Raw genomic sequence first — 144179 nt, forward strand, 5'->3', positions numbered from 1 at the left:
AGAACACGGTCAGGAATATCAGAGGCTGAGGGCACGGAAAGGAATATCAGAGACTGAGAACACGGTCAGGAATATCAGAGACTGAGAACACGGTCAGGAATATCTGAGACTGAGAGCACGATCCGGAATATCAGTGACTGAGAGCATTGAAAGTAATACCGGAGACTGAGAGCACGGAAAGGAATATCAGAGACTGTGAAAATGGTCAGGAATATCAGAGACTGAGAACACGAGCAGGAATATCAGTGACAGACAACACGGTCAGGAATATCAGAGACTGAGAGCACGGTTAGGAATATCAGAGACTGAGAACACGGTCAGGAATATCAGAGACTGAGAGCATGGAAAGGAATATCTGAGACTGAGAACACGGAAAGGAATATCAGAGACTGAGAACACGGTCAGGGATATCAGAGACTGAGAGCACGGTCAGGAATATCAGTGACGAAGAGCACGGAAAGGAAAATCAGAGGCTAAAAGCACGGTCAGGAATCTCAGAGACTGAGCACATGGTCAGGAATATCAGAGACTGAGAGCACGGAAAGGAATATCAGAGACTAAGAGCACGGAAAGGAATATCAGAGACTGAGTGCATGGAAAGGAATATCAGAGACTGAGAGCACGGAAAGGAATATCAATGACTGAGAACACGGTCAGGAATATCAGAGACTGAGAGCACGGTGAGGAATATCAGAGACTGAGAACACAGTCAGGAATATCAATTACAGAGACCATGGTCAGGAACGTCAGAGACTGAGGACATGGTCAGGAATATCAGAGACTGAGAGCACGGTCAGGAATATCAGAGAATGAGAACACGGTCAGTAATATCAGAGACTGAGAACACGGTCAGGAATATCAGAGACTGAGAACACGGAAAGGAATATCAGAGACTGAGAACACGGTCATGAATATCAGAGAATGAGAACACGGAAGGGAATATCAGAGACTGGAAGCACGGAAAGGAATATCAGAGACTGAGAGCATGGAAAGGAATATGTGAGACTGAGAGCACGGTCAGGAATATCAGGGACTGAGAGCACGGAAAGTAATATCAGGGACTGAGAGCACGGAAAGTAATATCAGAGACTGAGAACATGGAAAGGAATATCAGAGACTGAGAGCACGGAAAGGAATATCAGACACTGAGAACATGGTCAGGAATATCAGAGACTGAGAGCACGGTCAGGAATATCAGAGACGGAGAGCACGGAAAGGAATATCAGAGACTGAGAACACAGTCAGGAATATCAGAGAATGATAACACGGAAAGGAATTTCAGAGACTAGGAGCAGGGAAAGGAATATCAGAGACTGAGAGCACGGTCAGGAATATCAGAGACAGAGAACACGGAAAGGAATATCAGAGACTGAGTGTACGGAAAGTAATATCAGAGACTGACAACAGGGTCAGGAATATCAGAGACTGAGGACATTGTCGGGAATATCAGAGACTGAGAGCACGGTCAGGAGTATCTGAGACTGAGAACACGGAAAGTAATATCAGAGACTGAGAACACGGTCAGGAATATCAGAGACTGAGAGCACGGTCAGGAATATCAGAGACTGAGAACACGGTCAGGAATATCAGAGACTGAGAGCACGGTCAGGAATATCAGAGACTGAGAACACAAGCAGGAATATCAGAGACTGAGAGCACGGTCAGGAATATCAGAGACTGAGAGCACGGTCAGGTATATCAGAGACTGAGAACACAGTCAGGAATATCAATGACAGAGAGCATGGTCAGGAACATCAGAGACTGAGGACACGGTCAGGAATATCAGAGACTGAGAACATGGAAAGGAATATCAGAGACTGAGAACACGGACAGGAATATCAGAGACTGAGTGCATGGAAAGGAATATCAGAGACTGAGAGCACGGAAAGGAATATCAATGACTGAGTGCACGGAAAGGAATATCTGTGACTGAGAACACGGTCAGGAATATCAGAGACTGAGAGCACGGTGAGGAATATCAGAGACTGAGAACACAGTCAGGAATATCAATTACAGAGACCATGGTCAGGAACGTCAGAGACTGAGGACATGGTCAGGAATATCAGAGACTGAGAGCACGGTCAGGAATATCAGAGAATGAGAACACGGTCAGGAATATCAGAGACTGAGAACACGGTCATGAATATCAGAGAATGAGAACACGGAAGGGAATATCAGAGACTGGAAGCACGGAAAGGAATATCAGAGACTGAGAGCATGGAAAGGAATATGTGAGACTGAGAACACGAAAAGGAATATCAGAGACTGAGAGCATGGTCAGGAATATCAGAGACGGAGAGCATGTTAATGAATATCAGTGACTGAGAGCACGGTCAGGGACTGGGAGCATGGTCAGGAATATCAGAGACAGAGAACACGGTCAGGAATATCAGAGACTGAGAGAACGGAAAGGAATATCAGAGACTGAGAACACGGTCAGGAATATCAGAGAATGAGAACACGGAAAGGAATATCAGAGACTGGGAGCACGGTGAGGAATATCAGAGAATGAGAACACGGTCAGGAATATCAGAGACTAAGAGCACGGTGAGGAATATCAGAGACTGAGAACACAGTCAGGAATATCAATTACAGAGACCATGGTCAGGAACGTCAGAGACTGAGGACATGGTCAGGAATATCAGAGACTGAGAGCACGGTCAGGAATATCAGAGAATGAGAACACGGTCAGGAATATCAGAGACTGAGAACACGGAAAGGAATATCAGAGACTGAGTGTACGGAAAGGGATATCTGTGACTGAGAACACGGTCAGGTATATCAGAGACTGAGAACACAGTCAGGAATATCAATGACAGAGAGCATGGTCAGGAACCTCAGAGACTGAGGACACGGTCAGGAATATCAGAGACTGAGAACATGGTCAGGAATATCACAGACTGAGAGCATGGAAAGGAATATCAGAGGCTGAGAACACGGACAGGAATATCAGAGACTGAGAGCACGGTCAGGAATATCAGAGACTGATAGCACGGTCAGGAATATCTGAGACTGAGAACACGGAATGTAATATCAGAGACTGAGAACACGGTCAGGAATATCAGAGGCTGAGGGCACGGAAAGGAATATCAGAGACTGAGAACACGGTCAGGAATATCAGAGACTGAGAACACGGTCAGGAATATCTGAGACTGAGAGCACGATCCGGAATATCAGTGACTGAGAGCATTGAAAGTAATACCGGAGACTGAGAGCACGGAAAGGAATATCAGAGACTGTGAAAATGGTCAGGAATATCAGAGACTGAGAACACGAGCAGGAATATCAGTGACAGAGAACACGGTCAGGAATATCAGAGACTGAGAGCACGGTTAGGAATATCAGAGACTGAGAACACGGTCAGGAATATCAGAGACTGAGAGCATGGAAAGGAATATCTGAGACTGAGAACACGGAAAGGAATATCAGAGACTGAGAACACGGTCAGGGATATCAGAGACTGAGAGCACGGTCAGGAATATCAGTGACGAAGAGCACGGAAAGGAAAAGCAGAGGCTAAAAGCACGGTCAGGAATCTCAGAGACTGAGCACATGGTCAGGAATATCAGAGACTGAGAGCACGGAAAGGAATATCAGAGACTAAGAGCACGGAAAGGAATATCAGAGACTGAGTGCATGGAAAGGAATATCAGAGACTGAGAGCACGGAAAGGAATATCAATGACTGAGAACACGGTCAGGAATATCAGAGACTGAGAGCACGGTGAGGAATATCAGAGACTGAGAACACAGTCAGGAATATCAATTACAGAGACCATGGTCAGGAACGTCAGAGACTGAGGACATGGTCAGGAATATCAGAGACTGAGAGCACGGTCAGGAATATCAGAGAATGAGAACACGGTCAGTAATATCAGAGACTGAGAACACGGTCAGGAATATCAGAGACTGAGAACACGGAAAGGAATATCAGAGACTGAGAACACGGTCATGAATATCAGAGAATGAGAACACGGAAGGGAATATCAGAGACTGGAAGCACGGAAAGGAATATCAGAGACTGAGAGCATGGAAAGGAATATGTGAGACTGAGAACACGGTCAGGAATATCAGAGAATGAGAACACGGAAAGGAATATCAGAGACTGGGAGCACGGTGAGGAATATCAGAGAATGAGAACACGGTCAGGAATATCAGAGACTAAGAGCACGGTGAGGAATATCAGAGACTGAGAACACAGTCAGGAATATCAATTACAGAGACCATGGTCAGGAACGTCAGAGACTGAGGACATGGTCAGGAATATCAGAGACTGAGAGCACGGTCAGGAATATCAGAGAATGAGAACACGGTCAGGAATATCAGAGACTGAGAACACGGAAAGGAATATCAGAGACTGAGTGTACGGAAAGGGATATCTGTGACTGAGAACACGGTCAGGTATATCAGAGACTGAGAACACAGTCAGGAATATCAATGACAGAGAGCATGGTCAGGAACCTCAGAGACTGAGGACACGGTCAGGAATATCAGAGACTGAGAACATGGTCAGGAATATCACAGACTGAGAGCATGGAAAGGAATATCAGAGGCTGAGAACACGGACAGGAATATCAGAGACTGAGAGCACGGTCAGGAATATCAGAGACTGATAGCACGGTCAGGAATATCTGAGACTGAGAACACGGAATGTAATATCAGAGACTGAGAACACGGTCAGGAATATCAGAGGCTGAGGGCACGGAAAGGAATATCAGAGACTGAGAACACGGTCAGGAATATCAGAGACTGAGAACACGGTCAGGAATATCTGAGACTGAGAGCACGATCCGGAATATCAGTGACTGAGAGCATTGAAAGTAATACCGGAGACTGAGAGCACGGAAAGGAATATCAGAGACTGTGAAAATGGTCAGGAATATCAGAGACTGAGAACACGAGCAGGAATATCAGTGACAGAGAACACGGTCAGGAATATCAGAGACTGAGAGCACGGTTAGGAATATCAGAGACTGAGAACACGGTCAGGAATATCAGAGACTGAGAGCATGGAAAGGAATATCTGAGACTGAGAACACGGAAAGGAATATCAGAGACTGAGAACACGGTCAGGGATATCAGAGACTGAGAGCACGGTCAGGAATATCAGTGACGAAGAGCACGGAAAGGAAAAGCAGAGGCTAAAAGCACGGTCAGGAATCTCAGAGACTGAGCACATGGTCAGGAATATCAGAGACTGAGAGCACGGAAAGGAATATCAGAGACTAAGAGCACGGAAAGGAATATCAGAGACTGAGTGCATGGAAAGGAATATCAGAGACTGAGAGCACGGAAAGGAATATCAATGACTGAGAACACGGTCAGGAATATCAGAGACTGAGAGCACGGTGAGGAATATCAGAGACTGAGAACACAGTCAGGAATATCAATTACAGAGACCATGGTCAGGAACGTCAGAGACTGAGGACATGGTCAGGAATATCAGAGACTGAGAGCACGGTCAGGAATATCAGAGAATGAGAACACGGTCAGTAATATCAGAGACTGAGAACACGGTCAGGAATATCAGAGACTGAGAACACGGAAAGGAATATCAGAGACTGAGAACACGGTCATGAATATCAGAGAATGAGAACACGGAAGGGAATATCAGAGACTGGAAGCACGGAAAGGAATATCAGAGACTGAGAGCATGGAAAGGAATATGTGAGACTGAGAGCACGGTCAGGAATATCAGGGACTGAGAGCACGGAAAGTAATATCAGGGACTGAGAGCACGGAAAGTAATATCAGAGACTGAGAACATGGAAAGGAATATCAGAGACTGAGAGCACGGAAAGGAATATCAGACACTGAGAACATGGTCAGGAATATCAGAGACTGAGAGCACGGTCAGGAATATCAGAGACGGAGAGCACGGAAAGGAATATCAGAGACTGAGAACACAGTCAGGAATATCAGAGAATGATAACACGGAAAGGAATTTCAGAGACTAGGAGCAGGGAAAGGAATATCAGAGACTGAGAGCACGGTCAGGAATATCAGAGACAGAGAACACGGAAAGGAATATCAGAGACTGAGTGTACGGAAAGTAATATCAGAGACTGACAACAGGGTCAGGAATATCAGAGACTGAGGACATTGTCGGGAATATCAGAGACTGAGAGCACGGTCAGGAGTATCTGAGACTGAGAACACGGAAAGTAATATCAGAGACTGAGAACACAAGCAGGAATATCAGAGACTGAGAGCACGGTCAGGAATATCAGAGACTGAGAGCACGGTCAGGTATATCAGAGACTGAGAACACAGTCAGGAATATCAATGACAGAGAGCATGGTCAGGAACATCAGAGACTGAGGACACGGTCAGGAATATCAGAGACTGAGAACATGGAAAGGAATATCAGAGACTGAGAACACGGACAGGAATATCAGAGACTGAGTGCATGGAAAGGAATATCAGAGACTGAGAGCACGGAAAGGAATATCAATGACTGAGTGCACGGAAAGGAATATCTGTGACTGAGAACACGGTCAGGAATATCAGAGACTGAGAGCACGGTGAGGAATATCAGAGACTGAGAACACAGTCAGGAATATCAATTACAGAGACCATGGTCAGGAACGTCAGAGACTGAGGACATGGTCAGGAATATCAGAGACTGAGAGCACGGTCAGGAATATCAGAGAATGAGAACACGGTCAGGAATATCAGAGACTGAGAACACGGTCATGAATATCAGAGAATGAGAACACGGAAGGGAATATCAGAGACTGGAAGCACGGAAAGGAATATCAGAGACTGAGAGCATGGAAAGGAATATGTGAGACTGAGAACACGAAAAGGAATATCAGAGACTGAGAGCATGGTCAGGAATATCAGAGACGGAGAGCATGTTAATGAATATCAGTGACTGAGAGCACGGTCAGGGACTGGGAGCATGGTCAGGAATATCAGAGACAGAGAACACGGTCAGGAATATCAGAGACTGAGAGAACGGAAAGGAATATCAGAGACTGAGAACACGGTCAGGAATATCAGAGAATGAGAACACGGAAAGGAATATCAGAGACTGGGAGCACGGTGAGGAATATCAGAGAATAAGAACACGGTCAGGAATATCAGAGACTAAGAGCACGGTGAGGAATATCAGAGACTGAGAACACAGTCAGGAATATCAATTACAGAGACCATGGTCAGGAACGTCAGAGACTGAGGACATGGTCAGGAATATCAGAGACTGAGAGCACGGTCAGGAATATCAGAGAATGAGAACACGGTCAGGAATATCAGAGACTGAGAACACGGAAAGGAATATCAGAGACTGAGTGTACGGAAAGGGATATCTGTGACTGAGAACACGGTCAGGTATATCAGAGACTGAGAACACAGTCAGGAATATCAATGACAGAGAGCATGGTCAGGAACCTCAGAGACTGAGGACACGGTCAGGAATATCAGAGACTGAGAACATGGTCAGGAATATCACAGACTGAGAGCATGGAAAGGAATATCAGAGGCTGAGAACACGGACAGGAATATCAGAGACTGAGAGCACGGTCAGGAATATCAGAGACTGATAGCACGGTCAGGAATATCTGAGACTGAGAACACGGAATGTAATATCAGAGACTGAGAACACGGTCAGGAATATCAGAGGCTGAGGGCACGGAAAGGAATATCAGAGACTGAGAACACAAGCAGGAATATCAGAGACTGAGAACACGGTCAGGAATATCTGAGACTGAGAGCACGATCCGGAATATCAGTGACTGAGAGCATTGAAAGTAATACCGGAGACTGAGAGCACGGAAAGGAATATCAGAGACTGTGAAAATGGTCAGGAATATCAGAGACTGAGAACACGAGCAGGAATATCAGCGACAGAGAACACGGTCAGGAATATCAGAGACTGAGAGCACGGTTAGGAATATCAGAGACTGAGAACACGGTCAGGAATATCAGAGACTGAGAGCATGGAAAGGAATATCTGAGACTGAGAACACGGAAAGGAATATCAGAGACTGAGAACACGGTCAGGGATATCAGAGACTGAGAGCACGGTCAGGATTATCAGTGACGAAGAGCACGGAAAGGAAAATCAGAGTCTAAAAGCACGGTCAGGAATCTCAGAGACTGAGCACATGGTCAGGAATATCAGAGACTGAGAGCACGGAAAGGAATATCAGAGACTAAGAGCACGGAAAGGAATATCAGAGACTGAGTGCATGGAAAGGAATATCAGAGACTGAGAGCACGGAAAGGAATATCAATGACTGAGAACACGGTCAGGAATATCAGAGACTGAGAGCACGATCCGGAATATCAGTGACTGAGAGCATTGAAAGTAATACCGGAGACTGAGAGCACGGAAAGGAATATCAGAGACTGTGAAAATGGTCAGGAATATCAGAGACTGAGAACACGAGCAGGAATATCAGTGACAGAGAACACGGTCAGGAATATCAGAGACTGAGAGCACGGTTAGGAATATCAGAGACTGAGAACACGGTCAGGAATATCAGAGACTGAGAGCATGGAAAGGAATATCTGAGACTGAGAACACGGAAAGGAATATCAGAGACTGAGAACACGGTCAGGGATATCAGAGACTGAGAGCACGGTCAGGAATATCAGTGACGAAGAGCACGGAAAGGAAAATCAGAGGCTAAAAGCACGGTCAGGAATCTCAGAGACTGAGCACATGGTCAGGAATATCAGAGACTGAGAGCACGGAAAGGAATATCAGAGACTAAGAGCACGGAAAGGAATATCAGAGACTGAGTGCATGGAAAGGAATATCAGAGACTGAGAGCACGGAAAGGAATATCAATGACTGAGAACACGGTCAGGAATATCAGAGACTGAGAGCACGGTGAGGAATATCAGAGACTGAGAACACAGTCAGGAATATCAATTACAGAGACCATGGTCAGGAACGTCAGAGACTGAGGACATGGTCAGGAATATCAGAGACTGAGAGCACGGTCAGGAATATCAGAGAATGAGAACACGGTCAGTAATATCAGAGACTGAGAACACGGTCAGGAATATCAGAGACTGAGAACACGGAAAGGAATATCAGAGACTGAGAACACGGTCATGAATATCAGAGAATGAGAACACGGAAGGGAATATCAGAGACTGGAAGCACGGAAAGGAATATCAGAGACTGAGAGCATGGAAAGGAATATGTGAGACTGAGAGCACGGTCAGGAATATCAGGGACTGAGAGCACGGAAAGTAATATCAGGGACTGAGAGCACGGAAAGTAATATCAGAGACTGAGAACATGGAAAGGAATATCAGAGACTGAGAGCACGGAAAGGAATATCAGACACTGAGAACATGGTCAGGAATATCAGAGACTGAGAGCACGGTCAGGAATATCAGAGACGGAGAGCACGGAAAGGAATATCAGAGACTGAGAACATGGGAAGGAATATCAGAGACTGAGAACATGGTCAGGAATATCAGAGACTAAGAGCACGGTTAGGAATATCAGAGACTGAGAACACGGAAAGGAATATCTGAGATTGAGAACACGGAAAGGAATATCAGAGACTGAGAGCAGGTTCAGTAATATCAGAGACTGCGAACACGGTCCGGAATATCAGAGACTGAGAGCACGGAAAGGAAGATCAGAGACGGAGAGCGCGGTCAGGAATATCAGGGACTGAGAGCACGGAAAGTATTATCAGAGACTGAGAGCACGGAAAGGAATATCAGAGACTGAGAACACGGTCAGGAATATCAGAGACTGAGGACACGGTCAGGAATATCAGAGACTGAGAACACGGTCAGGAATATCAGAGAATGAGAACACGGAAGGGAATATCAGAGACTGAGAGCATGGAAAGGAATATGTGAGACTGAGAACACGGAAAGGAATATCAGAGACTGAGAGCATGGTCAGGAATATCAGAGACAGAGAACACGGTCAGGAATATCAGAGACTGAGAGCACGGAAAGGAATATCAGAGACTCAGTGTCCGGAAAGTAATATCAGAGACTGAGAACACGGTCAGGAATATCAGAGACTGAGGACACGGTCAGGAATATCAGAGACTGAGAACACGGTCAGGAATATCAGAGACTGAGAACACGGAAAGGAATTTCAGAGACTGGCAGCACGGAAAGTAATATCAGAGACTGAGAACAGGGTCAGGAATATCAGAGACTGAGGACATTATCAGGAATATCAGAGTCTGCGAGCACGGTCAGGAATATCAGAGACTGAGAGCAAGGAAAGGAATACCTGAGACTGAGAACACGGAAAGTAATATCAGAGACTGTGAAAATGGTCAGGAATATCAGAGACTGAGAACACGGAAAGGAATATCAGAGACTGAGAACACGGAAAGGGATATCTGTGACTGAGAACACGGTCAGGAATATCAGAGACTGAGAGCACGGTCAGGAATATCAGAGACTGAGAACACAGTCAGGAATATCAATGACAGAGAGCATGGTCAGGAACATCAGAGACTGAGGACACGGTCAGGAATATCAGAGAATGAGAACATGGTCAGGAATATCACAGACTGAGAGCATGGAAAGGAATATCAGTGACTGAGAACACGGACAGGAATATCAGAGACTGAGAGCACGGTCAGGAATATCAGAGACTGATAGCACGGTCAGGAATATCTGAGACTGAGAACACGGAAAGTAATATCAGAGACTGAGAACACGGTCAGGAATATCAGAGGCTGAGGGCACGGAAAGGAAGATCAGAGACGGAGAGCATGGTCAGGAATATCAGAGACAGAGAACACAGTCAGGAATATCAGAGACGGAGAGCATGGTCAGGAATATCAGAGACTGAGAGCACGGTCAGGAATATCAGGGACTGAGAACACGGTCAGGAATATCAGAGACTGAGAGCATGGAAAGGAATATCTGAGACTGAGAACACGGAAAGGAATATCAGAGACTGAGAACACGGTCAGGGATATCAGAGACTGAGAGCACGGTCAGGATTATCAGTGACGAAGAGCACGGAAAGGAAAATCAGAGGCTAAAAGCACGGTCAGGAATCTCAGAGACTGAGCACATGGTCAGGAATATCAGAGACTGAGAGCACGGAAAGGAATATCAGAGACTAAGAGCACGGAAAGGAATATCAGAGACTGAGTGCATGGAAAGGAATATCAGAGACTGAGAGCACGGAAAGGAATATCAATGACTGAGAACACGGTCAGGAATATCAGAGACTGAGAGCACGATCCGGAATATCAGTGACTGAGAGCATTGAAAGTAATACCGGAGACTGAGAGCACGGAAAGGAATATCAGAGACTGTGAAAATGGTCAGGAATATCAGAGACTGAGAACACGAGCAGGAATATCAGTGACAGAGAACACGGTCAGGAATATCAGAGACTGAGAGCACGGTTAGGAATATCAGAGACTGAGAACACGGTCAGGAATATCAGAGACTGAGAGCATGGAAAGGAATATCTGAGACTGAGAACACGGAAAGGAATATCAGAGACTGAGAACACGGTCAGGGATATCAGAGACTGAGAACACGGTCAGGAATATCAGAGAATGAGAACACGGAAGGGAATATCAGAGACTGAGAGCATGGAAAGGAATATGTGAGACTGAGAACACGGAAAGGAATATCAGAGACTGAGAGCATGGTCAGGAATATCAGAGACAGAGAACACGGTCAGGAATATCAGAGACTGAGAGCACGGAAAGGAATATCAGAGACTCAGTGTCCGGAAAGTAATATCAGAGACTGAGAACACGGTCAGGAATATCAGAGACTGAGGACACGGTCAGGAATATCAGAGACTGAGAACACGGTCAGGAATATCAGAGACTGAGAACACGGAAAGGAATTTCAGAGACTGGCAGCACGGAAAGTAATATCAGAGACTGAGAACAGGGTCAGGAATATCAGAGACTGAGGACATTATCAGGAATATCAGAGTCTGCGAGCACGGTCAGGAATATCAGAGACTGAGAGCAAGGAAAGGAATACCTGAGACTGAGAACACGGAAAGTAATATCAGAGACTGTGAAAATGGTCAGGAATATCAGAGACTGAGAACACGGAAAGGAATATCAGAGACTGAGAACACGGAAAGGGATATCTGTGACTGAGAACACGGTCAGGAATATCAGAGACTGAGAGCACGGTCAGGAATATCAGAGACTGAGAACACAGTCAGGAATATCAATGACAGAGAGCATGGTCAGGAACATCAGAGACTGAGGACACGGTCAGGAATATCAGAGAATGAGAACATGGTCAGGAATATCACAGACTGAGAGCATGGAAAGGAATATCAGTGACTGAGAACACGGACAGGAATATCAGAGACTGAGAGCACGGTCAGGAATATCAGAGACTGATAGCACGGTCAGGAATATCTGAGACTGAGAACACGGAAAGTAATATCAGAGACTGAGAACACGGTCAGGAATATCAGAGGCTGAGGGCACGGAAAGGAAGATCAGAGACGGAGAGCATGGTCAGGAATATCAGAGACAGAGAACACAGTCAGGAATATCAGAGACGGAGAGCATGGTCAGGAATATCAGAGACTGAGAGCACGGTCAGGAATATCAGGGACTGAGAACACGGTCAGGAATATCAGAGACTGAGAGCATGGAAAGGAATATCTGAGACTGAGAACACGGAAAGGAATATCAGAGACTGAGAACACGGTCAGGGATATCAGAGACTGAGAGCACGGTCAGGATTATCAGTGACGAAGAGCACGGAAAGGAAAATCAGAGGCTAAAAGCACGGTCAGGAATCTCAGAGACTGAGCACATGGTCAGGAATATCAGAGACTGAGAGCACGGAAAGGAATATCAGAGACTAAGAGCACGGAAAGGAATATCAGAGACTGAGTGCATGGAAAGGAATATCAGAGACTGAGAGCACGGAAAGGAATATCAATGACTGAGAACACGGTCAGGAATATCAGAGACTGAGAGCACGATCCGGAATATCAGTGACTGAGAGCATTGAAAGTAATACCGGAGACTGAGAGCACGGAAAGGAATATCAGAGACTGTGAAAATGGTCAGGAATATCAGAGACTGAGAACACGAGCAGGAATATCAGTGACAGAGAACACGGTCAGGAATATCAGAGACTGAGAGCACGGTTAGGAATATCAGAGACTGAGAACACGGTCAGGAATATCAGAGACTGAGAGCATGGAAAGGAATATCTGAGACTGAGAACACGGAAAGGAATATCAGAGACTGAGAACACGGTCAGGGATATCAGAGACTGAGAGCACGGTCAGGAATATCAGTGACGAAGAGCACGGAAAGGAAAATCAGAGGCTAAAAGCACGGTCAGGAATCTCAGAGACTGAGCACATGGTCAGGAATATCAGAGACTGAGAGCACGGAAAGGAATATCAGAGACTAAGAGCACGGAAAGGAATATCAGAGACTGAGTGCATGGAAAGGAATATCAGAGACTGAGAGCACGGAAAGGAATATCAATGACTGAGAACACGGTCAGGAATATCAGAGACTGAGAGCACGGTGAGGAATATCAGAGACTGAGAACACAGTCAGGAATATCAATTACAGAGACCATGGTCAGGAACGTCAGAGACTGAGGACATGGTCAGGAATATCAGAGACTGAGAGCACGGTCAGGAATATCAGAGAATGAGAACACGGTCAGTAATATCAGAGACTGAGAACACGGTCAGGAATATCAGAGACTGAGAACACGGAAAGGAATATCAGAGACTGAGAACACGGTCATGAATATCAGAGAATGAGAACACGGAAGGGAATATCAGAGACTGGAAGCACGGAAAGGAATATCAGAGACTGAGAGCATGGAAAGGAATATGTGAGACTGAGAGCACGGTCAGGAATATCAGGGACTGAGAGCACGGAAAGTAATATCAGGGACTGAGAGCACGGAAAGTAATATCAGAGACTGAGAACATGGAAAGGAATATCAGAGACTGAGAGCACGGAAAGGAATATCAGACACTGAGAACATGGTCAGGAATATCAGAGACTGAGAGCACGGTCAGGAATATCAGAGACGGAGAGCACGGAAAGGAATATCAGAGACTGAGAACATGGGAAGGAATATCAGAGACTGAGAACATGGTCAGGAATATCAGAGACTGAGAGCACGGTTAGGAATATCAGAGACTGAGAACACGGAAAGGAATATCTGAGATTGAGAACACGGAAAGGAATATCAGAGACTGAGAGCAGGTTCAGTAATATCAGAGACTGCGAACACGGTCCGGAATATCAGAGACTGAGAGCACGGAAAGGAAGATCAGAGACGGAGAGCGCGGTCAGGAATATCAGGGACTGAGAGCACGGAAAGTATTATCAGAGACTGAGAGCACGGAAAGGAATATCAGAGACTGAGAACACGGTCAGGAATATCAGAGACTGAGGACACGGTCAGGAATATCAGAGACTGAGAACACGGTCAGGAATATCAGAGAATGAGAACACGGAAGGGAATATCAGAGACTGAGAGCATGGAAAGGAATATGTGAGACTGAGAACACGGAAAGGAATATCAGAGACTGAGAGCATGGTCAGGAATATCAGAGACAGAGAACACGGTCAGGAATATCAGAGACTGAGAGCACGGAAAGGAATATCAGAGACTCAGTGTCCGGAAAGTAATATCAGAGACTGAGAACACGGTCAGGAATATCAGAGACTGAGGACACGGTCAGGAATATCAGAGACTGAGAACACGGTCAGGAATATCAGAGACTGAGAACACGGAAAGGAATTTCAGAGACTGGCAGCACGGAAAGTAATATCAGAGACTGAGAACAGGGTCAGGAATATCAGAGACTGAGGACATTATCAGGAATATCAGAGTCTGCGAGCACGGTCAGGAATATCAGAGACTGAGAGCAAGGAAAGGAATACCTGAGACTGAGAACACGGAAAGTAATATCAGAGACTGTGAAAATGGTCAGGAATATCAGAGACTGAGAACACGGAAAGGAATATCAGAGACTGAGAACACGGAAAGGGATATCTGTGACTGAGAACACGGTCAGGAATATCAGAGACTGAGAGCACGGTCAGGAATATCAGAGACTGAGAACACAGTCAGGAATATCAATGACAGAGAGCATGGTCAGGAACATCAGAGACTGAGGACACGGTCAGGAATATCAGAGAATGAGAACATGGTCAGGAATATCACAGACTGAGAGCATGGAAAGGAATATCAGTGACTGAGAACACGGACAGGAATATCAGAGACTGAGAGCACGGTCAGGAATATCAGAGACTGATAGCACGGTCAGGAATATCTGAGACTGAGAACACGGAAAGTAATATCAGAGACTGAGAACACGGTCAGGAATATCAGAGGCTGAGGGCACGGAAAGGAAGATCAGAGACGGAGAGCATGGTCAGGAATATCAGAGACAGAGAACACAGTCAGGAATATCAGAGACGGAGAGCATGGTCAGGAATATCAGAGACTGAGAGCACGGTCAGGAATATCAGGGACTGAGAACACGGTCAGGAATATCAGAGACTGAGAGCATGGAAAGGAATATCTGAGACTGAGAACACGGAAAGGAATATCAGAGACTGAGAACACGGTCAGGGATATCAGAGACTGAGAGCACGGTCAGGATTATCAGTGACGAAGAGCACGGAAAGGAAAATCAGAGGCTAAAAGCACGGTCAGGAATCTCAGAGACTGAGCACATGGTCAGGAATATCAGAGACTGAGAGCACGGAAAGGAATATCAGAGACTAAGAGCACGGAAAGGAATATCAGAGACTGAGTGCATGGAAAGGAATATCAGAGACTGAGAGCACGGAAAGGAATATCAATGACTGAGAACACGGTCAGGAATATCAGAGACTGAGAGCACGATCCGGAATATCAGTGACTGAGAGCATTGAAAGTAATACCGGAGACTGAGAGCACGGAAAGGAATATCAGAGACTGTGAAAATGGTCAGGAATATCAGAGACTGAGAACACGAGCAGGAATATCAGTGACAGAGAACACGGTCAGGAATATCAGAGACTGAGAGCACGGTTAGGAATATCAGAGACTGAGAACACGGTCAGGAATATCAGAGACTGAGAGCATGGAAAGGAATATCTGAGACTGAGAACACGGAAAGGAATATCAGAGACTGAGAACACGGTCAGGGATATCAGAGACTGAGAGCACGGTCAGGAATATCAGTGACGAAGAGCACGGAAAGGAAAATCAGAGGCTAAAAGCACGGTCAGGAATCTCAGAGACTGAGCACATGGTCAGGAATATCAGAGACTGAGAGCACGGAAAGGAATATCAGAGACTAAGAGCACGGAAAGGAATATCAGAGACTGAGTGCATGGAAAGGAATATCAGAGACTGAGAGCACGGAAAGGAATATCAATGACTGAGAACACGGTCAGGAATATCAGAGACTGAGAGCACGGTGAGGAATATCAGAGACTGAGAACACAGTCAGGAATATCAATTACAGAGACCATGGTCAGGAACGTCAGAGACTGAGGACATGGTCAGGAATATCAGAGACTGAGAGCACGGTCAGGAATATCAGAGAATGAGAACACGGTCAGTAATATCAGAGACTGAGAACACGGTCAGGAATATCAGAGACTGAGAACACGGAAAGGAATATCAGAGACTGAGAACACGGTCATGAATATCAGAGAATGAGAACACGGAAGGGAATATCAGAGACTGGAAGCACGGAAAGGAATATCAGAGACTGAGAGCATGGAAAGGAATATGTGAGACTGAGAGCACGGTCAGGAATATCAGGGACTGAGAGCACGGAAAGTAATATCAGGGACTGAGAGCACGGAAAGTAATATCAGAGACTGAGAACATGGAAAGGAATATCAGAGACTGAGAGCACGGAAAGGAATATCAGACACTGAGAACATGGTCAGGAATATCAGAGACTGAGAGCACGGTCAGGAATATCAGAGACGGAGAGCACGGAAAGGAATATCAGAGACTGAGAACATGGGAAGGAATATCAGAGACTGAGAACATGGTCAGGAATATCAGAGACTGAGAGCACGGTTAGGAATATCAGAGACTGAGAACACGGAAAGGAATATCTGAGATTGAGAACACGGAAAGGAATATCAGAGACTGAGAGCAGGTTCAGTAATATCAGAGACTGCGAACACGGTCCGGAATATCAGAGACTGAGAGCACGGAAAGGAAGATCAGAGACGGAGAGCGCGGTCAGGAATATCAGGGACTGAGAGCACGGAAAGTATTATCAGAGACTGAGAGCACGGAAAGGAATATCAGAGACTCAGTGTCCGGAAAGTAATATCAGAGACTGAGAACACGGTCAGGAATATCAGAGACTGAGGACACGGTCAGGAATATCAGAGACTGAGAACACGGTCAGGAATATCAGAGAATGAGAACACGGAAGGGAATATCAGAGACTGAGAGCATGGAAAGGAATATGTGAGACTGAGAACACGGAAAGGAATATCAGAGACTGAGAGCATGGTCAGGAATATCAGAGACAGAGAACACGGTCAGGAATATCAGAGACTGAGAGCACGGAAAGGAATATCAGAGACTCAGTGTCCGGAAAGTAATATCAGAGACTGAGAACACGGTCAGGAATATCAGAGACTGAGGACACGGTCAGGAATATCAGAGACTGAGAACACGGTCAGGAATATCAGAGACTGAGAACACGGAAAGGAATTTCAGAGACTGGCAGCACGGAAAGTAATATCAGAGACTGAGAACAGGGTCAGGAATATCAGAGACTGAGGACATTATCAGGAATATCAGAGTCTGCGAGCACGGTCAGGAATATCAGAGACTGAGAGCAAGGAAAGGAATACCTGAGACTGAGAACACGGAAAGTAATATCAGAGACTGTGAAAATGGTCAGGAATATCAGAGACTGAGAACACGGAAAGGAATATCAGAGACTGAGAACACGGAAAGGGATATCTGTGACTGAGAACACGGTCAGGAATATCAGAGACTGAGAGCACGGTCAGGAATATCAGAGACTGAGAACACAGTCAGGAATATCAATGACAGAGAGCATGGTCAGGAACATCAGAGACTGAGGACACGGTCAGGAATATCAGAGAATGAGAACATGGTCAGGAATATCACAGACTGAGAGCATGGAAAGGAATATCAGTGACTGAGAACACGGACAGGAATATCAGAGACTGAGAGCACGGTCAGGAATATCAGAGACTGATAGCACGGTCAGGAATATCTGAGACTGAGAACACGGAAAGTAATATCAGAGACTGAGAACACGGTCAGGAATATCAGAGGCTGAGGGCACGGAAAGGAAGATCAGAGACGGAGAGCATGGTCAGGAATATCAGAGACAGAGAACACAGTCAGGAATATCAGAGACGGAGAGCATGGTCAGGAATATCAGAGACTGAGAGCACGGTCAGGAATATCAGGGACTGAGAACACGGTCAGGAATATCAGAGACTGAGAGCACGGAAAGTAATATCAGAGACTGAGAACATGGAAAGGAGTATCAGAGACTGAGAACACGGAAGGGAATATCAGAGACTGAGAGCATGGAAAGGAATATGTGAGACTGAGAACACGGAAAGGAATATCAGAGACTGAGAGCATGGTCAGTAATATCGGAGACAGAGAACATGGTCAGGAATTTCAGAGACTGAGAGCACGGAAAGGAATATCAGAGACTCAGTGTCCGGAAAGTAATATCAGAGACTGAGAACACGGAATGGAATATCAGAGACTGAGAACACAGTCAGGAATATCACAGAATGAGAACACGGAAAGCAATTTCAGAGACTGGGAGCACGGAAAGGAATATCAGAGACTGAGAACACGGTCAGGAATATCAGAGAAAGAGAACACGGTCAGGAATATCAGAGACTGAGAGCACGGAAAGGAATATCTGAGAATGAGAACACGGAAAGGAATATCAGAGACTGAGAACACGGTCAGGAATATCAGAGATTGAGAACACGGTCATGAATATCAGAGACTGAGAACACGGAAAGGAATATCAGAGACTGAGAACACGGTCAGGAATATCAGAGACGGAGAGCACGTTCAGGAATAGCAGAGACTGAGAGCACGGAAAGGAATATCAGAGACTGCGAACACAGTCAGGAATATCAGTGACTGAGAGCATGGTCAGGAATATCAGAGATTGAGAACATGGAAAGGAATATCAGAGATTGGGAACACGGATAGGAATATCAGAGACTGAGAACACGGTCAGGAATATCAGAGACTGAGAGCACGGTCAGGAATATAAGAGACTGAGGGCACCGTCAGGTTTATCAGAGACTGAGAGCATGTTCAGGAATATCAGAGACTGAGAACATGGAAAGGAATATCAGAGTCTGAGAACACGGTCATGAATATCAGAGAATGAGAACACGGAAGGGAATATCAGAGACTGAGAGCATGGAAAGGAATATGTGAGACTGAGAACACGGTCAGGAATGTCAGAGACTGAGAGCATGGTCAGGAATATCAGAGACTAAGAACACGGAAAGGAATATCAGAGACTGAGAGCATGGTCAGGAATATCAGAGACAGAGAACACGGTCAGGAATATCAGAGACTGAGAGCACGGAAAGGAATATCAGAGACTCAGTGTCCGGAAAGTAATATCAGAGACTGAGAACACGGTCAGTAATATCAGAGACTGAGAACACGGAATGGAATATCAGAGACTGAGAACACAGTCAGGAATATCACAGAATGAGAACACGGAAAGCAATTTCAGAGACTGGGAGCACGGAAAGGAATATCAGAGACTGAGAACACGGTCAGGAATATCAGAGAAAGAGAACACGGTCAGGAATATCAGAGACTGAGAGCACGGAAAGGAATATCTGAGAATGAGAACACGGAAAGGAATATCAGAGACTGAGAACACGGTCAGGAATATCAGAGATTGAGAACACGGTCATGAATATCAGAGACTGAGAACACGGAAAGGAATATCAGAGACTGAGAACACGGTCAGGAATATCAGAGACGGAGAGCACGTTCAGGAATAGCAGAGACTGAGAGCACGGAAAGGAATATCAGAGACTGCGAACACAGTCAGGAATATCAGTGACTGAGAGCATGGTCAGGAATATCAGAGATTGAGAACATGGAAAGGAATATCAGAGATTGGGAACACGGATAGCAATATCAGAGACTGAGAACACGGTCAGGAATATCAGAGATTGAGAGCACGGTCAGGAATATAAGAGACTGAGGGCACCGTCAGGTTTATCAGAGACTGAGAGCATGTTCAGGAATATCAGAGACTGAGAACATGGAAAGGAATATCAGAGACTGAGAACCCGGTCATGAATATCAGAGAATGAGAACACGGAAGGGAATATCAGAGAGTGAGAGCATGGAAAGGAATATGTGAGACTGAGAACACGGAAAGGAATATCAGAGACTGAGAGCACGGAAAGGAATATCAGAGACTGAGAACACAGTCAGGAATATCAATGACAGAGAGCATGGTCAGGAATATCAGAGACTGACGACACGGTCAGGAATATCAGAGAATGAGAACATGGTCAGGAATATCACAGACTGAGAGCATGGAAAGGAATATCAGTGACTGAGAACACGGACAGGAATATCAGAGACTGAGAGCACGGTCAGGAATATCAGAGTCTGATAGCACGGTCAGGAATATCTGAGACTGAGAACACGGTAAGTAATATCAGAGACTGAGAACACGGTCAGGAATATCAGAGGCTGAGGGCACGGAAAGGAAGATCAGAGACGGAGAGCATGGTCAGGAATATCAGAGACAGAGAACACGGTCAGGAATATCAGAGACTGAGAGCACGGAAAGGAATATCAGAGACTCAGTGTCCGGAAAGTAATATCAGAGACTGAGAACACGGTCAGGAATATCAGAGACTGAGGACACGGTCAGGAATATCAGAGAATTAGAACACGGTCAGGAATATCAGAGAATGAGAACACGGAAAGGAATTTCGGAGACTGGGAGCACGGAAAGTAATATCAGAGTCTGAGAACAGGGTCAGGAATATCAGAGACTGAGGACATTATCAGGAATATCAGAGACTGCGAGCACGGTCAGGAATATCAGAGACTGAGAGCAAGGAAAGGAATACCTGAGACTGAGAACACGGAAAGTAATATCAGAGACTGTGAAAATGGTCAGGAATATCAGAGACTGAGAACACGGAAAGGAATATCAGAGACTGAGAACACGGAAAGGGATATCTGTGACTGAGAACACGGTCAGGAATATCAGAGACTGAGAGCACGGTCAGGAATATCAGAGACTGAGAACACAGTCAGGAATATCAATGACAGAGAGCATGGTCAGGAACATCAGAAACTGAGGACACGGTCAGGAATATCAGAGAATGAGAACATGGTCAGGAATATCACAGACTGAGAGCATGGAAAGGAATATCAGTGACTGAGAACACGGACAGGAATATCAGAGACTGAGAGCACGGTCAGGAATATCAGAGATGATAGCACGGTCAGGAATATCTGAGACTGAGAACACGGAAAGTAATATCAGAGACTGAGAACACGGTCAGGAATATCAGAGGCTGAGGGCACGGAAAGGAAGATCAGAGACGGAGAGCATGGTCAGGAATATCAGAGACAGAGAACACAGTCAGGAATATCAGAGACTGAGAGCCTGGTCCGGAATATCAGAGGCTGAGAGCACGGAAAGGAATATCAGAGACGGAGAGCATGGTCAGGAATATCAGAGACTGAGAGCACGGTCAGGAATATCAGGGACTGAGAACACGGTCAGGAATATCAGAGACTGAGAGCACGGAAAGTAATATCAGAGACTGAGAACATGGAAAGGAGTATCAGAGACTGAGAACACGGAAAGGAATATCAGAGACTGAGAGCATGGTCAGTAATATCAGAGACAGAGAACACGGTCAGGAATATCAGAGACTGAGAGCACGGAAAGGAATATCAGAGACTGAGAGCACGGAATGGAATATCAGAGACTGAGAACACAGTCAGGAATATCAGAGAATGAGAACACGGAAAGCAATTTCAGAGACTGAGAACACGGTCAGGGATATCAGAGACTGAGAGCACAGTCAGGAATATCAGAGATTGAGAACACGGTCATGAATATCAGAGACTGAGAACACGGAAAGGAATATCAGAGACGGAGAGCACGTTCAGGAATAGCAGAGACTGAGAGCACGGAAAGGAATATCAGAGACTGCGAACACAGTCAGGAATATCAGTGACTGAGAGCATGGTCAGGAATATCAGAGATTGAGAACATGGAAAGGAATATCAGAGATTGGGAACACGGATAGGAATATCAGAGACTGAGAACACGGTCAGGAATATCAGAGACTGAGAGCACGGTCAGGAATATAAGAGACTGAGGGCACCGTCAGGTTTATCAGAGACTGAGAGCATGTTCAGGAATATCAGAGACTGAGAACATGGAAAGGAATATCAGAGACTGAGAACACGGTCATGAATATCAGAGAATGAGAACACGGAAGGGAATATCAGAGAGTGAGAGCATGGAAAGGAATATGTGAGACTGAGAACACGGAAAGGAATATCAGAGACTGAGAACACAGTCAGGAATATCAATGACAGAGAGCATGGTCAGGAACATCAGAGACTGAGGACACGGTCAGGAATATCAGAGAATGAGAACATGGTCAGGAATATCACAGACTGAGAGCATGGAAAGGAATATCAGTGACTGAGAACACGGACAGGAATATCAGAGACTGAGAGCACGGTCAGGAATATCAGAGACTGATAGCACGGTCAGGAATATCTGAGACTGAGAACACGGTAAGTAATATCAGAGACTGAGAACACGGTCAGGAATATCAGAGGCTGAGGGCACGGAAAGGAAGTTCAGAGACGGAGAGCATGGTCTGGAATATCAGAGACAGAGAACACAGTCAGGAATATCAGAGATGGAGAGCATGGTCAGGAATATCAGAGACTGAGAGCACGGTCAGGAATATCAGGGACTGAGAACACGGTCAGGAATATCAGAGACTGAGAGCACGAAAAGTAACATCAGAGACTGAGAACATGGAAAGGAGTATCAGAGACTGAGAACACGGAAGGGAATATCAGAGACTGAGAGCATGGAAAGGAATATGTGAGACTGAGAACACGGAAAGGAATATCAGAGACTGAGAGCATGGTCAGGAATATCAGAGACAGAGAACACGGTCAGGAATTTCAGAGACTGAGAGCACGGAAAGGAATATCAGAGACTCAGTGTCCGGAAAGTAATATCAGAGACTGAGAACACGGAATGGAATATCAGAGACTGAGAACACAGTCAGGAATATCACAGAATGAGAACACGGAAAGCAATTTCAGAGACTGGGAGCACGGAAAGGAATATCAGAGACTGAGAACACGGTCAGGAATATCAGAGACTGAGAGCATGGTCAGGAATATCAGAGACAGAGAAAACGGTCAGGAATTTCAGAGACTGAGAGCACGGAAAGGAATATCAGAGACTCAGTGTCCGGAAAGTAATATCAGAGACTGAGAACACCGAATGGAATATCAGAGACTGAGAACACAGTCAGGAATATCACAGAATGAGAACACGGAAAGCAATTTCAGAGACTGGGAGCACGGAAAGGAATATCAGAGACTGAGAACACGGTCAGGAATATCAGAGAAAGAGAACACGGTCAGGAATATCAGAGACTGAGAGCACGGAAAGGAATATCTGAGAATGAGAACACGGAAAGGAATATCAGAGACTGAGAACACGGTCAGGAATATCAGAGATTGAGAACACGGTCATGAATATCAGAGACTGAGAACACGGAAAGGATTATCAGAGACTGAGAACACGGTCAGGAATATCAGAGACGGAGAGCACGTTCAGGAATAGCAGAGACTGAGAGCACGGAAAGGAATATCAGAGACTGCGAACATAGTCAGGAATATCAGTGACTGAGAGCATGGTCAGGAATATCAGAGATTGAGAACATGGAAAGGAATATCAGAGATTGGGAACACGGATAGGAATATCAGAGACTGAGAACACGGTCAGGAATATCAGAGACTGAGAGCACGGTCAGGAATATAAGAGACTGAGGGCACCGTCAGGTTTATCAGAGACTGAGAGCATGTTCAGGAATATCAGAGACTGAGAACATGGAAAGGAATATCAGAGTCTGAGAACACGGTCATGAATATCAGAGAATGAGAACACGGAAGGGAATATCAGAGACTGAGAGCATGGAAAGGAATATGTGAGACTGAGAACACGGTCAGGAATATCAGAGACTGAGAGCATGGTCAGGAATATCAGAGACTAAGAACACGGAAAGGAATATCAGAGACTGAGAACATGGTCAGGAATATCAGAGACAGAGAACACGGTCAGGAATATCAGAGACTGAGAGCACGGAAAGGAATATCAGAGACTCAGTGTCCGGAAAGTAATATCAGAGACTGAGAACACGGTCAGGAATATCAGAGACTGAGGACACGGTCAGGAATATCAGAGAATGAGAACACGGTCAGGAATATCAGAGAATGAGAACACGGAAAGGAATTTCAGAGACTGGGAGCACGGAAAGTAATATCAGAGACTGAGAACAGGGTCAGGAATATCAGAGACTGAGGACATTATCAGGAATATCAGAGACTGCGAGCACGGTCAGGAATATCAGAGACTGAGAGCAAGGAAAGGAATACCTGAGACTGAGAACACGGAAAGTAATATCAGAGACTGTGAAAATGGTCAGGAATATCAGAGACTGAGAACACGGAAAGGAATATCAGAGACTGAGAACACGGAAAGGGATATCTGTGACTGAGAACACGGTCAGGAATATCAGAGACTGAGAGCACGGTCAGGAATATCAGAGACTGAGAACACAGTCAGGAATATCAATGACAGAGAGCATGGTCAGGAACATCAGAAACTGAGGACACGGTCAGGAATATCAGAGAATGAGAACATGGTCAGGAATATCACAGACTGAGAGCATGGAAAGGAATATCAGTGACTGAGAACACGGACAGGAATATCAGAGACTGAGAGCACGGTCAGGAATATCAGAGATGATAGCACGGTCAGGAATATCTGAGACTGAGAACACGGAAAGTAATATCAGAGACTGAGAACACGGTCAGGAATATCAGAGGCTGAGGCTGAAGGAAGATCAGAGACGGAGAGCATGGTCAGGAATATCAGAGACAGAGAACACAGTCAGGAATATCAGAGACTGAGAACCTGGTCCGGAATATCAGAGGCTGAGAGCACGGAAAGGAATATCAGAGACGGAGAGCATGGTCAGGAATATCAGAGACTGAGAGCACGGTCAGGAATATCAGGGACTGAGAACACGGTCAGGAATATCAGAGACTGAGAGCACGGAAAGTAATATCAGAGACTGAGAACATGGAAAGGAGTATCAGAGACTGAGAACACGGAAAGGAATATCAGAGACTGAGAGCATGGTCAGTAATATCAGAGACAGAGAACACGGTCAGGAATATCAGAGACTGAGAGCACGGAAAGGAATATCAGAGACTGAGAGCACGGAATGGAATATCAGAGACTGAGAACACAGTCAGGAATATCAGAGATTGAGAACACGGAAAGCAATTTCAGAGACTGGGAGCACGGAAAGGAATATAAGAAACTGAGAGCACGGTCAGGAATATCAGAGAAAGAGAACACGGTCAGGAATATCAGAGACTGAGAGCACGGAAAGGAATATCAGGGACTGAGAGCACGGAAAGGAATATCTGAGAATGAGAACACGGAAAGGAATATCAGAGACTGAGAACACGGTCAGGGATATCAGAGACTGAGAGCACAGTCAGGATTATCAGAGATTGAGAACACGGTCATGAATATCAGAGACTGAGAACACGGAAAGGAATATCAGAGACGGAGAGCACGTTCAGGAATAGCAGAGACTGAGAGCACGGAAAGGAATATCAGAGACTGCGAACACAGTCAGGAATATCAGTGACTGAGAGCATGGTCAGGAATATCAGAGATTGAGAACATGGAAAGGAATATCAGAGATTGGGAACACGGATAGGAATATCAGAGACTGAGAACACGGTCAGGAATATCAGAGACTGAGAGCACGGTCAGGAATATAAGAGACTGAGGGCACCGTCAGGTTTATCAGAGACTGAGAGCATGTTCAGGAATATCAGAGACTGAGAACATGGAAAGGAATATCAGAGACTGAGAACACGGTCATGAATATCAGAGAATGAGAACACGGAAGGGAATATCAGAGAGTGAGAGCATGGAAAGGAATATGTGAGACTGAGAACACGGAAAGGAATATCAGAGACTGAGAGCACGGAAAGGAATATCAGAGACTGAGAACACAGTCAGGAATATCAATGACAGAGAGCATGGTCAGGAACATCAGAGACTGAGAACATGGTCAGGAATATCACAGACTGAGAGCATGGAAAGGAATATCAGTGACTGAGAACACGGACAGGAATATCAGAGACTGAGAGCACGGTCAGGAATATCAGAGACTGATAGCACGGTCAGGAATATCTGAGACTGAGAACACGGTAAGTAATATCAGAGACTGAGAACACGGTCAGGAATATCAGAGGCTGAGGGCACGGAAAGGAAGATCAGAGACGGAGAGCATGGTCAGGAATAATTGAGACAGAGAACACAGTCAGGAATATCAGAGACGGAGAGCATGGTCAGGAATATCAGAGACTGAGAGCAAGGTCAGGAATATCAGGGACTGAGAACACGGTCAGGAATATCAGAGACTGAGAGCACGAAAAGTAATATCAGAGACTGAGAACATGGAAAGGAGTATCAGAGACTGAGAACACGGAAGGGAATATCAGAGACTGAGAGCATGGAAAGGAATATGTGAGACTGAGAACACGGAAAGGAATATCAGAGACTGAGAGCATGGTCAGGAATATCAGAGACAGAGAACACGGTCAGGAATTTCAGAGACTGAGAGCACGGAAAGGAATATCAGAGACTCAGTGTCCGGAAAGTAATATCAGAGACTGAGAACACGGAATGGAATATCAGAGACTGAGAACACAGTCAGGAATATCACAGAATGAGAACACGGAAAGCAATTTCAGAGACTGGGAGCACGGAAAGGAATATCAGAGACTGAGAACACGGTCAGGAATATCAGAGAAAGAGAACACGGTCAGGAATATCAGAGACTGAGAGCACGGAAAGGAATATCTGAGAATGAGAACACGGAAAGGAATATCAGAGACTGAGAACACGGTCAGGAATATCAGAGATTGAGAACACGGTCATGAATATCAGAGACTGAGAACACGGAAAGGAATATCAGAGACTGAGAACACGGTCAGGAATATCAGAGACGGAGAGCACGTTCAGGAATAGCAGAGACTGAGAGCACGGAAAGGAATATCAGAGACTGCGAACAAAGTCAGGAATATCAGTGACTGAGAGCATGGTCAGGAATATCAGAGATTGAGAACATGGAAAGGAATATCAGAGATTGGGAACACGGATAGGAATATCAGAGACTGAGAACACGGTCAGGAATATCAGAGACTGAGAGCACGGTCAGGAATATAAGAGACTGAGGGCACCGTCAGGTTTATCAGAGACTGAGAGCATGTTCAGGAATATCAGAGACTGAGAACATGGAAAGGAATATCAGAGACTGAGTGTACGGTCATGAATATCAGAGAATGAGAACACGGAAGGGAATATAAGAGACTGAGAGCATGGAAAGGAATATGTGAGACTGAGAACACGGTCAGGAATATCAGAGACTGAGAGCATGGTCAGGAATATCAGAGACTAAGAACACGGAAAGGAATATCAGAGACTGAGAGCATGGTCAGGAATATCAGAGACAGAGAACACGGTCAGGAATATCAGAGACTGAGAGCACGGAAAGGAATATCAGAGACTCAGTGTCCGGAAAGTAATATCAGAGACTGAGAACACGGTCAGGAATATCAGAGACTGAGGACACGGTCAGGAATATCAGAGACTGAGAACACGGTCAGGAATATCAGAGAATGAGAACACGGAAAGGAATTTCAGAGACTGGGAGCACGGAAAGTAATATCAGAGACTGAGAACAGGGTCAGGAATATCAGAGACTGAGGACATTATCAGGAATATCAGAGACTGTGAGCACGGTCAGGAATATCAGAGACTGAGAGCAAGGAAAGGAATACCTGAGACTGAGAACACGGAAAGTAATATCAGAGACTGTGAAAATGGTCAGGAATATCAGAGACTGAGAACACGGAAAGGAATATCAGAGACTGAGAACACGAAAACGGATATCTGTGACTGAGAACACGGTCAGGAATATCAGAGACTGAGAGCACGGTCAGGAATATCAGAGACTGAGAACACAGTCAGGAATATCAATGACAGAGAGCATGGTCAGGAACATCAGAAACTGAGGACACGGTCTGGAATATCAGAGAATGAGAACATGGTCAGGAATATCACAGACTGAGAGCATGGAAAGGAATATCAGTGACTGAGAACACGGACAGGAATATCAGAGACTGAGAGCACGGTCAGGAATATCAGAGACTGATAGCACGGTCAGGAATATCTGAGACTGAGAACACGGTAAGTAATATCAGAGACTGATAACACGGTCAGGAATATCAGAGGCTGAGGGCACGGAAAGGAAGATCAGAGACGGAGAGCATGGTCAGGAATATCAGAGACAGAGAACACAGTCAGGAATATCAGAGACTGAGAACCTGGTCCGGAATATCAGAGGCTGAGAGCACGGAAAGGAATATCAGAGACGGAGAGCATGGTCAGGAATATCAGAGACTGAGAGCACGGTCAGGAATATCAGGGACTGAGAACACGGTCAGGAATATCAGAGACTGAGAGCACGGAAAGTAATATCAGAGACTGAGAACATGGAAAGGAGTATCAGAGACTGAGAACACCGAAAGGAATATCAGAGACTGAGAGCATGGAAAGGAATATGTGAGACTGAGAACACGGAAAGGAATATCAGAGACTGAGAGCATGGTCAGGAATATCAGAGACAGAGAACACGGTCAGGAATTTAAGAGACTGAGAGCACGGAAAGGAATATCAGAGACTCAGTGTCCGGAATGTAATATCAGAGACTGAGAACACGGAATGGAATATCAGAGACTGAGAACACAGTCAGGAATATCACAGAATGAGAACACGGAAAGCAATTTCAGAGACTGGGAGCACGGAAAGGAATATCAGAGACTGAGAACACGGTCAGGAATATCAGAGACTGAGAGCATGGTCAGGAATATCAGAGACAGAGAACACGGTCAGGAATTTCAGAGACTGAGAGCACGGAAAGGAATATCAGAGACTCAGTGTCCGGAAAGTAATATCAGAGACTGAGAACACGGAATGGAATATCAGAGACTGAGAACACAGTCAGGAATATCACAGAATGAGAACACGGAAAGCAATTTCAGAGACTGGGAGCACGGAAAGGAATATCAGAGACTGAGAACACGGTCAGGAATATCAGAGACTGAGAGCATGTTCAGGAATATCAGAGACTGAGAACATGGAAAGGAATATCAGAGTCTGAGAACACGGTCATGAATATCAGAGAATGAGAACACGGAAGGGAATATCAGAGACTGAGAGCATGGAAAGGAATATGTGAGACTGAGAACACGGTCAGGAATATCAGAGACTGAGAGCATGGTCAGGAATATCAGAGACTAAGAACACGGAAAGGAATATCAGAGACTGAGAACATGGTCAGGAATATCAGAGACAGAGAACACGGTCAGGAATATCAGAGACTGAGAGCACGGAAAGGAATATCAGAGACTCAGTGTCCGGAAAGTAATATCAGAGACTGAGAACACGGTCAGTAATATCAGAGACTGAGAACACGGAATGGAATATCAGAGACTGAGAACACAGTCAGGAATATCACAGAATGAGAACACGGAAAGCAATTTCAGAGACTGGGAGCACGGAAAGGAATATCAGAGACTGAGAACACGGTCAGGAATATCAGAGAAAGAGAACACGGTCAGGAATATCAGAGACTGAGAGCACGGAAAGGAATATCTGAGAATGAGAACACGGAAAGGAATATCAGAGACTGAGAACACGGTCAGGAATATCAGAGATTGAGAACACGGTCATGAATATCAGAGACTGAGAACACGGAAAGGAATATCAGAGACTGAGAACACGGTCAGGAATATCAGAGACGGAGAGCACGTTCAGGAATAGCAGAGACTGAGAGCACGGAAAGGAATATCAGAGACTGCGAACACAGTCAGGAATATCAGTGACTGAGAGCATGGTCAGGAATATCAGAGATTGAGAACATGGAAAGGAATATCAGAGATTGGGAACACGGATAGGAATATCAGAGACTGAGAACACGGTCAGGAATATCAGAGATTGAGAGCACGGTCAGGAATATAAGAGACTGAGGGCACCGTCAGGTTTATCAGAGACTGAGAGCATGTTCAGGAATATCAGAGACTGAGAACATGGAAAGGAATATCAGAGACTGAGAACACGGTCATGAATATCAGAGAATGAGAACACGGAAGGGAATATCAGAGACTGAGAGCATGGAAAGGAATATGTGAGACTGAGAACACGGAAAGGAATATCAGAGACTGAGAGCACGGAAAGGAATATCAGAGACTGAGAACACAGTCAGGAATATCAATGACAGAGAGCATGGTCAGGAACATCAGAGACTGAGGACACAGTCAGGAATATCAGAGAATGAGAACATGGTCAGGAATATCACAGACTGAGAGCATGGAAAGGAATATCAGTGACTGAGAACACGGACAGGAATATCAGAGACTGAGAGCACGGTCAGGAATATCAGAGACTGATAGCACGGTCAGGAATATCTGAGACTGAGAACACGGTAAGTAATATCAGAGACTGGGAACACGGTCAGGAATATCAGAGGCTGAGGGCACGGAAAGGAAGATCAGAGACGGAGAGCATGGTCAGGAATATCAGAGACAGAGAACACAGTCAGGAATATCAGAGACGGAGAGCATGGTCAGGAATATCAGAGACTGAGAGCAAGGTCAGGAATATCAGGGACTGAGAACACGGTCAGGAATATCAGAGACTGAGAGCACGAAAAGTAATATCAGAGACTGAGAACATGGAAAGGAGTATCAGAGACTGAGAACACGGAAGGGAATATCAGAGACTGAGAGCATGGAAAGGAATATGTGAGACTGAGAACACGGAAAGGAATATCAGAGACTGAGAGCATGGTCAGGAATATCAGAGACAGAGAACACGGTCAGGAATTTCAGAGACTGAGAGCACGGAAAGGAATATCAGAGACTCAGTGTCCGGAAAGTAATATCAGAGACTGAGAACACGGAATGGAATATCAGAGACTGAGAACACAGTCAGGAATATCACAGAATGAGAACACGGAAAGCAATTTCAGAGACTGGGAGCACGGAAAGGAATATCAGAGACTGAGAACACGGTCAGGAATATCAGAGACTGAGAGCATGGTCAGGAATATCAGAGACAGAGAACACGGTCAGGAATTTCAGAGACTGAGAGCACGGAAAGGAATATCAGAGACTCAGTGTCCGGAAAGTAATATCAGAGACTGAGAACACGGAATGGAATATCAGAGACTGAGAACACAGTCAGGAATATCACAGAATGAGAACACGGAAAGCAATTTCAGAGACTGGGAGCACGGAAAGGAATATCAGAGACTGAGAACACGGTCAGGAATATCAGAGAAAGAGAACACGGTCAGGAATATCAGAGACTGAGAGCACGGAAAGGAATATCTGAGAATGAGAACACGGAAAGGAATATCAGAGACTGAGAACACGGTCAGGAATATCAGAGATTGAGAACACGGTCATGAATATCAGAGACTGAGAACACGGAAAGGAATATCAGAGACTGAGAACACGGCCAGGAATATCAGAGACGGAGAGCACGTTCAGGAATAGCAGAGACTGAGAGCACGGAAAGGAATATCAGAGACTGCGAACACAGTCAGGAATATCAGTGACTGAGAGCATGGTCAGGAATATCAGAGATTGAGAACATGGAAAGGAATATCAGAGATTGGGAACACGGATAGGAATATCAGAGACTGAGAACACGGTCAGGAATATCAGAAACTGAGAGCACGGTCAGGAATATAAGAGACTGAGGGCACCGTCAGGTTTATCAGAGACTGAGAGCATGTTCAGGAATATCAGAGACTGAGAACATGGAAAGGAATATCAGAGTCTGAGAACACGGTCATGAATATCAGAGAATGAGAACACGGAAGGGAATATCAGAGACTGAGAGCATGGAAAGGAATATGTGAGACTGAGAACACGGTCAAGAATATCAGAGACTGAGAGCATGGTCAGGAATATCAGAGACTAAGAACACGGAAAGGAATATCAGAGACTGAGAACATGGTCAGGAATATCAGAGACAGAGAACACGGTCAGGAATATCAGAGACTGAGAGCACGGAAAGGAATATCAGAGACTCAGTGTCCGGAAAGTAATATCAGAGACTGAGAACACGGTCAGGAATATCAGAGACTGAGGACACGGTCAGGAATATCAGAGAATGAGAACACGGTCAGGAATATCAGAGAATGAGAACACGGAAAGGAATTTCAGAGACTGGGAGCACGGAAAGTAATATCAGAGACTGAGAACAGGGTCAGGAATATCAGAGACTGAGGACATTATCAGGAATATCAGAGACTGCGAGCACGGTCAGGAATATCAGAGACTGAGAGCAAGGAAAGGAATACCTGAGACTGAGAACACGGAATGTAATATCAGAGACTGTGAAAATGGTCAGGAATATCAGAGAATGAGAACACGGAAAGGAATATCAGAGACTGAGAACACGGAAAGGGATATCTGTGACTGAGAACACGGTCAGGAATATCAGAGACTGAGAGCACGGTCATGAATATCAGAGACTGAGAACACAGTCAGGAATATCAATGACAGAGAGCATGGTCAGGAACATCAGAAACTGAGGACACGGTCAGGAATATCAGAGAATGAGAACATGGTCAGGAATATCACAGACTGAGAGCATGGAAAGGAATATCAGTGACTGAGAACACGGACAGGAATATCAGAGACTGAGAGCACGGTCAGGAATATCAGAGACTGATAGCACGGTCAGGAATATCTGAGACTGAGAACACGGAAAGTAATATCAGAGACTGAGAACACGGTCAGGAATATCAGAGGCTGAGGGCACGGAAAGGAAGATCAGAGACGGAGAGCATGGTCAGGAATATCAGAGACAGAGAACACAGTCAGGAATATCAGAGACTGAGAACCTGGTCCGGAATATCAGAGGCTGAGAGCACGGAAAGGAATATCAGAGACGGAGAGCATGGTCAGGAATATCAGAGACTGAGAGCACGGTCAGGAATATCAGGGACTGAGAACACGGTCAGGAATATCAGAGACTGAGAGCACGGAAAGTAATATCAGAGACTGAGAACATGGAAAGGAGTATCAGAGACTGAGAACACGGAAAGGAATATCAGAGACTGAGAGCATGGTCAGTAATATCAGAGACAGAGAACACGGTCAGGAATATCAGAGACTGAGAGCACGGAAAGGAATATCAGAGACTGAGAGCACGGATGGAATATCAGAGACTGAGAACACAGTCAGGAATATCAGAGAATGAGAACACGGAAGGGAATATCAGAGACTGAGAGCATGGAAAGGAATATGTGAGACTGAGAACACGGTCAGGAATATCAGAGACTGAGAGCATGGTCAGGAATATCAGAGACTAAGAACACGGAAAGGAATATCAGAGACTGAGAGCATGGAAAGGAATATCAGTGACTGAGAACACGGACAGGAATATCAGAGACTGAGAGCACGGTCAGGAATATCAGATACTGATAGCACGGTCAGGAATATCTGAGACTGAGAACACGGTAAGTAATATCAGAGACTGAGAACACGGTCAGGAATATCAGAGGCTGAGGGCACGGAAAGGAAGATCAGAGACGGAGAGCATGGTCAGGAATATCAGAGACAGAGAACACAGTCAGGAATATCAGAGACGGAGAGCATGGTCAGGAATATCAGAGACTGAGAGCAAGGTCAGGAATATCAGGGACTGAGAACATGGTCAGGAATATCAGAGACTGAGAGCACGAAAAGTAATATCAGAGACTGAGAACATGGAAAGGAGTATCAGAGACTGAGAACACGGAAGGGAATATCAGAGACTGAGAGCATGGAAAGGAATATGTGAGACTGAGAACACGGAAAGGAATATCAGAGACTGAGAGCATGGTCAGGAATATCAGAGACAGAGAACACGGTCAGGAATTTCAGAGATTGAGAACATGGAAAGGAATATCAGAGATTGGGAACACGGATAGGAATATCAGAGACTGAGAACACGGTCAGGAATATCAGAGACTGAGAGCACGGTCAGGAATATAAGAGACTGAGGGCACCGTCAGGTTTATCAGAGACTGAGAGCATGTTCAGGAATATCAGAGACTGAGAACATGGAAAGGAATATCAGAGTCTGAGAACACGGTCATGAATATCAGAGAATGAGAACACGGAAGGGAATATCAGAGACTGAGAGCATGGAAAGGAATATGTGAGACTGAGAACACGGTCAGGAATATCAGAGACTGAGAGCATGGTCAGGAATATCAGAGACTAAGAACACGGAAAGGAATATCAGAGACTGAGAACATGGTCAGGAATATCAGAGACAGAGAACACGGTCAGGAATATCAGAGACTGAGAGCACGGAAAGGAATATCAGAGACTCAGTGTCCGGAAAGTAATATCAGAGACTGAGAACACGGTCAGTAATATCAGAGACTGAGAACACGGAATGGAATATCAGAGACTGAGAACACAGTCAGGAATATCACAGAATGAGAACACGGAAAGCAATTTCAGAGACTGGGAGCACGGAAAGGAATATCAGAGACTGAGAACACGGTCAGGAATATCAGAGAAAGAGAACACGGTCAGGAATATCAGAGACTGAGAGCACGGAAAGGAATATCTGAGAATGAGAACACGGAAAGGAATATCAGAGACTGAGAACACGGTCAGGAATATCAGAGATTGAGAACACGGTCATGAATATCAGAGACTGAGAACACGGAAAGGAATATCAGAGACTGAGAACACGGTCAGGAATATCAGAGACGGAGAGCACGTTCAGGAATAGCAGAGACTGAGAGCACGGAAAGGAATATCAGAGACTGCGAACACAGTCAGGAATATCAGTGACTGAGAGCATGGTCAGGAATATCAGAGATTGAGAACATGGAAAGGAATATCAGAGATTGGGAACATGGATAGGAATATCAGAGACTGAGAACACGGTCAGGAATATCAGAGATTGAGAGCACGGTCAGGAATATAAGAGACTGAGGGCACCGTCAGGTTTATCAGAGACTGAGAGCATGTTCAGGAATATCAGAGACTGAGAACATGGAAAGGAATATCAGAGACTGAGAACACGGTCATGAATATCAGAGAATGAGAACACGGAAGGGAATATCAGAGACTGAGAGCATGGAAAGGAATATGTGAGACTGAGAACACGGAAAGGAATATCAGAGACTGAGAGCACGGAAAGGAATATCAGAGACTGAGAACACAGTCAGGAATATCAATGACAGAGAGCATGGTCAGGAACATCAGAGACTGAGGACACAGTCAGGAATATCAGAGAATGAGAACATGGTCAGGAATATCACAGACTGAGAGCATGGAAAGGAATATCAGTGACTGAGAACACGGACAGGAATATCAGAGACTGAGAGCACGGTCAGGAATATCAGAGACTGATAGCACGGTCAGGAATATCTGAGACTGAGAACACGGTAAGTAATATCAGAGACTGAGAACACGGTCAGGAATATCAGAGGCTGAGGGCACGGAAAGGAAGATCAGAGACGGAGAGCATGGTCAGGAATATCAGAGACAGAGAACACAGTCAGGAATATCAGAGACGGAGAGCATGGTCAGGAATATCAGAGACTGAGAGCAAGGTCAGGAATATCAGGGACTGAGAACACGGTCAGGAATATCAGAGACTGAGAGCACGAAAAGTAATATCAGAGACTGAGAACATGGAAAGGAATATCAGAGTCTGAGAACACGGTCATGAATATCAGAGAATGAGAACACGGAAGGGAATATCAGAGACTGAGAGCATGGAAAGGAATATGTGAGACTGAGAACACGGTCAGGAATATCAGAGACTGAGAGCATGGTCAGGAATATCAGAGACTGAGAGCAAGGTCAGGAATATCAGGGACTGAGAACACGGTCAGGAATATCAGAGACTGAGAGCACGAAAAGTAATATCAGAGACTGAGAACATGGAAAGGAATATCAGAGTCTGAGAACACGGTCATGAATATCAGAGAATGAGAACACGGAAGGGAATATCAGAGACTGAGAGCATGGAAAGGAATATGTGAGACTGAGAACACGGTCAGGAATATCAGAGACTGAGAGCACGGAAAGGAATAGCAGAGACTGAGAGCACGGAAAGGAATATCAGAGACTGCGAACACAGTCAGGAATATCAGTGACTGAGAGCATGGTCAGGAATATCAGAGATTGAGAACATGGAAAGGAATATCAGAGATTGGGAACACGGATAGGAATATCAGAGACTGAGAACACGGTCAGGAATATCAGAGACTGAGAGCACGGTCAGGAATATAAGAGACTGAGGGCACCGTCAGGTTTATCAGAGACTGAGAGCATGTTCAGGAATATCAGAGACTGAGAACATGGAAAGGAATATCAGAGTCTGAGAACACGGTCATGAATATCAGAGAATGAGAACACGGAAGGGAATATCAGAGACTGAGAGCATGGAAAGGAATATGTGAGACTGAGAACACGGTCAGGAATATCAGAGACTGAGAGCATGGTCAGGAATATCAGAGACTAAGAACACGGAAAGGAATATCAGAGACTGAGAACATGGTCAGGAATATCAGAGACAGAGAACACGGTCAGGAATATCAGAGACTGAGAGCACGGAAAGGAATATCAGAGACTCAGTGTCCGGAAAGTAATATCAGAGACTGAGAACACGGTCAGTAATATCAGAGACTGAGAACACGGAATGGAATATCAGAGACTGAGAACACAGTGAGGAATATCACAGAATGAGAACACGGAAAGCAATTTCAGAGACTGGGAGCACGGAAAGGAATATCAGAGACTGAGAACACGGTCAGGAATATCAGAGAAAGAGAACACGGTCAGGAATATCAGAGACTGAGAGCACGGAAAGGAATATCTGAGAATGAGAACACGGAAAGGAATATCAGAGACTGAGAACACGGTCAGGAATATCAGAGATTGAGAACACGGTCATGAATATCAGAGACTGAGAACACGGAAAGGAATATCAGAGACTGAGAACACGGTCAGGAATATCAGAGACGGAGAGCACGTTCAGGAATAGCTGAGACTGAGAGCACGGAAAGGAATATCAGAGACTGCGAACACAGTCAGGAATATCAGTGACTGAGAGCATGGTCAGGAATATCAGAGATTGAGAACATGGAAAGGAATATCAGAGATTGGGAACATGGATAGGAATATCAGAGACTGAGAACACGGTCAGGAATATCAGAGATTGAGAGCACGGTCAGGAATATAAGAGACTGAGGGCACCGTCAGGTTTATCAGAGACTGAGAGCATGTTCAGGAATATCAGAGACTGAGAACATGGAAAGGAATATCAGAGACTGAGAACACGGTCATGAATATCAGAGAATGAGAACACGGAAGGGAATATCAGAGACTGAGAGCATGGAAAGGAATATGTGAGACTGAGAACACGGAAAGGAATATCAGAGACTGAGAGCACGGAAAGGAATATCAGAGACTGAGAACACAGTCAGGAATATCAATGACAGAGAGCATGGTCAGGAACATCAGAGACTGAGGACACAGTCAGGAATATCAGAGAATGAGAACATGGTCAGGAATATCACAGACTGAGAGCATGGAAAGGAATATCAGTGACTGAGAACACGGACAGGAATATCAGAGACTGAGAGCACGGTCAGGAATATCAGAGACTGATAGCACGGTCAGGAATATCTGAGACTGAGAACACGGTAAGTAATATCAGAGACTGAGAACACGGTCAGGAATATCAGAGGCTGAGGGCACGGAAAGGAAGATCAGAGACGGAGAGCATGGTCAGGAATATCAGAGACAGAGAACACAGTCAGGAATATCAGAGACGGAGAGCATGGTCAGGAATATCAGAGACTGAGAGCAAGGTCAGGAATATCAGGGACTGAGAACACGGTCAGGAATATCAGAGACTGAGAGCACGAAAAGTAATATCAGAGACTGAGAACATGGAAAGGAATATCAGAGTCTGAGAACACGGTCATGAATATCAGAGAATGAGAACACGGAAGGGAATATCAGAGACTGAGAGCATGGAAAGGAATATGTGAGACTGAGAACACGGTCAGGAATATCAGAGACTGAGAGCATGGTCAGGAATATCAGAGACTGAGAGCAAGGTCAGGAATATCAGGGACTGAGAACACGGTCAGGAATATCAGAGACTGAGAGCACGAAAAGTAATATCAGAGACTGAGAACATGGAAAGGAATATCAGAGTCTGAGAACACGGTCATGAATATCAGAGAATGAGAACACGGAAGGGAATATCAGAGACTGAGAGCATGGAAAGGAATATGTGAGACTGAGAACACGGTCAGGAATATCAGAGACTGAGAGCATGGTCAGGAATATCAGAGACTGAGAACACGGAAAGGAATATCAGAGACTGAGAGCATGGTCAGGAATATCAGAGACAGAGAACACGGTCAGGAATATCAGAGACTGAGAGCACGGAAAGGAATATCAGAGACTCAGTGTCCGGAAAGTAATATCAGAGACTGAGAACACGGTCAGGAATATCAGAGACTGAGGACACGGTCAGGAATATCAGAGACTGAGAACACGGTCAGGAATATCAGAGAATGAGAACACGGAAAGGAATTTCAGAGACTGGGAGCACGGAACGTAATATCAGAGACTGAGAACAGGGTCAGGAATATCAGAGACTGAGGACATGATCAGGAATATCAGAGACTGCGAGCACGGTCAGGAATATCAGAGACTGAGAGCAAGGAAAGGAATACCTGAGACTGAGAACACGGAAAGTAATATCAGAGACTGTGAAAATGGTCAGGAATATCAGAGACTGAGAACACGGAAAGGAATATCAGAGACTGAGAACACGGAAAGGGATATCTGTGACTGAGAACACGGTCAGGAATATCAGAGACTGAGAGCACGGTCAGGAATATCAGAGACTGAGAACACAGTCAGGAATATCAATGACAGAGAGCATGGTCAGGAACATCAGAAACTGAGGACACGGTCAGGAATATCAGAGAATGAGAACATGGTCAGGAATATCACAGACTGAGAGCATGGAAAGGAATATCAGTGACTGAGAACACGGACAGGAATATCAGAGACTGAGAGCACGGTCAGGAATATCAGAGACTGATAGCACGGTCAGGAATATCTGAGACTGAGAACACGGAAAGTAATATCAGAGACTGAGAACACGGTCAGGAATATCAGAGGCTGAGGGCACGGAAAGGAAGATCAGAGACGGAGAGCATGGTCAGGAATATCAGAGACAGAGAACACAGTCAGGAATATCAGAGACTGAGAACCTGGTCCGGAATATCAGAGGCTGAGAGCACGGAAAGGAATATCAGAGACGGAGAGCATGGTCAGGAATATCAGAGACTGAGAGCACGGTCAGGAATATCAGGGACTGAGAACACGGTCAGGAATATCAGAGACTGAGAGCACGGAAAGTAATATCAGAGACTGAGAACATGGAAAGGAGTATCAGAGACTGAGAACACGGAAAGGAATATCAGAGACTGAGAGCATGGTCAGTAATATCAGAGACAGAGAACACGGTCAGGAATATCAGAGACTGAGAGCACGGAAAGGAATATCAGAGACTGAGAGCACGGAATGGAATATCAGAGACTGAGACCACAGTCAGGAATATCAGAGAATGAGAACACGGAAAGCAATTTCAGAGACTGGGAGCACGGAAAGGAATATCAGAGACTGAGAACACGGTCAGGAATATCAGAGAAAGAGAACACGGTCAGGAATATCAGAGACTGAGAGCACGGAAAGAAATATCAGGGACTGAGAGCACGGAAAGGAATATCTGAGAATGAGAACACGGAAAGGAATATCAGAGACTGAGAACACGGTCAGGGATATCAGAGACTGAGAGCACAGTCAGGAATATCAGAGATTGAGAACACGGTCATGAATATCAGAGACTGACAACACGGAAAGGAATATCAGAGACGGAGAGCACGTTCAGGAATAGCAGAGACTGAGAGCACGGAAAGGAATATCAGAGACTGCGAACACAGTCAGGAATATCAGTGACTGAGAGCATGGTCAGGAATATCACAGACTGAGAGCATGGAAAGGAATATCAGTGACTGAGAACACGGACAGGAATATCAGAGACTGAGAGCACGGTCAGGAATATCAGAGACTGATAGCACGGTCAGGAATATCTGAGACTGAGAACACGGTAAGTAATATCAGAGACTGAGAACACGGTCAGGAATATCAGAGGCTGAGGGCACGGAAAGGAAGATCAGAGACGGAGAGCATGGTCAGGAATATCAGAGACAGAGAACACAGTCAGGAATATCAGAGACGGAGAGCATGGTCAGGAATATCAGAGACTGAGAGCACGGTCAGGAATATCAGGGACTGAGAACACGGTCAGGAATATCAGAGACTGAGAGCACGGAAAGTAATATCAGAGACTGAGAACATGGAAAGGTGTATCAGAGACTGAGAACACGGAAGGGAATATCAGAGACTGAGAGCATGGAAAGGAATATGTGAGACTGAGAACACGGAAAGGAATATCAGAGACTGAGAGCATGGTCAGGAATATCAGAGACAGAGAACACGGTCAGGAATTTCAGAGACTGAGAGCACGGAAAGGAATATCAGAGACTCAGTGTCCGGAAAGTAATATCAGAGACTGAGAACACGGAATGGAATATCAGAGACTGAGAACACAGTCAGGAATATCACAGAATGAGAACACGGAAAGCAATTTCAGAGACTGGGAGCACGGAAAGGAATATCAGAGACTGAGAGCACGGTCAGGAATATCAGAGATTGAGAACACGGTCATGAATATCAGAGACTGAGAACATGGAAAGGAATATCGGAGACTGAGAACACGGTCAGGAATATCAGAGACGGAGAGCACGTTCAGGAATAGCAGAGACTGAGAGCACGGAAAGGAATATCAGAGACTGAGAACACAGTCAGGAATATCAATGACAGAGAGCATGGTCAGGAACATCAGAAACTGAGGACACGGTCAGGAATATCAGAGAATGAGAACATGGTCAGGAATATCACAGACTGAGAGCATGGAAAGGAATATCAGTGACTGAGAACACGGACAGGAATATCAGAGACTGAGAGCACGGTCAGGAATATCAGAGACTGATAGCACGGTCAGGAATATCTGAGACTGAGAACACGGAAAGTAATATCAGAGACTGAGAACACGGTCAGGAATATCAGAGGCTGAGGGCACGGAAAGGAAGATCAGAGACGGAGAGCATGGTCAGGAATATCAGAGACAGAGAACACAGTCAGGAATATCAGAGACTGAGAACCTGGTCCGGAATATCAGAGGCTGAGAGCACGGAAAGGAATATCAGAGACGGAGAGCATGGTCAGGAATATCAGAGACTGAGAGCACGGTCAGGAATATCAGGGACTGAGAACACGGTCAGGAATATCAGAGACTGAGAGCACGGAAAGTAATATCAGAGACTGAGAACATGGAAAGGAGTATCAGAGACTGAGAACACGGAAAGGAATATCAGAGACTGAGAGCATGGTCAGTAATATCAGAGACAGAGAACACGGTCAGGAATATCAGAGACTGAGAGCACGGAAAGGAATATCAGAGACTGAGAGCACGGAATGGAATATCAGAGACTGAGAACACAGTCAGGAATATCAGAGAATGAGAACACGGAAAGCAATTTCAGAGACTGGGAGCACGGAAAGGAATATCAGAGACTGAGAACACGGTCAGGAATATCAGAGAAAGAGAACACGGTCAGGAATATCAGAGACTGAGAGCACGGAAAGAAATATCAGGGACTGAGAGCACGGAAAGGAATATCTGAGAATGAGAACACGGAAAGGAATATCAGAGACTGAGAACACGGTCAGGGATATCAGAGACTGAGAGCACAGTCAGGAATATCAGAGATTGAGAACACGGTCATGAATATCAGAGACTGAGAACACGGAAAGGAATATCAGAGACGGAGAGCACGTTCAGGAATAGCAGAGACTGAGAGCACGGAAAGGAATATCAGAGACTGCGAACACAGTCAGGAATATCAGTGACTGAGAGCATGGTCAGGAATATCAGAGATTGCGAACATGGAAAGGAATATCAGAGATTGGGAACACGGATAGGAATATCAGAGACTGAGAACACGGTCAGGAATATCAGAGACTGAGAGCATGTTCAGGAATATCAGAGACTGAGAACATGGAAAGGAATATCAGAGACTGAGAACACGGTCATGAATATCAGAGAATGAGAACACGGAAGGGAATATCAGAGACTGAGAGCATGGAAAGGAATATGTGAGACTGAGAACACGGAAAGGAATATCAGAGACTGAGAGCACGGAAAGGAATATCAGAGACTGAGAACACAGTCAGGAATATCAATGACAGAGAGCATGGTCAGGAACATCAGAGACTGAGGACACGGTCAGGAATATCAGAGAATGAGAACATGGTCAGGAATATCACAGACTGAGAGCATGGAAAGGAATATCAGTGACTGAGAACACGGACAGGAATATCAGAGACTGAGAGCACGGTCAGGAATATCAGAGACTGATAGCACGGTCAGGAATATCTGAGACTGAGAACACGGTAAGTAATATCAGAGACTGAGAACACGGTCAGGAATATCAGAGGCTGAGGGCACGGAAAGGAAGATCAGAGACGGAGAGCATGGTCAGGAATATCAGAGACAGAGAACACAGTCAGGAATATCAGGGACTGAGAACACGGTCAGGAATATCAGAGACTGAGAGCACGAAAAGTAATATCAGAGACTGAGAACATGGAAAGGAGTATCAGAGACTGAGAACACGGAAGGGAATATCAGAGACTGAGAGCATGGAAAGGAATATGTGAGACTGAGAACACGGAAAGGAATATCAGAGACTGAGAGCATGGTCAGGAATATCAGAGACAAAGAACACGGTCAGGAATTTCAGAGACTGAGAGCACGGAAAGGAATATCAGAGACTCAGTGTCCGGAAAGTAATATCAGAGACTGAGAACACGGAATGGAATATCAGAGACTGAGAACACAGTCAGGAATATCACAGAATGAGAACACGGAAAGCAATTTCAGAGACTGGGAGCACGGAAAGGAATATCAGAGACTGAGAACACGGTCAGGAATATCAGAGAAAGAGAACACGGTCAGGAATATCAGAGACTGAGAGCACGGAAAGGAATATCTGAGAATGAGAACACGGAAAGGAATATCAGAGACTGAGAACACGGTCAGGAATATCAGAGATTGAGAACACGGTCATGAATATCAGAGACTGAGAACACGGAAAGGAATATCAGAGACTGAGAACACGGTCAGGAATATCAGAGAAAGAGAACACGGTCAGGAATATCAGAGACTGAGAGCACGGAAAGGAATATCTGAGAATGAGAACACGGAAAGGAATATCAGAGACTGAGAACACGGTCAGGAATATCAGAGATTGAGAACACGGTCATGAATATCAGAGACTGAGAACACGGAAAGGAATATCAGAGACTGAGAACACGGTCAGGAATATCAGAGACGGAGAGCACGTTCAGGAATAGCAGAGACTGAGAGCACGGAAAGGAATATCAGAGACTGCGAACACAGTCAGGAATATCAGTGACTGAGAGCATGGTCAGGAATATCAGAGATTGAGAACATGGAAAGGAATATCAGAGATTGGGAACACGGATAGGAATATCAGAGACTGAGAACACGGTCAGGAATATCAGAGAAAGAGAACACGGTCAGGAATATCAGAGACTGAGAGCACGGAAAGAAATATCAGGGACTGAGAGCACGGAAAGGAATATCTGAGAATGAGAACACGGAAAGGAATATCAGAGACTGAGAACACGGTCAGGGATATCAGAGACTGAGAGCACAGTCAGGAATATCAGAGATTGAGAACACGGTCATGAATATCAGAGACTGAGAACACGGAAAGGAATATCAGAGACGGAGAGCACGTTCAGGAATAGCAGAGACTGAGAGCACGGAAAGGAATATCAGAGACTGCGAACACAGTCAGGAATATCAGTGACTGAGAGCATGGTCAGGAATATCAGAGATTGCGAACATGGAAAGGAATATCAGAGATTGGGAACACGGATAGGAATATCAGAGACTGAGAACACGGTCAGGAATATCAGAGACTGAGAGCACGGTCAGGAATATAAGAGACTGAGGGCACCGTCAGGTTTATCAGAGACTGAGAGCATGTTCAGGAATATCAGAGACTGAGAACATGGAAAGGAATATCAGAGACTGAGAACACGGTCATGAATATCAGAGAATGAGAACACGGAAGGGAATATCAGAGACTGAGAGCATGGAAAGGAATATGTGAGACTGAGAACACGGAAAGGAATATCAGAGACTGAGAGCACGGAAAGGAATATCAGAGACTGAGAACACAGTCAGGAATATCAATGACAGAGAGCATGGTCAGGAACATCAGAGACTGAGGACACGGTCAGGAATATCAGAGAATGAGAACATGGTCAGGAATATCACAGACTGAGAGCATGGAAAGGAATATCAGTGACTGAGAACACGGACAGGAATATCAGAGACTGAGAGCACGGTCAGGAATATCAGAGACTGATAGCACGGTCAGGAATATCTGAGACTGAGAACACGGTAAGTAATATCAGAGACTGAGAACACGGTCAGGAATATCAGAGGCTGAGGGCACGGAAAGGAAGATCAGAGACGGAGAGCATGGTCAGGAATATCAGAGACAGAGAACACAGTCAGGAATATCAAGACGGAGAGCATGGTCAGGAATATCAGAGACTGAGAGCAAGGTCAGGAATATCAGGGACTGAGAACACGGTCAGGAATATCAGAGACTGAGAGCACGAAAAGTAATATCAGAGACTGAGAACATGGAAAGGAGTATCAGAGACTGAGAACACGGAAGGGAATATCAGAGACTGAGAGCATGGAAAGGAATATGTGAGACTGAGAACACGGAAAGGAATATCAGAGACTGAGAGCATGGTCAGGAATATCAGAGACAGAGAACACGGTCAGGAATTTCAGAGACTGAGAGCACGGAAAGGAATATCAGAGACTCAGTGTCCGGAAAGTAATATCAGAGACTGAGAACACGGAATGGAATATCAGAGACTGAGAACACAGTCAGGAATATCACAGAATGAGAACACGGAAAGCAATTTCAGAGACTGGGAGCACGGAAAGGAATATCAGAGACTGAGAACACGGTCAGGAATATCAGAGAAAGAGAACACGGTCAGGAATATCAGAGACTGAGAGCACGGAAAGGAATATCTGAGAATGAGAACACGGAAAGGAATATCAGAGACTGAGAACACGGTCAGGAATATCAGAGATTGAGAACACGGTCATGAATATCAGAGACTGAGAACACGGAAAGGAATATCAGAGACTGAGAACACGGTCAGGAATATCAGAGACGGAGAGCACGTTCAGGAATAGCAGAGACTGAGAGCACGGAAAGGAATATCAGAGACTGCGAACACAGTCAGGAATATCAGTGACTGAGAGCATGGTCAGGAATATCAGAGATTGAGAACATGGAAAGGAATATCAGAGATTGGGAACACGGATAGGAATATCAGAGACTGAGAACACGGTCAGGAATATCAGAGACTGAGAGCACGGTCAGGAATATAAGAGACTGAGGGCACCGTCAGGTTTATCAGAGACTGAGAGCATGTTCAGGAATATCAGAGACTGAGAACATGGAAAGGAATATCAGAGACTGAGAACACGGTCATGAATATCAGAGAATGAGAACACGGAAGGGAATATCAGAGAGTGAGAGCATGGAAAGGAATATGTGAGACTGAGAACACGGAAAGGAATATCAGAGACTGAGAACACAGTCAGGAATATCAATGACAGAGAGCATGGTCAGGAACATCAGAGACTGAGGACACGGTCAGGAATATCAGAGAATGAGAACATGGTCAGGAATATCAGAGATTGAGAACACGGTCATGAATATCAGAGACTGAGAACACGGAAAGGAATATCAGAGACTGAGAACACGGTCAGGAATATCAGAGACGGAGAGCACGTTCAGGAATAGCAGAGACTGAGAGCACGGAAAGGAATATCAGAGACTGCGAACACAGTCAGGAATATCAGTGACTGAGAGCATGGTCAGGAATATCAGAGATTGAGAACATGGAAAGGAATATCAGAGATTGGGAACACGGATAGGAATATCAGAGACTGAGAACACGGTCAGGAATATCAGAGACTGAGAGCATGTTCAGGAATATCAGAGACTGAGAACATGGAAAGGAATATCAGAGTCTGAGAACACGGTCAGGAATATCAGAGAATGAGAACACGGAAGGGAATATCAGAGACTGAGAGCATGGAAAGGAATATGTGAGACTGAGAACACGGTCAGGAATATCAGAGACTGAGAGCATGGTCAGGAATATCAGAGACTAAGAACACGGAAAGGAATATCAGAGACTGAGAACATGGTCAGGAATATCAGAGACAGAGAACACGGTCAGGAATATCAGAGATTGAGAACACGGTCATGAATATCAGAGACTGAGAACACGGAAAGGAATATCAGAGACTGAGAACACGGTCAGGAATATCAGAGAAAGAGAACACGGTCAGGAATATCAGAGACTGAGAGCACGGAAAGGAATATCTGAGAATGAGAACACGGAAAGGAATATCAGAGACTGAGAACACGGTCAGGAATATCAGAGATTGAGAACACGGTCATGAATATCAGAGACTGAGAACACGGAAAGGAATATCAGAGACTGAGAACACGGTCAGGAATATCAGAGACGGAGAGCACGTTCAGGAATAGCAGAGACTGAGAGCACGGAAAGGAATATCAGAGACTGCGAACACAGTCAGGAATATCAGTGACTGAGAGCATGGTCAGGAATATCAGAGATTGAGAACATGGAAAGGAATATCAGAGATTGGGAACACGGATAGGAATATCAGAGACTGAGAACACGGTCAGGAATATCAGAGAAAGAGAACACGGTCAGGAATATCAGAGACTGAGAGCACGGAAAGAAATATCAGGGACTGAGAGCACGGAAAGGAATATCTGAGAATGAGAACACGGAAAGGAATATCAGAGACTGAGAACACGGTCAGGGATATCAGAGACTGAGAGCACAGTCAGGAATATCAGAGATTGAGAACACGGTCATGAATATCAGAGACTGAGAACACGGAAAGGAATATCAGAGACGGAGAGCACGTTCAGGAATAGCAGAGACTGAGAGCACGGAAAGGAATATCAGAGACTGCGAACACAGTCAGGAATATCAGTGACTGAGAGCATGGTCAGGAATATCAGAGATTGCGAACATGGAAAGGAATATCAGAGATTGGGAACACGGATAGGAATATCAGAGACTGAGAACACGGTCAGGAATATCAGAGACTGAGAGCACGGTCAGGAATATAAGAGACTGAGGGCACCGTCAGGTTTATCAGAGACTGAGAGCATGTTCAGGAATATCAGAGACTGAGAACATGGAAAGGAATATCAGAGACTGAGAACACGGTCATGAATATCAGAGAATGAGAACACGGAAGGGAATATCAGAGACTGAGAGCATGGAAAGGAATATGTGAGACTGAGAACACGGAAAGGAATATCAGAGACTGAGAGCACGGAAAGGAATATCAGAGACTGAGAACACAGTCAGGAATATCAATGACAGAGAGCATGGTCAGGAACATCAGAGACTGAGGACACGGTCAGGAATATCAGAGAATGAGAACATGGTCAGGAATATCACAGACTGAGAGCATGGAAAGGAATATCAGTGACTGAGAACACGGACAGGAATATCAGAGACTGAGAGCACGGTCAGGAATATCAGAGACTGATAGCACGGTCAGGAATATCTGAGACTGAGAACACGGTAAGTAATATCAGAGACTGAGAACACGGTCAGGAATATCAGAGGCTGAGGGCACGGAAAGGAAGATCAGAGACGGAGAGCATGGTCAGGAATATCAGAGACAGAGAACACAGTCAGGAATATCAAGACGGAGAGCATGGTCAGGAATATCAGAGACTGAGAGCAAGGTCAGGAATATCAGGGACTGAGAACACGGTCAGGAATATCAGAGACTGAGAGCACGAAAAGTAATATCAGAGACTGAGAACATGGAAAGGAGTATCAGAGACTGAGAACACGGAAGGGAATATCAGAGACTGAGAGCATGGAAAGGAATATGTGAGACTGAGAACACGGAAAGGAATATCAGAGACTGAGAGCATGGTCAGGAATATCAGAGACAGAGAACACGGTCAGGAATTTCAGAGACTGAGAGCACGGAAAGGAATATCAGAGACTCAGTGTCCGGAAAGTAATATCAGAGACTGAGAACACGGAATGGAATATCAGAGACTGAGAACACAGTCAGGAATATCACAGAATGAGAACACGGAAAGCAATTTCAGAGACTGGGAGCACGGAAAGGAATATCAGAGACTGAGAACACGGTCAGGAATATCAGAGAAAGAGAACACGGTCAGGAATATCAGAGACTGAGAGCACGGAAAGGAATATCTGAGAATGAGAACACGGAAAGGAATATCAGAGACTGAGAACACGGTCAGGAATATCAGAGATTGAGAACACGGTCATGAATATCAGAGACTGAGAACACGGAAAGGAATATCAGAGACTGAGAACACGGTCAGGAATATCAGAGACGGAGAGCACGTTCAGGAATAGCAGAGACTGAGAGCACGGAAAGGAATATCAGAGACTGCGAACACAGTCAGGAATATCAGTGACTGAGAGCATGGTCAGGAATATCAGAGATTGAGAACATGGAAAGGAATATCAGAGATTGGGAACACGGATAGGAATATCAGAGACTGAGAACACGGTCATGAATATCAGAGACTGAGAGCACGGTCAGGAATATAAGAGACTGAGGGCACCGTCAGGTTTATCAGAGACTGAGAGCATGTTCAGGAATATCAGAGACTGAGAACATGGAAAGGAATATCAGAGACTGAGAACACGGTCATGAATATCAGAGAATGAGAACACGGAAGGGAATATCAGAGAGTGAGAGCATGGAAAGGAATATGTGAGACTGAGAACACGGAAAGGAATATCAGAGACTGAGAACACAGTCAGGAATATCAATGACAGAGAGCATGGTCAGGAACATCAGAGACTGAGGACACGGTCAGGAATATCAGAGAATGAGAACATGGTCAGGAATATCAGAGATTGAGAACACGGTCATGAATATCAGAGACTGAGAACACGGAAAGGAATATCAGAGACTGAGAACACGGTCAGGAATATCAGAGACGGAGAGCACGTTCAGGAATAGCAGAGACTGAGAGCACGGAAAGGAATATCAGAGACTGCGAACACAGTCAGGAATATCAGTGACTGAGAGCATGGTCAGGAATATCAGAGATTGAGAACATGGAAAGGAATATCAGAGATTGGGAACACGGATAGGAATATCAGAGACTGAGAACACGGTCAGGAATATCAGAGACTGAGAGCATGTTCAGGAATATCAGAGACTGAGAACATGGAAAGGAATATCAGAGTCTGAGAACACGGTCAGGAATATCAGAGAATGAGAACACGGAAGGGAATATCAGAGACTGAGAGCATGGAAAGGAATATGTGAGACTGAGAACACGGTCAGGAATATCAGAGACTGAGAGCATGGTCAGGAATATCAGAGACTAAGAACACGGAAAGGAATATCAGAGACTGAGAACATGGTCAGGAATATCAGAGACAGAGAACACGGTCAGGAATATCAGAGACTGAGAGCACGGAAAGGAATATCAGAGACTCAGTGTCCGGAAAGTAATATCAGAGACTGAGAACACGGTCAGTAATATCAGAGACTGAGAACACGGAATGGAATATCAGAGACTGAGAACACAGTCAGGAATATCACAGAATGAGAACACGGAAAGCAATTTCAGAGACTGGGAGCACGGAAAGGAATATCAGAGACTGAGAACACGGTCAGGAATATCAGAGAAAGAGAACACGGTCAGGAATATCAGAGACTGAGAGCACGGAAAGGAATATCTGAGAATGAGAACACGGAAAGGAATATTAGAGACTGAGAACACGGTCAGGAATATCAGAGATTGAGAACACGGTCATGAATATCAGAGACTGAGAACACGGAAAGGAATATCAGAGACTGAGAACACGGTCAGGAATATCAGAGACGGAGAGCACGTTCAGGAATAGCAGAGACTGAGAGCACGGAAAGGAATATCAGAGACTGCGAACACAGTCAGGAATATCAGTGACTGAGAGCATGGTCAGGAATATCAGAGATTGAGAACATGGAAAGGAATATCAGAGATTGGGAACACGGATAGGAATATCAGAGACTGAGAACACGGTCAGGAATATCAGAGATTGAGAGCACGGTCAGGAATATAAGAGACTGAGGGCACCGTCAGGTTTATCAGAGACTGAGAGCATGTTCAGGAATATCAGAGACTGAGAACATGGAAAGGAATATCAGAGACTGAGAACACGGTCATGAATATCAGAGAATGAGAACACGGAAGGGAATATCAGAGACTGAGAGCATGGAAAGGAATATGTGAGACTGAGAACACGGAAAGGAATATCAGAGACTGAGAGCACGGAAAGGAATATCAGAGACTGAGAACACAGTCAGGAATATCAATGACAGAGAGCATGGTCAGGAACATCAGAGACTGAGGACACAGTCAGGAATATCAGAGAATGAGAACATGGTCAGGAATATCACAGACTGAGAGCATGGAAAGGAATATCAGTGACTGAGAACACGGACAGGAATATCAGAGACTGAGAGCACGGTCAGGAATATCAGAGACTGATAGCACGGTCAGGAATATCTGAGACTGAGAACACGGTAAGTAATATCAGAGACTGAGAACACGGTCAGGAATATCAGAGGCTGAGGGCACGGAAAGGAAGATCAGAGACGGAGAGCATGGTCAGGAATATCAGAGACAGAGAACACAGTCAGGAATATCAGAGACGGAGAGCATGGTCAGGAATATCAGAGACTGAGAGCAAGGTCAGGAATATCAGGGACTGAGAACACGGTCAGGAATATCAGAGACTGAGAGCACGAAAAGTAATATCAGAGACTGAGAACATGGAAAGGAATATCAGAGTCTGAGAACACGGTCATGAATATCAGAGAATGAGAACACGGAAGGGAATATCAGAGACTGAGAGCATGGAAAGGAATATGTGAGACTGAGAACACGGTCAGGAATATCAGAGACTGAGAGCATGGTCAGGAATATCAGAGACTGAGAACACGGAAAGGAATATCAGAGACTGAGAGCATGGTCAGGAATATCAGAGACAGAGAACACGGTCAGGAATATCAGAGACTGAGAGCACGGAAAGGAATATCAGAGACTCAGTGTCCGGAAAGTAATATCAGAGACTGAGAACACGGTCAGGAATATCAGAGACTGAGGACACGGTCAGGAATATCAGAGACTGAGAACACGGTCAGGAATATCAGAGAATGAGAACACGGAAAGGAATTTCAGAGACTGGGAGCACGGAACGTAATATCAGAGACTGAGAACAGGGTCAGGAATATCAGAGACTGAGGACATGATCAGGAATATCAGAGACTGCGAGCACGGTCAGGAATATCAGAGACTGAGAGCAAGGAAAGGAATACCTGAGACTGAGAACACGGAAAGTAATATCAGAGACTGTGAAAATGGTCAGGAATATCAGAGACTGAGAACACGGAAAGGAATATCAGAGACTGAGAACACGGAAAGGGATATCTGTGACTGAGAACACGGTCAGGAATATCAGAGACTGAGAGCACGGTCAGGAATATCAGAGACTGAGAACACAGTCAGGAATATCAATGACAGAGAGCATGGTCAGGAACATCAGAAACTGAGGACACGGTCAGGAATATCAGAGAATGAGAACATGGTCAGGAATATCACAGACTGAGAGCATGGAAAGGAATATCAGTGACTGAGAACACGGACAGGAATATCAGAGACTGAGAGCACGGTCAGGAATATCAGAGACTGATAGCACGGTCAGGAATATCTGAGACTGAGAACACGGAAAGTAATATCAGAGACTGAGAACACGGTCAGGAATATCAGAGGCTGAGGGCACGGAAAGGAAGATCAGAGACGGAGAGCATGGTCAGGAATATCAGAGACAGAGAACACAGTCAGGAATATCAGAGACTGAGAACCTGGTCCGGAATATCAGAGGCTGAGAGCACGGAAAGGAATATCAGAGACGGAGAGCATGGTCAGGAATATCAGAGACTGAGAGCACGGTCAGGAATATCAGGGACTGAGAACACGGTCAGGAATATCAGAGACTGAGAGCACGGAAAGTAATATCAGAGACTGAGAACATGGAAAGGAGTATCAGAGACTGAGAACACGGAAAGGAATATCAGAGACTGAGAGCATGGTCAGTAATATCAGAGACAGAGAACACGGTCAGGAATATCAGAGACTGAGAGCACGGAAAGGAATATCAGAGACTGAGAGCACGGAATGGAATATCAGAGACTGAGAACACAGCCAGGAATATCAGAGAATGAGAACACGGAAAGCAATTTCAGAGACTGGGAGCACGGAAAGGAATATCAGAGACTGAGAACACGGTCAGGAATATCAGAGAAAGAGAACACGGTCAGGAATATCAGAGACTGAGAGCACGGAAAGAAATATCAGGGACTGAGAGCACGGAAAGGAATATCTGAGAATGAGAACACGGAAAGGAATATCAGAGACTGAGAACACGGTCAGGGATATCAGAGACTGAGAGCACAGTCAGGAATATCAGAGATTGAGAACACGGTCATGAATATCAGAGACTGAGAACACGGAAAGGAATATCAGAGACGGAGAGCACGTTCAGGAATAGCAGAGACTGAGAGCACGGAAAGGAATATCAGAGACTGCGAACACAGTCAGGAATATCAGTGACTGAGAGCATGGTCAGGAATATCAGAGATTGCGAACATGGAAAGGAATATCAGAGATTGGGAACACGGATAGGAATATCAGAGACTGAGAACACGGTCAGGAATATCAGAGACTGAGAGCACGGTCAGGAATATAAGAGACTGAGGGCACCGTCAGGTTTATCAGAGACTGAGAGCATGTTCAGGAATATCAGAGACTGAGAACATGGAAAGGAATATCAGAGACTGAGAACACGGTCATGAATATCAGAGAATGAGAACACGGAAGGGAATATCAGAGACTGAGAGCATGGAAAGGAATATGTGAGACTGAGAACACGGAAAGGAATATCAGAGACTGAGAGCACGGAAAGGAATATCAGAGACTGAGAACACAGTCAGGAATATCAATGACAGAGAGCATGGTCAGGAACATCAGAGACTGAGGACACGGTCAGGAATATCAGAGAATGAGAACATGGTCAGGAATATCACAGACTGAGAGCATGGAAAGGAATATCAGTGACTGAGAACACGGACAGGAATATCAGAGACTGAGAGCACGGTCAGGAATATCAGAGACTGATAGCACGGTCAGGAATATCTGAGACTGAGAACACGGTAAGTAATATCAGAGACTGAGAACACGGTCAGGAATATCAGAGGCTGAGGGCACGGAAAGGAAGATCAGAGACGGAGAGCATGGTCAGGAATATCAGAGACAGAGAACACAGTCAGGAATATCAGAGACGGAGAGCATGGTCAGGAATATCAGAGACTGAGAGCACGGTCAGGAATATCAGGGACTGAGAACACGGTCAGGAATATCAGAGACTGAGAGCACGGAAAGTAATATCAGAGACTGAGAACATGGAAAGGTGTATCAGAGACTGAGAACACGGAAGGGAATATCAGAGACTGAGAGCATGGAAAGGAATATGTGAGACTGAGAACACGGAAAGGAATATCAGAGACTGAGAGCATGGTCAGGAATATCAGAGACAGAGAACACGGTCAGGAATTTCAGAGACTGAGAGCACGGAAAGGAATATCAGAGACTCAGTGTCCGGAAAGTAATATCAGAGACTGAGAACACGGAATGGAATATCAGAGACTGAGAACACAGTCAGGAATATCACAGAATGAGAACACGGAAAGCAATTTCAGAGACTGGGAGCACGGAAAGGAATATCAGAGACTGAGAACACGGTCAGGAATATCAGAGAAAGAGAACACGGTCAGGAATATCAGAGACTGAGAGCACGGAAAGGAATATCTGAGAATGAGAACACGGAAAGGAATATCAGAGACTGAGAACACGGTCAGGAATATCAGAGATTGAGAACACGGTCATGAATATCAGAGACTGAGAACACGGAAAGGAATATCAGAGACTGAGAACACGGTCAGGAATATCAGAGACGGAGAGCACGTTCAGGAATAGCAGAGACTGAGAGCACGGAAAGGAATATCAGAGACTGCGAACACAGTCAGGAATATCAGTGACTGAGAGCATGGTCAGGAATATCAGAGATTGAGAACATGGAAAGGAATATCAGAGATTGGGAACACGGATAGGAATATCAGAGACTGAGAACACGGTCAGGAATATCAGAGACTGAGAGCACGGTCAGGAATATAAGAGACTGAGGGCACAGTCAGGTTTATCAGAGACTGAGAGCATGTTCAGGAATATCAGAGACTGAGAACATGGAAAGGAATATCAGAGTCTGAGAACACGGTCATGAATATCAGAGAATGAGAACACGGTCAGGAATATCAGAGACTGAGAGCATGGTCAGGAATATCAGAGACTGAGAACACGGAAAGGAATATCAGAGACTGAGAGCATGGTCAGGAATATCAGAGACAGAGAACATGGTCAGGAATATCAGAGACTGAGAGCACGGAAAGGAATATCAGAGACTCAGTGTCCGGAAAGTAATATCAGAGACTGAGAACACGGTCAGGAACATCAGAGACTGAGGACACGGTCAGGAATATCAGAGACTGAGAACACGGTCAGGAATATCAGAGAATGAGAACACGGAAAGGAATTTCAGAGACTGGGAGCATGGAAAGTAATATCAGAGACTGAGAACAGGGTCAGGAATATCAGAGACTGAGGACATGATCAGGAATATCAGAGACTGTGAGCACGGTCAGGAATATCAAAGACTGAGAGCAAGGAAAGGAATACCTGAGACTGAGAACACGGAAAGTAATATCAGAGACTGTGAAAATGGTCAGGAATATCAGAGACTGAGAACACGGAAAGGAATATCAGAGACTGAGAACACGGAAAGGGATATCTGTGACTGAGAACACGGTCAGGAATATCAGAGACTGAGAACACGGTCAAGAATATCAGAGACTGAGAACACAGTCAGGAATATCAATGACAGAGAGCATTGTCAGGAACATCAGAAACTGAGGACACGGTCAGGAATATCAGAGAATGAGAACATGGTCAGGAATATCACAGAATGAGAGCATGGAAAGGAATATCAGTGACTGAGAACACGGACAGGAATATCAGAGACTGAGAGCACGGTCAGGAATATCAGAGGCTGAGGGCACGGAAAGGAAGATCAGAGACGGAGAGCATGGTCAGGAATATCAGAGACAGAGAACACAGTCAGGAATATCAGAGACTGAGAACATGGTCCGGAATATCAGAGGCTGAGAGCACGGAAAGGAATATCAGAGACGGAGAGCATGGTCAGGAATATCAGAGACTGAGAGCACGGTCAGGAATATCAGGGACTGAGAACACGGTCAGGAATATCAGAGACTGAGAGCACGGAAAGTAATATCAGAGACTGAGAACATGGAATGGAGTATCAGAGACTGAGAACACGGAAAGGAATATCAGAGACTGAGAGCATGGTCAGGAATATCAGAGACAGAGAACACGGTCAGGAATATCAGAGACTGAGAGCACGGAAAGGAATATCAGAGACTGAGAGCACGGAATGGAATATCAGAGACTGAGAACACAGTCAGGAATATCAGAGAATGAGAACACGGAAAGCAATTTCAGAGACTGGGAGCACGGAAAGGAATATCAGAGACTGAGAACACGGTCAGGAATATCAGAGAAAGAGAACACGGTCAGGAATATCAGAGACTGAGAGCACGGAAAGGAATATCAGAGACTGAGAACACGGTCAGGGTTATCAGAGACTGAGAGCACAGTCAGGAATATCAGAGATTGAGAACACGGTCATGAATATCAGAGACTGAGAACACGGAAAGGAATATCAGAGACTGCGAACACAGTCAGGAATTTCAGTGACTGAGAGCATGGTCAGGAATATCAGAGATTGAGAACATGGAATGGAATATCAGAGATTGGGAACACGGATAGGAATATCAGAGACTGAGAACACGGTCAGGAATATCAGAGACTGAGAGCACGGTCAGGAATATAAGAGACTGAGGGCACCGTCAGGTTTATCAGAGACTGAGAACATGGAAAGGAATATCAGAGTCTGAGAACACGGTCATGAATATCAGAGAATGAGAACACGGAAGGGAATATCAGAGACTGAGAGCATGGAAAGGAATATGTGAGACTGAGAACACGGAAAGGAATATCAGAGACTGAGAGCACGGAAAGGAATATCAGAGACTCAGTGTCCGGAAAGTAATATCAGAGACTGAGAGCACGGTCAGGAATATCAGAGACTGAGGACACGGTCAGGAATATCAGAGACTGAGAACACGGTCAGGAATATCAGAGACTGAGAACACGGAAAGGAATATCAGAGACTGAGAACACGGAAAGGGATATCTGTGACTGAGAACACGGTCAGGAATATCAGAGACTGAGAGCACGGTCAGGAATATCAGAGACTGAGAACACAGTCAGGAATATCAATGACAGAGAGCATGGTCAGGAACATCAGAAACTGAGGACACGGTCAGGAATATCAGAGAATGAGAACATGGTCAGGAATATCACAGACTGAGAGCATGGAAAGGAATATCAGTGACTGAGAACACGGACAGGAATATCAGAGACTGAGAGCACGGTCAGGAATATCAGAGACTGATAGCACGGTCAGGAATATCTGAGACTGAGAACACGGAAAGTAATATCAGAGACTGAGAACACGGTCAGGAATATCAGAGGCTGAGGGCACGGAAAGGAAGATCAGAGACGGAGAGCATGGTCAGGAATATCAGAGACAGAGAACACAGTCAGGAATATCAGAGACTGAGAACCTGGTCCGGAATATCAGAGGCTGAGAGCACGGAAAGGAATATCAGAGACGGAGAGCATGGTCAGGAATATCAGAGACTGAGAGCACGGTCAGGAATATCAGGGACTGAGAACACGGTCAGGAATATCAGAGACTGAGAGCACGGAAAGTAATATCAGAGACTGAGAACATGGAAAGGAGTATCAGAGACTGAGAACACGGAAAGGAATATCAGAGACTGAGAGCATGGTCAGTAATATCAGAGACAGAGAACACGGTCAGGAATATCAGAGACTGAGAGCACGGAAAGGAATATCAGAGACTGAGAGCACGGAATGGAATATCAGAGACTGAGAACACAGCCAGGAATATCAGAGAATGAGAACACGGAAAGCAATTTCAGAGACTGGGAGCACGGAAAGGAATATCAGAGACTGAGAACACGGTCAGGAATATCAGAGAAAGAGAACACGGTCAGGAATATCAGAGACTGAGAGCACGGAAAGAAATATCAGGGACTGAGAGCACGGAAAGGAATATCTGAGAATGAGAACACGGAAAGGAATATCAGAGACTGAGAACACGGTCAGGGATATCAGAGACTGAGAGCACAGTCAGGAATATCAGAGATTGAGAACACGGTCATGAATATCAGAGACTGAGAACACGGAAAGGAATATCAGAGACGGAGAGCACGTTCAGGAATAGCAGAGACTGAGAGCACGGAAAGGAATATCAGAGACTGCGAACACAGTCAGGAATATCAGTGACTGAGAGCATGGTCAGGAATATCAGAGATTGCGAACATGGAAAGGAATATCAGAGATTGGGAACACGGATAGGAATATCAGAGACTGAGAGCACGGAAAGAAATATCAGGGACTGAGAGCACGGAAAGGAATATCTGAGAATGAGAACACGGAAAGGAATATCAGAGACTGAGAACACGGTCAGGGATATCAGAGACTGAGAGCACAGTCAGGAATATCAGAGATTGAGAACACGGTCATGAATATCAGAGACTGAGAACACGGAAAGGAATATCAGAGACGGAGAGCACGTTCAGGAATAGCAGAGACTGAGAGCACGGAAAGGAATATCAGAGACTGCGAACACAGTCAGGAAAATCAGTGACTGAGAGCATGGTCAGGAATATCAGAGATTGCGAACATGGAAAGGAATATCAGAGATTGGGAACACGGATAGGAATATCAGAGACTGAGAACACGGTCAGGAATATCAGAGACTGAGAGCACGGTCAGGAATATAAGAGACTGAGGGCACCGTCAGGTTTATCAGAGACTGAGAGCATGTTCAGGAATATCAGAGACTGAGAACATGGAAAGGAATATCAGAGACTGAGAACACGGTCATGAATATCAGAGAATGAGAACACGGAATGGAATATCAGAGACTGAGAGCATGGAAAGGAATATGTGAGACTGAGAACACGGAAAGGAATATCAGAGACTGAGAGCACGGAAAGGAATATCAGAGACTGAGAACACAGTCAGGAATATCAATGACAGAGAGCATGGTCAGGAACATCAGAGACTGAGGACACGGTCAGGAATATCAGAGAATGAGAACATGGTCAGGAATATCACAGACTGAGAGCATGGAAAGGAATATCAGTGACTGAGAACACGGACAGGAATATCAGAGACTGAGAGCACGGTCAGGAATATCAGACACTGATAGCACGGTCAGGAATATCTGAGACTGAGAACACGGTAAGTAATATCAGAGACTGAGAACACGGTCAGGAATATCAGAGGCTGAGGGCACGGAAAGGAAGATCAGAGACGGAGAGCATGGTCAGGAATATCAGAGACAGAGAACACAGTCAGGAATATCAGAGACGGAGAGCATGGTCAGGAATATCAGAGACTGAGAGCACGGTCAGGAATATCAGGGACTGAGAACACGGTCAGGAATATCAGAGACTGAGAGCACGGAAAGTAATATCAGAGACTGAGAACATGGAAAGGTGTATCAGAGACTGAGAACACGGAAGGGAATATCAGAGACTGAGAGCATGGAAAGGAATATGTGAGACTGAGAACACGGAAAGGAATATCAGAGACTGAGAGCATGGTCAGGAATATCAGAGACAGAGAACACGGTCAGGAATTTCAGAGACTGAGAGCACGGAAAGGAATATCAGAGACTAGGTGTCCGGAAAGTAATATCAGAGACTGAGAACACGGAATGGAATATCAGAGACTGAGAACACAGTCAGGAATATCACAGAATGAGAACACGGAAAGCAATTTCAGAGACTGGGAGCACGGAAAGGAATATCAGAGACTGAGAACACGGTCAGGAATATCAGAGAAAGAGAACACGGTCAGGAATATCAGAGACTGAGAGCACGGAAAGGAATATCTGAGAATGAGAACACGGAAAGGAATATCAGAGACTGAGAACACGGTCAGGAATATCAGAGATTGAGAACACGGTCATGAATATCAGAGACTGAGAACACGGAAAGGAATATCAGAGACTGAGAACACGGTCAGGAATATCAGAGACGGAGAGCACGTTCAGGAATAGCAGAGACTGAGAGCACGGAAAGTAATATCAGAGACTGCGAACACAGTCAGGAATATCAGTGACTGAGAGCATGGTCAGGAATATCAGAGATTGAGAACATGGAAAGGAATATCAGAGATTGGGAACACGGATAGGAATATCAGAGACTGAGAACACGGTCAGGAATATCAGAGACTGAGAGCACGGTCAGGAATATAAGAGACTGAGGGCACAGTCAGGTTTATCAGAGACTGAGAGCATGTTCAGGAATATCAGAGACTGAGAACATGGAAAGGAATATCAGAGTCTGAGAACACGGTCATGAATATCAGAGACTGAGAACACGGTCAGGAATATCAGAGACTGAGAGCATGGTCAGGAATATCAGAGACTGAGAACACGGAAAGGAATATCAGAGACTGAGAGCATGGTCAGGAATATCAGAGACAGAGAACACGGTCAGGAATATCAGAGACTGAGAGCACGGAAAGGAATATCAGAGACTCAGTGTCCGGAAAGTAATATCAGAGACTGAGAACACGGTCAGGAACATCAGAGACTGAGGACACGGTCAGGAATATCAGAGACTGAGAACACGGTCAGGAATATCAGAGAATGAGAACACGGAAAGGAATTTCAGAGACTGGGAGCACGGAAAGTAATATCAGAGACTGAGAACAGGGTCAGGAATATCAGAGACTGAGGACATGATCAGGAATATCAGAGACTGTGAGCACGGTCAGGAATATCAAAGACTGAGAGCAAGGAAAGGAATACCTGAGACTGAGAACACGGAAAGTAATATCAGAGACTGTGAAAATGGTCAGGAATATCAGAGACTGAGAACACGGAAAGGAATATCAGAGACTGAGAACACGGAAAGCGATATCTGTGACTGAGAACACGGTCAGGAATATCAGAGACTGAGAACACGGTCAGGAATATCAGAGACTGAGAACACAGTCAGGAATATCAATGACAGAGAGCATGGTCAGGAACATCAGAAACTGAGGACACGGTCAGGAATATCAGAGAATGAGAACATGGTCAGGAATATCACAGACTGAGAGCATGGAAAGGAATATCAGTGACTGAGAACACGGACAGGAATATCAGAGACTCAGAGCACGGTCAGGAATATCAGAGACTGATAGCACGGTCAGGAATATCTGAGACTGAGAACACGGAAAGTAATATCAGAGACTGAGAACACGGTCAGGAATATCAGAGGCTGAGGGCACGGAAAGGAAGATCAGAGACGGAGAGCATGGTCAGGAATATCAGAGACAGAGAACACAGTCAGGAATATCAGAGACTGAGAACATGGTCCGGAATATCAGAGGCTGAGAGCACGGAAAGGAATATCAGAGACGGAGAGCATGGTCAGGAATATCAGAGACTGAGAGCACGGTCAGGAATATCAGGGACTGAGAACACGGTCAGGAATATCAGAGACTGAGAGCACGGAAAGTAATATCAGAGACTGAGAACATGGAAAGGAGTATCAGAGACTGAGAACACGGAAAGGAATATCAGAGACTGAGAGCATGGTCAGGAATATCAGAGACAGAGAACACGGTCAGGAATATCAGAGACTGAGAGCACGGAAAGGAATATCAGAGACTGAGAGCACGGAATGGAATATCAGAGACTGAGAACACAGTCAGGAATATCAGAGAATGAGAACACGGAAAGCAATTTCAGAGACTGGGAGCACGGAAAGGAATATCAGAGACTGAGAACACGGTCAGGAATATCGGAGAAAGAGAACACGGTCATGAATATCAGAGACTGAGAGCACGGAAAGGAATATCAGAGACTGAGAGCACGGAAAGGAATATCTGAGAATGAGAACACGGAAAGGAATATCAGAGACTGAGAACACGGTCAGGGTTATCAGAGACTGAGAGCACAGTCAGGAATATCAGAGATTGAGAACACGGTCATGAATATCAGAGACTGAGAACACGGAAAGGAGTATCAGAGACTGCGAACACAGTCAGGAATTTCAGTGACTGAGAGCATGGTCAGGAATATCAGAGATTGAGAACATGGAATGGAATATCAGTGATTGGGAACACGGATAGGAATATCAGAGACTGAGAACACGGTCAGGAATATCAGAGACTGAGAGCACGGTCAGGAATATAAGAGACTGAGGGCACCGTCAGGTTTATCAGAGACTGAGAACATGGAAAGGAATATCAGAGTCTGAGAACACGGTCATGAATATCAGAGAATGAGAACACGGAAGGGAATATCAGAGACTGAGAGCATGGAAAGGAATATGTGAGACTGAGAACACGGAAAGGAATATCAGAGACTGAGAGCACGGAAAGGAATATCAGAGACTCAGTGTCCGGAAAGTAATATCAGAGACTGAGAGCACGGTCAGGAATATCAGAGACTGAGGACACGGTCAGGAATATCAGAGACTGAGAACACGGTCAGGAATATCAGAGAATGAGAACACGGAAAGGAATTTCAGAGACTGGGAGCACGGAAAGTAATATCAGAGACTGAGAACAGGGTCAGGAATATCAGAGACTGAGGACATTATCAGGAATATCAGAGACTGCGAGCACGGTCAGGAATATCAGAGACTAAGAGCAAGGAAAGGAACACCTGAGACTGAGAACACGGAAAGTAATATCAGAGACTGTGAAAATGGTCAGGAATATCAGAGACTGAGAACACGGAAAGGAATATCAGAGACTGAGAACACGGAAAGGGATATCTGTGACTGAGAACACGGTCAGGAATATCAGAGACTGAGAGCACGGTCAGGAATATCAGAGACTGAGAACACAGTCAGGAATATCAATGACAGAGAGCATGGTCAGGAACATCAGAGACTGAGGACACGGTCAGGAATATCAGAGAATGAGAACATGGTCAGGAATATCACAGACTGAGAGCATGGAAAGGAATATCAGTGACTGAGAGCACGGAAAGGAATATCTGAGAATGAGAACACGGAAAGGAATATCAGAGACTGAGAACACGGTCAGGGTTATCAGAGACTGAGAGCACAGTCAGGAATATCAGAGATTGAGAACACGGTCATGAATATCAGAGACTGAGAACACGGAAAGGAATATCAGAGACTGCGAACACAGTCAGGAATTTCAGTGACTGAGAGCATGGTCAGGAATATCAGAGATTGAGAACATGGAATGGAATATCAGAGATTGGGAACACGGATAGGAATATCAGAGACTGAGAACACGGTCAGGAATATCAGAGACTGAGAGCACGGTCAGGAATATAAGAGACTGAGGGCACCGTCAGGTTTATCAGAGACTGAGAACATGGAAAGGAATATCAGAGTCTGAGAACACGGTCATGAATATCAGAGAATGAGAACACGGAAGGGAATATCAGAGACTGAGAGCATGGAAAGGAATATGTGAGACTGAGAACACGGAAAGGAATATCAGAGACTGAGAGCACGGAAAGGAATATCAGAGACTCAGTGTCCGGAAAGTAATATCAGAGACTGAGAACACGGTCAGGAATATCAGAGACTGAGGACACGGTCAGGAATATCAGAGACTGAGAACACGGTCAGGAATATCAGAGAATGAGAACACGGAAAGGAATTTCAGAGACTGGGAGCACGGAAAGTAATATCAGAGACTGAGAACAGGGTCAGGAATACCAGAGACTGAGGACATTATCAGGAATATCAGAGACTGCGAGCACGGTCAGGAATATCAGAGACTGAGAGCAAGGAAAGGAATACCTGAGACTGAGAACACGGAAAGTAATATCAGAGACTGTGAAAATGGTCAGGAATATCAGAGACTGAGAACACGGAAAGGAATATCAGAGACTGAGAACACGGAAAGGGATATCTGTGACTGAGAACACGGTCAGGAATATCAGAGACTGAGAGCACGGTCAGGAATATCAGAGACTGAGAACACAGTCAGGAATATCAATGACAGAGAGCATGGTCAGGAACATCAGAGACTGAGGACACGGTCAGGAATATCAGAGAATGAGAACATGGTCAGGAATATCACAGACTGAGAGCATGGAAAGGAATATCAGTGACTGAGAACACGGACAGGAATATCAGAGACTGAGAGCATGGTCAGGAATATCAGAGACTGATAGCACGGTCAGGAATATCTGAGACTGAGAACACGGAAAGTAATATCAGAGACTGAGAACACGGTCAGGAATATCAGAGGCTGAGGGCACGGAAAGGAAGATCAGAGACGGAGAGCATGGTCAGGAATATCAGAGACAGAGAACACAGTCAGGAATATCAGAGACGGAGAGCATGGTCAGGAATATCAGAGACTGAGAACATGGTCGGGAATATCAGGGACTGAGAACACGGTCAGGAATATCAGAGTCTGAGAACACGGTCATGAATATCAGAGAATGAGAACACGGAAAGGAATATCAGAGACGGAGAGCATGGTCAGGAATATCAGAGACTGAGAGCACGGTCAGGAATATCAGGGACTGAGAACACGGTCAGGAATATCAGAGACTGAGAGCACGGAAAGTAATATCAGAGACTGAGAACACGGAAAGTAATATCAGAGATTGAGAGCACGGAAAGTAATATCAGAGACTGAGAACACGGAAAGGAATATCAGAGACTGAGAGCACGGTCAGGAATGTCAGAGACGGAGAACATGGTCAGGAATATCAGAGACTGAGAACACGGTCAGGAATATGAGAGTGAGAACACGGAAAGGAATGTCAGAGACTGAGATCATGGTCAGGAATATCAGAGACTGAGAACACGTAAAGGAATATCAGAGACGGACAACACTGTCAGGAATATCAGTGACTGAGAGCACGGTCCGGAATATCAGAGACTGAGAGCACGGATAGGAATATCAGAGACTGAGAACACGGACAGGAATATCACAGACTAAGAGCACGGAAAGGAATATAAGAGACTGAGAACACGGTCAGGAATATCAGAGACGGAGAGCACGGTCAGGAATATCAGAGACTGATAGCAGGGTCAGGAATATCAGAGACTGAGAACACGGTCAGGAATATCACAGACTAAGAGCACGGAAAGGAATATCAGAGACTGAGAACACGGTCAGGAAAATCAGAGAATGAGAGCACGGAAAGGAATATCTGAGACTGGGAACACGGAAAGGAATATCAGAGACTGAGAACACAGTAAGGAATATCAGAGACTGAGAGCAATGTCAGGAATATCAGAGACTGGTATGACGGTCAGGAATATCAGAGACTTAAAAAACGGACAGGAATATCAGAGACTGAGAGCAGGGAAAGGAATATCAGAGACTGACAACACGCGCAGGAATATCAGAGACTGAGAGCACGGTCAGGAATATCAGAGACTGAGACCACGGAAAGGAATATCAAGGAATGAGAACACGGTCAGGAATTTCAGAGATTCAGGACACGGTCAGGAATATCAGAGACTGAGAGTACGATCCGGAATATCAGAGGCTGTGAACACGGTCAGGATTATCACAGACTGAGAGCACGGTCGGGAATATCAGAGACTGAGAACGCTGTCAGGAATATCAGAGACTGAGCATGGTCAGGAATATGAGGGACTCAGAGCACGGAAAGGAATATGAGAGTGAAAACACGGAAAGGAATATCAGAGACTGAGAACATGGTCAGGAATATGAGAGACTCAGAGCACAGAAAGGAATATGAGAGTGAGAACACGGTCCGGAATATCAGAGACTGAGAACACACGGTCAGGAATATCAGAAACTAAGAGCACGGTCAGGAATATCAGAGACTGAGAGTACGGTCCGGAATATCAGAGACGGAGAGCACGTTCAGGAATAGGAGAGACTGATAGCGCGGAAAGGAATATCAGAGACTGAGAACACAGTCAGGAATATCAGTGACTGAGAGAATGGTCAGGAATATCAGAGACTGAGAACATGGAAAGGAATATCAGAGACTGGGAACACGGAAAGGAATATCAGAGACTGAGAACACGGTCAGGAATATCAGAGACTGAGAGCACGGAAAGGAATATCAGAGACTGAGAACACGGTCATGACTATCAGAGAATGAGAACATGGAAGGGAATATCAGAGACTGGGAGCACGGAAAGGAATATCAGAGACTGAGAGCATGGAAAGGAATATGTGAGACTGAGAACACGGTCAGGAATATCAGAGACTGAGAGCATGGTCAGGAATATCAGAGACAGAGAACACGGTCAGGAATATCAGAGACAGAGAGCACGGTCAGGGACTGTGAGCATGGTCAGGAATATCAGAGACAGAGAACACGGTCAGGAATATCAGAGACTGAGGACACGGTCAGGAATATCAGAGACAGAGAACACGGTCAGGAATATCAGAGACTGAGAACACGGTCAGGAATATCAGAGACTGAGGACACGGTCAGGAATATCAGAGACTGAGAGCACGGAAAGGAATATCAGAGACTGAGAACATGGTCAGGAATATCAGAGAATGAGAACACGGAAATGAATTTCAGAGACTGGGAGCACGGAAAGTAATATCAGAGACTGAGAACAGGGTCAGGAATATCAGAGACTGAGGACATGATCAGGAATATCAGAGACTGTGAGCACGGTCAGGAATATCAAAGACTGAGAGCAAGGAAAGGAATACCTGAGACTGAGAACACGGAAAGTAATATCAGAGACTGTGAAAATGGTCAGGAATATCAGAGACTGAGAACACGGAAAGGAATATCAGAGACTGAGAACACGGAAAGCGATATCTGTGACTGAGAACACGGTCAGGAATATCAGAGACTGAGAACACGGTCAGGAATATCAGAGACTGAGAACACAGTCAGGAATATCAATGACAGAGAGCATGGTCAGGAACATCAGAAACTGAGGACACGGTCAGGAATATCAGAGAATGAGAACATGGTCAGGAATATCACAGACTGAGAGCATGGAAAGGAATATCAGTGACTGAGAACACGGACAGGAATATCAGAGACTCAGAGCACGGTCAGGAATATCAGAGACTGATAGCACGGTCAGGAATATCTGAGACTGAGAACACGGAAAGTAATATCAGAGACTGAGAACACGGTCAGGAATATCAGAGGCTGAGGGCACGGAAAGGAAGATCAGAGACGGAGAGCATGGTCAGGAATATCAGAGACAGAGAACACAGTCAGGAATATCAGAGACTGAGAACATGGTCCGGAATATCAGAGGCTGAGAGCACGGAAAGGAATATCAGAGACGGAGAGCATGGTCAGGAATATCAGAGACTGAGAGCACGGTCAGGAATATCAGGGACTGAGAACACGGTCAGGAATATCAGAGACTGAGAGCACGGAAAGTAATATCAGAGACTGAGAACATGGAAAGGAGTATCAGAGACTGAGAACACGGAAAGGAATATCAGAGACTGAGAGCATGGTCAGGAATATCAGAGACAGAGAACACGGTCAGGAATATCAGAGACTGAGAGCACGGAAAGGAATATCAGAGACTGAGAGCACGGAATGGAATATCAGAGACTGAGAACACAGTCAGGAATATCAGAGAATGAGAACACGGAAAGCAATTTCAGAGACTGGGAGCACGGAAAGGAATATCAGAGACTGAGAACACGGTCAGGAATATCAGAGAAAGAGAACACGGTCATGAATATCAGAGACTGAGAGCACGGAAAGGAATATCAGAGACTGAGAGCACGGAAAGGAATATCTGAGAATGAGAACACGGAAAGGAATATCAGAGACTGAGAACACGGTCAGGGTTATCAGAGACTGAGAGCACAGTCAGGAATATCAGAGATTGAGAACACGGTCATGAATATCAGAGACTGAGAACACGGAAAGGAGTATCAGAGACTGCGAACACAGTCAGGAATTTCAGTGACTGAGAGCATGGTCAGGAATATCAGAGATTGAGAACATGGAATGGAATATCAGTGATTGGGAACACGGATAGGAATATCAGAGACTGAGAACACGGTCAGGAATATCAGAGACTGAGAGCACGGTCAGGAATATAAGAGACTGAGGGCACCGTCAGGTTTATCAGAGACTGAGAACATGGAAAGGAATATCAGAGTCTGAGAACACGGTCATGAATATCAGAGAATGAGAACACGGAAGGGAATATCAGAGACTGAGAGCATGGAAAGGAATATGTGAGACTGAGAACACGGAAAGGAATATCAGAGACTGAGAGCACGGAAAGGAATATCAGAGACTCAGTGTCCGGAAAGTAATATCAGAGACTGAGAGCACGGTCAGGAATATCAGAGACTGAGGACACGGTCAGGAATATCAGAGACTGAGAACACGGTCAGGAATATCAGAGAATGAGAACACGGAAAGGAATTTCAGAGACTGGGAGCACGGAAAGTAATATCAGAGACTGAGAACAGGGTCAGGAATATCAGAGACTGAGGACATTATCAGGAATATCAGAGACTGCGAGCACGGTCAGGAATATCAGAGACTGAGAGCAAGGAAAGGAACACCTGAGACTGAGAACACGGAAAGTAATATCAGAGACTGTGAAAATGGTCAGGAATATCAGAGACTGAGAACACGGAAAGGAATATCAGAGACTGAGAACACGGAAAGGGATATCTGTGACTGAGAACACGGTCAGGAATATCAGAGACTGAGAGCACGGTCAGGAATATCAGAGACTGAGAACACAGTCAGGAATATCAATGACAGAGAGCATGGTCAGGAACATCAGAGACTGAGGACACGGTCAGGAATATCAGAGAATGAGAACATGGTCAGGAATATCACAGACTGAGAGCATGGAAAGGAATATCAGTGACTGAGAGCACGGAAAGGAATATCTGAGAATGAGAACACGGAAAGGAATATCAGAGACTGAGAACACGGTCAGGGTTATCAGAGACTGAGAGCACAGTCAGGAATATCAGAGATTGAGAACACGGTCATGAATATCAGAGACTGAGAACACGGAAAGGAATATCAGAGACTGCGAACACAGTCAGGAATTTCAGTGACTGAGAGCATGGTCAGGAATATCAGAGATTGAGAACATGGAATGGAATATCAGAGATTGGGAACACGGATAGGAATATCAGAGACTGAGAACACGGTCAGGAATATCAGAGACTGAGAGCACGGTCAGGAATATAAGAGACTGAGGGCACCGTCAGGTTTATCAGAGACTGAGAACATGGAAAGGAATATCAGAGTCTGAGAACACGGTCATGAATATCAGAGAATGAGAACACGGAAGGGAATATCAGAGACTGAGAGCATGGAAAGGAATATGTGAGACTGAGAACACGGAAAGGAATATCAGAGACTGAGAGCACGGAAAGGAATATCAGAGACTCAGTGTCCGGAAAGTAATATCAGAGACTGAGAACACGGTCAGGAATATCAGAGACTGAGGACACGGTCAGGAATATCAGAGACTGAGAACACGGTCAGGAATATCAGAGAATGAGAACACGGAAAGGAATTTCAGAGACTGGGAGCACGGAAAGTAATATCAGAGACTGAGAACAGGGTCAGGAATATCAGAGACTGAGGACATTATCAGGAATATCAGAGACTGCGAGCACGGTCAGGAATATCAGAGACTGAGAGCAAGGAAAGGAATACCTGAGACTGAGAACACGGAAAGTAATATCAGAGACTGTGAAAATGGTCAGGAATATCAGAGACTGAGAACACGGAAAGGAATATCAGAGACTGAGAACACGGAAAGGGATATCTGTGACTGAGAACACGGTCAGGAATATCAGAGACTGAGAGCACGGTCAGGAATATCAGAGACTGAGAACACAGTCAGGAATATCAATGACAGAGAGCATGGTCAGGAACATCAGAGACTGAGGACACGGTCAGGAATATCAGAGAATGAGAACATGGTCAGGAATATCACAGACTGAGAGCATGGAAAGGAATATCAGTGACTGAGAACACGGACAGGAATATCAGAGACTGAGAGCATGGTCAGGAATATCAGAGACTGATAGCACGGTCAGGAATATCTGAGACTGAGAACACGGAAAGTAATATCAGAGACTGAGAACACGGTCAGGAATATCAGAGGCTGAGGGCACGGAAAGGAAGATCAGAGACGGAGAGCATGGTCAGGAATATCAGAGACAGAGAACACAGTCAGGAATATCAGAGACGGAGAGCATGGTCAGGAATATCAGAGACTGAGAACATGGTCGGGAATATCAGGGACTGAGAACACGGTCAGGAATATCAGAGTCTGAGAACACGGTCATGAATATCAGAGAATGAGAACACGGAAAGGAATATCAGAGACGGAGAGCATGGTCAGGAATATCAGAGACTGAGAGCACGGTCAGGAATATCAGGGACTGAGAACACGGTCAGGAATATCAGAGACTGAGAGCACGGAAAGTAATATCAGAGACTGAGAACACGGAAAGTAATATCAGAGATTGAGAGCACGGAAAGTAATATCAGAGACTGAGAACACGGAAAGGAATATCAGAGACTGAGAGCACGGTCAGGAATGTCAGAGACGGAGAACATGGTCAGGAATATCAGAGACTGAGAACACGGTCAGGAATATGAGAGTGAGAACACGGAAAGGAATGTCAGAGACTGAGATCATGGTCAGGAATATCAGAGACTGAGAACACGTAAAGGAATATCAGAGACGGACAACACTGTCAGGAATATCAGTGACTGAGAGCACGGTCCGGAATATCAGAGACTGAGAGCACGGATAGGAATATCAGAGACTGAGAACACGGACAGGAATATCACAGACTAAGAGCACGGAAAGGAATATAAGAGACTGAGAACACGGTCAGGAATATCAGAGACGGAGAGCACGGTCAGGAATATCAGAGACTGATAGCAGGGTCAGGAATATCAGAGACTGAGAACACGGTCAGGAATATCACAGACTAAGAGCACGGAAAGGAATATCAGAGACTGAGAACACGGTCAGGAAAATCAGAGAATGAGAGCACGGAAAGGAATATCTGAGACTGGGAACACGGAAAGGAATATCAGAGACTGAGAACACAGTAAGGAATATCAGAGACTGAGAGCAATGTCAGGAATATCAGAGACTGGTATGACGGTCAGGAATATCAGAGACTTAAAAAACGGACAGGAATATCAGAGACTGAGAGCAGGGAAAGGAATATCAGAGACTGACAACACGCGCAGGAATATCAGAGACTGAGAGCACGGTCAGGAATATCAGAGACTGAGACCACGGAAAGGAATATCAAGGAATGAGAACACGGTCAGGAATTTCAGAGATTCAGGACACGGTCAGGAATATCAGAGACTGAGAGTACGATCCGGAATATCAGAGGCTGTGAACACGGTCAGGATTATCACAGACTGAGAGCACGGTCGGGAATATCAGAGACTGAGAACGCTGTCAGGAATATCAGAGACTGAGCATGGTCAGGAATATGAGGGACTCAGAGCACGGAAAGGAATATGAGAGTGAAAACACGGAAAGGAATATCAGAGACTGAGAACATGGTCAGGAATATGAGAGACTCAGAGCACAGAAAGGAATATGAGAGTGAGAACACGGTCCGGAATATCAGAGACTGAGAACACACGGTCAGGAATATCAGAAACTAAGAGCACGGTCAGGAATATCAGAGACTGAGAGTACGGTCCGGAATATCAGAGACGGAGAGCACGTTCAGGAATAGGAGAGACTGATAGCGCGGAAAGGAATATCAGAGACTGAGAACACAGTCAGGAATATCAGTGACTGAGAGAATGGTCAGGAATATCAGAGACTGAGAACATGGAAAGGAATATCAGAGACTGGGAACACGGAAAGGAATATCAGAGACTGAGAACACGGTCAGGAATATCAGAGACTGAGAGCACGGAAAGGAATATCAGAGACTGAGAACACGGTCATGACTATCAGAGAATGAGAACATGGAAGGGAATATCAGAGACTGGGAGCACGGAAAGGAATATCAGAGACTGAGAGCATGGAAAGGAATATGTGAGACTGAGAACACGGTCAGGAATATCAGAGACTGAGAGCATGGTCAGGAATATCAGAGACAGAGAACACGGTCAGGAATATCAGAGACAGAGAGCACGGTCAGGGACTGTGAGCATGGTCAGGAATATCAGAGAGTGAGAGCACGGAAAGGAATATCAGAGATTGAGTGCATGGAAAGGAATATCAATGACTGAGTGCACGGAAAGGAATATCTGTGACTGAGAACACGGTCAGGAATATCAGGGACTGAGAGCACGGAATGGAATATCAGAGACTGAGAACATGGTCAGGAATATCAGAGACTGATAGCATGGTCAGGAATATCTGAGACTGAGCACACGGAAAGTAATATCAGAGACTGAGAACACAAGCAGGAATATCAGAGACTGAGAACACGGTCAGGAATATCAGAGACTGAGAGCACGATCCGGAATATCAGTGACTGAGAGCATGGAAAGGAATACCGGAGACTGAGAGCACGGAAAGGAATATCAGAGACTGTGAAAATGGTCAGGAATATCAGAAACTGAGAACACAGTCAGGAATATCAGAGACTGAGAACACGGTCAGGAATATCAGAGACTGAGAGCACGGAAAGGAATATCTGAGAATGAGAACACGGAAAGGAATATCAGAGACTGAGAACATGGTCAGGAATATCAGAGACTGAGAACACCGTCAGGAATATCAGAGACTGAGAGCACGGAAAGGAATATCTGAGAATGAGAACACGGAAAGGAATATCAGAGACTGAGAACACGGTCAAGGATATCAGAGACTGAGAGCACGGTCAGGAATATCAGAGACTGAGAGCATGGTCAGGAATATCAGAGACAGAGAACACGGTCAGGAATATCAGAGACAGAGAGCACGGTCAGGGACTGTGAGCATGGTCAGGAATATCAGAGACAGAGAACACAGTAAGGAATATCAGAGACTGAGGACACGGTCAGGAATATCAGAGACAGAGAATACGGTCAGGAATATCAGAGACTCAGAACACGGTCAGGAATACCAGAGACTGAGGACACGGTCAGGAATATCAGAGACTGAGAGCACGGAAAGGAATATCAGAGACTGAGAACATGGTCAGGAATATCAGAGAATGAGAACACGGAAATGAATTTCAGAGACTGGGAGCACGGAAAGGAATATCAGAGACTGAGAACACGGTCAGGAATATCAGAGACAGAGAACACGGAAAGGAATATCAGAGGCTGAGTGTACGGAAAGTAATATCAGAGACTGAGAACAGGGTCAGGATTATCAGAGACTGAGGACATTGTCAGGAATATCAGAGACTGAGAGCATGGTCAGGAATATCAGTGATGAAGAGCACGGAAAGGAATATCAGAGATTGAGCACATGGTCAGGAATATCAGAGACTGAGAGCACGGTCAGGAATATCAGAGACTGCAGGAAACGGAAAGGAATATCAGAGACTGAGAACACGGTCAGGAATATCAGAGACTGAGAATACAGTCAGGAATATCTGAGACTGAGAACACGGAAAGTAATATCAGAGACTGAGAACACAGTCAGGAATAACAGAGGCTGAAGGAAACGGAAAGGAATATCAGAGACTGAGAACACAAGCAGGAATATCAGAGACTGAGAACACGGTCAGGAATATCTGAGACTGAGAGCACGATCCGGAATATCAGTGACTGAGAGCATTGAAAGTAATACCGGAGACTGAGAGCACGGAAAGGAACATCAGAGACTGTGAAAATGGTCAGGAATATCAGAGACAGAGAAAATGAGCAGGAATATCAGTGACAGAGAACACGGTCAGGAATATCAGAGACTGAGAGCACGGTCAGGAATATCAGAGACTGAGAACACGGTCAGGAATATCAGAGACTGAGAGCATGGAAAGGAATATCTGAGACTGAGAACACGGAAAGGAATATCAATGACTGAGTGCACGGAAAGGAATATCTGTGACTGAGAACACGGTCAGGAATATCAGGGACTGAGAGCACGGTGAGGAATATCAGAGACTGAGAACATGGTCAGGAATATCAGAGACTGATAGCATGGTCAGGAATATCTGAGACTGAGCACACGGAAAGTAATATCAGAGACTGAGAACACAAGCAGGAATATCAGAGACTGAGAACACGGTCAGGAATATCAGAGACTGAGAGCACGATCCGGAATATCAGTGACTGAGAGCATGGAAAGGAATACCGGAGACTGAGAGCACGGAAAGGAATATCAGAGACTGTGAAAATGGTCAGGAATATCAGAAACTGAGAACACGGTCAGGAATATCAGAGACTGAGAACACGGTCAGGAATATCAGAGACTGAGAACACCGTCAGGAATATCAGAGACTGAGAGCACGGAAAGGAATATCTGAGAATGAGAACACGGAAAGGAATATCAGAGACTGAGAACACGGTCAAGGATATCAGAGACTGAGGGCACGGTCAGGAATATCAGAGATTGAGAACACGGTCAGGAATATCAGAGACTGAAAGCACGGTCTGGAATATCAGAGACTGAGAACACGGAAAGGAATATCTGAGATTGAGAACACGGAAAGGAATATCAGAAACTGTGAACACGGTCAGGAATATTAGAGACTGAGAGCAGGTTCAGTAATATCAGAGACTGCGAACACGGTCCGGAATATCAGAGACTGAGAGCACGGAAAGGAATATCAGAGACGGAGAGCACTGTCAGGAATATCAGAGACTGAGAGCACGGTCAGGAATATCAGGGACTGAGAGCACGGAAAGGAATATCAGACACTGAGAACATGGTCAGGAATATCAGAGACTGAGAGCACGGTCAGGAATATCAGAGACGGAGAGCATGGTCAGGAATATCAGAGACTGAGAGCACGGTCAGGAATATCAGGGACTGAGAGCACGGAAAGTAATATCAGAGACTGAGAACATGGAAAGGAATATCAGAGACTGAGAACACGGAAAGTAATATCAGAGACGGAGAACACGGTCAGGAATATCAGAGACTGAGAGCACGGTCAGGAATATCAGGGACTGAGAGCACTGAAAGGAATATCAGAGACTGAGAACATGGTCAGGAATATCAGAGACTGAGAGCACTGAAAGGAATATCAGAGACTGAGAACATGGAAAGGAATATCAGACACTGAGGACATGGTCAGGAATATCAGAGACTGAGAGCAGGGTCAGGAATATCAGGGACTGAGAGCACGGTGAGGAATATCAGAGACTGAGAAAATGGTCAGGAATATCAGAGACTGATAGCATGGTCAGGAATATCTGAGACTGAGAACACGGAAAGTAATATCAGAGACTGAGAACACAAGCAGGAATATCAGAGACTGAGAACACGGTCAGGAATATCAGAGACTGAGAGCACGATCCGGAATATCAGTGACTGAGAGCATGGAAAGGAATACCGGAGACTGAGAGCACGGAAAGGAATATCAGAGACTGTGAAAATGGTCAGGAATATCAGAAACTGAGAACACGGTCAGGAATATCAGAGACTGAGAACACGGTCAGGAATATCAGAGACTGAGAGCACGGAAAGGAATATCTGAGAATGAGAACACGGAAAGGAATATCAGAGACTGAGAACACGGTCAGGAATATCAGGGACTGAGAGCACGGAAAGGAATATCAGACACTGAGAACATGGTCAGGAATATCAGAGACTGAGAGCACGGTCAGGAATATCAGAGATGGAGAGCACGGAAAGGACTATCAGAGACTGAGAACATGGAAAGGAATATCAGAGACTGAGAACATGGTCAGGAATATCAGAGACTGAGAGCACGGTTAGGAATATCAGAGACAGAAAGCACGGAAAGGAATATCAGAGACTGAGGAAAGGGGCAGGAATATCAGAGACTGAGAGCACGGTCAGGAATGTCAGAGACTGAGAGCACGGAAAGGAATATCAGAGACTGAGGACACGGTCAGGAATATCAGAGACTCAGAACACGGAAAGGAAGATCAGAGACTGAGAACACGGAAAGGAATATCAGAGACTGAGAACACGGTCAGGAATATCAGAGAATGAGAACACGGAAAGCAATTTCAGAGACTGGGAGCACGGAAAGGAATATCAGAGACTGAGAACACGGTCAGGAATATCAGAGAAAGAGAACACCGAAAGGAATATCAGAGACTGAGTGTACGGATAGTAATATCAGAGACTGAGAACATGGTCAGGAATTTCAGAGACTGAGGTTATTGTCAGGAATATCAGAGACTGAGAGCACGGTCAGGAATATCAGTGACGGAGAGCACGGAAAGGAATATCAGAGGCTCAAAGCACGGTCAGGAATACCAGAGACTGAGTGCACGGTCACGAATATCAGAGACTGAGAGCACGGACAGGAATATCTGAGACTGAGAACACGGAATGGAATATCAGAGACTGAGAACACGGTCAGGAATATCAGAGACGGAGAGCACGTTCAGGAATAGCAGAGACTGAGAGCACGGAAAGGAATATCAGAGACTGAGAACACAGACAGGAATATCAGAGACTGAGAGCACGGAAAGGAATATCAGAGACTGAGGGCACCGTCAGGTTTATCAGAGACTGAAAGCATGTTCAGGAATATCAGAGACTGAGAACATGGAAAGGAATATCAGAGATTGGGAACACGGATAGGAATATCAGAGACTGAGAACACGGTCAGGAATATCAGAGACTGAGAGCACGGAAAGGAATATCAGAGACTGAGGGCACCGTCAGGTTTATCAGAGACTGAGAGCATGTTCAGGAATATCAGAGACTGAGAACATGGTCATGAATATCAGAGACTGAGAACACGGAAGGGAATATCAGAGATTGAGAGCATGGAAAGGAATATCAGAGACTGAGAACACAAGCAGGAATATCAGAGACTGAGAACACGGTCAGGAATATCAGAGACTGAGAACACGGAAAGTAATATCAGAGACTGACAACAGGGTCAGGAATATCAGAGACTGAGAACATGGAAAGGAATATCAGAGATTGAGAACACGGTCAGGAATATCAGAGACTGAAAGCACGGTCTGGAATATCAGAGACTGAGAACACGGAAAGGAATATCTGAGATTGAGAACACGGAAAGGAATATCAGAAACTGTGAACACGGTCAGGAATATTAGAGACTGAGAGCAGGTTCAGTAATATCAGAGACTGCGAACACGGTCCGGAATATCAGAGACTGAGAGCACGGAAAGGAATATCAGAGACGGAGAGCACTGTCAGGAATATCAGAGACTGAGAGCACGGTCAGGAATATCAGGGACTGAGAGCACGGAAAGGAATATCAGACACTGAGAACATGGTCAGGAATATCAGAGACTGAGAGCACGGTCAGGAATATCAGAGACGGAGAGCATGGTCAGGAATATCAGAGACTGAGAGCACGGTCAGGAATATCAGGGACTGAGAGCACGGAAAGTAATATCAGAGACTGAGAACATGGAAAGGAATATCAGAGACTGAGAACACGGAAAGTAATATCAGAGACGGAGAACACGGTCAGGAATATCAGAGACTGAGAGCACGGTCAGGAATATCAGGGACTGAGAGCACTGAAAGGAATATCAGAGACTGAGAACATGGTCAGGAATATCAGAGACGGAGAGCACGGAAAGGAATATCAGAGACTGAGAACATGGAAAGGAATATCAGAGACTGAGAACATGGTCAGGAATATCAGAGACTGAGAGCACTGAAAGGAATATCAGAGACTGAGAACATGGAAAGGAATATCAGACACTGAGGACATGGTCAGGAATATCAGAGACTGAGAGCAGGGTCAGGAATATCAGGGACTGAGAGCACGGTGAGGAATATCAGAGACTGAGAAAATGGTCAGGAATATCAGAGACTGATAGCATGGTCAGGAATATCTGAGACTGAGAACACGGAAAGTAATATCAGAGACTGAGAACACAAGCAGGAATATCAGAGACTGAGAACACGGTCAGGAATATCAGAGACTGAGAGCACGATCCGGAATATCAGTGACTGAGAGCATGGAAAGGAATACCGGAGACTGAGAGCACGGAAAGGAATATCAGAGACTGTGAAAATGGTCAGGAATATCAGAAACTGAGAACACGGTCAGGAATATCAGAGACTGAGAACACGGTCAGGAATATCAGAGACTGAGAGCACGGAAAGGAATATCTGAGAATGAGAACACGGAAAGGAATATCAGAGACTGAGAACACGGTCAGGAATATCAGGGACTGAGAGCACGGAAAGGAATATCAGACACTGAGAACATGGTCAGGAATATCAGAGACTGAGAGCACGGTCAGGAATATCAGAGATGGAGAGCACGGAAAGGACTATCAGAGACTGAGAACATGGAAAGGAATATCAGAGACTGAGAACATGGTCAGAAATATCAGAGACTGAGAGCACGGTTAGGAATATCAGAGACAGAAAGCACGGAAAGGAATATCAGAGACTGAGGAAAGGGGCAGGAATATCAGAGACTGAGAGCACGGTCAGGAATGTCAGAGACTGAGAGCACGGAAAGGAATATCAGAGACTGAGGACACGGTCAGGAATATCAGAGACTCAGAACACGGAAAGGAAGATCAGAGACTGAGAACACGGAAAGGAATATCAGAGACTGAGAACACGGTCAGGAATATCAGAGAATGAGAACACGGAAAGCAATTTCAGAGACTGGGAGCACGGAAAGGAATATCAGAGACTGAGAACACGGTCAGGAATATCAGAGAAAGAGAACACCGAAAGGAATATCAGAGACTGAGTGTACGGATAGTAATATCAGAGACTGAGAACATGGTCAGGAATTTCAGAGACTGAGGTTATTGTCAGGAATATCAGAGACTGAGAGCACGGTCAGGAATATCAGTGACGGAGAGCACGGAAAGGAATATCAGAGGCTCAAAGCACGGTCAGGAATACCAGAGACTGAGTGCACGGTCACGAATATCAGAGACTGAGAGCACGGACAGGAATATCTGAGACTGAGAACACGGAATGGAATATCAGAGACTGAGAACACGGTCAGGAATATCAGAGACGGAGAGCACGTTCAGGAATAGCAGAGACTGAGAGCACGGAAAGGAATATCAGAGACTGAGAACACAGACAGGAATATCAGAGACTGAGAGCACGGAAAGGAATATCAGAGACTGAGGGCACCGTCAGGTTTATCAGAGACTGAAAGCATGTTCAGGAATATCAGAGACTGAGAACATGGAAAGGAATATCAGAGATTGGGAACACGGATAGGAATATCAGAGACTGAGAACACGGTCAGGAATATCAGAGACTGAGAGCACGGAAAGGAATATCAGAGACTGAGGGCACCGTCAGGTTTATCAGAGACTGAGAGCATGTTCAGGAATATCAGAGACTGAGAACATGGTCATGAATATCAGAGACTGAGAACACGGAAGGGAATATCAGAGATTGAGAGCATGGAAAGGAATATCAGAGACTGAGAACACAAGCAGGAATATCAGAGACTGAGAACACGGTCAGGAATATCAGAGACTGAGTGTACGGAAAGTAATATCAGAGACTGACAACAGGGTCAGGAATATCAGAGACTGAGAACATGGAAAGGAATATCAGAGATTGAGAACACGGTCAGGAATATCAGAGAATGAGAACACGGAAAGCAATTTCAGAGACTGGGAGCACGGAAAGGAATATCAGAGACTGAGAACACGGTCAGGAATATCAGAGAAAGAGAACACCGAAAGGAATATCAGAGACTGAGTGTACGGATAGTAATATCAGGGACTGAGAACATGGTCAGGAATTTCAGAGACTGAGGTTATTGTCAGGAATATCAGAGACTGAGAGCACGGTCAGGAATATCAGTGACGGAGAGCACGGAAAGGAATATCAGAGGCTCAAAGCACGGTCAGGAATACCAGAGACTGAGTGCACGGTCACGAATATCAGAGACTGAGAGCACGGACAGGAATATCTGAGAGTGAGAACACGGAATGGAATATCAGAGACTGAGAACACGGTCAGGAATATCAGAGACGGAGAGCACGTTCAGGAATAGCAGAGACTGAGAGCACGGAAAGGAATATCAGAGACTGAGAACACAGACAGGAATATCAGAGACTAAGAGCACGAAAAGGAATATCAGAGACTGAGGGCACCGTCAGGTTTATCAGAGACTGAGAGCATGTTCAGGAATATCAGAGACTGAGAACATGGAAAGGAATATCAGAGATTGGGAACACGGATAGGAATATTAGAGACTGAGAACACGGTCAGGAATATCAGAGACTGAGAGCACGGAAAGGAATATCAGAGACTGAGGGCACCGTCAGGTTTATCAGAGACTGAGAGCATGTTCAGGAATATCAGAGACTGAGAACACGGTCAGGAATATCAGAGAATGAGAACACGGAAGGGAATATCAGAGATTGAGAGCATGGAAAGGAATATGTGAGACTGAGAACACGGAAAGGAATATCAGAGACTGAGAGCAGGGTCAGGAATATCAGAGACGGAGAGCATGTTAAGGAATGTCAGTGACTGAGAGCACGGTCAGGGACTGAGAGCATGGTCAGGAATATCAGAGACAGAGAACACGGTCAGGAATATCAGAGACTGAGAGCACGGAAAGGAAAATCAGAGACTGAGAACACGGTCAGGAATATCAGAGACAGAGAACACGGAAAGAAATATCAGAGACTCAGTGTCCGGAAAGTAATATCAGATACTGAGAACACGGTCAGGAATATCAGAGTCTGAGGACACGGTCAGGAATATCAGAGACTGAGAGCACGGAAAGGAATATCAGAGACTGAGAACACGGTCAGGAATATCAGAGAATGAGAACACGGAAAGGAATTTCAGAGACTGGGAGCACGGAAAGGAATATCAGAGACTGAGAACACGGTCAGGAATATCAGAGACAGAGAACACGGTCAGGAATATCAGAGGCTGAGCGTACGGAAAGTAATATCAGAGACTGAGAACAGGGTCAGGAATATCAGAGACTGAGGACACGGTCAGGAATATCAGAGACTGAGAGCACGGAAAGGAATATCAGAGACTGAGAACACGGTCAGGAATATCAGAGACAGAGAACACAGAAAGGAATATCAGAGGCTGAGCGTACGGAAAGTAATATCAGAGACTGAGAACAGGGTCAGGAATATCAGAGACTGAGGACATTGTCAGGAATATCAGAGACTGCGAGCACGGTCAGGAATATTAGTGACGAAGAGCACGGAAAGGAATATCAGAGACTAAGCACATGGTCAGGAATATCACAGACTGAGAGCACGGTCAGGAATATCAGAGACTGAGAACATGGTCAGGAATATCACAGACTGAGAGCATGGAAAGGAATATCAGAGACTGAGAACACGGACAGGAATATCAGAGACTGAGAGCACGGAAAGTAATATCAGAGACTGAGAACATGGTAAGGAGTATCAGAGACTGAGAACACGGTCAGGAATATCTGAGACTGAGAGCACGATCCGGAATATCAGAGACTGAGAACATGGTCAGGAATATCACAGACTGAGAGCATGGAAAGGAATATCAGAGACTGAGAACACGGTCAGGAATATCTGAGACTGAGAGCACGATCCGGAATATCAGTGACTGAGAGCATTGAAAGTAATACCGGAGACTGAGAGCACGGAAAGGAATATCAGAGTCTGTGAAAATGGTCAGGAATATCAGAGACTGAGAACACGAGCAGGAATATCAGAGACTGAGAAGACGGTCAGGAATATGAGAGACAGAGATGCCGGAAAGGAATATCAGAGACTGAGTGCACGGAAAGGAATATTCGACACTAAGAACACGGTCAGGAATATCAGAATCAGAGAACACGGTGAGGAATATCAGAGACCGAGAGCACGGAAAGGAATGTCAGAGACTGAGAACACGGAAAGTAATATCAGGGACTGAGTGCACGGAAAGGAATATCAGAGACTGAGGACACGGTTGGGAATTTCAGAGATTCAGAACACGGAAAGGAATATCAGAGACTGAGAACACGGTCAGGAATACCAGAGACTGAGAGCACGGAAAGGAATATCAGAGACTGAGAGCACGGAAAGGAATATCAGAGACTGAGGTCACGGTTAGGAATTTCAGAGATTCAGAGCACGGAAAGGAATATCAGAGACTGAGAACACAATCAGGAAATTCAGAGACTGAGAGCACGGAAAGCAATATCAGAGACTGAGAACACGGTAAGGAATATCAGAGACTGAGAGCACGGAAAGGAATATCAGACACTGACAACACGGTCAGGAATATCAGAGAATGAGAGCACGGAAAGGAATATCAGAGACTGAGAACACAATCAGGAAATTCAGAGACTGAGAGCACGGAAAGCAATATCAGAGACTGAGAACACGGTAAGGAATATCAGAGACTGAGAGCACGGAAAGGAATATCAGAGACTGAGAACACGGTCAGGAATATGAGAGACTGAGAGCACGGTCAGGAAAATCAGAGACTGAGAGCACGGTTAGGAAATTCAGAGATTCAGAACACGGAAAGGAACAACAGAAACTGAGAACACGGTCAGGAATATCATAGACAGAGAACACGGTCAGGAATATCAGAGACTGAGAACACTGTCAGGAATATGAGAGACTGAGAGCACGGTAAGGAACATCAGAGACTGAGAGCACGGTCAGGAATATCAGAGACATTAAACACGGTCAGGAATATCAGAGACTGAGAACACGGAAAGGAAAATCAGACACTGACAACATGGTCATGAATATCAGAGACAGAGAGCACGGAAAGGAATATCAGAGACTGAGAGCACGGAAAGGAATATCAGAGACTGAGAACACAATCAGGAAATTCAGAGACTGAGAGCACGGAAAGCAATATCAGAGAATGAGAACACGGTAAGGAATATCAGAGACTGAGAGCACGGAAAGGAATATCAGACACTGACAACACGGTCAGGAATATCAGAGAATGAGAGCACGGAAAGGAATATCAGAGACTGAGAACACAATCAGGAAATTCAGAGACTGAGAGCACGGAAAGCAATATCAGAGACTGAGAACACGGTAAGGAATATCAGAGACTGAGAGCACGGAAAGGAATATCAGAGACTGAGAACACGGTCAGGAATATGAGAGACTGAGAGCACGGTCAGGAAAATCAGAGACTGAGAGCACGGTTAGGAAATTCAGAGATTCAGAACACGGAAAGGAACAACAGAAACTGAGAACACGGTCAGGAATATCATAGACAGAGAACACGGTCAGGAATATCAGAGACTGAGAACACTGTCAGGAATATGAGAGACTGAGAGCACGGTAAGGAACATCAGAGACAGAGAACACGGTCAGGAATATCAGAGACTGAGAACACGGAAAGGAAAATCAGACACTGACAACATGGTCATGAATATCAGAGACAGAGAGCACGGAAAGGAATATCAGAGACTGAGAGCACGGAAAGGAATATCAGAGACTGAGGACACGGTTAGGAAATTCAGAGATTCAGTTCACGGAAAGGAATATCAGAAACTGAGAATACGGTCAGGAATATCAAAGACTAAGAGCACGGTCAATAATATCAGAGACAGAGAACACGGTCAGGAATATCAGAGACTGAGGACACGGTGTGGAATATTAGAAACTGAGAGCACGGAACGGAACATCACAGACCGAGAGCACGGAAAGGAATATCAGAGACTGAGAACACGGTCAGGAATATCAGAGAATGAGAACACGGAAAGGAATATCAGAGACTGAGAGCACGGAAAGGCATATTAGAGACTGAGAACACAGTCAGGAATATCAATGACTGAGAGCACGGTCAGGAATATCAGAGACTGAGAGCACGGAAAGGAACATCAGAGACTGAGAGCATGTTCAGGAATGTCAGACACTGACAACACGGTCAGGAAATTCAGAGACTGAGAACACAGTCAGGAATATCAGAGAATGAGAACACGTAAAGGAATATCAGAGACTGAGAGCACGGTCAGGATTATCAGAAACTGAGAACACGGTCAGGAATATCAGTGACAGAGAGCACGGAAAGGAATATCAGAGGCTAAACGCACGGTCAGGAATCTCAGAGACTGCGGACACGGTCAGGAAAATCAGAGACTGAGAACACGGTCAGGAATATCACAGACTAAGAACGCGGTCAGGAATTACAGGGACTGAGAAAATGGAAAGGAATATCAGAGACTGAGAACACGGTCAGGAATATCAGAGACTAAGAGCAAGGTCAATAATATCAGAGACAAAGAACACGGTCAGGAATATCAGAGATTGAGAGCAAGGAAAGGAATATCAGGGAGTGAGAACACTGAAAGGAATATCAGAGACTTAGAACACTGTCAGGAATATCACAGACAGAGAACACGGAAAGGAATATCAGAGTCTGAGTGCACGGTCAGGAAGTTTAGAGATTCAGAACACGGAAAGGAATATCAGAGACTGAGAACAAGGTCAGGAGTATCAGAGATTGAGAACACGGTCAGGAATATGAGAGACAGAGAGCACGGAAAGGAATATCAGAGACTGAGATAACGGAAAGGAATATCCGACACTGAGAACACGGTCAGGAATATTAGAATCAGAGAACACGGTAAGGAATATGAGAGACAGAGAGCACGGAAAGGAATATCAGAGACTGAGAGCACGGAAAGGAATATCAGAGACTGAGAACACGGAAAGGAATATCAGAGACTGAGAACACGGAAAGGAATATCCGACACTAAGAACACGGTCAGGAATATCAGAATCAGAAAACACGGTGAGGAAAATCAGAGACCGTGACCACGGAAATGAATATCAGAGACTGAGAGCACGGAATGGAATATTAGAGACTGAGAACACAGTCAGCAATATCAATGACTGAGAGCACGGTCAGGAATATCAGAGACTGAGAGCACGGAAAGGAATATCCGAGACTGAGAGCACGGTCATTAATATCAGAGACTGAGAGCACGGAAAGGAATATCAGAGACTGAGGACACGGTTCGGAAATTCAGAGATTCAGAACAGGGAAAGGAATATCAGAGGCTAAAAGCACGGTCAGGAATCTCAGAGACTGAGCACATGGTCAGGAATATCAGAGACTGAGAGCACGGAAAGGAATATCAGAGACTGAGTGCACGGAAAGGAATATCAGAGACTGAGAGCATGGAAAGGAATATCAATGACTGAGTGCACGGAAAGGAATATCTGTGACTGAGAACACGGTCAGGAATATCAGGGACTGAGAGCACGGTGAGGAATATCAGAGACTGAGAACATGGTCAGGAATATCAGAGACTGATAGCATGGTCAGGAATATCTGAGACTGAGAACACGGAAAGTAATATCAGAGACTGAGAACACAAGCAGGAATATCAGAGACAGAGAACACGGTCAGGAATATCAGAGACTGAGAGCACGATCCGGAATATCAGTGACTGAGAGCATGGAAAGGAATACCGGAGACTGAGAGCACGGAAAGGAATATCAGAGACTGTGAAAATGGTCAGGAATATCAGAAACTGAGAACACGGTCAGGAATATCAGAGACTGAGAACACGGTCAGGAATATCAGAGACTGAGAGCACCGAAAGGAATATCTGAGAATGAGAACACGGAAAGGAATATCAGAGACTGAGAACATGGTCAGGAATATCAGAGACTGAGAACACCGTCAGGAATATCAGAGACTGAGAGCACGGAAAGGAATATCTGAGAATGAGAACACGGAAAGGAATATCAGAGACTGAGAACACGGTCAAGGATATCAGAGACTGAGAGCACGGTCAGGAATATCAGAGATTGAGAACACGGTCATGAATATCAGAGACTGAGAACACGGAAAGGAATATCAGAGACTGAGAACACGGTCAGGAATATCAGAGACTGAAAGCACGGTCAGGAATATCAGAGACTGAGAACACGGAAAGGAATATCTGAGATTGAGAACACGGAAAGGAATATCAGAAACTGTGAACACGGTCAGGAATATTAGAGACTGAGAGCAGGTTCAGTAATATCAGAGACTGCGAACACGGTCCGGAATATCAGAGACTGAGAGCACGGAAAGGAATATCAGAGACGGAGAGCACGGTCAGGAATATCAGAGACTGAGAGCACGGTCAGCAATATCAGGGACTGAGAGCACGGAAAGGAATATCAGACACTGAGAACATGGTCAGGAATATCAGAGACTGAGAGCACGGTCAGGAATATCAGAGACGGAGAGCATGGTCAGGAATATCAGAGACTGAGAGCACGGTCAGGAATATCAGGGACTGAGAGCACGGAAAGTAATATCAGAGACTGAGAACATGGAAAGGAATATCAGAGACGGAGAGCACGGTCAGGAATATCAGAGACTGAGAGCACGGTCAGGAATATCAGGGACTGAGAGCACGGAAAGGAATATCAGAGACTGAGAACACGGAAAGGAATATCAGACACTGACAACGCGGTCAGGAATATCAGAGACTGAGAACATGGAAAGGAATATCAGACACTGAGAACATGGTCAGGAATATCAGAGACTGAGAGCACGGTCAGGAATATCAGAGACGGAGAGCACGGAAATGAATATCAGAGACTGAGAACATGGAAAGGAATATCAGAGACTGAGAACATGGTCAGGAATATCAGAGACTGAGAGCACGGAAAGGAATATCAGAGACTGAGAACATGGAAAGGAATATCAGACACTGAGGACATGGTCAGGAATATCAGAGACTGAGAGCACGGAAAGGAATATCAGAGACTGAGAACATGGAAAGGAATATCAGACACTGAGGACATGGTCAGGAATATCAGAGACTGAGAGCAGGGTCAGGAATATCAGGGACTGAGAGCACGGAAAGGAATATCAGAGACTGAGAACATGGAAAGGAAATCAGACACTGAGGACATGGTCAGGAATATCAGAGACTGAGAGCAGGGTCAGGAATATCAGGGACTGAGAGCACGGTCAGGAATATCAGGGACTGAGAGCATGGAAAGTAATATCAGAGACTGAGAGCACGGAAAGTAATATCAGAGACTGAGAACATGGAAAGGAATATCAGAGACTGAGAGCATGGTCAGGAATATCAGAGACTGAGAGCACAGAAAGGAATATCAGACACTGAGAACATGGTCAGGAATATCAGAGACTGAGAGCACGGTCAGGAATATCAGAGACGGAGAGCACGGAAAGGAATATCAGAGACTGAGAACATGGAAAGGAATATCAGAGACTGAGAACATGGTCAGGAATATCAGAGACTGAGAGCACGGTTAGGAATATCAGAGACAGAAAGCACGGAAAGGAATATCAGAGACTGAGGAAAGGGGCAGGAATATCAGAGACTGAGAGCACGGTCAGGAATGTCAGAGACTGAGAGCACGGAAAGGAATATCAGAGACTGAGGACACGGTCAGGAATATCAGAGACTCAGAACACGGAAAGGAAGATCAGAGACTGAGAACACGGAATGGAATATCAGAGACTGAGTGTACGGATAGTAATATCAGAGACTGAGAACATGGTCAGGAATTTCAGAGACTGAGGTTATTGTCAGGAATATACAGAGACTGAGAGCACGGTCAGGAATATCAGTGACGGAGAGCACGGAAAGGAATATCAGAGGCTCAAAGCACGGTCAGGAATACCAGAGACTGAGTGCACGGTCACGAATATCAGAGACTGAGAGCACGGACAGGAATATCTGAGAGTGAGAACACGGAATGGAATATCAGAGACTGAGAACACGGTCAGGAATATCAGAGACGGAGAGCACGTTCAGGAATAGCAGAGACTGAGAGCACGGAAAGGAATATCAGAGACTGAGAACACAGACAGGAATATCAGAGACTGAGAGCACGGAAAGGAATATCAGAGATTGGGAACACGGATAGGAATATCAGAGACTGAGAACACGGTCAGGAATATCAGAGACTGAGAGCACGGAAAGGAATAGCAGAGACTGAGGGCACCGTCAGGTTTATCAGACACTGAGAGCATGTTCAGGAACATCAGAGACTGAGAACATGGTCATGAATATCAGAGAATGAGAACACGGAAGGGAATATCAGAGATTGAGAGCATGGAAAGGAATATCAGAGACTGAGAACACAAGCAGGAATATCAGAGACTGAGAACACGGTCAGGAATATCAGAGACTGAGTGTACGGAAAGTAATATCAGAGACTGACAACAGGGTCAGGAATATCAGAGACTGAGAACATGGAAAGGAATATCAGAGACTAAGAACACGGTCAGGAATATCAGAGAATGAGAACACGGAAAGCAATTTCAGAGACTGGGAGCACGGAAAGGAATATCAGAGACTGAGAACACGGTCAGGAATATCAGAGAAAGAGAACACCGAAAGGAATATCAGAAACTGAGTTTACGGATAGTAATATCAGGGACTGAGAACATGGTCAGGAATTTCAGAGACTGAGGTTATTGTCAGGAATATCAGAGACTGAGAGCACGGTCAGGAATATCAGTGATGGAGAGCACGGAAAGGAATATCAGAGGCTCAAAGCACGGTCAGGAATACCAGAGACTGAGTGCACGGTCACGAATATCAAAGACTGAGAGCACGGACAGGAATATCTGAGAGTGAGAACACGGAATGGAATATCAGAGACTGAGAACACGGTCAGGAATATCAGAGACGGAGAGCATGTTCAGGAATATCAGAGACTGAGAGCACGAAAAGGAATATCAGAGACTGAGGGCACCGTCAGGTTTATCAGAGACTGAGAGCATGTTCAGGAATATCAGAGACTGAGAACATGGAAAGGAATATCAGAGATTGGGAACACGGATAGGAATATTAGAGACTGAAAACACGGTCAGGAATATCAGAGACTGAGAGCACGGAAAGGAATATCAGAGACTGAGGGCACCGTCAGGTTTATCAGAGACTGAGAGCATGTTCAGGAATATCAGAGACTGAGAACACGGTCAGGAATATCAGAGAATGAGAACACGGAAGGGAATATCAGAGATTGAGAGCATGGAAAGGAATATGTGAGACTGAGAACACGGAAAGGAATATCAGAGACTGAGAGCAGGGTCAGGAATATCAGAGACGGAGAGCATGTTAAGGAATGTCAGTGACTGAGAGCACGGTCAGGGACTGAGAGCATGGTCAGGAATATCAGAGACAGAGAACACGGTCAGGAATATCAGAGACTGAGAGCACGGAAAGGAAAATCAGAGACTGAGAACACGGTCAGGAATATCAGAGACAGAGAACACGGAAAGAAATATCAGAGACTCAGTGTCCGGAAAGTAATATCAGATACTGAGAACACGGTCAGGAATATCAGAGACTGAGGACACGGTCAGGAATATCAGAGACTGAGAGCACGGAAAGTAATATCAGAGACTGAGAACACGGTCAGGAATATCAGAGAATGAGAACACGGAAAGGAATTTCAGAGACTGGGAGCATGGAAAGGAATATCAGAGACTGAGAACACGGTCAGGAATATCAGAGACAGAGAACACGGTCAGGAATATCAGAGGCTGAGCGTACGGAAAGTAATATCAGAGACTGAGAACAGGGTCAGGAATATCAGAGACTGAGGACACGGTCAGGAATATCAGAGACTGAGAGCACGGAAAGGAATATCAGAGACTGAGAACACGGTCAGGAATATCAGAGACAGAGAACACAGAAAGGAATATCAGAGGCTGAGCGTACGGAAAGTAATATCAGAGACTGAGAACAGGGTCAGGAATATCAGAGACTGAGGACATTGTCAGGAATATCAGAGACTGCGAGCACGGTCAGGAATATTAGTGACGAAGAGCACGGTCAGGAATATCAGAGACTGAGAACATGGTCAGGAATATCACAGACTGAGAGCATGGAAAGGAATATCAGAGACTGAGAACACGGACAGGAATATCAGAGACTGAGAGCACGGAAAGTAATATCAGAGACTGAGAACATGGTAAGGAGTATCAGAGACTGAGAACACGGTCAGGAATATCTGAGACTGAGAGCACGATCCGGAATATCAGAGACTGAGAACATGGTCAGGAATATCACAGACTGAGAGCATGGAAAGGAATATCAGAGACTGAGAACACGGTCAGGAATATCTGAGACTGAGAGCACGATCCGGAATATCAGTGACTGAGAGCATTGAAAGAAATACCGGAGACTGAGAGCACGGAAAGGAATATCAGAGTCTGTGAAAATGGTCAGTAATATCAGAGACTGAGAACACGAGCAGGAATATCAGAGACTGAGCACGGAAAGGAATATCAGAGACTGAGATAACGGAAAGGAATATCAGAAACTGAGAACACGGTCAGGAATATCAGAGACAGAGAACACGGTCAGGAATATGAGAGACAGAGAGCACGGAAAGGAATATCAGAGACTGAGAACACGGTCAGGAATATCAGAGACTGAGAATACGGTCAAGAATATGAGAGACAGAGAGCACGGAAAGGAATATCAGAGACTGAGTGCACGGAAAGGAATATCCGACAGTAAGAACACGGTCAGGAATATCAGAATCAGAGAACACGGTGAGGAATATCAGAGACCGAGAGCACGGAAAGGAATGTCAGAGACTGAGAACACGGAAAGTAATATCAGGGACTGAGTGCACGGAAAGGAATATCAGAGACTGAGGACACGGTTGGGAATTTCAGAGATTCAGAACACGGAAAGGAATATCAGAGACTGAGAACACGGTCAGGAATACCAGAGACTGAGAGCACGGAAAGGAATATCAGAGACTTAGAGCACGGAAAGGAATATCAGAGACTGAGGACACGGAAAGGAATATCAGACACTGACAACACGGTCAGGAATATCAGAGAATGAGAGCACGGAAAGGAATATCAGAGACTGAGGACACGGTCAGGAATATGAGAGACTGAGAGCATGGTCAGGAAAATCAGAGACTGAGAGCACGGTTCGGAAATTCAGAGATTCAGAACACGGAAAGGAACAACAGAAACTGAGAACACGGTCAGGAATATCAGAGACTGAGAACACGGTCAGGAATAATAGAGACTGAGAGCACGGTCAGGAAAATCAGAGACTGAGAGCACGGTTAGGAAATTCAGAGATTCAGAACACGGAAAGGAACAACAGAAACAGGGACCACGGTCAGGAATATCATAGACAGAGAACACGGTCAGGAATATCAGAGACTGAGAACACTGTCAGGAATATGAGAGACTGAGAGCACGGTAAGGAACATCAGAGACTGAGAGCACGGTCAGGAATATCAGAGACAGAGAACATGGTCAGGAATATCAGAGACTGAGAACACGGAAAGGAAAATCAGACACTGACACCATGGTCATGAATTTCAGAGACAGAGAGCACGGAAAGGAATATCAGAGACTGAGAACACGGTCAGGAATAATAGAGACTGAGAGCACGGTCAGGAAAATCAGAGACTGAGAGCACGGTTAGGAAATTCAGAGATTCAGAACACGGAAAGGAACAACAGAAACAGGGACCACGGTCAGGAATATCATAGACAGAGAACACGGTCAGGAATATCAGAGACTGAGAACACTGTCAGGAATATGAGAGACTGAGAGCACGGTAAGGAACATCAGAGACTGAGAGCACGGTCAGGAATATCAGAGACAGAGAACATGGTCAGGAATATCAGAGACTGAGAACACGGAAAGGAAAATCAGACACTGACAACATGGTCATGAATATCAGAGACAGAGAGCACGGAAAGGAATATCAGAGACTGAGAGCACGGAAAGGAATATCAGAGACTGAGGACACGGTTAGGAAATTCAGAGATTCAGAACACGGAAAGGAATATCAGAAACTGAGAATACGGTCAGGAATATCAGAGACTAAGAGCACGGTCAATAATATCAGAGACAGAGAACACGGTCAGGAATATCAGAGACTGAGGACACGGTGTGGAATATTAGAGACAGAGAGCACGGAACGGAACATCACAGACCGAGAGCACGGAAAGGAATATCAGAGACTGAGAACACGGTCAGGAATATCAGAGAATGAGAACACGGTCAGGAATATCAGAGACTGAGAGCACGGAAAGGAATATCAGAGACTGAGAGCACGGAAAGGCATATTAGAGACTGAGAACACAGTCAGGAATATCAATGACTGAGAGCACGGTCAGGAATATCAGAGACTGAGAGCACGGAAAGGAATATCAGAGGCTAAACGCACGGTCAGGAATCTCAGAGACTGCGGACACGGTCAGGAAAATCAGAGACTGAGAACACGGTCAGGAATATCACAGACTAAGAACGCGGTCAGGAATTACAGGGACTGAGAAAATGGAAAGGAATATCAGAGACTGAGAGCACGGTCAGGAATATCAGAGACTAAGAGCAAGGTCAATAATATCAGAGACAAAGAACACGGTCAGGAATATCAGAGATTGAGAGCAAGGAAAGGAATATCAGGGAGTGAGAACACTGAAAGGAATATCAGAGACTTAGAACACTGTCAGGAATATCACAGACAGAGAACACGGAAAGGAATATCAGAGTCTGAGTGCACGGTCAGGAAGTTTAGAGATTCAGAACACGGAAAGGAATATCAGAGACTGAGAACAAGGTCAGGAGTATCAGAGATTGAGAACACGGTCAGGAATATGAGAGACAGAGAGCACGGAAAGGAATATCAGAGACTGAGATAACGGAAAGGAATATCCGACACTGAGAACACGGTCAGGAATATTAGAATCAGAGAACACGGTAAGGAATATGAGAGACAGAGAGCACGGAAAGGAATATCAGAGACTGAGAACACGGAAAGGAATATCAGAGACTGAGAACACGGAAAGGAATATCCGACACTAAGAACACGGTCAGGAATATCAGAATCAGAAAACACGGTGAGGAATATCAGAGACCGTGAGCACGGAAATGAATATCAGAGACTGAGAGCACGGAATGGAATATTAGAGACTGAGAACACAGTCAGCAATATCAATGACTGAGAGCACGGTCAGGAATATCAGAGACTGAGAGCACGGAAAGGAATATCCGAGACTGAGAGCACGGTCAGTAATATCAGAGACTGAGAGCACGGAAAGGAATATCAGAGACTGAGGACACGGTTAGGAAATTCAGAGATTCAGAACAGGGAAAGGAATATCAGAAACTGAGAATACGGTCAGGAATATCAGAGATTGAGAGCACGGAAAGGAATATCAGAGACTGAGATCACGGTCTGGAATATCAGAGACTGAGGACATGGTGTGGAATATTAGAGACTGAGAGCACGGAACGGAACATCACAGACTGAGAGCACGGAAAGGAATATCAGAGACAGAGAACACGGTCAGGAACATCAGAGAATGAGAACACGGTGAGGAATATCAGAGACTGAGAGCACGGAAAGGAATATTAGAGACTGAGAACACAGTCAGGAATATCACAGACAGAGAACACGGAAAGGAATATCAGAGTCTGAGTGCACGGTCAGGAAGTTTAGAGATTCAGAACACGGAAAGGAATATCAGAGACTGAGAACAATGTCAGGAACATCAGAGATTGAGAACACGGTAAGGAATATGAGAGACAGAGAGCACGGAAAGGAATATCAGAGAGTGAGAACACGGAAAGGAATATCAGAGACTGAGTGCCTGGAAAGGAATATCAGAGACTGAGGACACGGTTAGGAATTTCAGAGATTCAGAACACGGAAAGGAATATCAGAGACTGAGAACACGGTCAAGAATACCAGAGACTGAGAGCACGGAAAGGAATATCAGAGACTGAGAGCACGGAAAGGAATATCAGAGACTGAGGACACGGTTCGGAATTTCAGAGATTCAGAGCACGGAAAGGAATATCAGAGACTGAGAACACGGTCTGGAATATCAGAGACTGAGGACACGGTGTGGAATATTAGAGACTGAGAGCACGGAACGGAACATCACAGACTGAGAGCACGGAAAGTAATATCAGAGACTGAGAACACGGTCAGGAATATCAGAGAATGAGAACACAGTCAGGAATATCAGAGAATGAGAGCACGGTCAGGATTATCAGAAACTGAGAACACGGTCAGGAATATCAGAGACTGAGAGCACGGAAAGGAATATCAGAAACTGAGAACACGGTCAGGAATATCAGAGACAGAGAACACGGTCAGGAATATGAGAGACAGAGAGCACGGAAAGGAATATCAGAGACTGAGAACACGGTCAGGAATATCAGAGACTAAGAATACGGTCAGGAATATGAGAGACAGAGAACACGGTAAGGAATATGAGAGACAGAGAGCACGGAAAGGAATATCAGAGACTGAGAACACGGAAAGGAATATCAGAGACTGAGTGCCTGGAAAGGAATATCAGAGACTGAGGACACGGTTAGGAATTTCAGAGATTCAGAACACGGAAAGGAATATCAGAGACTGAGAACACGGTCAGGAATACCAGAGACTGAGAGCACGGAAAGGAATATCAGAGACTGAGAGCACGGAAAGGAATATCAGAGACTGAGGACACGTTTCGGAATTTCAGAGATTCAGAGCACGGAAAGGAATATCAGAGACTGAGGACACGGTGTGGAATATTAGAGACTGAGAGCACGGAACGGAACATCACAGACTGAGAGCACGGAAAGGAATATCAGAGACTGAGAACACGGTCAGGAATATCAGAGAATGAGAACACGGTCAGTAATATCAGAGACTGAGAGCACGGAAAGAAATATCAGAGACTGAGAGCACGGAAAGGAATATTAGAGACTGAGAACACAGTCAGGAATATCAATGACTGAGAGCACGGTCAGGAATATCAGAGACTGAGAGCACGGAAAGGAATATCAGAGACTGAGAGCATGTTCAGGAATGTCAGACACTGACAACACGGTCAGGAAATTCAGAGACTGAGAACACAGTCAGGAATATCAGAGAATGAGAACACGTAAAGGAATATCAGAGACTGAGAGCACGGTCAGGAATATCAGAGACTGAGAGCACGGAAAGGAATATCAGAGGCTAAACGCACGGTCAGGAATCTCAGAGACTGCGGACACGGTCATGAAAATCAGAGACTGAGAACACGGTCAGGAATATCACAGACTGAGAACGCGGTCAGGAATTACAGAGACTGAGAAAATGGAAAGGATTATCAGAAACTGAGAACACGGTCAGGAATATCAGAGACTGAGAGCACGGAAAGGAATATCAGAGTCTGAGTGCACGGTCAGGAATTTTAGAGATTCAGAACACGGTCAGGAATATCAGAGATTGAGAACACGGTCAGGAATATGAGAGACAGAGAGCACGGAAAGGAATATCAGAGACTGAGATAATGGAAAGGAATATCAGAAACTGAGAACACGGTCATGAAAATCAGAGACTGAGAGCACGGTCAGGAATATCAGAGACTGAGAACACGGTCAGGAATATCAGAGACAAAGAACACGGTCAGGAATATCAGAGATTGAGAGCAAGGAAAGGAATATCAGGGAGTGAGAACACTGTAAGGAATATCAGAGACTTAGAACACTGTCAGGAATATCACAGACAGAGAACACGGAAAGGAATATCAGAGACTGAGAACACGGTCAGGAATATGAAAGACAGAGAGCACGGAAAGGATTATCAGAGACTTAGTGCACGGAAAGGAATATCCGACACTGAGAACACGGTCAGGAATATCAGAATCAGAGAACACGGTCAGGAATATGAGAGACAGAGAGCACGGAAATGAATATCAGAGACTGAGAACAGGGTCAGGAATATCAGAGATTGAGAACACGGTCAGGAATATGAGAGACAGAGAGCACGGAAAGGAATATCAGAGACTGAGATAATGGAAAGGAATATCAGAAACTGAGAACACGGTCAGGAATATCAGAGACAGAGAACACGGTCAGGAATATGAGAGACAGAGAGCACGGAAAGGAATATCAGAGACTGAGAACACGGTCAGGAATATCAGAGACTGAGAATACGGTCAGGAATATGAGAGACTGAGAGCACGGAAAGGAATATCAGAGACTGAGTGCACGGAAAGGAATATCCGACACTAAGAACACGGTCAGGAATATCAGAATCAGAGAACACGGTGAGGAATATCAGAGACCGAGAGCACGGAAAGGAATGTCAGAGACTGAGAACACGGAAAGTAATATCAGGGACTGAGTGCAGGGAAAGGAATATCAGAGACTGAGGACACGGTTAGGAATTTCAGAGATTCAGAACACGGAAAGGAATATCAGAGACTGAGAACACGGTCAGGAATACCAGAGACTGAGAGCACGGAAAGGAATATCCGAGACTGAGAGCACGGTCAGTAATATCAGAGACTGAGAGCATGGAAAGGAATATCAGAGACTCAGAGCACGGTATGGAATATCAGAGACTGAGAGCACGGAAAGGAATATCAGACACTGAGGACACGGTAAGGAATTTCAGAGATTCAGAACACGGAAAGGAATATCAGAGACTGAGAACACGGTCAGGAATATCAGAGACTGAGAGCACGGAAAGGAATATCAGAGACTGACAACATGCACTGGAATATCAGAGACTGAGAGCACTGTCAGGAATATCAGAGACTGAGAGCACGGAAAGGAATATCAGAGACTGAGGACACGGTTAGGAATTTCAGAGATTCAGAACACGGAAAGGAATATCAGAAACTGAGAACACCGTCGGGAATATCAGAGACTGAGAACACGGTCAGGAATATGAGAGACTGAGAGCACGGTCAGGAAACTCAGAGACTGAGAACACAGTCAGGAATATCATAGACAGAGAACACGGTCAGGAATATCAGAGACTGAGATCACTGTTAGGAATATGAGAGACTGAGAGCACGGAAAGGAATATCAGAGACTGAGAACACGGAAAGGAAAATCAGACACTGACAACATGGTTATGAATATCAGAGACAGAGAGCACGGAAAGGGATATCAGAGACTGAGAGCACGGTCAGGAATATCAGAAACTGAGAACACGGTCAGGAATATCAGAGACAGAGAGCACCGAAAGGAATATCAGAAAATGAGAACACGGTCAGGAATATCAGAGACAGAGAACACTGAAAGGAATATCAGAGACTGAGAAGACGGTCAGGAATATCACAGACAGAGAACACGGTCAGTAATATCAGAGACTGAGAGCACGGAAAGGAATATCAGACACTCAGAGCACGGTCAGGAATTTCAGAGATTCTGAACACAGAAAGGAATATCAGAGACTGAGAACACGGTCAGGTATATCAGAGACTGAGAGCACGGAAAGGAATATCAGAGACTGACAACATGCGCAGGAATATCAGAGACTGAGAGCACTGTCAGGAATATCAGAGACTGAGAGCACGGAAAGGAATATCAGAGACTGAGGACACGGTTAGGAATTTCAGAGATTCAGAACACAGAAAGGAATATCAGAAACTGAGAACACAGTCAGGAATATCAGAGACTGAGAACACGGTCAGGAATATGAGAGACTGAGAGCACGGTCAGGAAAATCAGAGACTGAGAACACAGTCAGGAATATCATAGACAGAGAACACGGTCAGGAATATCAGAGACTGAGAACACAGTCCGGAATAGGAGAGACTGAGAGCACGGTAAGGAACATCAGAGACTGAGAGCACGGTCAGGAATATCAGAGACAGAGAAAACGGTCAGGAATATCAGAGACTGAGAACACGGAAAGGAAAATCAGACACTGACAACATGGTCATGAATATCAGAGACAGAGAGCACGGAAAGGAATATCAGAGACTGAGTGCACGGAAAGGAATATCAGAAACTGAGAACACGGTCAGGAATATCAGAGACAGAGAACACGGTCAGGAATATGAGAGACAGAGAGCACGGAAAGGAATATCAGAGACTGAGAACACGGTCAGGAATATCAGAGACAGAGAACACGGTCAGGAATATGAGAGACAGAGAGCACGGAAAGGAATATCAGAGACTGAGAGCACGGAAAGGAATATCAGAGACCGAGAGCACGGAAAGGAATGTCAGAGACTGAGAACACGGAAAGTAATATCAGAGACTGATTGCATGGAAAGGAATACCAGAGATTGTGAACACGGAAAGGAACATCAGAGACTGAGAGCATGGTCAGGAATGTCAGAAACTGAGAACACGGTCAGGAATATCAGAGACTGAGAACACGGTCAGGAATATCAGAGAATAAGAACACGTAAAGGAATATCAGAGACTGAGAGCACGGTCAGGAATATCAGAAACTGAGAACACGGTCAGGAATATCAGAGACTGAGAACACGGTCAGGAATATCAGAGACAGAGAACACTGAAAGGAATATCAGAGACTGAGAACACGGTCAGGAATATCACAGACAGAGAACACGGAAAGGAATATCAGAGACTGAGAGCACGGAAAGGAATATCCGACACTGAGAACACGGTCAGGAATATCAGAGTCAGAGTACACGGTGAGGAATATCAGAGACTGAGTGCACGGTCAGGAATTTTAGAGATTCAGAACACGGAAAGGAATATCAGAGACTGAGAACAAGGTCAGGAATATCAGAGATTGAGAACACGGTCAGGAATATGAGAGACAGAGAGCACGGAAAGGAATATCAGAGACTGAGATAACGGAAAGGAATATCCGACACTGAGAACACGGTCAGGAATATCAGAATCAGAGAACACGGTCAGGAATATCAGAGACCGAGAGCACGGAAAAGAATGTCAGAGACTGAGAACACAGTCATTAATATCAATGACTGAGAACACGGTCAGGAATATCAGAGACTGAGAGCACGGAAAAGAATATCAGAGACTGAGAGTACGGTCAGCAATATCAGAGACTGAGAGCACGGAAAGGAATATCAGACACTGAGGACACGGTCAGGAATTTCAGAGATTCAGAACACGGAAAGGAAAAGCAGAGACTGAAAACACGGTCAGGAATATCAGAGACTGAGAACACGGTCAGGAATATGAGAGACAGAGAGCACGGAAAGGATTATCAGAGACTTAGTGCACGGAAAGGAATATCCGACACTGAGAACACGGTCAGGAATATCAGAATCAGAGAACACGGTCAGGAATATGAGAGACAGAGAGCACGGAAATGAATATCAGAGACTGAGAACAGGGTCAGGAATATCAGAGATTGAGAACACGGTCAGAAATATGAGAGACAGAGAGCACGGAAAGGAATATCAGAGACTGAGATAATGGAAAGGAATATCAGAAACTGAGAACACGGTCAGGAATATCAGAGACAGAGAACACGGTCAGGAATATGAGAGACAGAGAGCACGGTAAGGAATATCAGAGACTGAGAACACGGTCAGGAATATCAGAGACTGAGAATACGGTCAGGAATATGAGAGACTGAGAGCACGGAAAGGAATATCAGAGACTGAGTGCACGGAAAGGAATATCCGACACTAAGAACACGGTCAGGAATATCAGAATCAGAGAACACGGTGAGGAATATCAGAGACCGAGAGCACGGAAAGGAATGTCAGAGACTGAGAACACGGAAAGTAATATCAGAGACTGAGGACACGGTTAGGAATTTCAGAGATTCAGAACACGGAAAGGAATATCAGAGACTGAGAACACGGTCAGGAATACCAGAGACTGAGAGCACGGAAAGGAATATCCGAGACTGAGAGCACGGTCAGTAATATCAGAGACTGAGAGCACGGAAAGGAATATCAGAGACTCAGAGCACGGTATGGAATATCAGAGACTGAGAGCACGGAAAGGAATATCAGACACTGAGGACACGGTCAGGAATTTCAGAGATTCAGAACACGGAAAGGAATATCAGAGACTGAGAACACGGTCAGGAATATCAGAGACTGAGAGCACGGAAAGGAATATCAGAGACTGACAACATGCGCTGGAATATCAGAGACTGAGAGCACTGTCAGGAATATCAGAGACTGAGAGCACGGAAAGGAATATCAGAGACTGAGGACACGGTTAGGAATTTCAGAGATTCAGAACACGGAAAGGAATATCAGAGACTGAGAACACGGTCAGGAATATGAGAGACTGAGAGCACGGTCAGGAAACTCAGAGACTGAGAACACAGTCAGGAATATCATAGACAGAGAACACGGTCAGGAATATCAGAGACTGAGAACACGGTCAGGAATATCAGAGACAGAGAACACGGTCAGGAATATCAGAGACTGAGAACACGGAAAGGAAAATCAGACACTGACAACATGGTTATGAATATCAGAGACAGAGAGCACGGAAAGGGACATCAGAGACTGAGAGCACGGTCAGGAATATCAGAGACAGAGAACACGGTCAGGAATATCAGAGACAGAGAACACTGAAAGGAATATCAGAGACTGAGAAGACGGTCAGGAATATCACAGACAGAGAACACGGTCAGTAATATCAGAGACTGAGAGCACGGAAAGGAATATCAGACACTGAGGACACGGTCAGGAATTTCAGAGATACAGAACACGGAAAGGAATATCAGAGACTGAGAACATGGTCAGGAATATCACAGACTGAGAACACGGTCAGGAATATGAGAGACAGAGAGCACGGAAAGGAATATCAGAGACTGAGTACACGGAAAGTAATATCAGAGACTGAGAGCACGGTCAGGAATATCAGAGTCAGAGAACACGGTGAGGAATATCAGAGACCGAGAGCACGGAAAGGAATGTCAGAGACTGAGAACACGGAAAGTAATATCAGAGACTGAGAGCACGGTCAGGAATATCAGAAACTGAGAACACGGTCAGGAATATCAGAGGCTGAGAACACCGTCAGGAATATCAGAGAATGAGAACACGGAAAGGAATATCAGAGACTGAGAGCACGGTCAGGAATATCAGAACCTGAGAACACGGTCAGGAATATCAGAGACTGAGAGCACGGATAGGAATATCAGAGACTGAGAACACAGTCATGAATATCAGAGACTGAGAACACGGACAGGAATATCAGAGACTGAGAGCACGGTCAGGAATATCAGTGACAGAGAGCATGGAAAGGAATAACAGAGTCTAAACGCACGGTCAGGAATCCCAAAGACTGAGGACACGGTCAGAAAAATCAGAGATTGAGAACACGGTCAGGAATATCACAGACTGAGAACACGGTCAGGAATTACAGAGACTGAGAACATGGAAAGGAATATCAGAGACTGAGAATACGGTCAGGAATATCAGAGATTGAGAGCACGGAAAGGAATATCAGAGACTGAGATCACGGTCTGGAATATCAGAGACTGAGGACACGGTGTGGAATATTAGAGACTGAGAGCACGGAACGGAACATCACAGACCGAGAGCACGGAAAGGAATATCAGAGACTGTGAACACGGTCAGGAATATCAGAGAATGAGAACACGGTCAGGAATATCAGAGACTGAGAGCACGGAAAGGAATATCAGAGACTGAGAGCACGGAAAGGAATATTAGAGACTGAGAACACGGTCAGGAATATCAGAGACTGAGAGCACGGAAAGGAAAATCAGAGACTGAGAACACGGTCTGGAGTATCAGAGAATGAGAACACGGTCAGGAATATCAGAGACTGAGAGCACGGAAAGGAATATCACAGACCGAGAGCACGGTCAGGAATATCAGAGACTGAGATCAAGGTCAGGAATATCAGAGACTGAGAGCACGGAAAGGAATATCAGAGACTGAAAACATGGTCAGGAATATCAGAGACTGAGAGCATGGAAAGGAATATCAGAGACTGAAAGTACGGTCAGCAATATCAGAAACTGAGAGCACGGAAAGGAATATCAGCGACTGAGAGCACGGAAAGGAATATTAGCGACTTAGAGCACGTTCAGGAATATCAGAAACGGAGAACACAGTCAGGAATATCAGACACTGCAAACACGGAAAGGAATATCAGAGACTGAGAGCACGGTAAGGAATCTCAGAGACTGGGAGCACGTTCAGGAATATCAGAAACGGAGAACACGGTCAGGAATATCAGACACTGCGAACACGGAAAGGAATATCAGAGACTGAGAGCACGGTCAATAATATCAGAGACTGAGAACACGGTCAGGAATATCAGAGATTGAGAGCACGGAAAGGAATATCAGAGACTGAGAACACGGTCTGGAATATCAGAGACTGAGGACACGGTCAGGAATATTAGAGTCTGAGCGTACAGAATGGAACATCACAGACCGAGAGCACGGAAAGGAATATCAGAGACTGAGAGCACGGAAAGGAATATCAGAGACTGAGAGCACGGAAAGGAATATTAGAGACTGAGAGCACGGAAAGGAATATTAGAGACTGAGAACACAGTCAGGAATATCAATGACTGAGGGGACGGTCAGGAATATCAGAGACTGAGAGCAAGGTCAGAAATGTCAGAGACTGAGAGCACTGAAAGGAATATCAGAGACTGAAAACATGGTCAGGAATATCAGAGACTGAGAGCACGGAAAGGAATATCAGAGACTGAGAGCACGGAAAGGAATATCAGAGACTGAGAGCACGGAAAGGAATATTAGAGACTGAGAACACAGTCAGGAATATCAATGACTGAGGGGACGGTCAGGAATATCAGAGACTGAGAGCAAGGTCAGAAATGTCAGAGACTGAGAGCACTGAAAGGAATATCAGAGACTGAAAACATGGTCAGGAATATCAGAGACTGAGAGCACGGAAAGGAATATCAGAGACTGAGAGCACGGAAAGGAAATCAGAGACTGAGAACCCGGTCAGGAATATTAGAGAAAGAGAACACAGTCAGGAAAATCAGAGACTGAGAGCATTGTCAGCAATATCAGAGACTAAGAGCACGGAAAGGAATATCAGAAACTGAGAACACGGTCAGGAATATCAGAGACTGAGAGCATGGTCAGGAATATCAGAGACTGAGGACACGGTCAGCAATATTAGAGACTGAGAGCACGGAAAGGAATATCACAGACCGAGAGCACGGAAAGGAATATCAGAGATTGAGAACACGGTCAGGAATATCAGAGACTGAGAGCACGGAAAGGAATATCAGAGACTGAGAACAAGGAAAGTAATATCAGAGACTGAGAACACGGTCAGGAATATCAGAGACAGAGAACACGGCCTCGAATATCAGAGACTGAGAACACAGTCAGGAATATCAGAGACAGAGAAATGGGAAAGGAATATTAGAAAATGAGAGCACGGTATGGAATATCAGAGACTGAAAACAAGGTCAGGCATATCAGAGACTGAGAGCACTGTCAGGAAAATGCAAGACTGAGAACACGGGCAGGAAAATAAGGGACTGAGAGCACGGAAAGGAATATCAGAGACTGAGAACACGCTCAGGAATATCAGAGACTGAGAGTACGCTCCGGAATAACAGAGACTGAGAACACGGTCAGGCATATCAGAGACTGAGAGCACATTCAGGAATATCAGAGACTGAGAACACGCTCAGGAATATCAGAGACTGAGAGTACGCTCCGGAATAACAGAGACTGAGAACACGGTCAGGCATATCAGAGACTGAGAGCACATTCAGGAATATCAGAGACTGAGAACACGGTCAGGAATATCAGACACTGAGAGCACTGTCAGGAATATCAGAGACTGAGAGCATGGTCAGGAATATCAGAGACTGAGAGCACGGAAAGGAATATCAGAGACTGAGAACACGGTCATGAATATCAGAGACTGAGACCACGGTCAGGAATATCAGAGACTGAGAACACGGTCAGGAATATCAGAGACTGAGAGCACGGAAAGGAATATCAGAGACTGAGAACACGGTCAGGCATATCAAAGACTGAGAGAACATTCAGGAATATCAGAGACTGAGAACACGGTCAGGAATATCAGAGAATAAGAACACGTAAAGGAATATCAGAGACTGAGAGCACGGTCAGGAATATCAGAAACTGAGAACACGGTCAGGAATATCAGAGACTGAGAACACGGTCAGGAATATCAGAGACAGAGAACACTGAAAGGAATATCAGAGACTGAGAACACGGTCAGGAATATCACAGACAGAGAACACGGAAAGGAATATCAGAGACTGAGAGCACGGAAAGGAATATCCGACACTGAGAACACGGTCAGGAATATCAGAGTCAGAGTACACGGTGAGGAATATCAGAGACTGAGTGCACGGTCAGGAATTTTAGAGATTCAGAACACGGAAAGGAATATCAGAGACTGAGAACAAGGTCAGGAATATCAGAGATTGAGAACACGGTCAGGAATATGAGAGACAGAGAGCACGGAAAGGAATATCAGAGACTGAGATAACGGAAAGGAATATCCGACACTGAGAACACGGTCAGGAATATCAGAATCAGAGAACACGGTCAGGAATATCAGAGACCGAGAGCACGGAAAAGAATGTCAGAGACTGAGAACACAGTCATTAATATCAATGACTGAGAACACGGTCAGGAATATCAGAGACTGAGAGCACGGAAAAGAATATCAGAGACTGAGAGTACGGTCAGCAATATCAGAGACTGAGAGCACGGAAAGGAATATCAGACACTGAGGACACGGTCAGGAATTTCAGAGATTCAGAACACGGAAAGGAAAAGCAGAGACTGAAAACACGGTCAGGAATATCAGAGACTGAGAACACGGTCAGGAATATGAGAGACAGAGAGCACGGAAAGGATTATCAGAGACTTAGTGCACGGAAAGGAATATCCGACACTGAGAACACGGTCAGGAATATCAGAATCAGAGAACACGGTCAGGAATATGAGAGACAGAGAGCACGGAAATGAATATCAGAGACTGAGAACAGGGTCAGGAATATCAGAGATTGAGAACACGGTCAGAAATATGAGAGACAGAGAGCACGGAAAGGAATATCAGAGACTGAGATAATGGAAAGGAATATCAGAAACTGAGAACACGGTCAGGAATATCAGAGACAGAGAACACGGTCAGGAATATGAGAGACAGAGAGCACGGTAAGGAATATCAGAGACTGAGAACACGGTCAGGAATATCAGAGACTGAGAATACGGTCAGGAATATGAGAGACTGAGAGCACGGAAAGGAATATCAGAGACTGAGTGCACGGAAAGGAATATCCGACACTAAGAACACGGTCAGGAATATCAGAATCAGAGAACACGGTGAGGAATATCAGAGACCGAGAGCACGGAAAGGAATGTCAGAGACTGAGAACACGGAAAGTAATATCAGAGACTGAGGACACGGTTAGGAATTTCAGAGATTCAGAACACGGAAAGGAATATCAGAGACTGAGAACACGGTCAGGAATACCAGAGACTGAGAGCACGGAAAGGAATATCCGAGACTGAGAGCACGGTCAGTAATATCAGAGACTGAGAGCACGGAAAGGAATATCAGAGACTCAGAGCACGGTATGGAATATCAGAGACTGAGAGCACGGAAAGGAATATCAGACACTGAGGACACGGTCAGGAATTTCAGAGATTCAGAACACGGAAAGGAATATCAGAGACTGAGAACACGGTCAGGAATATCAGAGACTGAGAGCACGGAAAGGAATATCAGAGACTGACAACATGCGCTGGAATATCAGAGACTGAGAGCACTGTCAGGAATATCAGAGACTGAGAGCACGGAAAGGAATATCAGAGACTGAGGACACGGTTAGGAATTTCAGAGATTCAGAACACGGAAAGGAATATCAGAGACTGAGAACACGGTCAGGAATATGAGAGACTGAGAGCACGGTCAGGAAACTCAGAGACTGAGAACACAGTCAGGAATATCATAGACAGAGAACACGGTCAGGAATATCAGAGACTGAGAACACTGTCAGGAATATGAGAGACTGAGAGCACGGTAAGGGACATCAGAGACTGAGAGCACGGTCAGGAATATCAGAGACAGAGAACACGGTCAGGAATATCAGAGACTGAGAACACGGAAAGGAAAATCAGACACTGACAACATGGTTATGAATATCAGAGACAGAGAGCACGGAAAGGGACATCAGAGACTGAGAGCACGGTCAGGAATATCAGAGACAGAGAACACGGTCAGGAATATCAGAGACAGAGAACACTGAAAGGAATATCAGAGACTGAGAAGACGGTCAGGAATATCACAGACAGAGAACACGGTCAGTAATATCAGAGACTGAGAGCACGGAAAGGAATATCAGACACTGAGGACACGGTCAGGAATTTCAGAGATACAGAACACGGAAAGGAATATCAGAGACTGAGAACATGGTCAGGAATATCACAGACTGAGAACACGGTCAGGAATATGAGAGACAGAGAGCACGGAAAGGAATATCAGAGACTGAGTACACGGAAAGTAATATCAGAGACTGAGAGCACGGTCAGGAATATCAGAGTCAGAGAACACGGTGAGGAATATCAGAGACCGAGAGCACGGAAAGGAATGTCAGAGACTGAGAACACGGAAAGTAATATCAGAGACTGAGAGCACGGTCAGGAATATCAGAAACTGAGAACACGGTCAGGAATATCAGAGGCTGAGAACACCGTCAGGAATATCAGAGAATGAGAACACGGAAAGGAATATCAGAGACTGAGAGCACGGTCAGGAATATCAGAACCTGAGAACACGGTCAGGAATATCAGAGACTGAGAGCACGGATAGGAATATCAGAGACTGAGAACACAGTCATGAATATCAGAGACTGAGAACACGGACAGGAATATCAGAGACTGAGAGCACGGTCAGGAATATCAGTGACAGAGAGCATGGAAAGGAATAACAGAGTCTAAACGCACGGTCAGGAATCCCAAAGACTGAGGACACGGTCAGAAAAATCAGAGATTGAGAACACGGTCAGGAATATCACAGACTGAGAACACGGTCAGGAATTACAGAGACTGAGAACATGGAAAGGAATATCAGAGACTGAGAATACGGTCAGGAATATCAGAGATTGAGAGCACGGAAAGGAATATCAGAGACTGAGATCACGGTCTGGAATATCAGAGACTGAGGACACGGTGTGGAATATTAGAGACTGAGAGCACGGAACGGAACATCACAGACCGAGAGCACGGAAAGGAATATCAGAGACTGTGAACACGGTCAGGAATATCAGAGAATGAGAACACGGTCAGGAATATCAGAGACTGAGAGCACGGAAAGGAATATCAGAGACTGAGAGCACGGAAAGGAATATTAGAGACTGAGAACACGGTCAGGAATATCAGAGACTGAGAGCACGGAAAGGAAAATCAGAGACTGAGAACACGGTCTGGAGTATCAGAGAATGAGAACACGGTCAGGAATATCAGAGACTGAGAGCACGGAAAGGAATATCACAGACCGAGAGCACGGTCAGGAATATCAGAGACTGAGATCAAGGTCAGGAATATCAGAGACTGAGAGCACGGAAAGGAATATCAGAGACTGAAAACATGGTCAGGAATATCAGAGACTGAGAGCATGGAAAGGAATATCAGAGACTGAAAGTACGGTCAGCAATATCAGAAACTGAGAGCACGGAAAGGAATATCAGCGACTGAGAGCACGGAAAGGAATATTAGCGACTTAGAGCACGTTCAGGAATATCAGAAACGGAGAACACAGTCAGGAATATCAGACACTGCAAACACGGAAAGGAATATCAGAGACTGAGAGCACGGTAAGGAATCTCAGAGACTGGGAGCACGTTCAGGAATATCAGAAACGGAGAACACGGTCAGGAATATCAGACACTGCGAACACGGAAAGGAATATCAGAGACTGAGAGCACGGTCAATAATATCAGAGACTGAGAACACGGTCAGGAATATCAGAGATTGAGAGCACGGAAAGGAATATCAGAGACTGAGAACACGGTCTGGAATATCAGAGACTGAGGACACGGTCAGGAATATTAGAGTCTGAGCGTACAGAATGGAACATCACAGACCGAGAGCACGGAAAGGAATATCAGAGACTGAGAGCACGGAAAGGAATATCAGAGACTGAGAGCACGGAAAGGAATATTAGAGACTGAGAGCACGGAAAGGAATATTAGAGACTGAGAACACAGTCAGGAATATCAATGACTGAGGGGACGGTCAGGAATATCAGAGACTGAGAGCAAGGTCAGAAATGTCAGAGACTGAGAGCACTGAAAGGAATATCAGAGACTGAAAACATGGTCAGGAATATCAGAGACTGAGAGCACGGAAAGGAATATCAGAGACTGAGAGCACGGAAAGGAATATCAGAGACTGAGAGCACGGAAAGGAATATTAGAGACTGAGAACACAGTCAGGAATATCAATGACTGAGGGGACGGTCAGGAATATCAGAGACTGAGAGCAAGGTCAGAAATGTCAGAGACTGAGAGCACTGAAAGGAATATCAGAGACTGAAAACATGGTCAGGAATATCAGAGACTGAGAGCACGGAAAGGAATATCAGAGACTGAGAGCACGGAAAGGAAATCAGAGACTGAGAACCCGGTCAGGAATATTAGAGAAAGAGAACACAGTCAGGAAAATCAGAGACTGAGAGCATTGTCAGCAATATCAGAGACTAAGAGCACGGAAAGGAATATCAGAAACTGAGAACACGGTCAGGAATATCAGAGACTGAGAGCATGGTCAGGAATATCAGAGACTGAGGACACGGTCAGCAATATTAGAGACTGAGAGCACGGAAAGGAATATCACAGACCGAGAGCACGGAAAGGAATATCAGAGATTGAGAACACGGTCAGGAATATCAGAGACTGAGAGCACGGAAAGGAATATCAGAGACTGAGAACAAGGAAAGTAATATCAGAGACTGAGAACACGGTCAGGAATATCAGAGACAGAGAACACGGCCTCGAATATCAGAGACTGAGAACACAGTCAGGAATATCAGAGACAGAGAAATGGGAAAGGAATATTAGAAAATGAGAGCACGGTATGGAATATCAGAGACTGAAAACAAGGTCAGGCATATCAGAGACTGAGAGCACTGTCAGGAAAATGCAAGACTGAGAACACGGGCAGGAAAATAAGGGACTGAGAGCACGGAAAGGAATATCAGAGACTGAGAACACGCTCAGGAATATCAGAGACTGAGAGTACGCTCCGGAATAACAGAGACTGAGAACACGGTCAGGCATATCAGAGACTGAGAGCACATTCAGGAATATCAGAGACTGAGAACACGCTCAGGAATATCAGAGACTGAGAGTACGCTCCGGAATAACAGAGACTGAGAACACGGTCAGGCATATCAGAGACTGAGAGCACATTCAGGAATATCAGAGACTGAGAACACGGTCAGGAATATCAGACACTGAGAGCACTGTCAGGAATATCAGAGACTGAGAGCATGGTCAGGAATATCAGAGACTGAGAGCACGGAAAGGAATATCAGAGACTGAGAACACGGTCATGAATATCAGAGACTGAGACCACGGTCAGGAATATCAGAGACTGAGAACACGGTCAGGAATATCAGAGACTGAGAGCACGGAAAGGAATATCAGAGACTGAGAACACGGTCAGGCATATCAAAGACTGAGAGAACATTCAGGAATCTCAGAGACTGAGAACACGGAAAGGAATATCAGAGACTGAGAGCATGGTCTGGAATATTAACGATTGAGAACATGGACAGGAATATCAGAGACTGAGAGCAAGATCAGGAATATCAGTGACAGAGAGCACGGAAAGGAATATCAGAGGCTAAAAGCACGGTCAGGAATCTCAGAGACTGAGGACACGGTCAGGAACATCAGAGACTGAAAACATGGAAAGGAATATCAGACTGACAACACGGTCAGGAATATCAGAGACTAAGAGCACGGTCAGTAATATCAGAGACTGAGGACACGGTCAGGAATATTAGAGACTGTGAGCACGGAAACGAATATCACAGACCGAGAGCATGGAAAGGAATATCAGAGACCGAGAACACGGTCAGGATTATCAGAGAATGAGAACACCGTCAGGAATATCTGAGACTGAGAGCACGGAAAGGAATACCAGAGACTGAGAGCACGGAAAGGAATCTCAGAGACTGAGAACACGGTCTGGAATATCAACGATTGAGAACACGGTCAGGAATATCAGAGTCTTAGAACACGGTCAGGAATATAAGTGACAGAGAACACGGCCTGGAATATCAGAGACTGAGAACACAGTCAGGAATATCAGAGACAGAGAACAAGGAAAGGAATATCAGAGACTGAGAGCACGCTATGGAATATCAGAGACTGAGAACACGGTCAGGCATATCAGAGACTGAGAGCACTGTCAGGAAAATGCAAGACTGAGAACACGGGCAGGAAAATCAGGGACTGAGAGCACGGAAAGGAATATCAGAGACTGAGAACACGCTCAGGAATATCAGAGACTGAGAGTACGCTCCGGAATAACAGAGACTGAGAACACGGTCAGGCATATCAGAGACTGAGAGCACATTCAGGAATATCAGAGACTGAGAACACGGTCAGGAAAATCAGAGACTGAGAGCACGCTCCGGAATATCAGAGACTGAGGACACGGTCAGGAATATCAGACACTGAGAGCACTGTCAGGAATACCGAAACTGAGATCACGGGCAGGAAAATCAGAGACTGAGAGCACGGAAAGGAATATCAGAGACTGAGAACACGGTCATGAATATCAGAGACTGAGACCACGGTCAGGAATATCAGAGACTGAGAACACGGTCAGGAATATCAGAGACTGAGAGCACGGAAAGGAATATCAGAGACTGAGAACACGGTCAGGCATATGAAAGACCGGGAGAACATTCAGGAATATCAGAGACTGAGAACACGGAAAGGAATATCAGAGACTGAGAACATGGTCTGGAATATTAACGATTGAGAACATGGACAGGAATATCAGAGACTGAGAGCACGGTCAGGAATATCAGTGACAGAGAGCACGGAAAGGAATATCAGAGGCTAAAAGCACGGTCAGGAATCTCAGAGACTGAGGACACGGTCAGGAACATCAGAGACTGAAAACATGGAAAGGAATATCAGAGACTGATCACACGGTCAGGAATATCAGAGACTAAGAGCATGGTCAGGAATATCAGAGACAGAGAACACGATCAGGAATATCAGAGATTGAGAGCACGGAAAGGAATATCAGAGATTGAGAACACGGTCTGAAATATCAGAGACTGAGGTAACGGTCAGGAAGATTAGAGACTGAGAGCAAGGAAAGGAATATCACAGACCGAGAGCACAGAAAGGAATATCAGAGATTGAGAACACGGTCAGGAATATCAGAGTTTGAGAGAACAGAAAGGAATATCAGAGACTGAGAACACGGTCAGGAATATCAGAGATTGAGAACACGGTCTGGAATATCAGAGACTGAGGACACGGTCAGGAATATCAGAGACTGAGAGCACGGAAAGGAATATCACAGACTGAGAGCAGGGAAAGGAATGTCAGAGATTGAGAACACGGTCAGGAATATCAGAGACTGAGAGCACGGAAAGGAATATCACAGACCGAGAGCACGGTCAGGAATATCAGAGACTGAGATCAAGGTCAGGAATATCAGAGACTGAGAGCACGGAAAGGAATATCAGAGACTGAAAACATGGTCAGGAATATCAGAGACTGAGAGCACGGAAAGGAATATCAGAGACTGAGAGTACGGTCAGCAATATCAGAGACTGAGAGCACGGAAAGGAATATCAGAGACTGAGAGCATGGTCAGCAATATCAGAGACTGAGAGCAGGGAAAGGAATATCAGAGACTGAGAGCATGGTCAGGAATATCAGACACTGACAACAGGGTCAGGAAATTCAGAGACTGAGAACACGGTCAGTACTATCAGAGACTGAGAGCACGGACAGGAATATCAGCGACTGAGAGCACGGAAAGGAATATCAGCGACTGAGAGCACGTTCAGGAATATCAGAAACGGAGAACACGGTCAGGAATATCAGACACTGCGAACACGGAAAGGAATATCAGAGACTGAGAGCACAGCAAGGAATCTCAGAGACTGGGAGCACGTTCAGGAATATCAGAAACGGAGAACACGGTCAGGAATATCAGACACTGCGAACACGGAAAGGAATATCAGAGACTGAGAACACGGTCTGGAATATCAGAGACTGAGGACACGGTCAGGAATATTAGAGACTGAGAGCACGGAAAGGAATATCACAGACCGAGAGCATGGAAAGGAATATCAGAGACCGAGAACACGGTCAGGATTATCAGAGAATGAGAACACAGTCAGGAATATCTGAGACTGAGAGCACGGAAAGGAATATCAGAGACTGAGAGCACGGAAAGGAATCTCAGAGACTGAGAACACGGTCTGGAATATCAACGATGGAGAACACGGTCAGGAATATAAGTGACAGAGAACACGGCCTGGAATATCAGAGACTGAGAACACAGTCAGGAATATCAGAGACAGAGAACAAGGAAAGGAATATCAGAGACTGAGAGCACGGTCAGGCATATCAGACACTGAGAGCACTGCTAGGAAAATGCAAGACTGAGAACACGGGCAGGAAAATCAGGGACTGAGAGGACGGAAAGGAATATCAGAGACTGAGAACACGCTCAGGAATATCAGAGACTGAGAGTACGCTCCGGAATAACAGAGACTGAGAACACGGTCAGGAATATCAGACATTGAGAGCACTGTCAGGAATACCGAAACTGAGATCACGGGCAGGAAAATCAGAGACTGAGAGCACGCTCCGGAATATCAGAGACTGAGAACACGGTCAGGAATATCAGACATTGAGAGCACTGTCAGGAATACCGAAACTGAGATCACGGTCAGGAAAATCAGAGACTGAGAGCACGCTCCGGAATATCAGAGACTGAGAACACGGTCAGGAATATCAGACATTGAGAGCACTGTCAGGAATACCGAAACTGAGATCACGGGCAGGAAAATCAGAGACTGAGAGCACGGAAAGGAATATCAGAGACTGAGAACACAGTCATGAATATCAGAGACTGAGACCACGGTCAGGAATTTCAGAGACTGAGAACACGGTCAGGAATATCAGAGACTGAGAGCACGGAAAGGAATATCAGAGTCTGAGAACACGGTCAGGCATATGAAAGAGGGGGAGAACATTCAGGAATATCAGAGACTGAGAACACGGAAAGGAATATCAGAGACTGAGAACATGGTCTGGAATATTAACGATTGAGAACATGGACAGGAATATCAGAGACTGAGAAAACGGTCAGGAATATCAGTGACAGAGAGCATGGAAAGGAATATCAGAGGCTAAAAGCACGGTCAGGAATCTCAGAGACTGAGGACACGGTCAGGAACATCAGAGACTGAAAACATGGAAAGGAATATCAGAGACTGACAACACGGTCAGGAATATCAGAGACTAAGAGCATGGTCAGTAATATCAGAGACAGAGAACACGGTCAGGAATATCAGAGATTGAGAGCACGGAAAGGAATATCAGAGATTGAGAACACGGTCTGGAATATCAGAGACTGAGAACACGGTCAGGACTATCAGAGACTGAGAGCACGGAAAGGAATATCAGCGACTGAGAGCACGGAAAGGAATATCAGCGACTGAGAGCACGTTCAGGAATATCAGAAACGGAGAACACGGTCAGGAATATCAGACACTGCGAACACGGAAAGGAATATCAGAGACTGAGAGCACGGTAAGGAATCTCAGAGACTGGGAGCACGTTCAGGAATATCAGAAACGGAGAACACGGTCAGGAATATCAGACACTGCGAACACGGAAAGGAATATCAGAGACTGAGAACAAGGTCTGGAATATCAGAGACTGAGTACACGGTCAGGAATATTAGAGACTGAGAACACGGAAAGGAATCTCAGAGACTGAGAACAAGGAAAGTAATATCAGAGACTGAGAACACGGTCTGGAATATCAGAGACTGAGGACACGGTCAGGAATATTAGAGACTGAGCGTACAGAACGGAATATCACAGACCGAGAGCACGGTCAGGAATATCAGAGACTGAGATCAAAGTCAGGAATATCAGAGACTGAGAGCACGGAAAGGAATATCAGAGACTGAAAACATGGTCAGGAATATCAGAGACTGAGAGCACGGAAAGGAATATCAGAGACTGAGAGTACGGTCAGGAATATCAGACACTGCGAACACGGAAAGGAATATCAGAGACTGAGAGCACGGTAAGGAATCTCAGAAACTGGGAGCACGTTCAGGAATATCAGAAACAGAGAACACGGTCAGGAATATCAGACACTGCGAACACGGAAAGGAATATCAGAGACTGAGAGCACGGTCAATAATATCAGAGACTGAGAACACGGTCAGGAATATCAGAGATTGAGAGCACGGAAAGGAATATCAGAGACTGAGAACACGGTCTGGAATATCAGAGACTGAGAGCATGGAAAGGAATATCAGAAACTGAGAACACGGTCAGGAATATTAGAGACTGAGAACACATTCAGGAATATCAGAGACTGAGGAAACGGTCAGGAATATCAGAGACTGAGAGCACGGAAAGGAATATCACAGACTGAGAGCACGGAAAGGAATGTCAGAGATTGAGAACATGGTCAGGAATATCAGAGACTGAGAGCACGGAAAGGAATATCACAGACCGAGAGCACGGTCAGGAATATCAGAGACTGAGATCAAGGTCAGGAATATCAGAGACTGAGAGCACGGAAAGGAATATCAGAGACTGAAAACATGGTCAGGAATATCAGAGACTGAGAGCACGGAAAGGAATATCAGAGACTGAGAACAAGGAAAGTAATATCAGAGACTGAGAACACGGTCTGGAATATCAGAGACTGAGGACACGGTCAGGAATATTAGAGACTGAGCGTACAGAACGGAACATCACAGACCGAGAGCACGGAAAGGAATATCAGAGTCTTAGAACACGGTCAGGAATATCAGAGAATGAGAACACGGTCAGGAATATCAGAGACTGAGAGCACGGAAAGGAATATCAGAAACTGAGAGCACGGAAAGGAATATTAGAGACTGAGAACACAGTCTGGAATATCAGAGACTGAGAGCACGGAAAGGAATATCAGAGACTGAGAGCACGGAAAGGAATATCACAGACTGAGAGCACGGAAAGGAATGTCAGAGATTGAGAACACGGTCAGGAATATCAGAGACTGAGAGCACGGAAAGGAATATCACAGACCGAGAGCACGGTCAGGAATATCAGAGACTGAGATCAAAGTCAGGAATATCAGAGACTGAGAGCACGGAAAGGAATATCAGAGACTGAAAACATGGTCAGGAATATCAGAGACTGAGAGCACGGAAAGGAATATCAGAGACTGAGAGTACGGTCAGCAATATCAGAGACTGAGAGCACGGAAAGGAATATCAGAGACTGAGAGCATGGTCAACAATATCAGAGACTGAGAGCAGGGAAAGGAATATCAGAGACTGAGAGCATGGTCAGGAATATCAGAGACTGAGAACACGGTCAGGAATATCAGAGATTGAGAACACGGTCTAGAATATCAGAGACTGAGGACACGGTCAGGAATATCAGCGACTGAGAGCACGGAAAGGAATATCAGCGACTGAGAGCACGTTCAGGAATATCAGAAACGGAGAACACGGTCAGGAATATCAGACACTGCGAACACGGAAAGGAATATCAGAGACTGAGAGCACGGTAAGGAATCTCAGAAACTGGGAGCACGTTCAGGAATATCAGAAACAGAGAACACGGTCAGGAATATCAGACACTGCGAACACGGAAAGGAATATCAGAGACTGAGAGCACGGTCAATAATATCAGAGACTGAGAACACGGTCAGGAATATCAGAGATTGAGAGCACGGAAAGGAATATCAGAGACTGAGAACACGGTCTGGAATATCAGAGACTGAGAGCATGGAAAGGAATATCAGAAACTGAGAACACGGTCAGGAATATCAGAGACTGAGAGCATGGTCAGGAATATCAGAGACAGAGAACAAGGAAAGGAATATCAGAGACTGAGGACACGGTCAGGAATATCAGAGACTGAGGACACGGTCAGCAATATTAGAGACTGAGCGCACGGAAAGGAATATCACAGACCGAGAGAACGGAAAGGAATATCAGAGATTGAGAACACGGTCAGGAATATCAGAGATTGAGAGAACAGAAAGGAATATCAGAGACTGAGAACACGGTCAGGAATATCAGAGATTGAGAACACGGTCTGGAATATCAGAGACTGAGGACACGGTCAGGAATATCAGAGACTGAGAGCACGGAAAGGAATATCACAGACTGAGAGCACGGAAAGGAATGTCAGAGATTGAGAACACGGTCAGGAATATCAGAGACTGAGAGCACGGAAAGGAATATCACAGACCGAGAGCACGGTCAGGAATATTAGAGACTGAGATCAAGGTCAGGAATATCAGAGACTGAGAGCACGGAAAGGAATATCAGAGACTGAAAACATGGTCAGGAATATCAGAGACTGAGAGCACGGAAAGGAATATCAGAGACTGAGAGTACGGTCAGCAATATCAGAGACTGAGAGCACGGAAAGGAATATCAGAGACTGAGAGCATGGTCAGCAATATCAGAGACTGAGAGCAGGGAAAGGAATATCAGAGACTGAGAGCATGGTCAGGAATATCAGACACTGACAACAGGGTCAGGAAATTCAGAGACTGAGAACACGGTCAGGACTATCAGAGACTGAGAGCACGGAAAGGAATATCAGCGACTGAGAGCACGGAAAGGAATATCAGCGACTGAGAGCACGTTCAGGAATATCAGAAACGGAGAACACGGTCAGGAATATCAGACACTGCGAACACGGAAAGGAATATCAGAGACTGAGAGCACGGTAAGGAATCTCAGAGACTGGGAGCACGTTCAGGAATATCAGAAACGGAGAACATGGTCAGGAATATCAGACACTGCGAACACGGAAAGGAATATCAGAGACTGAGAAAACGGTCTGGAATATCCGAGACTGAGGACACGGTCAGGAATATTAGAGACTGAGAGCACGGAAAGGAATATCAGAGACAGAGAACAAGGAAAGTAATATCAGAGACTGAGAACACGGTCTGGAATATTAGAGACTGAGCGTACAGAACGGAACATCACAGACCGAGAGCACGGAAAGGAATATCAGAGACTGAGAGCACGGAAAGGAATATCAGAGATTGAGAACACGGTCAGGAATATCAGAGATTGAGAGAACAGAAAGGAATATCAGAGACTGATAACACGGTCAGGAATATTAGAGACTGAGAACACATTCAGGAATATCAGAGACTGAGGAAACGGTCAGGAATATCAGAGACTGAGAGCACGGAAAGGAATATCACAGACTGAGAGCACGGAAAGGAATGTCAGAGATTGAGAACATGGTCAGGAATATCAGAGACTGAGAGCACGGAAAGGAATATCACAGACCGAGAGCACGGTCAGGAATATCAGAGACTGAGATCAAGGTCAGGAATATCAGAGACTGAGAGCACGGAAAGGAATATCAGAGACTGAAAACATGGTCAGGAATATCAGAGACTGAGAGCACGGAAAGGAATATCAGAGACTGAGAGTACGGTCAGCAATATCAGAGACTGAGAGCACGGAAAGGAATATCAGAGACTGAGAGCATGGTCAGCAATATCAGAGACTGAGAGCAGGGAAAGGAATATCAGACACTGACAACAGGGTCAGGAAATTCAGAGACTGAGAACACGGTCAGGACTATCAGAGACTCAGAGCACGGAAAGGAATATCAGCGACTGAGAGCACGGAAAGGAATATCAGCGACTGAGAGCACGTTCAGGAACATCAGAAACGGAGAACACGGTCAGGAATATCAGACACTGCGAACACGGAAAGGAATATCAGAGACTGAGAGCACGGTAAGGAATCTCAGAGACTGGGAGCACGTTCAGGAATATCAGAAACGGAGAAAACGGTCAGGAATATCAGACACTGCGAACACGGAAAGGAATATCAGAGACTGAGAACACGGTCTGGAATATCAGAGACTGAGGACACGGTCAGGAATATTAGAGAGTGAGAACACGGAAAGGAATATCAGAGACTGAGAACAAGGACAGTAATATCAGAGACTGAGAACACGGTCAGGAATATCAGAGACAGAGAACACGGCCTCGAATATCAGAGACTGAGAACACAGTCAGGAATATCAGAGACAGAGAAATGGGAAAGGAATATTAGAAAATGAGAGCACGGTATGGAATATCAGAGACTGAAAACACGGTCAGGCATATCAGAGACTGAGAGCACTGTCAGGAAAATGCAAGACTGAGAACACGGGCAGGAAAATAAGGGACTGAGAGCACGGAAAGTAATATCAGAGACTGAGAACACGCTCAGGAATATCAGAGACTGAGAGTACGCTCCGGAATAACAGAGACTGAGAACACGGTCAGGCATATCAGAGACTGAGGGCACATTCAGGAATATCAGAGACTGAGAACACGGTCAGGAAAATCAGAGACTGAGAGCACGCTCCGGAAGATCAGAGACTGAGAACACGGTCAGGAATAACAGACACTGAGAGCACTGTCAGGAATATCAGAGACTGAGAGCATGGTCAGGAATATCAGAGACTGAGAACACGGTCAGGAATATCAGAGACTGAGAGCACGGAAAGGAATATCAGAGACTGAGAGCATGGTCAGGAATATCAGAGACTGAGAACACGGTCAGGAATATCAGAGATTGAGAACACGGTCTAGAATATCAGAGACTGAGGACACGGTCAGGAATATCAGCGACTGAGAGCACGGAAAGGAATATCAGCGACTGAGAGCACGTTCAGGAATATCAGAAACGGAGAACACGGTCAGGAATATCAGACACTGCGAACACGGAAAGGAATATCAGAGACTGAGAGCACGGTAAGGAATCTCAGAAACTGGGAGCACGTTCAGGAATATCAGAAACAGAGAACACGGTCAGGAATATCAGACACTGCGAACACGGAAAGGAATATCAGAGACTGAGAGCACGGTCAATAATATCAGAGACTGAGAACACGGTCAGGAATATCAGAGATTGAGAGCACGGAAAGGAATATCAGAGACTGAGAACACGGTCTGGAATATCAGAGACTGAGAGCATGGAAAGGAATATCAGAAACTGAGAACACGGTCAGGAATATCAGAGACTGAGAGCATGGTCAGGAATATCAGAGACAGAGAACAAGGAAAGGAATATCAGAGACTGAGGACACGGTCAGGAATATCAGAGACTGAGGACACGGTCAGCAATATTAGAGACTGAGCGCACGGAAAGGAATATCACAGACCGAGCGAACGGAAAGGAATATCAGAGATTGAGAACACGGTCAGGAATATCAGAGATTGAGAGAACAGAAAGGAATATCAGAGACTGAGAACACGGTCAGGAATATCAGAGACTGAGAGCACGGAAAGGAATATCACAGACTGAGAGCACGGAAAGGAATGTCAGAGATTGAGAACACGGTCAGGAATATCAGAGACTGAGAGCACGGAAAGGAATATCACAGACCGAGAGCACGGTCAGGAATATTAGAGACTGAGATCAAGGTCAGGAATATCAGAGACTGAGAGCACGGAAAGGAATATCAGAGACTGAAAACATGGTCAGGAATATCAGAGACTGAGAGCACGGAAAGGAATATCAGAGACTGAGAGTACGGTCAGCAATATCAGAGACTGAGAGCACGGAAAGGAATATCAGAGACTGAGAGCATGGTCAGCAATATCAGAGACTGAGAGCAGGGAAAGGAATATCAGAGACTGAGAGCATGGTCAGGAATATCAGACACTGACAACAGGGTCAGGAAATTCAGAGACTGAGAACACGGTCAGGACTATCAGAGACTGAGAGCACGGAAAGGAATATCAGCGACTGAGAGCACGGAAAGGAATATCAGCGACTGAGAGCACGTTCAGGAATATCAGAAACGGAGAACACGGTCAGGAATATCAGACACTGCGAACACGGAAAGGAATATCAGAGACTGAGAGCACGGTAAGGAATCTCAGAGACTGGGAGCACGTTCAGGAATATCAGAAACGGAGAACATGGTCAGGAATATCAGACACTGCGAACACGGAAAGGAATATCAGAGACTGAGAACACGGTCTGGAATATCCGAGACTGAGGACACGGTCAGGAATATTAGAGACTGAGAGCACGGAAAGGAATATCAGAGACAGAGAACAAGGAAAGTAATATCAGAGACTGAGAACACGGTCTGGAATATTAGAGACTGAGCGTACAGAACGGAACATCACAGACCGAGAGCACGGAAAGGAATATCAGAGACTGAGAGCATGGAAAGGAATATCAGAGATTGAGAACACGGTCAGGAATATCAGAGATTGAGAGAACAGAAAGGAATATCAGAGACTGATAACACGGTCAGGAATATTAGAGACTGAGAACACATTCAGGAATATCAGAGACTGAGGAAACGGTCAGGAATATCAGAGACTGAGAGCACGGAAAGGAATATCACAGACTGAGAGCACGGAAAGGAATGTCAGAGATTGAGAACATGGTCAGGAATATCAGAGACTGAGAGCACGGAAAGGAATATCACAGACCGAGAGCACGGTCAGGAATATCAGAGACTGAGATCAAGGTCAGGAATATCAGAGACTGAGAGCACGGAAAGGAATATCAGAGACTGAAAACATGGTCAGGAATATCAGAGACTGAGAGCACGGAAAGGAATATCAGAGACTGAGAACAAGGAAAGTAATATCAGAGACTGAGAACACGGTCTGGAATATCAGAGACTGAGGACACGGTCAGGAATATTAGAGACTGAGCGTACAGAACGGAACATCACAGACCGAGAGCACGGAAAGGAATATCAGAGTCTTAGAACACGGTCAGAAATATCAGAGAATGAGAACACGGTCAGGAATATCAGAGACTGAGAGCACGGAAAGGAATATCAGAAACTGAGACCACGGAAAGGAATATTAGAGACTGAGAACACAGTCTGGAATATCAGAGACTGAGAGCACGGAAAGGAATATCAGAGACTGAGAGCACGGAAAGGAATATCACAGACTGAGAGCACGGAAAGGAATGTCAGAGATTGAGAACACGGTCAGGAATATCAGAGACTGAGAGCACGGAAAGGAATATCACAGACCGAGAGCACGGTTAGGAATATCAGAGACTGAGATCAAAGTCAGGAATATCAGAGACTGAGAGCACGGAAAGGAATATCAGAGACTGAAAACATGGTCAGGAATATCAGAGACTGAGAGCACGGAAAGGAATATCAGAGACTGAGAGTACGGTCAGCAATATCAGAGACTGAGAGCACGGAAAGGAATATCAGAGACTGAGAGCATGGTCAACAATATCAGAGACTGAGAGCAGGGAAAGGAATATCAGAGACTGAGAGCATGGTCAGGAATATCAGAGACTGAGAACACGGTCAGGAATATCAGAGATTGAGAACACGGTCTAGAATATCAGAGACTGAGGACACGGTCAGGAATATCAGCGACTGAGAGCACGGAAAGGAATATCAGCGACTGAGAGCACGTTCAGGAATATCAGAAACGGAGAACACGGTCAGGAATATCAGACACTGCGAACACGGAAAGGAATATCAGAGACTGAGAGCACGGTAAGGAATCTCAGAAACTGGGAGCACGTTCAGGAATATCAGAAACAGAGAACACGGTCAGGAATATCAGACACTGCGAACACGGAAAGGAATATCAGAGACTGAGAGCACGGTCAATAATATCAGAGACTGAGAACACGTTCAGGAATATCAGAGATTGAGAGCACGGAAAGGAATATCAGAGACTGAGAACACGGTCTGGAATATCAGAGACTGAGAGCATGGAAAGGAATATCAGAAACTGAGAACACGGTCAGGAATATCAGAGACTGAGAGCATGGTCAGGAATATCAGAGACAGAGAACAAGGAAAGGAATATCAGAGACTGAGGACACGGTCAGGAATATCAGAGACTGAGGACACGGTCAGCAATATTAGAGACTGAGCGCACGGAAAGGAATATCACAGACCGAGAGAACGGAAAGGAATATCAGAGATTGAGAACACGGTCAGGAATATCAGAGATTGAGAGAACAGAAAGGAATATCAGAGACTGAGAACACGGTCAGGAATATCAGAGATTGAGAACACGGTCTGGAATATCAGAGACTGAGGACACGGTCAGGAATATCAGAGACTGAGAGCACGGAAAGGAATATCACAGACTGAGAGCACGGAAAGGAATGTCAGAGATTGAGAACACGGTCAGGAATATCAGAGACTGAGAGCACGGAAAGGAATATCACAGACCGAGAGCACGGTCAGGAATATTAGAGACTGAGATCAAGGTCAGGAATATCAGAGACTGAGAGCACGGAAAGGAATATCAGAGACTGAAAACATGGTCAGGAATATCAGAGACTGAGAGCACGGAAAGGAATATCAGAGACTGAGAGTACGGTCAGCAATATCAGAGACTGAGAGCACGGAAAGGAATATCAGAGACTGAGAGCATGGTCAGCAATATCAGAGACTGAGAGCAGGGAAAGGAATATCAGAGACTGAGAGCATGGTCAGGAATATCAGACACTGACAACAGGGTCAGGAAATTCAGAGACTGAGAACACGGTCAGGACTATCAGAGACTGAGAGCACGGAAAGGAATATCAGCGACTGAGAGCACGGAAAGGAATATCAGCGACTGAGAGCACGTTCAGGAATATCAGAAACGGAGAACACGGTCAGGAATATCAGACACTGCGAACACGGAAAGGAATATCAGAGACTGAGAGCACGGTAAGGAATCTCAGAGACTGGGAGCACGTTCAGGAATATCAGAAACGGAGAACATGGTCAGGAATATCAGACACTGCGAACACGGAAAGGAATATCAGAGACTGAGAACACGGTCTGGAATATCCGAGACTGAGGACACGGTCAGGAATATTAGAGACTGAGAGCACGGAAAGGAATATCAGAGACAGAGAACAAGGAAAGTAATATCAGAGACTGAGAACACGGTCTGGAATATTAGAGACTGAGCGTACAGAACGGAACATCACAGACCGAGAGCACGGAAAGGAATATCAGAGACTGAGAGCACGGAAAGGAATATCAGAGATTGAGAACACGGTCAGGAATATCAGAGATTGAGAGAACAGAAAGGAATATCAGAGACTGATAACACGGTCAGGAATATTAGAGACTGAGAACACATTCAGGAATATCAGAGACTGAGGAAACGGTCAGGAATATCAGAGACTGAGAGCACGGAAAGGAATATCACAGACTGAGAGCACGGAAAGGAATGTCAGAGATTGAGAACATGGTCAGGAATATCAGAGACTGAGAGCACGGAAAGGAATATCACAGACCGAGAGCACGGTCAGGAATATCAGAGACTGAGATCAAGGTCAGGAATATCAGAGACTGAGAGCACGGAAAGGAATATCAGAGACTGAAAACATGGTCAGGAATATCAGAGACTGAGAGCACGGAAAGGAATATCAGAGACTGAGAGTACGGTCAGCAATATCAGAGACTGAGAGCACGGAAAGGAATATCAGAGACTGAGAGCATGGTCAGCAATATCAGAGACTGAGAGCAGGGAAAGGAATATCAGACACTGACAACAGGGTCAGGAAATTCAGAGACTGAGAACACGGTCAGGACTATCAGAGACTCAGAGCACGGAAAGGAATATCAGCGACTGAGAGCACGGAAAGGAATATCAGCGACTGAGAGCACGTTCAGGAACATCAGAAACGGAGAACACGGTCAGGAATATCAGACACTGCGAACACGGAAAGGAATATCAGAGACTGAGAGCACGGTAAGGAATCTCAGAGACTGGGAGCACGTTCAGGAATATCAGAAACGGAGAAAACGGTCAGGAATATCAGACACTGCGAACACGGAAAGGAATATCAGAGACTGAGAACACGGTCTGGAATATCAGAGACTGAGGACACGGTCAGGAATATTAGAGAGTGAGAACACGGAAAGGAATATCAGAGACTGAGAACAAGGACAGTAATATCAGAGACTGAGAACACGGTCAGGAATATCAGAGACAGAGAACACGGCCTCGAATATCAGAGACTGAGAACACAGTCAGGAATATCAGAGACAGAGAAATGGGAAAGGAATATTAGAAAATGAGAGCACGGTATGGAATATCAGAGACTGAAAACACGGTCAGGCATATCAGAGACTGAGAGCACTGTCAGGAAAATGCAAGACTGAGAACACGGGCAGGAAAATAAGGGACTGAGAGCACGGAAAGTAATATCAGAGACTGAGAACACGCTCAGGAATATCAGAGACTGAGAGTACGCTCCGGAATAACAGAGACTGAGAACACGGTCAGGCATATCAGAGACTGAGGGCACATTCAGGAATATCAGAGACTGAGAACACGGTCAGGAAAATCAGAGACTGAGAGCACGCTCCGGAAGATCAGAGACTGAGAACACGGTCAGGAATAACAGACACTGAGAGCACTGTCAGGAATATCAGAGACTGAGAGCATGGTCAGGAATATCAGAGACTGAGAACACGGTCAGGAATATCAGAGACTGAGAGCACGGAAAGGAATATCAGAGACTGAGAACACGGTCATGAATATCAGAGACTGAGACCACGGACAGGAATATCAGAGACTGAGAACACGGTCAGGAATATCAGAGACTGAGAGCACGGAAAGGAATATCAGAGACTGAGAACACGGTCAGGCATATCAAAGACTGAGAGAACATTCAGGAATCTCAGAGACTGAGAACACGGAAAGGAATATCAGAGACTGAGAGCATGGTCTGGAATATTAACGATTGAGAACATGGACAGGAATATCAGAGACTGAGAGCAAGATCAGGAATATCAGTGACAGAGAGCACGGAAAGGAATATCAGAGGCTAAAAGCACGGTCAGGAATCTCAGAGACTGAGGACACGGTCAGGAACATCAGAGACTGAAAACATGGAAAGGAATATCAGACTGACAACACGGTCAGGAATATCAGAGACTAAGAGCACGGTCAGTAATATCAGAGACAGAGAACACGGTCAGGAATATCAGAGATTGAGAGCACGGAAAGGAATATCACAGACCGAGAGCACGGAAAGGAATATCAGAGGCTGAGAACACGGTCAGGAATATCAGAGATTGAGAACACGGTCTGGAATATCAGAGTCAGAGGACACGGTCAGGAATATTAGAGACTGAGAGCACGGAAAGGAATATCACAGACTGAGAGCACGGAATGGAATGTCAGAGATTGAGAACACGGTCAGGAATATCAGAGACTGAGAACACGGTCTGGAATATCAGAGACTGAGGACACGGTCAGGAATATTAGAGACTGAGAGCACGGAAAGGAATATCAGAGACAGAGAACAAGGAAAGTAACATCAGAGACTGAGAACACGGTCTGGAATATTAGAGACTGAGCGTACAGAACGGAACATCACAGACCGAGAGCACAGAAAGGAATATCAGAGACTGAGAGCACGGAAAGGAATATCAGAGATTGAGAACACGGTCTGGAATATCAGAGACTGAGGACACGGTCAGGAATATTAGAGACTGAGCGTACAGATCGGAACATCACAGACCGAGAGCACGGAAAGGAATATCAGAGACTGAGAGCATGGAAAGGAAAATCAGAGATTGAGAACACGGTCAGGAATATCAGAGATTGAGAGAACAGAAAGGAATATCAGAGACTGATAACACGGTCAGGAATATCAGAGACTGAGAACACATTCAGGAATATCAGAGACTGAGGAAACGGTCAGGAATATCAGAGACTGAGAGCACGGAAAGGAATATCACAGACTGAGAGCACGGAAAGGAATGTCAGAGATTGAGAACACGGTCAGGAATATCAGAGACTGAGAGCACGGAAAGGAATATCACAGACCGAGAGCACGGTCAGGAATATCAGAGACTGAGATCAAGGTCAGGAATATCAGAGACTGAGAGCACGGAAAGGAATATCAGAGACTGAAAACATGGTCAGGAATATCAGAGACTGAGAGCACGGAAAGGAATATCAGAGACTGAGAGCAGGGAAAGGAATATCAGAGACTGAGAGCATGGTCAGGAATATCAGACACTGACAACAGGGTCAGGAAATTCAGAGACTGAGAACACGGTCAGGACTATCAGAGACTGAGAGCACGGAAAGGAATATCAGCGACTGAGAGCACGGAAAGGAATATCAGCGACTGAGAGCACGTTCAGGAATATCAGAAACGGAGAACACGGTCAGGAATATCAGACACTGCGAACACGGAAAGGAATATCAGAGACTGAGAGCACGGTAAGGAATCTCAGAGACTGGGAGCACATTCAGGAATATCAGAAACGGAGAACACGGTCAGGAATATCAGACACTGCGAACACGGAAAGGAATATCAGAGACTGAGAACACGGTCTGGAATATCAGAGACTGAGGACACGGTCAGGAATATTAGAGAGTGAGAACACGGAAAGGAATATCAGAGACTGAGAACAAGGACAGTAATATCAGAGACTGAGAACACGGTCAGGAATATCAGAGACAGAGAACACGGCCTCGAATATCAGAGACTGAGAACACAGTCAGGAATATCAGAGACAGAGAAATGGGAAAGGAATATTAGAAAATGAGAGCACGGTATGGAATATCAGAGACTGAAAACACGGTCAGGCATATCAGAGACTGAGAGCACTGTCAGGAAAATGCAAGACTGAGAACACGGGCAGGAAAATAAGGGACTGAGAGCACGGAAAGGAATATCAGAGACTGAGAACACGCTCAGGAATATCAGAGACTGAGAGTACGCTCCGGAATAACAGAGACTGAGAACACGGTCAGGCATATCAGAGACTGAGAGCACATTCAGGAATATCAGAGACTGAGAACACGGTCAGGAAAATCAGAGACTGAGAGCACGCTCCGGAAGATCAGAGACTGAGAACACGGTCAGGAATATCAGACACTGAGAGCACTGTCAGGAATATCAGAGACTGAGAGCATGGTCAGGAATATCAGAGACTGAGAATACGGTCAGGAATATCAGAGACAGAGAGCACGGAAAGGAATATCAGAGACTGAGAACACGGTCATGAATATCAGAGACTGAGACCACGGTCAGGAATATCAGAGACTGAGAACACGGTCAGGAATATCAGAGACTGAGAGCACGGAAAGGAATATCACAGACCGAGAGCACGGAAAGGAATATCAGAGACTGAGAACACGGTCTGGAATATTAGAGACTGAGCGTACAGAACGGAACATCACAGACCGAGAGCACGGAAAGGAATATCAGAGACTGAGAGCACGGAAAGGAATATCAGAGATTGAGAACACGGTCTGGAATATCAGAGACTGAGGACACGTTCAGGAATATTAGAGACTGAGCGTACAGATCGGAACATCACAGACCGAGAGCACGGAAAGGAATATCAGAGACTGAGAGCATGGAAAGGAATATCAGAGATTGAGAACACGGTCAGGAATATCAGAGATTGAGAGAACAGAAAGGAATATCAGAGACTGATAACACGGTCAGGAATATTAGAGACTGAGAACACATTCAGGAATATCAGAGACTGAGGAAACGGTCAGGAATATCAGAGACTGAGAGCACGGAAAGGAATATCACAGACTGAGAGCACGGAAAGGAATGTCAGAGATTGAGAACACGGTCAGGCATATCAGAGACTGAGAGCACATTCAGGAATATCAGAGACTGAGAACACGGTCAGGAAAATCAGAGACTGAGAGCACGCTCCGGAAGATCAGAGACTGAGAACACGGTCAGGAATATCAGACACTGAGAGCACTGTCAGGAATATCAGAGACTGAGAGCATGGTCAGGAATATCAGAGACTGAGAATACGGTCAGGAATATCAGAGACAGAGAGCACGGAAAGGAATATCAGAGACTGAGAACACGGTCATGAATATCAGAGACTGAGACCACGGTCAGGAATATCAGAGACTGAGAACACGGTCAGGAATATCAGAGACTGAGAGCACGGAAAGGAATATCACAGACCGAGAGCACGGAAAGCAATATCAGAGACTGAGAACACGGTCTGGAATATTAGAGACTGAGCGTACTGAACGGAACATCACAGACCGAGAGCACGGAAAGGAATATCAGAGACTGAGAGCACGGAAAGGAATATCAGAGATTGAGAACACGGTCTGGAATATCAGAGACTGAGGACACGGTCAGGAATATGAGAGACTGAGCGTACAGATCGGAACATCACAGACCGAGAGCCCGGAAAGGAATATCAGAGACTGAGAGCATGGAAAGGAATATCAGAGATTGAGAACACGGTCAGGAATATCAGAGACTGAGAGCACGGAAAGGAATATCACAGACTGAGAGCACGGAAAGGAATGTCAGAGATTGAGAACACGGTCAGGAATATCAGAGACTGAGACCACGGTCAGGAATATCAGAGACTGAGAGCACGGAAAGGAATATCAGAGACTGAAAACATGGTCAGGAATATCAGAGACTGAGATCAAGGTCAGGAATATCAGAGACTGAGAGCACGGAAAGGAATATCAGAGACTGAAAACATGGTCAGGAATATCAGAGACTGAGAGCACGGAAAGGAATATCAGAGACTGAGAGCAGGGAAAGGAATATCAGAGACTGAGAGCATGGTCAGGTATATCAGACACTGACAACAGGGTCAGGAAATTCAGAGACTGAGGACACGGTCAGGAATATTAGAGAGTGAGAACACGGAAAGGAATATCAGAGACTGAGAACAAGGACAGTAATATCAGAGACTGAGAACACGGTCAGGAATATCAGAGACAGAGAACACGGCCTCGAATATCAGAGACTGAGAACACAGTCAGGAATATCAGAGACAGAGAAATGGGAAAGGAATATTAGAAAATGAGAGCACGGTATGGAATATCAGAGACTGAAAACACGGTTAGGCATATCAGAGACTGAGAGCACTGTCAGGAAAATGCAAGACTGAGAACACGGGCAGGAAAATAAGGGACTGAGAGCACGGAAAGTAATATCAGAGACTGAGAACACGCTCAGGAATATCAGAGACTGAGAGTACGCTCCGGAATAACAGAGACTGAGAACACGGTCAGGCATATCAGAGACTGAGAGCACATTCAGGAATATCAGAGACTGAGAACACGGTCAGGAAAATCAGAGACTGAGAGCACGCTCCGGAAGATCAGAGACTGAGAACACGGTCAGGAATATCAGACACTGAGAGAACTGTCAGGAATATCAGAGACTGAGAGCATGGTCAGGAATATCAGAGACTGAGAACACGGTCAGGAATATCAGAGATTGAGAACACGGTCTGGAATATCAGAGTCAGAGGACACGGTCAGGAATATCAGAGACTGAGAGCATGGTCTGGAATATTAACGATTGAGAACATGGACAGGAATATCAGAGACTGAGAGCAAGATCAGGAATATCAGTGACAGAGAGCACGGAAAGGAATATCAGAGGCTGAAAGCACGGTCAGGAATCTCAGAGACTGAGGACACGGTCAGGAACATCAGAGACTGAAAACATGGAAAGGAATATCAGACTGACAACACGGTCAGGAATATCAGAGACTAAGAGCACGGTCAGTAATATCAGGGACAGAGAACACGGTCAGGAATATCAGAGATTGAGAGCACGGAAAGGAATATCAGAGATTGAGAACACGGTCTGGAATATCAGAAACTGAGGACACGGTCAGGAATATTAGAGACTGAGAGCACGGAAAGGAATATCACAGACCGAGAGCACGGAAAGGAATATCAGAGGCTGAGAACACGGTCAGGAATATCAGAGATTGAGAACACGGTCTGGAATATCAGAGTCAGAGGACACGGTCAGGAATATTAGAGACTGAGAGCACGGAAAGGAATATCACAGACTGAGAGCACGGAAAGGAATGTCAGAGATTGAGAACACGGTCAGGAATATCAGAGACTGAGAGCATGGGAAGGAATATTAGAGACTGAGAACACAGTCAGGAATATCAATGACTGAGAGCACGGTCAGAAATATCAGAGACTGAGAGCACTGAAAGGAATATCAGAGACTGAAAACATGGTCAGGAATATCAGAGACTGAGAGCACGTAAAGGAATATCAGAGACTGAGAGCACGGAGAGGAATATCAGAGACTGAGAAGCCGGTCAGGAATATCAGAGACAGAGAACACGGAAAGGAATATCAGAAACTGAGAACACGGTCAGGAATATCAGACACTGCGAACATGGAAAGGAATATCAGAGACTGAGAACACGGTCTGGAATATCAGAGACTGAGGACACGGTCAGGAATATCAGACACTGCGAACGCGGAAACGAATATCAGAGACTGAGGACACGGTCAGGAATATTAGAGACTGAGAGCACGGAAAGGAATATCACAGACCGAGAGCATGGAAAGGAATATCAGAGACCGAGAACACGGTCAGGATTATCAGAGAATGAGAACACAGTCAGGAATATATGAGACTGAGAGCACGGAAAGGAATATCAGAGACTGAGAGCACGGAAAGGAATCTCAGAGACTGAGAACACGGTCTGGAATATCAACGATTGAGAACACGGTCAGGAATATCAGAGTCTTAGAACACGGTCAGGAATATAAGTGACAGAGAACACGGCCTGGAATATCAGAGACTGAGAACACAGTCAGGAATATCAGAGACAGAGAACAAGGAAAGGAATATCAGAGACTGAGAGCACGCTATGGAATATCAGAGACTGAGAACACGGTCAGGCATATCTGAGACTGAGAGCACGGAAAGGAATATCAGAGACTGAGAGCACGGAAAGGAATCTCAGAGACTGAGAACACGGTCTGGAATATCAACGATTGAGAACACGGTCAGGAATATAAGTGACAGAGAACACGGCCTGGAATATCAGAGACTGAGAACACAGTCAGGAATATCAGAGACAGAACAAGGAAAGGAATATCAGAGACTGAGAGCACGGTCAGGCATATCAGACACTGAGAGCACTGCTAGGAAAATGCAAGACTGAGAACACGGGCAGGAAAATCAGGGACTGAGAGCACGGAAAGGAATATCAGAGACTGAGAACACGCTCAGGAATAGCAGAGACTGAGAGTACGCTCCGGAATAACAGAGACTGAGAACACGGTCAGGCATATCAGAGACTGAGAGCACATTCAGGAATATCAGAGACTGAGAACACGGTCAGGAAAATCAGAGACTGAGAGCACGCTCCGGAATATCAGAGACTGAGAACACGGTCAGGAATATCAGACATTGAGAGAACTGTCAGGAATACCGAAACTGAGATCACGGGCAGGAAAATCAGAGACTGAGAGCACGGAAAGGAATATCAGAGACTGAGAACACAGTCATGAATATCAGAGACTGAGACCACGGTCAGGAATATCAGAGACTGAGAACACGGTCAGGAATATCAGAGACTGAGAGCACGGAAAGGAATATCAGAGTCTGAGAACACGGTCAGGCATATGAAAGACCGGGAGAACATTCAGGAATATCAGAGACTGAGAACACGGAAAGGAATATCAGAGACTGAGAACATGTTCTGGAATATTAACGATTGAGAACATGGACAGGAATATCAGAGACTGAGAGAACGGTCAGGAATATCAGTGACAGAGAGCATGGAAAGGAATATCAGAGGCTAAAAGCACGGTCAGGAATCTCAGAGACTGAGGACACGGTCAGGAACATCAGAGACTGAAAACATGGAAAGGAATATCAGAAACTGACAACACGGTCAGGAATATCAGAGACTAAGAGCATGGTCAGTAATATCAGAGACAGAGAACACGGTCAGGAATATCAGAGATTGAGAGCACGGAAAGGAATATCAGAGATTGAGAACACGGTCTGGAATATCAGAGACTGAGAACACGGTCAGGACTATCAGAGACTGAGAGCACGGAAAGGAATATCAGCGACTGAGAGCACGGAAAGGAATATCAGCGACTGAGAGCACGTTCAGGAATATCAGAAACGGAGAACACGGTCAGGAATATCAGACACTGTGAACACGGAAAGGAATATCAGAGACTGAGAGCACGGTAAGGAATCTCAGAGACTGGGAGCACGTTCAGGAATATCAGAAACGGAGACCACGGTCAGGAATATCAGACACTGCGAACACGGAAAGGAATATCAGAGACTGAGAACACGGTCTGGAATATTAGAGACTGAGAACACGGAAAGGAATATCAGAGACTGAGAACAGGGAAAGTAATATCAGAGACTGAGAACACGGTCTGGAATATCAGAGACTGAGGACACGGTCAGGAATATTAGAGACTGAGCGTACAGAACGGAACATCACAGACCGAGAGCACGGAAAGGAATATCAGAGTCTTAGAACACGGTCAGGAATATCAGAGAATGAGAACACGGTCAGGAATATCAGAGACTGAGAGCACGGAAAGGAATATCAGAGACTGAGAGCACGGAAAGGAATATCACAGACTGAGAGCACGGAAAGGAATGTCAGAGATTGAGAACACGGTCAGGAATATCAGAGACTGAGAGCACGGAAAGGAATATCACAGACCGAGAGCACGGTCAGGAATATCAGAGACTGAGATCAAGGTCAGGAATATCAGAGACTGAGAGCACGGAAAGGAATATCAGAGACTGAAAACATGGTCAGGAATATCAGAGACTGAGAGCACGGAAAGGAATATCAGAGACTGAGAGTACGGTCAGCAATATCAGAGACTGAGAGCACGGAAAGGAATATCAGAGACTGAGAGCATGGTCAACAATATCAGAGACTGAGAGCAGGGAAAGGAATATCAGAGACTGAGAGCATGGTCAGGAATATCAGAGACTGAGAACACGGTCAGGAATATCAGAGATTGAGAACACGGTCTAGAATATCAGAGACTGAGGACACGGTCAGGAATATCAGCGACTGAGAGCACGGAAAGGAATATCAGCGACTGAGAGCACGTTCAGGAATATCAGAAACGGAGAACACGGTCAGGAATATCAGACACTGCGAACACGGAAAGGAATATCAGAGACTGAGAGCACGGTAAGGAATCTCAGAAACTGGGAGCACGTTCAGGAATATCAGAAACGGAGAACACGGTCAGGAATATCAGACACTGCGAACACGGAAAGGAATATCAGAGACTGAGAACACGGTCTGGAATATCAGAGACTGAGAGCACGGAAAGGAATATCAGAAACTGAGAACACGGTCAGGAATATCAGAGACTGAGAGCATGGTCAGGAATATCAGAGACAGAGAACAAGGAAAGGAATATCAGAGACTGAGGACACGGTCAGGAATATCAGAGACTGAGGACACGGTCAGCAATATTAGAGACTGAGCGCACGGAAAGGAATATCACAGACCGAGAGCACGGAAAGGAATATCAGAGATTGAGAACACGGTCAGGAATATCAGAGATTGAGAGAACAGAAAGGAATATCAGAGACTGAGAACACGGTCAGGAATATCAGAGATTGAGAACACGGTCTGGAATATCAGAGACTGAGGACACGGTCAGGAATATCAGAGACTGAGAGCACGGAAAGGAATATCACAGACTGAGAGCACGGAAAGGAATGTCAGAGATTGAGAACACGGTCAGGAATATCAGAGACTGAGAGCACGGAAAGGAATATCACAGACCGAGAGCACGGTCAGGAATATCAGAGACTGAGATCAAGGTCAGGAATATCAGAGACTGAGAGCACGGAAAGGAATATCAGAGACTGAAAACATGGTCAGGAATATCAGAGACTGAGAGCACGGAAAGGAATATCAGAGGCTGAAAGCACGGTCAGGAATCTCAGAGACTGAGGACACGGTCAGGAACATCAGAGACTGAAAACATGGAAAGGAATATCAGACTGACAACACGGTCAGGAATATCAGAGACTAAGAGCACGGTCAGTAATATCAGAGACAGAGAACACGGTCAGGAATATCAGAGATTGAGAGCACGGAAAGGAATATCAGAGATTGAGAACACGGTCTGGAATATCAGAAACTGAGGACACGGTCAGGAATATTAGAGACTGAGAGCACGGAAAGGAATATCACAGACCGAGAGCACGGAAAGGAATATCAGAGGCTGAGAACACGGTCAGGAATATCAGAGTCAGAGGACACGGTCAGGAATATTAGAGACTGAGAGCACGGAAAGGAATATCACAGACTGAGAGCACGGAAAGGAATGTCAGAGATTGAGAACACGGTCAGGAATATCAGAGACTGAGAGCATGGGAAGGAATATTAGAGACTGAGAACACAGTCAGGAATATCAATGACTGAGAGCACGGTCAGAAATATCAGAGACTGAGAGCACTGAAAGGAATATCAGAGACTGAAAACATGGTCAGGAATATCAGAGACTGAGAGCACGTAAAGGAATATCAGAGACTGAGAGCACGGAGAGGAATATCAGAGACTGAGAAGCCGGTCAGGAATATCAGAGACAGAGAACACGGAAAGGAATATCAGAAACTGAGAACACGGTCAGGAATATCAGACACTGCGAACATGGAAAGGAATATCAGAGACTGAGAACACGGTCTGGAATATCAGAGACTGAGGACACGGTCAGGAATATCAGACACTGCGAACGCGGAAACGAATATCAGAGACTGAGGACACGGTCAGGAATATTAGAGACTGAGAGCACGGAAAGGAATATCACAGACCGAGAGCATGGAAAGGAATATCAGAGACCGAGAACACGGTCAGGATTATCAGAGAATGAGAACACAGTCAGGAATATATGAGACTGAGAGCACGGAAAGGAATATCAGAGACTGAGAGCACGGAAAGGAATCTCAGAGACTGAGAACACGGTCTGGAATATCAACGATTGAGAACACGGTCAGGAATATCAGAGTCTTAGAACACGGTCAGGAATATAAGTGACAGAGAACACGGCCTGGAATATCAGAGACTGAGAACACAGTCAGGAATATCAGAGACAGAGAACAAGGAAAGGAATATCAGAGACTGAGAGCACGCTATGGAATATCAGAGACTGAGAACACGGTCAGGCATATCTGAGACTGAGAGCACGGAAAGGAATATCAGAGACTGAGAGCACGGAAAGGAATCTCAGAGACTGAGAACACGGTCTGGAATATCAACGATTGAGAACACGGTCAGGAATATAAGTGACAGAGAACACGGCCTGGAATATCAGAGACTGAGAACACAGTCAGGAATATCAGAGACAGAACAAGGAAAGGAATATCAGAGACTGAGAGCACGGTCAGGCATATCAGACACTGAGAGCACTGCTAGGAAAATGCAAGACTGAGAACACGGGCAGGAAAATCAGGGACTGAGAGCACGGAAAGGAATATCAGAGACTGAGAACACGCTCAGGAATAGCAGAGACTGAGAGTACGCTCCGGAATAACAGAGACTGAGAACACGGTCAGGCATATCAGAGACTGAGAGCACATTCAGGAATATCAGAGACTGAGAACACGGTCAGGAAAATCAGAGACTGAGAGCACGCTCCGGAATATCAGAGACTGAGAACACGGTCAGGAATATCAGACATTGAGAGAACTGTCAGGAATACCGAAACTGAGATCACGGGCAGGAAAATCAGAGACTGAGAGCACGGAAAGGAATATCAGAGACTGAGAACACAGTCATGAATATCAGAGACTGAGACCACGGTCAGGAATATCAGAGACTGAGAACACGGTCAGGAATATCAGAGACTGAGAGCACGGAAAGGAATATCAGAGTCTGAGAACACGGTCAGGCATATGAAAGACCGGGAGAACATTCAGGAATATCAGAGACTGAGAACACGGAAAGGAATATCAGAGACTGAGAACATGTTCTGGAATATTAACGATTGAGAACATGGACAGGAATATCAGAGACTGAGAGAACGGTCAGGAATATCAGTGACAGAGAGCATGGAAAGGAATATCAGAGGCTAAAAGCACGGTCAGGAATCTCAGAGACTGAGGACACGGTCAGGAACATCAGAGACTGAAAACATGGAAAGGAATATCAGAAACTGACAACACGGTCAGGAATATCAGAGACTAAGAGCATGGTCAGTAATATCAGAGACAGAGAACACGGTCAGGAATATCAGAGATTGAGAGCACGGAAAGGAATATCAGAGATTGAGAACACGGTCTGGAATATCAGAGACTGAGAACACGGTCAGGACTATCAGAGACTGAGAGCACGGAAAGGAATATCAGCGACTGAGAGCACGGAAAGGAATATCAGCGACTGAGAGCACGTTCAGGAATATCAGAAACGGAGAACACGGTCAGGAATATCAGACACTGCGAACACGGAAAGGAATATCAGAGACTGAGAGCACGGTAAGGAATCTCAGAGACTGGGAGCACGTTCAGGAATATCAGAAACGGAGAACACGGTCAGGAATATCAGACACTGCGAACACGGAAAGGAATATCAGAGACTGAGAACACGGTCTGGAATATCAGAGACTGAGTACAAGGTCAGGAATATTAGAGACTGAGAACACGGAAAGGAATAGCAGAGACTGAAAACATGGTCAGGAATATCAGAGACTGAGAGCACGGAAAGGAATATCAGAGACTGAGGACACGGTCAGGAATATTAGAGACTGAGCGTACAGAACGGAACATCACAGACCGAGAGCACGGAAAGGAATATCAGAGTCTTAGAACACGGTCAGGAATATCAGAGAATGAGAACACGGTCAGGAATATCAGAGACTGAGAGCACGGAAAGGAATATCAGAAACTGAGAGCACGGAAAGGAATATTAGAGACTGAGAACACAGTCTGGAATATCAGAGACTGAGAGCACGGAAAGGAATATCAGAGACTGAGAGCACGGAAAGGAATATCACAGACTGAGAGCACGGAAAGGAATGTCAGAGATTGAGAACACGGTCAGGAATATCAGAGACTGAGAGCACGGAAAGGAATATCACAGACCGAGAGCACGGTCAGGAATATCAGAGACTGAGATCAAGGTCAGGAATATCAGAGACTGAGAGCACGGAAAGGAATATCAGAGACTGAAAACATGGTCAGGAATATCAGAGACTGAGAGCACGGAAAGGAATATCAGAGACTGAGAGTACGGTCAGCAATATCAGAGACTGAGAGCACGGAAAGGAATATCAGAGACTGAGAGCATGGTCAACAATATCAGAGACTGAGAGCAGGGAAAGGAATATCAGAGACTGAGAGCATGGTCAGGAATATCAGAGACTGAGAACACGGTCAGGAATATCAGAGATTGAGAACACGGTCTAGAATATCAGAGACTGAGGACACGGTCAGGAATATCAGCGACTGAGAGCACGGAAAGGAATATCAGCGACTGAGAGCACGTTCAGGAATATCAGAAACGGAGAACACGGTCAGGAATATCAGACACTGCGAACACGGAAAGGAATATCAGAGACTGAGAGCACGGTAAGGAATCTCAGAAACTGGGAGCACGTTCAGGAATATCAGAAACGGAGAACACGGTCAGGAATATCAGACACTGCGAACACGGAAAGGAATATCAGAGACTGAGAACACGGTCTGGAATATCAGAGACTGAGAGCACGGAAAGGAATATCAGAAACTGAGAACACGGTCAGGAATATCAGAGACTGAGAGCATGGTCAGGAATATCAGAGACAGAGAACAAGAAAAGGAATATCAGAGACTGAGGACACGGTCAGGAATATCAGAGACTGAGGACACGGTCAGCAATATTAGAGACTGAGCGCACGGAAAGGAATATCACAGACCGAGAGCACGGAAAGGAATATCAGAGATTGAGAACACGGTCAGGAATATCAGAGATTGAGAGAACAGAAAGGAATATCAGAGACTGAGAACACGGTCAGGAATATCAGAGATTGAGAACACGGTCTGGAATATCAGAGACTGAGGACACGGTCAGGAATATCAGAGACTGAGAGCACGGAAAGGAATATCACAGACTGAGAGCACGGAAAGGAATGTCAGAGATTGAGAACACGGTCAGGAATATCAGAGACTGAGAGCACGGAAAGGAATATCACAGACCGAGAGCACGGTCAGGAATATCAGAGACTGAGATCAAGGTCAGGAATATCAGAGACTGAGAGCACGGAAAGGAATATCAGAGACTGAAAACATGGTCAGGAATATCAGAGACTGAGAGCACGGAAAGGAATATCAGAGGCTGAAAGCACGGTCAGGAATCTCAGAGACTGAGGACACGGTCAGGAACATCAGAGACTGAAAACATGGAAAGGAATATCAGACTGACAACACGGTCAGGAATATCAGAGACTAAGAGCACGGTCAGTAATATCAGAGACAGAGAACACGGTCAGGAATATCAGAGATTGAGAGCACGGAAAGGAATATCAGAGATTGAGAACACGGTCTGGAATATCAGAAACTGAGGACACGGTCAGGAATATTAGAGACTGAGAGCACGGAAAGGAATATCACAGACCGAGAGCACGGAAAGGAATATCAGAGGCTGAGAACACGGTCAGGAATATCAGAGATTGAGAACACGGTCTGGAATATCAGAGTCAGAGGACACGGTCAGGAATATTAGAGACTGAGAGCACGGAAAGGAATATCACAGACTGAGAGCACGGAAAGGAATGTCAGAGATTGAGAACACGGTCAGGAATATCAGAGACTGAGAGCATGGGAAGGAATATTAGAGACTGAGAACACAGTCAGGAATATCAATGACTGAGAGCACGGTCAGAAATATCAGAGACTGAGAGCACTGAAAGGAATATCAGAGACTGAAAACATGGTCAGGAATATCAGAGACTGAGAGCACGTAAAGGAATATCAGAGACTGAGAGCACGGAGAGGAATATCAGAGACTGAGAAGCCGGTCAGGAATATCAGAGACAGAGAACACGGAAAGGAATATCAGAAACTGAGAACACGGTCAGGAATATCAGACACTGCGAACATGGAAAGGAATATCAGAGACTGAGAACACGGTCTGGAATATCAGAGACTGAGGACACGGTCAGGAATATCAGACACTGCGAACACGGAAACGAATATCAGAGACTGAGGACACGGTCAGGAATATTAGAGACTGAGAGCACGGAAAGGAATATCACAGACTGAGAGCATGGAAAGGAATATCAGAGACCGATAACACGGTCAGGATTATCAGAGAATGAGAACACAGTCAGGAATATATGAGACTGAGAGCACGGAAAGGAATATCAGAGACTGAGAGCACGGAAAGGAATCTCAGAGACTGAGAACACGGTCTGGAATATCAACGATTGAGAACACGGTCAGGAATATCAGAGTCTTAGAACACGGTCAGGAATATAAGTGACAGAGAACACGGCCTGGAATATCAGAGACTGAGAACACAGTCAGGAATATCAGAGACAGAGAACAAGGAAAGGAATATCAGAGACTGAGAGCACGCTATGGAATATCAGAGACTGAGAACACGGTCAGGCATATCTGAGACTGAGAGCACGGAAAGGAATATCAGAGACTGAGAGCACGGAAAGGAATCTCAGAGACTGAGAACACGGTCTGGAATATCAACGATTGAGAACACGGTCAGGAATATAAGTGACAGAGAACACGGCCTGGAATATCAGAGACTGAGAACACAGTCAGGAATATCAGAGACAGAACAAGGAAAGGAATATCAGAGACTGAGAGCACGGTCAGGCATATCAGACACTGAGAGCACTGCTAGGAAAATGCAAGACTGAGAACACGGGCAGGAAAATCAGGGACTGAGAGCACGGAAAGGAATATCAGAGACTGAGAACACGCTCAGGAATAGCAGAGACTGAGAGTACGCTCCGGAATAACAGAGACTGAGAACACGGTCAGGCATATCAGAGACTGAGAGCACATTCAGGAATATCAGAGACTGAGAACACGGTCAGGAAAATCAGAGACTGAGAGCACGCTCCGGAATATCAGAGACTGAGAACACGGTCAGGAATATCAGACATTGAGAGAACTGTCAGGAATACCGAAACTGAGATCACGGGCAGGAAAATCAGAGACTGAGAGCACGGAAAGGAATATCAGAGACTGAGAACACAGTCATGAATATCAGAGACTGAGACCACGGTCAGGAATATCAGAGACTGAGAACACGGTCAGGAATATCAGAGACTGAGAGCACGGAAAGGAATATCAGAGTCTGAGAACACGGTCAGGCATATGAAAGACCGGGAGAACATTCAGGAATATCAGAGACTGAGAACACGGAAAGGAATGTCAGAGACTGAGAACATGTTCTGGAATATTAACGATTGAGAACATGGACAGGAATATCAGAGACTGAGAGAACGGTCAGGAATATCAGTGACAGAGAGCATGGAAAGGAATATCAGAGGCTAAAAGCACGGTCAGGAATCTCAGAGACTGAGGACACGGTCAGGAACATCAGAGACTGAAAACATGGAAAGGAATATCAGAAACTGACAACACGGTCAGGAATATCAGAGACTAAGAGCATGGTCAGTAATATCAGAGACAGAAAACACGGTCAGGAATATCAGAGATTGAGAGCACGGAAAGGAATATCAGAGATTGAGAACACGGTCTGGAATATCAGAGACTGAGAACACGGTCAGGACTATCAGAGACTGAGAGCACGGAAAGGAATATCAGCGACTGAGAGCACGGAAAGGAATATCAGCGACTGAGAGCACGTTCAGGAATATCAGAAACGGAGAACACGGTCAGGAATATCAGACACTGCGAACACGGAAAGGAATATCAGAGACTGAGAGCACGGTAAGGAATCTCAGAGACTGGGAGCACGTTCAGGAATATCAGAAACGGAGAACACGGTCAGGAATATCAGACACTGCGAACACGGAAAGGAATATCAGAGACTGAGAACACGGTCTGGAATATCAGAGACTGAGTACAAGGTCAGGAATATTAGAGACTGAGAACACGGAAAGGAATAGCAGAGACTGAAAACATGGTCAGGAATATCAGAGACTGAGAGCACGGAAAGGAATATCAGAGACTGAGGACACGGTCAGGAATATTAGAGACTGAGCGTACAGAACGGAACATCACAGACCGAGAGCACGGAAAGGAATATCAGAGTCTTAGAACACGGTCAGGAATATCAGAGAATGAGAACACGGTCAGGAATATCAGAGACTGAGAGCACGGAAAGGAATATCAGAAACTGAGAGCACGGAAAGGAATATTAGAGACTGAGAACACAGTCTGGAATATCAGAGACTGAGAGCACGGAAAGGAATATCAGAGACTGAGAGCACGGAAAGGAATATCACAGACTGAGAGCACGGAAAGGAATGTCAGAGATTGAGAACACGGTCAGGAATATCAGAGACTGAGAGCACGGAAAGGAATATCACAGACCGAGAGCACGGTCAGGAATATCAGAGACTGAGATCAAGGTCAGGAATATCAGAGACTGAGAGCACGGAAAGGAATATCAGAGACTGAAAACATGGTCAGGAATATCAGAGACTGAGAGCACGGAAAGGAATATCAGAGACTGAGAGTACGGTCAGCAATATCAGAGACTGAGAGCACGGAAAGGAATATCAGAGACTGAGAGCATGGTCAACAATATCAGAGACTGAGAGCAGGGAAAGGAATATCAGAGACTGAGAGCATGGTCAGGAATATCAGAGACTGAGAACACGGTCAGGAATATCAGAGATTGAGAACACGGTCTAGAATATCAGAGACTGAGGACACGGTCAGGAATATCAGCGACTGAGAGCACGGAAAGGAATATCAGCGACTGAGAGCACGTTCAGGAATATCAGAAACGGAGAACACGGAAAGGAATATCAGACACTGCGAACACGGAAAGGAATATCAGAGACTGAGAACACGGTCTGGAATATCAGAGACTGAGAGCACGGAAAGGAATATCAGAAACTGAGAACACGGTCAGGAATATCAGAGACTGAGAGCATGGTCAGGAATATCAGAGACAGAGAACAAGGAAAGGAATATCAGAGACTGAGGACACGGTCAGGAATATCAGAGACTGAGGACACGGTCAGCAATATTAGAGACTGAGCGCACGGAAAGGAATATCACAGACCGAGAGCACGGAAAGGAATATCAGAGATTGAGAACACGGTCAGGAATATCAGAGATTGAGAGAACAGAAAGGAATATCAGAGACTGAGAACACGGTCAGGAATATCAGAGATTGAGAACACGGTCTGGAATATCAGAGACTGAGGACACGGTCAGGAATATCAGAGACTGAGAGCACGGAAAGGAATATCACAGACTGAGAGCACGGAAAGGAATGTCAGAGATTGAGAACACGGTCAGGAATATCAGAGACTGAGAGCACGGAAAGGAATATCACAGACCGAGAGCACGGTCAGGAATATCAGAGACTGAGATCAAGGTCAGGAATATCAGAGACTGAGAGCACGGAAAGGAATATCAGAGACTGAAAACATGGTCAGGAATATCAGAGACTGAGAGCACGGAAAGGAATATCAGAGGCTGAAAGCACGGTCAGGAATCTCAGAGACTGAGGACACGGTCAGGAACATCAGAGACTGAAAACATGGAAAGGAATATCAGACTGACAACACGGTCAGGAATATCAGAGACTAAGAGCACGGTCAGTAATATCAGAGACAGAGAACACGGTCAGGAATATCAGAGATTGAGAGCACGGAAAGGAATATCAGAGATTGAGAACACGGTCTGGAATATCAGAAACTGAGGACACGGTCAGGAATATTAGAGACTGAGAGCACGGAAAGGAATATCACAGACCGAGAGCACGGAAAGGAATATCAGAGGCTGAGAACACGGTCAGGAATATCAGAGATTGAGAACACGGTCTGGAATATCAGAGTCAGAGGACACGGTCAGGAATATTAGAGACTGAGAGCACGGAAAGGAATATCACAGACTGAGAGCACGGAAAGGAATGTCAGAGATTGAGAACACGGTCAGGAATATCAGAGACTGAGAGCATGGGAAGGAATATTAGAGACTGAGAACACAGTCAGGAATATCAATGACTGAGAGCACGGTCAGAAATATCAGAGACTGAGAGCACTGAAAGGAATATCAGAGACTGAAAACATGGTCAGGAATATCAGAGACTGAGAGCACGTAAAGGAATATCAGAGACTGAGAGCACGGAGAGGAATATCAGAGACTGAGAAGCCGGTCAGGAATATCAGAGACAGAGAACACGGAAAGGAATATCAGAAACTGAGAACACGGTCAGGAATATCAGACACTGCGAACATGGAAAGGAATATCAGAGACTGAGAACACGGTCTGGAATATCAGAGACTGAGGACACGGTCAGGAATATCAGACACTGCGAACACGGAAACGAATATCAGAGACTGAGGACACGGTCAGGAATATTAGAGACTGAGAGCACGGAAAGGAATATCACAGACCGAGAGCATGGAAAGGAATATCAGAGACCGATAACACGGTCAGGATTATCAGAGAATGAGAACACAGTCAGGAATATATGAGACTGAGAGCACGGAAAGGAATATCAGAGACTGAGAGCACGGAAAGGAATCTCAGAGACTGAGAACACGGTCTGGAATATCAACGATTGAGAACACGGTCAGGAATATCAGAGTCTTAGAACACGGTCAGGAATATAAGTGACAGAGAACACGGCCTGGAATATCAGAGACTGAGAACACAGTCAGGAATATCAGAGACAGAGAACAAGGAAAGGAATATCAGAGACTGAGAGCACGCTATGGAATATCAGAGACTGAGAACACGGTCAGGCATATCTGAGACTGAGAGCACGGAAAGGAATATCAGAGACTGAGAGCACGGAAAGGAATCTCAGAGACTGAGAACACGGTCTGGAATATCAACGATTGAGAACACGGTCAGGAATATAAGTGACAGAGAACACGGCCTGGAATATCAGAGACTGAGAACACAGTCAGGAATATCAGAGACAGAACAAGGAAAGGAATATCAGAGACTGAGAGCACGGTCAGGCATATCAGACACTGAGAGCACTGCTAGGAAAATGCAAGACTGAGAACACGGGCAGGAAAATCAGGGACTGAGAGCACGGAAAGGAATATCAGAGATTGAGAACACGCTCAGGAATAGCAGAGACTGAGAGTACGCTCCGGAATAACAGAGACTGAGAACACGGTCAGGCATATCAGAGACTGAGAGCACATTCAGGAATATCAGAGACTGAGAACACGGTCAGGAAAATCAGAGACTGAGAGCACGCTCCGGAATATCAGAGACTGAGAACACG

This window comes from Chiloscyllium plagiosum, unplaced genomic scaffold (assembly GCF_037043375.1).
Source record: "Chiloscyllium plagiosum isolate Xiang-an unplaced genomic scaffold, Cpla_swu_hap1 HiC_scaffold_14, whole genome shotgun sequence".
Taxonomy (NCBI): Eukaryota; Metazoa; Chordata; class Chondrichthyes; order Orectolobiformes; family Hemiscylliidae; genus Chiloscyllium; species Chiloscyllium plagiosum.